Source organism: Macaca nemestrina, chromosome 4 (genome assembly GCF_043159975.1).
Source record: "Macaca nemestrina isolate mMacNem1 chromosome 4, mMacNem.hap1, whole genome shotgun sequence".
NCBI lineage: Eukaryota > Metazoa > Chordata > Mammalia > Primates > Cercopithecidae > Macaca > Macaca nemestrina.
This window is the reverse complement of record NC_092128.1, coordinates 66620164-66764342: the sequence shown is the minus strand read 5'-3', so window position 1 is coordinate 66764342 and position 144179 is coordinate 66620164. Positions and strand designations below refer to the sequence as shown.

General features: G+C 38.8%; 2 protein-coding genes across 12 annotated transcripts; one reads left to right on the top strand and one right to left on the bottom strand.

Annotated features, from left to right (window-relative positions):
- Positions 1 to 23230: 23230 nt before the first annotated feature.
- On the top strand, positions 23231 to 45853 carry LOC105475436 (transmembrane protein 243). 4 transcript variants are annotated; one of them, XM_024790861.2, is made up of 5 exons: positions 23231 to 23295; positions 24108 to 24400; positions 42959 to 43009; positions 43936 to 44040; positions 45250 to 45853. In XM_024790861.2, exons 2-5 carry the CDS (start codon positions 24323 to 24325, stop codon positions 45370 to 45372), a joined length of 357 nt encoding a protein of 118 aa, XP_024646629.2. In that variant the 5' UTR covers positions 23231 to 23295; positions 24108 to 24322; the 3' UTR covers positions 45373 to 45853. The 4 variants fall into 4 exon arrangements, with proteins under 4 accessions (XP_024646629.2, XP_070950867.1, XP_011728948.2 ...); XM_071094766.1 differs by having other exon boundaries at positions 23254 to 23349; XM_011730646.3 differs by having other exon boundaries at positions 23284 to 23485.
- Positions 45684 to 89638, bottom strand: LOC105475437 (cyclin D binding myb like transcription factor 1). Of its 8 annotated transcripts, none has more exons than XM_024790859.2 (19): positions 89521 to 89638; positions 87588 to 87726; positions 78610 to 78732; positions 77186 to 77302; positions 75669 to 75791; positions 71223 to 71317; positions 68701 to 68815; positions 67273 to 67349; positions 62299 to 62456; positions 60596 to 60628; positions 59594 to 59703; positions 57314 to 57542; positions 55918 to 56069; positions 53578 to 53787; positions 50916 to 51001; positions 48615 to 48770; positions 47869 to 48246; positions 47172 to 47316; positions 45684 to 46973 (listed from the first exon to the last, which is right to left on the bottom strand). In XM_024790859.2, exons 4-19 carry the CDS (start codon positions 77292 to 77294, stop codon positions 46864 to 46866), a joined length of 2286 nt encoding a protein of 761 aa, XP_024646627.2. In that variant the 5' UTR covers positions 77295 to 77302; positions 78610 to 78732; positions 87588 to 87726; positions 89521 to 89638; the 3' UTR covers positions 45684 to 46863. The 8 variants fall into 8 exon arrangements, with proteins under 8 accessions (XP_024646627.2, XP_070950865.1, XP_024646628.2 ...); XM_071094764.1 differs by lacking the exon at positions 89521 to 89638 and adding an exon at positions 89285 to 89416; XM_024790860.2 differs by lacking the exon at positions 89521 to 89638 and adding an exon at positions 89037 to 89180.
- Positions 89639 to 144179: the final 54541 nt, after the last annotated feature.

The window sequence follows — 144179 nt, the reverse complement described above, 5'->3', positions numbered from 1 at the left end:
GCTGGGGAAGCCTCAGAATCATGGCGGGAGGTGAAAGGCATTTCGTACGTGGTGGCAGCAAGAGAAAACGAGGAAGAAGCAAAAGTGGAAACCCCTAATAAACTCATCAGATCTGGTGAGACTTACTCACTATCATGAGAATAGCACAGGAAAGACCAGCCCCCATAATTCAATTACCTCCCCCTGGGTCCCTCCTATAACACGTGGGAATTCTGGGAGATAGAATTCAAGTTGAGATTTGGGTGGAGACACAGCCAAACTATATCAACAAATACGCTTGAAAAATGTGAAAAATTGTTTTACATCACTAGTAAACAAAGACAAGCAAAATTTAAATAATATCATTCCTTGATGAAATTGGCAAAGCTTTTTTTGTTTTAAATCTAAAGATCCAGGGTTGCCTAGAGTTTGGGCTTTCAAACACTGGTGATAAAGGGTCCTTTACCCATCCTTCCTTGTGGCTAATTTAGCAAAATTTTTTAAAAACCTTAAAAATGTACTTACCATTATCCCTAGCAATTCTATTTTCACAAGTAGACTTAATGAAGTCCGCTTTCCAAAGATTTTGCTACAGAGATATTCATTGCATCAATATTTTTACTTATAATAGTGAAAAACTGGATACAACCTAAATAGTGATAATACCTAACATTTAATTGAGTATTTACCATACAGTGATCTGAGCACTTTAGATAAGTTAATTCATTCAAACCTCATAGACAACCCTATGAGGGAGGTACTATTGAGGCTATTATCATCTCCATTGGACAGATGAAGTAACCTGGTCACACACCCAGTAAATGGAATAGTTTAAGCCAGCAGTGTACTTTAGAGCCTATGTTCTTAACCATTTCATTCTATTCCCTCTCCAAACTTTCTAATCTAAATAGCCAATGATAGGACAATTGTTAAAATTAGTAATGCTCAGTGTGTGTGTGTGTGTGTGTGTGTGTGTGTGTGTGTGTGAGAGAGAGAGAGAGAGAGAGAGAAAGAGAGAATGTGTGTGTCAGATGGGAGAGAGAAGTGTTATGTGAGTGTTTCCAAATTACCTAGAGCCTCTCTTACTGGTAGGAATGTGTTATACAAGGAGAGAGAACCACTGGGTTACCTGAATTATAGTAAATTATACAAATACTATGTAATTATTAAAAATTATGATATATAGCTATATTGAATAGAACGGTATCTTTCAAATTCTTTTGACATTACCTATATTAAAAAATAAACATTTTACATCTCAATCTTGCCCATCCATAAAAGGCTGAACAGCTGGTTCCCTCTAATATAACTGTGTTAGTTGTTTACAATGGGTGTCTATGCCTGTTATGTCAGTTGTTAAATATTTTGAATATCACATATTTAGGTTGGTCCAAAAGCAATTGTGGTTTTTGCCACTCTTTAAACTGCAATTGCTTTTGCACCCAAAACATTTATAGGCACACGTGCGCGCACGCACACACACAGATACACACACACATCTAAAACAAAAGTTTCATGAAACAATACTGAATCTTTTTTTTTTTTTTTTTTTTTTTTTTTTGAGACTGAGTCTCGCTCTGTTGCCCAGGCTGGAGTGCAGTGGCGCGATCTCAGCTCATTGCAAGCTCTGCCCCTCGAGTTCATGCCGTTCTCCTGCCTCAGCCTCCCCAGTATCTGGGACTACAGGCACCCGCCTCCACGCTCGGCATTTTTAATTTTTTTTTTTTTTTTTGTATTTTTAGTAAAGACGCGGTTTCACTGTGTTATCCAAGATGGTCTCGATCTGCTGACCTCGCGATCTGCCCACCTCGCGATCTGCCCGCCTCGGACTCCCAAAGTGCTGGGATTACAGGCATGAGCAAACCGCGCCCGGCCGAAACAATACTCAATAAATGAGATGCACTCTTATGTTTTTCCATTTCATTATTAAAATTCTGGACCAAATATATTGTTGTCAACTTCTCGTTGATTTCATCATCCTAAATTAATGTACCCATAGTTTGAAAACAATCCTAGAAGCAAATTATGACTCTTGTAATACTTAAAATGTCCACGAGAGGACACCACAATTCTAGCCAGACACATGCTCTACTAAGGGAGCTCCACTGGAAAGGGCAGGAATGTTGTCCTTTGCAGGGCACAGCCCAACCAGGTAGGCACTCTCTATCTTGACCAATCACCTATCAAAAGGCCTGATGCAAAAAAACCTTGACGATAAAGAGGCTGTCAGGGTCCATCAGAGTCTCTGTGTCATGAATCTGAAATCGAACATGCAGAAAGATTTTATGTGGTTGACAGAGTAGGCAAAAGGTAAAAGTCCTTGAGATAAGGAGAGGCTAGAATGGTAATAATGGGTCATTTATAAGCTAAAGGTTTCAGTAAGCTGAGGTTATGGGAAAATAGAAGCTATGAATAAGCAAGAGATATAAGCAGGGGAAAGACACAGGGCTGGAAAGCCTGTTGACAGGAAGAGAGCAGCAATATGCATTACTATGTAATCACATTAATGGCAGAACCCTAGAGTTAGGCCCCAGACTCCTGCTGCTAGCATTCCAAGAGCTTCCAGGCTCTGTAAGGCCCAGTCAGATGGGTTCTCTTTCTAGATTTCGTGTGGATCCCTGTATTTCTTAGTGCGTTGGTAACATTAGAGTAAACTCTTCCTACCTTTGCTGACCTAGCAGCAGTTGAGTCTCTTCTGTTTATTCCTACAAAGAAGTCTAATTGGAAAGAAAAAAACAGGAAAAAAAATGTTTCCAGTATATTAATTTTAAAAGGCATATTAATATCACCTCTTTAAAATCTAATTTTGTTTTAAAATGTGTAATATAGTATGAAACCTGGAAGGATAGACATTAAGATATTAACAGAAGTTATAGCTGAATAATGTAATGTGGGTGTGATATTATGATATAAATATGTTGCTTTTCATCCACAGTTCCTTGTTGCAGTCTTCTGTTATAGCCCTTGTTGCAGTCTTCTGTTATAGCCCTTGTTGCAATCTTCTGTTATATGTTGGGGCACTTTAGGCATCAGAAGCAGGCCTCAGGTATCGCTCTCATACCTTTCCCTGCCTTCTTTTCAACTGCCCAAGGCAGGACTCTAATCGAATGTGGGTCAAAGACCATCATTCCAGAGTAGTCCTGCCCCATACCCTGGAGGAAAGCAAGCTTCACAGAGAGGCCATGAAGAAGCTGAGCAGGCCTTGCTGGGTTTCCCCACTGTCCCTCAGTATTAGATCACACTCTTTTTGTTCAATCGTGTTTTGGTTGTCCATGCTTCAATCATGTCTGTCCAGTGATGTCTTCATATAAGGCTCAAGAGGACAGGGTTGGGGGAGCTTCCACGTAGCTGAACATGGGTAGGCTGACAGGAAGGGTAACAAGACTTCCTCCGTGCGCTGGGAGAGTGGTACGCCCCAGCACCACGGGAGCAGAAACTCCTGCACTTGGAACTCTTTCAGACCTCACCCTGTATATCTCTTCATCTGGTTGTTTATTTGTATTCTTTAAAATATCCTTTGTAATAAACTGGTAAACATAAGCAAGTGTTTCCCTGAGTTCTGTCAGCTGCTTTAGCAAATTAACCAAACCCAAAGAGGGACTGTGGGAACTGCAGTTTGAAGCTGTTTGGTTAGAAGTTCCCAAGGCCCAGACTTGTGACTGGTGGGAAGGAGGGGTGGTCTTCCGGGTCTGAGCCCTCCACCTGTGGTTTCTGAGGCTATCTACAGACAGGGAGCGTTAGAACTAAAAGGAATTGGAGGACGCTCCACTGCAGAACTGATTGCTTGCTTAGTGTGTGGAGACAAATATCGATATACGTGGTCACAGAAATCTTCTGTGTTCATTGTTGTGGTTGTGTGACAGCAGAGGAGAAAACAGTTTGAGTTTTTTCTACTCATGGTGGTCATGCTTTAACCTTTATTCACAAGTATTTTTTTTTAACAAAGTAAGCATACACTAATTGTTTTATGTTTTACAAGTTTTAAAGAGTTTCATTAAAAAGAAAGAAAATTCTAAAAACCAAAATCTCTTTAAAGATAACAGCACAGTTACTGAATGTTTCCCAAGGATCACATGATTTGTGGTGGGATCAAGAGGACTTGCGAGGCAGAGATGTCTGTGAGGGAACTTTCTCCAAAGGGGCCACCTTGGGCAAAGTCAGAGAGGCCAGTGCCTCTCTAGAGGGAGGCTGACTGAAGCTGAAGCAAACAGCACTCCATTAAAGGACACAAACTTCTGAATATATTTGGTGGAGACTGTTTTATTTGTTTGGCTTCTAAAAATTATGTAATAGTGATATTTTAAAAGAAATAATTTATATGTAAGTTATGAAATATAATACAAAAAAAAAATCCATTGCCCAAGCTTAAAACATAGAACACAACTAATACTTTTGAGACCCTCATACGCTCCTCCCTGAACCTATCATTCTCTCTTCCTTCCATAAGTAATTGTTACCACAATTCCGAATTTTGTGTTAACCTTTATCGTTTTATTCAAAATGTATGCGTCTTTGATAACAGCAACAGTTAATGTTATTCGAGTGCTTGCTTTTGGTTAGACACTATTCTAAATCCTTTACCTATTCACATGATTTGGGTATTTGTCTCTTCGAAATCTCATGTTGAAATGTGATTCCCAGTGTTGGAGGTGGGACCTGGTGGGTGGTGATTGGATCATGGGGGTGGATCCTTCCTGAATGGTTTAGCACCATCCCCTCAGTGATGAGTGAGTTTTCACTCAGTTCACAGGAGATCTGGTTGTTTAAAAGAGTCTGGGACCTCCCACTTTTTCTTGCTCCTACTCTCGCCATGTGATACTCCAGCTCCCCTGTTGCCTTCCACCATGATTGGAAGGTTCCTGAGGCCTCACCAGAAGCAGATGGTGGCACCATGCTTTGTGTACAGCCTGCAGAACCGTGTGCCAATTAAACTTCTTTTCTCTATAAAATTACCCAGTCTTGGCTGGGTGTGTTGGCTCATGCCTGTAATCCCAGCACTTTGGGAGGCCGAGGTGGGTGGATCACCTGAGATCAGGAGTTCAAGACCAGCCTGACCAACATGGAGAAACCCCATCTCTACTAAAAATACAAAAAGCCAGGTGTGGTGGTGCACGCCTGTAATCCCAGCTACTCGGGAGGCTGAGGCAGAAGAATTGCTTGAACCTGGGAGGCAGAGGTTGTGGTGAGCCAAGATTGTGCCACTGTATTCCAGCCTGGGCAACAAGAGTGAAACTTCGTCTCAAATGAATAAATAAATAAATAAATAAATAAATAAATAAATAAAATGACCCAGTCTCAGGTATTCCTTTATGGAATGCAAAAATGGACTAATACACTTGTATTAACTCTAATTCTCATAGCAACCATATGAGGTAAATACTGTTATTAGCATCCCCCATTCAGTACATAGGGAAACTGAGGCACAGAGAAGTTAACTGACTTTCTCAGAATCACATAGTTCATAAGTGGCAGACCCTGGTTTCAAACACAGGCAGTCCAACTAATGCCCTTAACCATTAGCCATTTACCTCCTCTAAACAATATATAGGCATACTTCACTGTGCTTTACAGATATTGTATTTTTTACAAATTGAAGGTTTGTAGCCACCCTGCATCGAGCAAATCTATTGGTACCATTTTTCCCACTGTGTGTGCTCACTGCATGTCTCTGTACCACATTTTGCTATTTCTCACAATATTTCAAACTTTTTCACTTTTATTATATCTATCATGGTGATCTGTGATCAATGATTTTGGTGTTACTATTATAATTGCTTTAGGGTGCCACAAACAGCACTCATATAAGACAGTGAACTTAATCTATAAATGTGTGTGTTCTGATTGTTCCATCGACCAGCACTTTGCCCATTTGTCTCCATCTCCTCAGATTCTCTGAGACACAATGATGTTGAAATTAGGCCAGTTACTTCCCCCTACAATGGCCTCTAAGTGTTCAAGTAGAAGGGAAGAGTCACATGTCTCTTTCTTTAGGGCAAAAGCTAGAAATGATTGAGCTTGGTGTGGTAGGCATGTCAGAAGTTGAGATTGGATGAAAGCTGGGCTTCTTGGATCAATTATCCAAGTTGTGAATGCAAAGGAAAAATTCTTGAAGGAGATTAAAAGTGCTACTCCAGTGAACACATGAATGATAAGAAAGAAAGCCAGCCTTATTGCAGATGTGGAGAAAGTTTTAGTGGTCTGGATAGAAGATCCAACCACCCACATTCCCTTAAGCCACAGCCTCATCCAGAGCCAGGCTCCAATTCTCTTCAGTTCTATGAAGGATGAGAGAGGTGAGGAAGCTGCTGAAGAAAAGTTTGAAGCCATCAGAGGTTGGTTTGTGAGGCTTACGTTCTCTGTACCATAAAAGTGCAAGGTAAAGGAGCAAGTGCTGATGTAGAAGCTGCAGCAACTTATCAAGAATATCTAGCTAAGATCATTGGTAGCTACGCTAAAAAGCAGATTTTTGGTGTAAATGAAATAATTTTCCATTTGAAGAAGGTGTCATCTAGAACTTCCATAGCCAAAGAGGAGAAACAAATGCCTGGCTGTAAAGCTTCAGTCTGTAAAGGACAGGCTGACTCCCTTGTTAATGCAGCTGGTGATTTTATGACAAGTTCACTTCGATGCTCATTTACCATTCTGAAAACCCTAGGGCCCTTAAGAATTATGCAAAATCTACTTTGCCTATGCTCTATAAATGGAACACCTAAGTCTGTGTGGCAGTACATCTGTTTACAGCATGGTTTCCTGAATATTTTAAGCCCACTGTTGAGATCTACTGCTTAAAAAAAAAAAAAAAGACTCCTGTCTAAATATTACTGTTCATTGACAATGAACCTGGTCAAACAAGACTTCTGATGAGATATACAAAGAGATGAATGTTATTTTCATTAAAATACACCTCAATCCATGGTCTGCTGCTAACACAACATCCATTCTGCAGGCCACAGATTAAGGGATATTTTTGACTTTCAAGTCTTATTATTTAAGAAATACATTTTGTAAGGCTACAGCTGACATAAATAATCCCTCTGGTGGATCTGTGCAAAGTCAATGAAAACCCTGCTCAAAAGGACTCATCATTTTATTCTATTTTATTATTTTTGCTCACACAGAAAGAAAGCATGGATTTATCATTTTAAATGCCATTCAGAATATTTGTGATTCATCGAGAGGAGGTCCAAAAATTGACATTAACAGGAGTTTGGAAGAAGTTGATTCCAACCTTCATGAATGATTTGGAGGCATTCAAGACTTTGATGGAGGAAGTAACTGCAGATATGGTGGAAATAGCAAGAGAACTAGAACTAGAAGGGGCATCTGAAGATGTGACTGAATTGCCACAATATCATGATCAATAAATGAGGAATTGCTTCTTATGGATGAGTAAAGTGTTTTCTTGAGATAGAATCTATTTCTGGTGAAGATGCTATAAACATTGTTGAAATGACAACACAGGATTTAAAATATTACATAAACTTAGTTGATAAAGCATTTGTAGAGTTTGAAAGGTTTGACTCCAGTTTTGAAAGACATTCTACTGATGGTAAAATGCTATCAGATAGCATCGCATGCTTCAGAGAAATCTTTTGTAAAAGGCAGAGTCAATTGGTGTGGCAAACTTCATTATTGTTTTAGTTTTAGAAAGTGCTGCAGCCACCCCAACCTTTAGTACCACCACCCTGATCAGTCAGGAGCCATCAACATCGAGGTATGACAAGCAAAAAGATTACTGAAGATCACTGCAGGTTCAAATGATTGTTAGCATATTTTAGCAATACGGTAATTTAAAAGCAAGGTATGTGCATTGTATTTGTAGATATAATGCTATTGCACATTTAATAGACTACTGTATAGCGTAACATAACTTTTATATGCATTAGGAAACCAAAATGTTTGTGTGTCTCATTTTATTGCAAAATTCATGAACTGAATCTTCAGTGTCTCTGAGGTATGTTTGCAATGCCATTCTACTTATTTTCTAATCACATACAAAGAGAATCAGTGTCTTAATTTTGTTTGCCAGAAGCATACCCTCAGATATGGACTATAATGCAAACGGTTGATTTGGGAAGTGGGCCACAAAAACGCAGTAGGGGAGCTGGGAACTGAGATGGGGGAGGAAACGAGGTCAGCTCAGGGTTGTTATCAAAGAAGTTACCACTGTGGGCAACTATATCTTAATCACATGCAGGAGCTCTGGGAGCCAGAGTAGAGTATATACCTTAGAGTTATCCCATCCATGGGGTAAAGGAGCTGGGGTATTTACACACATTACCTGTGATTCCCTGGCACTTCTGGCCTTCCATGCATGCAGGCAAAGTGATTTCAGCGAAGAGAAGTCCCTGGGCAAGGTGTTGCAGTTACTGGCAATTGGAAGTTGGATTGGCCTGTGCTGAAATGGTAGTGTCCAGTGGTATACAAGCAGGGTATTGCCAGTGTCTGCTACAAACTCCATGAGATTCTGCAACTTTATTTTTTGGTTGTTGTTCACCATTATGGTTGTGTGGTTTATCCTTGTTGGTATGTTGATATATATAACTGTGGTTCACTTATTTTTACTGCTGTATTCTATGGTATTAGTATGTTTCATCTATTTATTTGTTCTACCTGTTTATGGGCATTTGGGCTGTTTCTACCTTTTCGTTATTACAAACAATGCTCCCTTGCAGCTTCTTGCACAAGTCTCTTGGTATATTTGTGCAAAAGTTTCTCCTATACACCTAGGTTTAGAATTGTTGGAGGAGGAGATAATGCATTTTAAACTTTACTATATGATGAGTGGTTTTCCAGTTACACCCACACCACTAGCAAAGTGTGAGATTTTCTAATATTTTATATCTTTGCCAAAACATACTACTGTTAGACTTTTAATTTTTGCTAGTTTGGTAGGTGTAAAAGCAATCAACAAAGAAAGTTTTGGACTAGTGTAGTGGCTCATGCCTGTAATCCCAGCACTTTGGGAGGCCAAGATAAGTAGATCGTTTGAGCCCAGAAGTTTGAGACCAGCCTGGGCAACATGGTAAAACCCCGTTTCTACAAAAAAAAAAAAAAAGAAAAGAAAAGAAAGAAAGAAAAACTTAGCCAGGCATGGTGGCACGTGCCTGTAATCCCAGCTAATTGAGAGGCTGAAGTGGGAGTATCACCTGAGCCTGGAAGGTTCAGGCCTGCTGTGATCTCACCACCACACTGCAGCCTGGGCAACAGAGTGAGACCCTGTCTCAAAAAAAAAAAAAAAAAAGTTCTTCATCTTTTGGGAATATACATATATATTTTTTAAATTTAAAATGGGGTCCATTTCAATATTTGTTTCTGCCACTGCAACTTAAATTTTCTAAGAATAAAGATTGGATAATAATTCTTGGAGTTGTAACTATAAACGAATGAAATTGTTTTGCTCACGTAACTTGCCAACGGGTTCTAAGGTGAATACAAAAGAAGACTTTCAAGAGGGTGAGTGAGTGAATGTAGCAATTTGATTTAGGTGTATAGTCTAAGGATGACATTGAAGTATGACTAATGTTCTGGGGTCTATTAAAAATTCAGTGTTCTTATTTTTTAGGTAGGTTTCATACTATACAGATGATAGGTTCCCTACTCTGTATGCAATTATTCTCTTAAAACACTTTTCACTTTGAAACAAGTGGTTTTTCTAGGGTCTGTGCACAGGAGAAAACTTTGTTAACAAATTCTTGAAACATCTTTAGTGAAGGGAGAAGCAGTTCCCAGCAGAACAGTGGTAGTTTCCTGGGGCTGCTGAAACAAATTACCACAAACTAGCAGCTTCAAACAACAGACATTTATTTATTATCTCACAGTTCTGCAGGTTAGAAGTCTGAAATCAAAGTGTAGTCGTGGTTGGTTTCTTCAGGAAGTTCTGAGGGATAATCCTTTCCATGCTCCAATCTCAACCCCATCTTCACATGGTCTTCTCTGTGTGTCTCTATATGGTCACCTTCTCTTACAAGGGCACTAATCATTGGATTTAGGGACTACCCCAATCCAAGATGATCTCATCTTGAGATGCTTAACTACACCTGCAAAGAGCCTTCTCTCCAAATACGTTCACCATCTTACTCAGGTCAGGCTGGTATAACAAATAACATAAATCAGGTGGCTTAAACAATGAACATTTATTCCTCACAGTACTGGGAGCTGGAAGTCCAAGATCAGGGTACCAGCATGGTTGGGTTCTGGTGAGGGACTTATTCCTGGCTTGCAGATTGCTGCCTTCTGGCTGTAACCTCACGTGGGAGAGAGACAGAGATCATCTCCTTCATATCTTTTCTTATAAGGGCACTAATCCCACTCAAGAAGGTTCTACCCTCGTGATCTAATTACCTCCTAAAGACCCCACCTTTAAATACCATCACACTTGGGATAGGGCTTCAACTTATAAATTTGGGGAGGACATAAACATTCAATCCAGAGCAGTTGACAAAGATTCTCTGCTTGGCCAAACTTTAGTCAGGCTCCTGACCCTTCTCCTAGGCTCATCGGTGCACTTCCTTGTAAAATCCAGTTGTAGAAAAGAACCCTGCTAAGTCAGGATAGCTAAAAACCCCTATCTTCAATATCTGATTATGCTCTGTAGCTGATCAGGTTCCTCCTCCTCCATCATTCCCCAGGTGATGTCTGATCACCCTGGTGTGTCTTCAGCAAGGACCTGGTTTAACAAGAATGCCCATCTTACTCCTGACGTTTCCTTTTAGTAATTTTCCATGCACTGAGCCCCACCTTACTCCTTGGCTATATATTCCCACTTGCCTATTCTGCATTCAGAGTTGAGCCAAATCTCTCTCCCCTGCTGTAAGACCCCATTGTAGCAGTTCCTATACCTATCATGATGTTTCTGGATAAAGTTTTCCTTCCTGTGCTTTAGCAAGTGTCGTTGATTTTTTTTTTAAACACAGTTACAGCCACAGGTTTTAGGTGGACATGTCTTTTGGGAGGCCACAATTCAACTCATTACAGGAGGCAACAGAAGACATGTAGGCAGGAGAAGTTAATTACATTAGATATTCAGAGGTGCTGGTATCTCTTTCTTTAGGGTCTGAGATGGAAAAACACCATGTTGGGGGGTAGAGATGAAATCTCTTCCTTTGTATATTCTGAGACCTAATACCTTTTCCCTAATCTATTTATTTTCCTTCCTAATCTACCTCAGTAACAGATGTCTTCAGTGCAGGGATTGTCAAGGAACTCAGCCAAGGGATAGTGAGGCCAATGTTTTCACTGGGGAGAACGCAAAGGACTCTCTAAGAAGGAAAAATGTGTACTGTTGCAAGGGCAGATTGCAAGACAATTTCTTTGTCGTGGTTGCTATTTATTTACTTTTTCCTTGCAATCTTGATGTTTTTCTTTAGGAAAAAATAAAGCCTCTCAAAAGTTCTTCCTTGGAGAGAGAAACACATTAGACAAACTTATTCTGTGATGTTCTGTTTATTTAATCTAAAATGTCAGAAGTCATGATGACAAAATGTTTTCATTCTTGTTTTTGTTTGATTAATTTTTCTGCATTATTTATTTGTTTATTTTTAGAGAAAATGTCACAGGATCCTTGGGTTGTTGCTTTGCCAGCTGGAAACCTCTGTGGCCAGCAGCGCCTTCTGCCTGAGTATTGCTGGCACTGCTGGGCTGTTCTGCCCCCTCAGCCTGGCAGGCTGCTCTCGGCTGGCACTACTGGCCCAGATCCCACACCTGCCAAAGGCGAGCCAGGTGTCAAACAGTGAGGGATGTGTGGGTGAACAAACATGGGGTCTGGCCACCACACACAGCCAGGGACACTGGCTGCTGCAGTGGGTTGGCGGCTCCATGAGAGGTTGTGACTGGACCAGATGTACAATATATAGCTTCCACTGTGGGTACCTGTGTCTGGACAAGGGGAATGCTGTGGCACCCAGAAGCTTGGAGACATTAGGGACTGGAGAGCCCCAAAGAGGGTGTCACAGCCCTGGCTCAGGGAGCACCCTAGGTCTGGGTTCCCTGAAGGGCCACAGCTCCTCTCCTTCTCATCTTAGGCAACACGGTGAGTGAGGATGGGGGTGTGTTTCAGCCCTGTTTGTATTACAGCTCTTTCAGTCCCGCCATTCAGTCCCTCTCGAGTTCTTGTCTCATGTACAGGAAGAATGAGGTACACAGACAACTGGAGGGTGAGCAAGGCGGAGAGAAGCTTCTTGAGCAACAGAACAGCTCTTAGGAGACCCGAAGTGGGTAGCAGCTCCTTTCTGCAGGCAGGTTGTCTGGACATCTGTCCCGCGCTCAGTGGAGAGCAGACCCAGAGTGGCTAGCTCCTTTCTGCTGGCAGGTCATCCTGGCATCTGTGTAGCCCCCAGCAGAGAGGAGATCTAGACGGGGTACCTCCTATCCACAGTCAGATCATCCTGATGTCTGTTCAGCTCTCAGCGGAGAGGATATCCACAGTGGGTAGCTCCATTCCTCTGGCAGGTCACCCCAAGGAGTGTCCAGCTCTCACTCCAGTTGGCTGACTCCACTGGAACTGACAGCCCAGCCCTCATGCTTCACGCCATCCTTGACTTGAGGGTGGGGCTTCACTGGGGACCACCTCTTTCCACAGCCCTGGCTCAGGGAGCACCCTAGGTCTGGGTTCCCTGAAGGGCCACAGCTCCTCTCCTTCTCATCTTAGGCAACACGGCCTCCTGCCTCCATCAATCATGTTGTCCACAGTGCTCAGTCTGTTTGTAAGGAGGGGAGCTTCCAGGCCTGTTCTGAGCTCCCCTTGGTGGCCCCCATCAGCCTCCCTCCTGTGCTGGTAGGCACCCAAAGTCTAGAGGGGTCCAAGGTGGCAGGGGGCTAGCATGTTAGCACCACCCTGAGTACACGCACACCTGGCTAGGTCATGACAGTGCCTGGGCTGGGCCTCAACTTTGCTCCAAAATCAGAGAGGGTGCTAGGAACAGGGAAAGACCAGGCAGCAGGAGCAGGCACTTCCCTGCCTGTGGTGGAAGGGGGGCTTCCTTGGTCCCCAAGAGTTCAGATATGCTCAGGTCCACAGCTGCAGCTGGGCAGCTGCAGTTGCACCCAGGAGGGCAGGGCTCCTGCCCCAACAACTGAGAAAGGGGCTGGGCTCCCCACTAGTTACCTGCAGCCCGATAACCTCTGCCGCTGCAGCAGACGTCTTTGCAGTGGGTGCTCCAGACTGGCTGCTGCAGTGGGTTGGCGGCTCCATGAGAGTAAGACCTGCCATCAACAAGGTCTTACTCTGTTACCCAGGCTGGAATGAAGTGGTGTGATCACAGCTCATTTGAACTCCTGGGTTCGAGTGATCCTCCCAGCTTAGCCTCCCAAGCAGCCAAGGCTATAGGTGTGCATCATGCCTAGTTAGTGGGGTCTCCCTATGTTGCCCAGGTGGTCTCCAAGCACTTGGGCTCAAGATGGGGTCCCCCTCTGTTGTCTAGGCTGGTCTCAAACACTTGGGCTCAAGTGATCCTCCTGCCTTGGTCTTCCAAAGCACTGGGATTGTAGGCATGCACCACCACACCCTGCCCATATTTTTACACTTGAAAGGTTAAATTGATATATTGCCCATTATTAGAAAGAGATGTCATAGATATGTTAAGCAATATTATTAACTTCTTCAGATATTTATTTTTCACTGTGAAGCTGGATGTTTAAGCAATTAGATTGTATTTCTGTCTAGTCTTCCTTAAAAAATTAGAGTGGCATTATTCTAAGAAAAGAAGTGTTATTACCCCCACTGTTATGTCTATTTAGAGAACAACTTAAATAGTATGGGAAAGTCACCTACAGCAAGGCTGGCAGGTTTAAGCTCGAATGTGTACAGTGTTTGTGTCATGCTATGTTTAAAATTATCACAGAGAAAATACCTTTGTGAAAAAGATGTTAAACCACCACTCCATCCAAAACATAAAGGGCAGTAATACCATTATATGAAAAACGGCTATAACTGTCCTGCATCTGTGAACTACCTTTACATTTACTTTGTTTTTTCTTTTTCCCCTTTAACGTTAGGCCTCTCTCGTGGTGAAACAGTCACATGATGGCAGTCTCAGAGAGGTTTGAAAAACTACTCCACTGTGCCTATTTTACAATGAAGAAATGGAAACTCCTAAGGCTAACTAATAACCAAAAAAAAAAAAAAAAAAGCCAGGGTATGGTACACACGTTTCCTAAAGGTATGCCTGAATTTTAAATAATTGACTCAAAATTATTATCAGTAATATTCTACATTTTGAATGAAATAACAAAATAGCAATGGTATTATTACTTTTTCCTAAGTTTTCTTAAGAAATATAGTTTAAAACCTGAAAAATTATTTACCTGTCCTTAAATATTTTCAAATTCCTGACTCATGAAATTAATTAGTTAAAAATAATACACATGTGAAACATCGAAAAGTTATTGTAGGAACTTCAGGAAATTGTTTATCTGCTCAAGAATCTATTTGCTCATATTTGAGAGGATTGACTTAATGAATGTATTTCTCTAATTTCTCTGGGCAAATTTTGTACTTTCAAATTGAGAACAGTGTTTCAGCAATGTATGCCGCTAGACCAGATTTTATCTGCTTCAGTAGCACTGCCAAGTCAATTATTAAAACATCTAAAAATTACCTCTTATCCACTGTGGCTTATTCCAGTGAATAGCAATTTAGAGTAAAAATCTATTTCACGGCTGGGTGTGGTGGCTCACGCCTATAATCCCAGCTCTCAGGGAGGCAGAGGTAGGAGGAGAGCTTGAGCCCAGAAGTTTGAGACTGCCTGGGCAATACAAGACCCCATTCTCTCGATGAGACCCTATTCTCCACAAAAAGAAAAAAAAAAAAGAAAGAAAAATCTATTTCACCTATTACATCTCATTTAATTCCACAACACCTCTTGAGAGAAGAAATTTTATTTATTAGTGGACATAAGAGACAGACTCTGAGATTTGCTCAAGGACACAGGTCTCACTACATAGCAGCCTTATTTAAAAATAGAGAACTCTCAATAATGTCTATAGTTTAGATCAAGCTTGTCCAACCCGTGGCCAATGGACTGCATGCAGTCCAAGATGGCTTTGAATGTGGCCCAATGCAAATTCACAAACTTTCTTAAAACATTATTACCTTTTTTTTTGTGTGTGTGTTTTTTAGCTCATCAGCTATCATCAGTGTTACTGTATTTTATGTGTGGCCAAAGATAATTCTTCTTCTTCCAATGTGGCCTATGGAAGCCAAAATATTGGACACTCCTGGTTAGATAATAGTATTGTACCAATGCTACTTTTTTTTAGTTTTGTTAAATGTACCATGGTTTTATATCGATAAGATGTTAATGTTAGGGAAGCTGGGTGAAGGGTATACCCCGTACTCTCTCTCTGTCTTTAACTTTTATGTAAATTTAGAAATCAATTCTTTCTTTCTTTCTCTTTCTTTCTTTCTCTTTCTTTCTTTCTCTTTCTTTCTTTCTTTCTTCTTTCCATTTTTCTTTCTCTCTCTTCTCCCTCCCTCTTCTTCCTTTCTTTCCTCTCTTTCTTTCTTTCTCTTTCTTTCTTTCTTTCTTTCTTTCTTTCTTTCTTTCTTTCTTTCTTTCTTTCTTTCTTTCTTTTCTTTCTCTCTCTCTCTCTTCCCTCTTCATTTCCCCTTCCTTCCTTTCTTTCTTTTCTTCTCTCTCTTTTCCTTCCTTCCTTCCTTCCTTCCTTCCTTCCTTCCTTCCTTCTTTCCTTCCTTCCTTCCTTCCTTCTTTCCTCCCTCCCTCCCTCCCTCCCTTCTTTCTTTCCTTATTTTGACAAGTTGCTGCTCTGTCACCCAGGTTGGAGTGCAGGGTGTGATCATAGCACACTGCAACCTTGAATTCCTGGTCTCAAGCCATCCTCCCACCTCAGCCTCCCCAGTACAGTGACTACAAGCATGTGCCATCAAGCCTGCCCTCACTATGTTGCCAGGGCTGGTCTTGAACTCCTGGCCTCAAGCAATCCTCCTGCTCAGCCTCCCAAAGTGCCAGGATTACAGGCATGAGCCACCATGCCTGGTGCAAAAGTATAAAAATTTAAAAATAGATCCTCTAATTATTTCACAGTATATTAGCATTTTATTTTATTATGTTATTTTACAGGGGCACGGTCTTACTCTGTCACTCAAGTTGGAGTGTAGTCTTGCAATCACGGCTCACTGCAGCCCTGACATACCAGGCTCAAGTGATCCACTTTGGGCTCAAGTGATCCTCCCACCTCAGCCTACTGAATAGCTGGGACTACATGCATGTGCCACCATGCCCAACTAATGTATTAGCATTTTAGATCAGTCAGGGTAGAATATAATCTTTCTTTTTACAGATGAGGAAATTGGTACTGACACTGACTTTCCCCAGCTCAGACCAGGCTCAAGTCTCCCAGTTATGGAGGTGGTTGTTCCATAGCACCTGCCTGATATGCAAGGGGTATGTAGAAAGCTCATCCTTCTATTCAAAAAGTTTTATCAGTAGGCCCACAGCTCCTACCTACACTTAGGAGCACATACAGATTGATGTGTGCAATTTGTTGCAATGCCTCAGTTCCTTACATCTGTAAATCAATTTTCCCGTTACATGACTATTCAGACTATGTGCACCCCCAGCAGTTACTCCCATCTGGCTCCTGTGCTGCTGAAAGACATTTTCTCCCTTAATCTCCTTCTGTTACTTTTCTTTGGAACTGCAGCCTTCCTCTCATCTTGATTTGGTTTTTCCCCTTGCCTTTTTTCTTGAATTCCACTGAGTGAGGCTGTGAGGGCCACACTCAGAGCAGAAGTTTGAAGACGTCTGTTTCTCCCCATTTCCTGCCCTTTAAGAGACATCTCAGCTCAGCAAGACTCAGGCACAGCTTACCTGGTCTACTGTCCTCTCATTCATGAGCACTGCTCTTCCAACTTCTGCTTTGAGAGAAGCACACATCTTCCAAGTTCTGCTTACCTGGTATGCTGTCCTCTCATTTGTGAGTGAAAGCACACATCTTCCAACTTCTCCACTGAGTGTGACCCTCCCTACATCCAGCTATTTGACATAATTCTATATACCAGCAAGGATTGCATGTAGATAACTACATTGCTCCTATTAAAACCCTGACAGGAATTGGATTCTGATTTTTTCTTTTAATTCAGTTCTCACCTTCCTGGACTGACTTTGAACACTGCTTCCTCCCTTACCTTCTCCTGGCTTTACTTTCACCTTCTGAATACTCTTATACTTGGCTATTGAAAAAAATACTATGATGCCACTGTTGCTACTGAGCATATTTTAAGGGGGAAAAAGATAAAGGGGCACAAATGCATCATTGCTAGTTTTCTTGTCTTCTCACAAAGGTATAGAACTTCAAAAGAGAGAAAGACTAGTAAAAAAAAAATACCCATTTTTGTATTTTTCATGCTCCCTTTCAGTTTTGTTTCATATGTAAAAGAAAAAATACACTATTTTTTTCTACTCATTCTCATCTCAACTTTTGACACTAACTAAAGAGGAAAAACAATTTTTCTCTATTCAGTACTTTACTTCTGACACTACCTGGGGTTAGCACAGACCCCACAGGTTAAGGGCTCAGTCTTAAAAGACTGTCCCCACTTCAGGCACCAATTGCAAGTAGTACATTCTCACTGACTCACCCTTCTGCCTGCCTTAGCTACAAATCAGGGATTCCTACAGTCTCTTCCTCAAGTTTGATGATTTGCTATGATGATCCACAGAACTCAGGGAAACATTTACATTTACTAGTTTATCATTAAGGACATTATAAAAGATACAGGTGAACAGCCAGATGAAGAAGTACATAGGGCAAAGTCTGAAAGGGTCCTGAGTACAGGAGCTTCTGTCCCTGTGGGATTGGGGTGTGCTACCCACTGGTATGTGGGTGTTCACCAACCCGGAAACTCTCTGAACTCCATCTTTTAGGGATTTTTTTTTTTTTTACAGAGGTTCTATCACATAGGCATAATCAATTTTTAATTCAATCTCTAGCCCTTCTTTCTCCCTAGAAGATCTGGGAATGGGGCTGAAAGTTCCAAGCTTTGAATCATGGCTTTCTGGTGACCAGTCCCCATCCTGAAGCTATTTAGGGGCTCACCAAGAGTTGTCCCATTAAAACAAAAGGTGCTTCCATCACCCAGGACATTCTAAGGAATTTTGTAGCTCTGTGCTATGATCTGGGAGTGGAGATCAAATACATATTTCTTGTTATGTCACAATATGCATAGGTATCTTACACAATAATACTATATAAATTCTACTTTATATTTACTTTTTCCCTTTAACATTAAATTATATGCGTTTTTCCATTTTGCAGCAACTGTTGTAATGTTCACTTTAGTAGATGCATAATATGCATAATTTACAGTGTTAACGGTGTCAGGTGTTTAAAATACATTATTTGATTTAATTCTCACAAAAACCCATAGGACAAGTATTGTTTTATTTATTTCACAAAAGTAAAAACTGAGGCTGATAGGGGTTAAGTAACTTGCTCAAGTGTATGCATCTAGTGAGGGTTAAGCGAGAATTCAAACTAAGGTCTGTTGACTCCAAAGTCCATGTTAATACTTGTCAGATAATAGAGTGAGGATCCACAGAAGAACTTCAGGCTCATTCAAGGGTTCAATACCCCAGAGATTCTGGTAGCTGCAAACCAGAGCCATCTAGAAAATTAAAAAAAAAAAAATACTTATGCTGGAGTCTCATCTCCAGAAACTCTGATTTCATTGATCTGGGTATAGTCTGAGACTATTAAAGAACTCCCCAAGTATTTTAATGTCTAACCAGAATTCAGAACCACTTCTTTCCACTGTGACAGCTTTACTATAGAGACAATAAAAGCAGAGAAATACAGTTAATTTGCATCTGAAATGAATAGAGTTATTTAAGTTAATTGTAAAAGTGGCTTTATAAATTACATGCCTCCTGCCAAATTGTGGAAGTCTATTCATATACATTTGGGAATACATAGAGGTGTATTAATGGTCGCCATGGTTGTAAATAACTAACTCTTGCAAAGCATGCCATGAGAAGACAAAAAGGCCAAGAACAAGGCCCTGGGAGATAATATTTAAGAGATGTGGAGAGGAAGAGCAGAAGAGCTACAGTGAAGGCTATTTCCAGGAATTTTCAATGCTAAATGCTGCAGAAAGGCCATATGGGAGAAGGCCTGAAAAGTATCCATTAGATTCAGCTATAAGTCCTCACTGGAACTTTCATGGGAGAATACTCATGGACTAGTACATGTAAACCAGACTTTCAGTGAGTTGAGGCAAATGTGGGAGGTAAGGAAGTGGATACAATCTGTATGGACTTCTCTACAGAAATTTTGACTTTAAAAATGTTATCAATATGTTTTCAGCTATAAGCAAAAGAATATCCAAATTAAAAGTGACTTATACAATAGAGATCTCCACTCAAAATACACACACATACACACACACACACACACACACACACTCCACATAAGAAGAAGCCAGAGGTAGGTGGTTCACAGGTTTAGACTCTGGTTGGCTTCTTTGAGATACTTTTGGTCACCCTTAATGGTCATAAGATGTTGGAAACATCTGCAAATACCATGTCCTCAACACGAAAATGTCTAGGAAGGTAACTCTCCTCATAGGCCTCTCTCTTACCAGGGAGGAAACCTTCTGAAAGCCTCCAGTGAACTTGCCCTAATGACTTATTGGCCTAAACACTCATATCCCTTCCCACAGCTGCAAGGGAGTCTCAGAAAGTGACTATGTGGTGTATTTTTCCTTTACATTGGGAGGTAGGCTCTGCTTTCAGGGAAGAGGGAGGAGAAGGATGGCTGTATAGCCAACCAAGAGTTCCAAAAAGGGTATGATCAGAGTGTAGTAGCCAGAGAGAGACATGGGCTCAATGCAAGGTGGTTTTTTGTTTTGTTTTGTTTTGTTTTTGTTTTTGCTTGTTTTAACATGGTTAGAACTGATCATGTTTAAATGCCTTTGACAGAAAAAAATATAATCAGAATAGTGAGACCTCTGTGATCATGGGATGCAATGGGACATAAAATAGGAGAGATGGGCAAGAATCTCTTCTATTCTAATTGGAAAGGAGGAGTAATGGAACAGGTTGGATATAGGTGAATGTGCAGTTTTGTTGGGGAATTGAGGAAATTCCCATCTGATGGCTTATCTTTCTTCCCTGTGAAGTAGGCAGCTGAGTTATCTGTTGAGAGTAAGGGAGGAACAGAGAAAGGCCAGGAGACTGAATAAAATAGGCAACATAAGGATAGTTGCCCAGGCAACGCAGGATTTCCAGATGATTTTAAGGGCACGGTTGAGGTTAGCTGCTCTCAATTTAAGATTATTGCATTCAGGGGCATTTATGATTTTTTTTCCCTCCAGCTGCACTAGACACCTAGCTAGTTACAGATGTTAAGAACACAGAAGGGGCCGGGCGCGGTGGATCACGCCTGTAATCCCAGCACTTTGGGAGCCCGAGGCAGGCGGATCACGAGGTCAGGAGATCTAGATCATCCTGGCTAACAAGGTGAAACCTGGTCTCTACTAAAAACACAAAAATTAGCCAGGCGTAGTGGCGAGCGCCTGTAGTCTCAGCTACTCGGGAGGCTGAGGCAGGAGAATGGCGTGAACCTGGGAGGCAGAGTTTGCAGTGAGCCGAGATCGAGCCACTGCACTCCAGCCTGGGCGACAGAGCAAGACTCTGCCTCAAAAAAAAAAAAAAAAAAAAAGAACACAGAAGGATTAATATCTCAGGGAACTTTCTGCACGGGGTGATAAAATAAATGAGGCAAAAGAATTGAAGATATTATCAAAAGAGCAATCAGAGTGAAAAAACACAGATTCTAAATTGGAAGAAAGTGAAAACAGGGGAGTAGATCTACCAGAAAAAAGTCAAGGGACCAAAGGATCAGAGACACTAAGGTGGCCAAATAAATGATATATTGACTGTGAGTGAGAGAACTGGAAGATAAAGCTCACCAAATGGTCTGGATTTATGTCAGACTTGGTACAGTTCTGAATGTTGACAAAGTCCAGAATGTGAAACGGGAATGAGTGGCTGAAGCAGAATGAAGAGCAAGAATTGATAAGTCATGGTATTGGGAGAGTAAACTCTACAGCCTTGGTCCAATTTGTAAATATAAAGGTGTATGAAATAAGGACTTTTCAAGTTTCAATGTGCATAGGAATCCCCTGGGTATTTATTAAAATGTAGATTGCAGTTCAGTAGCTTTTGGGTGAGGCTTGAAATTCTGCATTCCTAACAAGGTGATGACCACGTTGCTGGTCTGGAGATCCACACTTCGAGCACAAGGCACTGGAGAATCTTACCATTGACTTCCACATATACTGTCTTCTTTTAAATAATCTTCTATCCCACTTGGCTAAAGGAGGCAGACCTTAGAAGCTAGGTGTCACTTGGTCCTTCCTATTGGCTGAGGGTGAAGAGCTTGATGCAACTATAAATCCATTCATAATCCAGGCTGTCCCAATCAAAACTCCTTGTGAGAACCTGAACTGAGAAACAGAGACCGGGCCTGCCAAGCAGTGGTGGACACTGGAGCTGTAAGGTCCATTTTCCTTGAGTTTAGCACCAAAACAAACTAAAGCCATATGCAAGTTGAAGTTTTGGAAAAGTAGTGATCATGAGGAAGCAGAGGAAGCTGGTTTTTAGGAAAACAAATGAAACAGAGACATAGAAAATTGATGAGATGGGAATAAGCAGCTCTCAAGTGCTAAGGTCACGTTACCTTACTCAACTATCCACCTCCAACATAGCCTCCACGATATCTGGCCTCTCTGGACTGGCTTTTTGCTTCTCCTCCTCATCTTGGCTAACTCACATTCTCCTTTTGGGTCCTGATTTGGGCTTCCTCAAGAAAACTTTCCCTGCCACCTGAAGCTATTGGGTTTCCTCCCATGTATCCTCATAGCATTCCATTGTGTCCAGTTCACAGCACTTGTCACCATTTATGACAGCCACTGTTTGAATATTTGTTGGTATCATATATTCTTTATTACTTTTTTCAAAAAAATGTTGAACATAGATACTATAGTTCCACTTATTATTATGATCTTCACTTTTTACATATGAAGGGGCTCAAGAGAGGTTAGATAACTTGTCTAAGGTCACATAGCTTGTTGATGGTGGCATCAGGGTTTGAAGGCAGAAACGATCAACCTCAAAGCTTGTGCTTTTAGCCACCGTATCTCTTTTCTCTAGATTCTAATTATGCATCTCTGTTTTCCACTCTAGCTTCAAGGCTATGACTATGCCTGTGTCTTCATCACTATATCACCACGTCTGGCAGTTGTCCGGTACATAGCAGATTCTCAAAAGTATTTTGTTGAACGTGGCTAAATGTGAGTGAATAAAGTTATTTGTACCGCCATTCAATCTTCTAAGATAACTGGGTGCAGGATTGTGTAGCATTGCTGTTTTATCAGGAAGTCCTGAGCAAACAAACATGATTTGTAAAATATATAACTTGTAGGTCAGATATGCACCGTACTAATTCTACTCAGTGTTGCAAATTCCAGATCTATGTATCTACATCGTTTGTAGTCCATCCCGTGCCCTAAACTGTTGAGTGGACGCCTAGAATCATGACTTGGATTCTAAATGTTGTGTGGGTACAACGTTCCAACCCAGACCCTCCCTGCACACAAACGTTTTCAGAGCTCTCTTCAATCTAGGCGCTATATAGTGCCCTGAGAATCCAGCGTGGTTGTATGTTTCCAAATATTTATACATGATTCAAAATGCAGAGTGTCGTTGTTACTTTTAATGACCTGTCCACCTCCAGTTGTCTATATCCTAAAACCTGGAAGACGAGATTGGTACGCGAAGCGCTGGCTCCACAGCTGCAAACGTGCTGAGTCAGCACCATCACTGGCGGCAGGACGGACAAGTCAAAGACGTATCTAGCACTACTGCCTCCTAACTTTCTGTAAACACATAAGATCTCTGTCACAGAACAAATCAAGGCAAACACGCAAACAACCCTAAACCAAAATTACCAGTGACTGCCATTCTGTCCTTGTTAAGCGAAGACTGAGGTGGTTAAAGCAGGTTGATTGTTTTTAAGATGCTTTCAGCCAGGTGCAAGGTTATCTGCAAAAATGTGCTTTGCCACGTGGATCGCATGGACACTAATTACTAAGGGGTAAGGAGCTGAGAAACGTCCAGCTGCAGAGATTGGCCGCCCTAAGGGGACTAAGCTGGCACCTCTAGAAATAAAGCTCCGCAGCCAATGCGGCGCCTCGGCCCGCGGGATTGGCTGCCTCGGTTGTGACGCGACCTGGGCGGGCCGACTTGCGACGGAGGCCGCGGGTCCGGGTCGGGGGACCCGAGAAGGACCCGAGAGGTGATCCGCAGCGCTGCTCCCGGACCGCGCTCCCGCCCTCCGCCAGCGCGGAAGGTCTATTCCTCCCCCACGCATCTGGCCCGCGTCCCCGGGCCGCGGCACCGGATCCCGGCGGGGGTGTGCACCCAGGGCCCGCTCTCTCCGGCGCGGCCAGAGCCCCCCAGTGTGCGAGCGCCTAGGGGATGCCGAGGTTTGGCGGGTGCGGGGCCAATCTGGGCAGGGCCGAGCCGAGATTCTCCCTGTCTCTGTGCCCTGACCGTACTCCTGCTGCGGTTCCGGCAGAGAGCGCGGGGAGAGCAGCGGCGGGAGGTGCGGGGAGCACGCCGGCCGTGGGGTAGAAGCAACACCTGAGAGGGGATCCAAGTTGCTTGGCTCGGCCCGAGCAGCGACCTGAACCCGCCGCCCTGCGGGAGGGGTGTGCGGAGCGCTGGGCTGTGCTCCTACAACTTCACTCCTCCCGCCGCTGGGGAACGTAGCGGGCGAGGCGCAGAGGGCTAGAAAAGGGATTCTCAATGCATTCTTCCAAGAAAACTTTTTCTCCCTCGAACATGAAGGAATACGTGTTCACTGTAGAAAATTGGGAAAACATGGGAAATTAATTGTGTAAAAACTGGGGGGCGAGGCGTGGGAGTCACTCCCGGGGCGAGGGGACTGCGATTTGCTTTGCTAACCGCAGCCGGGGGCGAGCGACGGGCGGCGCTGCCGCGGGGGCGCCGAAGGCCGAGATTTGAGGAAGTGGGAGCTGCCCGGGCGGGGGCGTCCCGCCGAGAGTCCGCCACGCAGTGTTTGTTTCCTTTCACTTCCTGCGGCAGCTGCTCAAGATGAGGAGGTGCGTGGGGCCGGGGCGGAGCGGCAGCGTTCTCCGCGTGTGAGCCCCCACCCATCGCCGGCGCCAGCACTTCCCTGACCACTCGGGTTCGGCTATGCGGGAGCCGTGAGGAGGAGGCTTGCTGTCGTGGACTTGAAATCTCGGGAAGTCATGCTGGCTTGCTTTTAAGTGGCTTGGGGAAAGTGAAGAAACCCCAAAATGGAGGACTTTGCTACTAGGACCTATGGCACCAGTGGCCTGGACAACAGACCTCTGTTTGGGGAGACGTCCGCCAAGGTGAGTGCGGATTGTGTTTCCAGACTGGGATGGGGGGTGTGTCTGCGGCCTGCCCTCCCGCCGAGTCCTGGCTGGGTCCTGCTGCTGCTCCTAAAAGCACTGTTAGGGAGGAAGCTGGTTCTGCAATACCGCTTCCCTCTCAAGATGTTTGCCCGGCCAGTCAGTCGTTGCCTGCTTTGGGACACGTGGTTGGCCAAGAGCGTTGAAGGCTGGAGTGGAGAAAAGTTCAGAAAGTTCGGGGTTGTTGGAAGCCCTTCTGGGGAGTGCGGAAGCCCCTCCGGAGGGGGGAGGTTGATTTAGTGGTTGTACAGCTGCACCTGCAGCAGGAGGACTGATCCTCCAGAGGCTTCAGGTGTGTGCCCAAAGCTTCCTAAGAGAGCCGAGAAGGGGTGCTTCATGATTCCTGTTTACATAGAACTGTTAAGGGTTCATTGCTGAGCAGTGAAGCAGCCAAGCAAGGAAAGGGGAGAGGCTTGAGATGAGGGGTTCTTGAATGATGGCCTGCATTCCAGGAAGTGATCAAAGGGTCCCTGAACCCAAACGGGCTACATTATTCTAGGCTTTAAAATGTATAACGCCTTTTAAAAAGGATTAATTATGTGATGTCCTGGGCCAACAATTGAGGAGAGATCTTTTTCTATCGTCAGCATTAACTTTCTGAGTAGTTTGGGCAAGATCTGCCTGGTTTATTTTTTCGCCTAAAAGTGGCATTGGTTGGCTGGTCCCAGTGCAGTGGTGTTGACAACTAATTGATCATAGCCAGTTACAGATTTCTTTGTTCCTTCTGCAATCTCCCTGCTTCACTTGACTGGCTTAAAAGAAGGAAAAAAAAAAAAAAAAACAGTGGCATTGGTGATCTTTGACCTCTGGTAAAGTGCTTTCAGCTCTCGAAAGGTAATGCACATGTAGAGTCCAGAGCTTCCGGTTTTTTTAGTTTTGGCAGGAGCCCTCCAGCAGACAGGATAGGGAACTGGTAAACCTGGCAGTCTGGGGAATAGCCCTGAATTTGGAAGCTATGAGGCTGCCACAGGACTACTTTATTTTTTAAACTCCACTTGGATTTTACGTTCTGCTCTCAAAATGTTGTAATATGAAAGCGATTTAAACTCGATCTCCAGGAAGATGCACCTTGTTCATCTTGTGGCTTGGTGTAATCCCAGCCCACAGTGCTCCTGGTTTGAGACACATACCTTCTCCAGTAGATGTTCCATCTTAGGCAAACGTTATTGAGCATTATGTACTTGGCCCTGGGGAGCCAAGGAACCCTGTCAGGTGGGGAAAAAAATGTAGGCAAATGAGATGTGGTTGGATCTGTGCTACGACAGGGGCATGTTGGGGGTACAGACGAGAACTGGTTGCTTTTGTATGGGAAATTTTCCCCCCTCTCCCAAGAGGTAAGAGAGTGCCTCCCCAACATGCTTCAGCAATAGATTGGGGTTCTGGGAGATCCAGACCTCTGACCTCTTTTAACCCATCTCTCTTGTAATTATAGAGGTAGATGACTTGGTAGTGGACTTGGCCATTTATGCAGACAGTTAGAAATATTGATGTTTTCTGAACAGCTTGGGTGAAAACATCCAGTGATTTAAGTTTCCTATTGCCCATGATCCATTTGAAACCCATTCAAGAACTTTACTTTTCCAAATGTATCTTTTATTGCATACTTACTACAAGAATATATCGCAATGGGATTATTTAGGAAAATTTAGGGCATTGTAATAATAGCTGCAGCTATTCAGAGAAAAAAGTTAATATATATTAATTCTTGATCTCTCAAAATTTCTCCCTTTAGCTCCCTCTGTGAAGTTGATAGGGTGATTGGACATAGAGAAATTCTACAGAATGGAGAAGGGAGAGAGATCCCCGGTCTGAGGGTGGAAGAAAACATGTATCTTATAAATGGAGATGCCACATCTGAGAGAGGAGAGGCCTCCATATGTGTTCACAGCAAATGAAGGTTTGAGGGCCTGAGGAGGGTAAGGCCCAGGAATGGAGCCTCAATAGTGAAAGGATAGGACTCATTACAGTGGAGCCATTTCCACAGAGGACAGCAACTGCTAGAGCAGGGTCCTGGGGACACTGAGAAACCCATCACTTGCTCTTGTGTGTGTGTGTCTCCAGCTTGCTGTTTTACATGCCAGGAAACGACAAAATAGCCACTACACAGTGGAAACTTGCTGTTAGTGAACTACCATTTCTGAGAACATCGAGAAAGAATAAAAGCCCAGTTCCTGTCCTACTCTGACAGGTGGTTTCCTGTGCATTTTGTAATCTTACTTGCTTTATGAGGACTGACACATACATATAGCCTCTCAACTTTAGGTGCAAACTCTAAGGCAAAGAGAACTGAAGCTCAAAGAGCACAGAAAAGTCTGGAATATGTTTTTGTTTCCTCAGTGCCAGGCAACATGGTGGGCATTCAGCTTTCCCTTGTTTAATCATCAAGTTCCTTTGTGAGATGGGTGTTCTTTTTTCTGTTATACAACTAAGGAAGTGGAACCCTCAGAGGGGGTTGTGTTCAGTCATACAAATAGTTTCCTCTGGTAATGCTTCGCCAACTCCCTTTCATGAGTTGAATAGTGAGGTCAGTAGTAACTTAATTAGGCAGTTTTTGCTTCTCAAAGCACTCCAGACATCTGCATACCTGTTGCCCTTTCACAGAAAATAGGGGTTGAAGTAGTTTGCCCCAAGTCCTGAGGTGAGTGAGAGATAATGAGATCTATTACAGAACAATGACTATTAATATATAACTAATTTGGCCTTGAGCAGCACCCTCTGGGGGAATCTCTGACGGAACTTTTGCCTTTATGTATGTCGGGTGCACATAGTGATTTTGGTTACTGAAATCCCAGATTTAATCTTTAGCATGAAAATTATTCATTCTAAGTTATTCCTATTTAGGAATAGCTTTATGGGTGTAATCATGGAGAGAAGGGCAAAGTGAAACAGTTCTCTATTGTTCCATAAATATCTGAGGGATTTTTTTTTGGCTTTGAGGCAGGGTCTCACTTTGTCACTCAGATTGGAGTGCAGTGGCATGACCATGGCTCACTGCAGTCCTGACCTCCTGGGCTCAAGTGATTTTCCCACTTGAGCTTCTGAGTAGCTGGGACTATAGGTGCCTTCTACCAAGGCTGGCTAATATATATATATATATATATATATATTTTTTTTTTTTTTTTTTTGTGAGACGGAGTGTCTCTCTGTCGCCCAGGCTGGAGTGCAGTGATGTAATCTTGGCTCACTGCAAGCTCTGCCTCCCGGGTTCACACCATTCTTCTGCCTCAGCCTCCCAAGTAGCTGGGACTACAGGCATCTGCCACCACGCCCGGCTAATTTTTTTGTATTTTTAGTAGAGACGGGGTTTCATTATGTTAGCCAAGATGATCTCCATCTCCTGACCTCATGATCCGCCCGCCTCGGCTTCCCAAAGTGCTGGGATTACAGGTGTGAGCCACTGTGCCCGGCCCTAACTTTAATTTGTTGCAGAGATGGGGCTTCCTGTATTGCTCAGGCTGGTCTCAAACTTGTGGCCTCAGGCGATCCTCCCAACTTGGCCTCTCAAAGTGGTGGGTTTATAGGCGTGAGCCATCGTGCCCATCCTAGGGATTATTGACAAAAAAGGAAAGGTGTTCATCTTTTGTAAGAAACATAGACCTCATTCCTTGATACCTATGGAATTTTCATGTTAGGTTGGCTATCTTACGAATCCTAGTTTGAATGCCCAGATGCTTTTTACATCTTTTTTAAACCATTCCCAAGTTTTGTGCCATAGTACTTCTCTTTCAGGTGAAAAATATGGCACAGACACCAAGATGATAAGAAATATCTGAAGTTTCCAAGCCTGTGTTATGGCTTAGCATTTTCTAAAAGAGTGCTATCCAGTAGAAATATTATGTGAGCAGCCATATATGTAATTTACATTTCTTAGTAACCATATGAAAAAGTATCAAACAAGTGAAATATTAATAATTTTATGTAACCCCTTATTTCCAAAATATTAATACTATCATTTCAACATATAATCAATATTAACATTTAACTAGACACGGTGGCTCAGACCTGTATATCCCATCACTTTGGGAGGCTGAGGTGGGAGAATCACTTGAGCCCAGGCTTTTGAAACCAGCCTGGCCAACAAAATGAGATCCTGTCACACACACACAAAAAATTAGCTGGGTGTGGTGGCACCCACCTGTGGTCCTAGCTGCAGGCTCGCACCACTGAACTCCAGCCTGGGTGACAGAACGAGACTATCTCAAACAAAAAACAGATACTTTTGCAATTTTTTTGTATGAAGTCTTTGAAATCCAGTATGTATTTTATATTAACAGCCCATCTGAATTCACACTAGCTGTGTTTCAGATGCTCAGTAACCACGTATGGCTAGTACAGGCTGATGTCCCAAATCCAAAATCCGAAATGCTCCAAAATCCAAAACTTTTTGAGCACTGACTTGATGCTACAAGTGGGAATTTCCATACAAAAGTACTTAACACAAACTTTATTTCATGCCCAAAATTTTTAAAGATATTGTATAAAACTTGTCTTCCAGGCTATGTGTATAAGATGTATATGAAACAAATTTTGTGCTTAGACTTGTGTCCCACCCAAGATCTCATTATGTATATGTAAATATTCCAAAGCCCGAAAAAAATTCTGAAATCAGAGAAGCTTCTGGTCCCAAACATTTTGGATAAGGGATACCCAACCATTTCAGACAGCTTAGTTTTAAAGCAGCTGAAATGTTAGTTATGGTGGTTCCATAGCCAAGTTTGTGAAACATTTTTCTTTATTGTGGGACTTTAGAAGCTTTAATATGCCAGTTTTCATTGTGACTCTAGTTGGTGAGGGTACGTGAGTAGTACCTCCTAAACAGTGTAGGTGGCGTGGCCTCTTTAACCCTAGTACAATGCCTTACCCAGTTCTTGCCTCCGGCTCCCTAGGAGCATTCACTAGATAAGTTTCTACAGAATACACTTTGGGAAACATGGTTCAGTGAATCGCCTTCCTCTGCTTTTCCCTCCCATCCTGTCCCCTAGGGTAAACTGAAACCTGGAGATTTTCTTCCCTCTTCTGCCCACGACTACCTTTAAAAGTTTGCTTTAGTACAACACACAGTTTGGACAGTCTTTCCCACTGTCTAGTGTTAGAAGGGCACTAAATTATTCTGAGGGCTTGTGAGTCTTGATCTCGACTTGTTAGCTGGCTGTGGAATCATCTGAAATCAGTTTCAGTCAGTCTAGACTGGTGAACCTAGGAGGAGAGGGAGAGAATGTTCTCTCTGGAGAAAGCAAAGCAGCATCCTATAGCTAGGGCAAATGGGAAAAGGATGAACACCGTCCACTTGGTGCCATGTAGTGCAAACCAGTTTCTAGATCAGCCCACTCTATGGGTGGTCACTGATTACAAAATAAGTGATTCATCCTCTAAGAAGGGTGGTGACAGTTCCTGCTCCTTTATTCCTTCTTGGATGTGATATATAAAATCAATGATTTGGGGAGAAGGTACATACACTGAATTCCTCAGCAGATACCATAGTGAGAAGGGAGGCCCTCTGTGGAGGGGGCAAGTTAGTGGGCTCTGAGGCTCAGATCTTTGGTTCCAAAGACAAAAGTATCTTCCTTTATCCCCCTCCCCCCAATAAAAAAAAAGCAAGCAAAAATGGTGAAAAGCAAGGGCTTTTTATGATTAGTGTTAGTCAAGCAATTCAAACTTGGAGCATTTGGCCTCTGCAAATAATCATATAAGATTAGAGTTGCCACTTCATGCCATTTTTGTTGTTGCTTATTTAAGAACAAGGCTCAGTAGGGATGGTAATAGAATAATTTTAAAAAATGGAAAGAAGAGAAAAATAATAAAGCTATGATTAAGATAGCTGGGTCTGTGCCAGCAGCCCCTTCCTCTGTCTTAGAGCTACCAATGCTGTTCTCTGAGGAGTGCAGGCTTTAGTGTATTTCCTCTGGACAGAGCTTCTAGTTGATCATCCAAGCAGCTATTTCTCTCAAAGGAGGGTTAGTCACCCAAAGGTGAAACAGTTATCTCCTCTCTTCTCATTCAGCCTGTCAAAACAACTTTGCCTTTTTTTGTGTGTGCTAGAAAAGTAATTAGGAAAAATAAATGCCATCACTTTTTCTTTAGTACTCTATGTGGTTTTCTCTCTTCCACCCCTAGACCAGTGGACTGGAATCTCTGGGTGTGGGGCACAGGCACTGGTATTTCTGGAAGGTCCTCGGGATGCTGGTGCATAGAAAGGGTTGAGATGCACTGGCCTTACCTTTGCTCTGTGTAAGCCCAGTCCAGGCTAATGCCTCTCCATGGATCCCTTTCCTTTAGCTGCCTCCTTGCTCTTCACAAATGCCGTTCTCCTTTCTGCTGTGTCCTCTCTTCTCTAAATATCTGAATTCTGCTCAGCCTGATTCCCCACTTTAGAACCTTCCTTGTAATCCAGTCTCTTCTCACTTTCCTTCTGTGAGCCTGGCTGTCAAAGATGCCCCCTGGCACTTACTCCTTGTGCTGTGAGGCACTCATGTAGGTCTTGCCTCCTAACTAGAGAATAAGCTCTTCTTAAATGGTAGGTGCCAGTTTCCTCATTTTTGTAGCCTTTTTAGCCCTAGGGACAATGGCTTACCAAGTTCTTGATTTCATGTATATTAAGTTTTAAGCAAAGTGAGAATTTAGCATTATCAAAAAGTAACCTACATTCTTGGGACATTCTGAGCTCACAGTAGAAGGCAGGGAGTGGTTAGGAACCTGGATATGCTAGATATCAAAACAGGAAGTGGTGCTTCAAGCTCTCATACAATTAAAGTCATTTTTCTCTTTTTCTTTCTGCTAAGCTGTATATAGCAGAGGCCAGTAGTAAATACAATATTGTTATAAAAAAACTTAAACTGAGGTGTGGCCTCTCGGAAGCTGATGGTCTACTGAGTTTTCTCTGGATGTGATTTTTGCTGGTCTTTGGTAATATCCTGTGCTTACTGAATTGAGTCACTTTTTTCTTATGGTTGGCTCATAGGCTGTGTATGGGTATAGTGACCATAGTTTCTGAGTTGCTGAAGAGACATGTGGGTGGATAAACCTCAGTGTCCCTGTGAGAATGGTGGAATGCATTTGAAACTGGGGCTGCCATAGAAATTGGGGCCAGGGTGTTAGGCCAGCTCAGCTCTCTCTCAGCTCTGAGGAGTCTGATCTCTTATTGGTAAGATTCCCCCTTAGACATAGTATAAATAGTGCAAATACTGTATTAGCTGCCATTTACTGACCCTCTACTGAATGCCAGATACTCTCTTGTAGGGGCTATGTATTCTCCTCCAATCCTCATTACAACCCTACATGGTAGACGTTGTACAAATATGAAAACTAAGGCTTAAAAGTTGTAACTTAAATACAGGTCCACATGTAGCAGTGGAAGTCATGCGTTTGGGAGAGAATCGAGTGTAAAAGTTGTAAAGGTGGGTGTGCCTGAATTCTCATAAATGCTTTCTCTTGCACCTCCCGTGCTCTTGGCACTGTTCAAAGTCTGGTGTTGCTTTGGGAAGTCTCAGAACATACGGGTCGTAATTCACTGGGTCCTAGGTTTAGCCAGTGAGACAAAATGTCTCCTTGCTTTCCGCCTGTGCGGCTGCTGTACCTCTGGTTGTCTCCAGTGACAGTACGAGAGGAAGCTCCTGTACAGGCAGAGCCATGCTGCTCTGAGGGACCCAAATTAAATCCCTGGACACAGGACCTTAGGTTTCTTTATTCAGCTGGTCTCAAAATAAACCTTCTCCCACATTTTGCATCCTCTCAGTATGTTTTTTCCTGGCCCCTAAGGCTTCTGACTAGGCCACTTCCACAGCTTTCATGGCGAGTAGTTGTCTGCTGTGATTTGGAAGAAGAGAAGCAAGGTCATTTCTGAGAATCAAACTTTTATTTATGGTGTTGGGACCCTTAAGTTTGCTTGAGAAACGCAGAACTTTGGAGGCAAAATTGTAGGATGTGGCTCAAGGGCCTGAATCACTCAGTCCAGGTAAACAATGGTAGGAAGTAGCACCCTTTGGGCATTTAATACATGCTGAATGTGTTGCCTTGCTCTTTCCCATCCCAGGAGAAGATAATCACTGTCTTCAATGACCTGAGGAAAGCATGGGTAGGGGAGGGTAAGCAATGAGTATAAAATGGGATTGAGTGCCAGGAGGTGTTGTTCCTAGACCAAACTGAGGGTCGGGCTGCTATTTCTCTGGCCCTCTAAGGAGATGCAGTTGAGGAGCTGAATGTTAATAGCTAAGACAATGGGGAAAAGTCTCCAGGGAATTTCAGAGATCTTCACAGCAACCCCCATGCTACAGGCCCAGAGGCCTGTGAGGGAAAAATGGTTTTGTGGGTCAGGTCCTGGGCCCCAGTGCCCTGAGTCACAGTTGTTCCAGCTCCAGCTGTGGCTAAAAGGGGCCAAGATATACCTTGAGCTGTTGTTTAAGAGGGTGCAAGCCCCAAACCTTAGTGGCTTCCATGTGGTGTTGGGTCTGTGGGTGCACAGAGGCAAGAGTTTGGGAGCCTCTGCCTAGATTTCAGAGGATGTATGGAAATACTTGGATGTCCAGAAGTCTGCTGCAAGGGGGAGCCCTCATGCATTGCACTGTAAGCCTGGAAAAGCCACAGACACTCAACTCCAGCCTGTGAAAGCAGCTTTGGGGGCTGTACTCTGTAGAACCACAGGGGTGGACCTGCTCAAGGCCTTAGGAGCCCAATCCTTGCATTAGTGCAGCCTAGATGTGAGACACAGAGCCAAAGGAGGTTATTTTGGAGCTTTAAGATTTAATGACTGCCCTACTGGGTTTTAGACTTGTATGGGACCAGTAGCCCCTTCGTTTTGGCTGATTTCTCCCTTTCGGAATGGGTCTGTTTACCCAATGCCTGTACCCCCATTGTATCTTGGAAGTAACTAACTTGTTTTTGATTTTACAGGCTCATAGGTGGAAGGGACTTGCCTTGTCTCAGATGAGACTTTGGACTTAGACTTTTAGGTTAATGCTGGAGTGAGTTAAGACTTTGGGGGGACTGTTGGGAAGGCATGATTGGTTTTGAAATGTGAGGAGGACATGAGGTTTCAGAGGGCCCACGGGCTGAATGATAAGGTTTGGCTGTGTCCTTACCCAAATCTCATGTCAAATTGTAATCTCCACATGTTGAGGGGCTGGGAGGGAGGTGATCGGGTCATGGGGGCAATTTCTAATGGTTTAGCACCATCCCGCAATGCTGTCTCCTGAGCGAGTTCTCGTGAGATCAAATGGTTTAAACGTGTGTGGCAGTTCCCTGCTCATGCGCGCTGGCTTTCGGGCGCTCCCGCACTTGCTCTCCCACGTGCCCGCGGTGCCTGTGCCCGTGCTCCCCCTCACGCTCCCCCTCTCACGCTCCCCCTCTCACGCTCCCCATCTCGCGCTCCCCCTCTTCTCCCCTCACGCTCACGCTCCCCCTCTCCCTCTTCTCCCCACGCGCTCCCCCTCTCCCTCTTCTCCCCACTCTCTCTCCCTCTTCTCCCCACTCTCTCCCTCTTCTCCCCACTCTATCTCCCTCTTCTCCCCAGTCTCTCTCCCTCTTCTCCCCACTCTCTCCCTCTTCTCCCGCTCCTTTCCCTGCTTTCCCCCCTCTCTCTCATTCTCACTCTCATTCTCTCTCTCATTCTCACTCCCTCATTCTCTCTCACTCACTCTCACTCTCGCTGTCTCTCTTTCACTCTCACTCTGTCACTCTTTGTCTCACTATCACTCTCTCACTCTCACTCTCGCCCTCTACACGCTCCTTCCCCCTCTGCGCCCTCCTTCCCCCTCTGTGCACTCCCTCCCCGTCCTCCGCGTGCTCCCTAACCCCCGCCCCCCCACCCGCGCGCTCCCTCCCGCCCCCCCACCCGCGCGCTCCCTCCCGCCCCCCCACCCGCGCGCTCCCTCCCGCCCCCCCACCCGCGCGCTCCCTCCCGCCCCCCCACCCGCGCGCTCCCTCCCGCTCCCCTCCACCCGCGCGCTCCCTCCCGCACCCCCACCCGCGCGCTCCCTCCCCCACTGCGCCAGCTTCCAGGGGTAGGATGTCTGACAGAGGAGGACACTTGGAGGTGTGAGGTCTAACCTGGAAATAGGATTGAGCACCTGGTAAGGGATGTGGGTCTATAGGACTCCCTGCGATGCTGTCTGAGGAGAAAGACTTTTGTGGAATCACATAGAAAGTTTGGAAGTAACACCAAAAATGGAATTCTGAGTCGTCTTCCACCCTCTACCCTGCCTTCTCCCTCAAGAATGTAGAAGGGAATGTCTTCATGGCATTGTCCATCTAGGCTTTTGCTTTTCTGCAAGGACTTTTCTCTGTTTTGCCTTGCGCCTCTCTGGGAGTGTTGGGGAGCATTGTGGAAGGATTAATTTGTCAACTGGAGTTCAGAGCTGTGATGCCTTATAAATCAGTCCTTGGTCCTGCCCTAGCAGAAAGTAACTGGGCTTGTACTCAGGAAAACCTGGACCTCAGAGATCCCCGTAGTTTACCATTGATGTTTCTTTGGGAACAACAGAACCTATCCTGGGAGGTATCTGTTAGCGTGTTGCACCTTTGTGGCTGACAAACCGTGACCTCTTGGTCTGCAGTACCAGGCCACAGCTTCTGTGGTGCTGTTGCATGCCTGCCCTGCAGCAGTGAGGCACATTATGTTCCTATCGATAGGCCAGGCCCCAGATAAGTGGAAGGATTAGATAAATAGTCTCTACTGGTGAGAGGCACTCTAAAGAAGATACTGTTGGCCACTTCTGCTTTGAGTCTTTCGTTTAACCAACATTCATTGAGTGCCTACAGTGTGCCACACTGTCAAGAAGGAAAACAAGTGTAGTAGTTCCTACTAATCCACAGCTTCACTTTTCTAGGCTTCAGTTACCTGTGGTCAGCTGTGGTCCAAAAATATTAAATGGAAAACTTTAGAAATAATTTGTAAGTTTTAAATTGTGCACTGTTTTATGTAATGTGATTAACTCTTACTCTGTCCTGCTCCTGCTGGGGACATGAATCATCCCTTTGTCCAGTGTATCCACACAGTAGATGCTACCTGCCTGTTAGTCACTTAGTAATCATCTCTGTTATCTGATTGAAAAAACAGTATGTATAGGGTTTGGTACTATTTGCAGTTTCAGGCATCCACTGGTGGTCCTGGAGTGTATCCCCCGCAGGTAAGGGGGATACTATTTGTAGACTGTTTTCCCACTGTTAACTGCCAGTCTTAGTGTGGGACACAAGTAATACATTTTATTTTGATGTAGTTAAGTGTGAAGACTGAGCAAAGTGATGTGGGTGTTCTGAGGGGAGGTGCCCAGGGTGGTGTCCGGAAAGGATTTACAGTGAAGTTGATAGTGTTGAGTTCTGAAGGATGATGATATGGTTTGGCTGTGTCCTCACCCAAATCTCATCTTGAATTTTAGCTACCATAATTCCCATGTGCTGTGGGAGGGACCTAGTGGGAGATAATTGAATCATGGCGGCAGTTTCCCCCATACTGTTCTCATGGTAGTGAATAAGTCTCATGAGATCTGATGATTTTATAAGGGGAAACCCCTTTCGCTTGGCTCTAATTTTCTTTCTTGCCTGCCACCGTGTAAGATGTACCTTTTGCCTTCTGCCACTTGAAACTGTGAGTCCATTAAACCTCTTTTTCTTTATAAATTACCCAGTCTCAGGTATGTCTTTATCAGCAGTGTGAAAACGGATTAATACATAAATTGGTACCAGGAGTGGGGTGCTGCTGTAAAGGTACCCGAAAATGTGGAAGTGACTTTGGAACTGGGTAACAGGTTGGAACAGTTTGGAGGGCTTAGAAGAAGATAGGAAAAGTTTGGAACTTCCTAGAGACTTGGAAGGCTCACAAGACAGGAAGATGTGGGAAAGTTTCCTTCCTAGAGACTTGTTGAATGGTTTTGACCAAAATGCTGATAGTGATGTGGACAATAAGGTTCACACTGAGGTGGTCTCAGATGGAGATGAAGAACTTGTTGGGAACTGGAGTAAAGGTGACTCTTGTTATGTTTTTAGCAAAGAGACTGATGGTACTTTGCCCCAGTCCTAGAGATTTATGGAACTTTGAACTTGAGGGAGATGAGTTTAGGGTATCTGGCAGAAGAAATTTCTAAGCAGCAGAGCATTCAAGAGGTAACTTGAGTGCTGTTAAAAGCATTCAGTTTTAAAAGGGAAACAAGAGCATAAAAGTTTGGAAAATGTGCAGCCTGACAATGCAATAGAAAAAAAAAAATTCTGAGAAAACTAAGTCAGCTGTGGAAATTTGCGTAAGTAATGAGGAGCCAAATGTTAATCCCCAAGACAATGGGGAAAATGTCTTCAGGGCATGTCAGAGACCTTTGAGGCAGCCCCTCATATCACAGGCCTAGAGGTTCTAGGAGGAAAAAATGGTTTTGTGGGTTGGGCCCAGGCCCCCCTGCTATATGCAGCTTAGGGACTTGGTGCTCTGTGTCCCAGCAGCTCTAGCCATGGCTAAAAGGGGCCGACGTACAGCTCAGGCCATGACTTGATAGCTGCACGTGGCAACTTCTATGTGGGGTTGGGTCTGTGGATGCGCAGAAGTCAAGAATTGAGGTCTGGGAACCTTTGCCTAGATTTCAGAGGACATATGGAAACACCTGGATGTCCAGGCAGAGGTTGCTGAAGGGGCAGGGCCCTCATGGAGAACTTCTGCTAGGGCAGCACAGAAGGGAAATTTGGGGTTGAAGCCCCTACAGAGTCCCCATGGGGCATTGCCTAGTGGAGCTGTGAGAAGGCCACCATCCTCCAGACACCAGAATGGTAGATTCACTGAAACTTGCTCCATGTGCCTGGAAAAGCTGCAGACACTCAAGGCCAGCCTGTGAAAGCAGCTGGGAGGGAGGCTGTACCCTGCAAAACTGCCCAAAACTGTGGGAACCTACCTCTTGCATCAGCATGACCTGGATGTGAGACATTGGAGCTTTAAAAATTGACTGCCCTGCTGGTTTTTGGATTTGCATGGGGCCTGTAGCCCCTTTGTTTTGGCCAGTTTTTCTGATTTGGAATGTGTGTGTTTACCCAATGCCCATATCCCCATTGTATCTAGGAAGTAACTAACTTGCTTTTGATGTTACAGGCTCATAGGTGGACTTGTCTCAGATGAGACTTTGGACTGTGAACTTTTGAGTTAATGCTGAAATGAGTTAAGACTTTGAGGGACTGTTGGAAAGGCATAATTGGTTTTGAAATGTGAGGACATTAGATTTGGGAGGGGCCAGGGATGAAATTATATGGTTTGGCTGTGTCTCCACCCAAATCTCATCCTGAATTGTAGCTCCCATAATTCCCATGTGTTGTGGGAGGGACCAGGTGGGAGATGATTGAATCATAGGGGCGGTTTCCCCTGTACTGTTCTCGTGGTAGTGAATAAGTCTCACAAGATCTGATGATTTTATAAGGAGTTTCTTCTTTTGCTTGGCTCTCATTTTCTCTCTTGCCTGCCACCGTGTAAGACGTGTCTATCACCATAAGCCATGATTGTGAGGCTACCTCAGCTATGTGGAACTGTGAGTCCATTAAACCTCTTTTTCTTAACAAACTACCCGGTTTTGGGTATGTCTTTATCAGCAGCGTGGAAACTAATACAGATGAGTAGTCAAAATTGGGAGTAGCACTTTTTGGGGAACTGGGTTGACTTTATGCCTCTGGGATTTTTTTATGGACCAATATAAGAAATGATTGTGTATGAATTATCTGCATTTTCTGTGTCCCTAGATTTGTCCTGACTCATGGGACAAATTCTTTTTAGAGCCAGGAGAATTTTGACTCTAATTATCCAGTATGCTTACTTTTATTAGTTAGAACTTAAAATTCTGTTGTACTTCCCACTTGGCTGTCAGGAATCTTCATACACACATTTGAGTTTAAATGATAAATGTTTTTTTAGACAATTTTTTTTTTTTTTTTAAATAAGATTCTCATTCTGTCCAGGCTGGAGTGCAGATCACCTCCTGGGCTCAAGTGACCTTCCCACCTCAGCCTCCCAAGTAGCTGGGACTACAGCCACGTGTCATCAAATCCAGATAATTTTTATATTTTTTGTAGATACAAGGTCTCAGTATTTTTCCCAGGTTGGTCTTGAATCCCTGAGCTCAAGTGATCCTCCCACCTTGGCCTCCCAAACTGCTGGGATTACAAGTGTGAGCCACTATACCTGGCCTTTGTAAGTTCTTTAGCCTTTTTCCCCCCCCATTCCCCAAAGCCTTTTAGAAATTTTGTCTTGGTCTTTTTATTGTCTGTTAGGTTAGTTAGGTTAGGGTTTTATTATAGTAGCACATGTCCTTGAAATTCATTTTGGAAGTAGGCAAAACATTGCCATGGAAATGGAAGGCTGAATACAATGTCGCTTGTAAGCATTCCAAACTGTTTAGAACCAGGATATTTCCAGGGAGCTGAAGAGCTGAGGGCAGGCAGAGCTAGCTTTTGGTTATTTGGGATATTATTGCCAGCTTCCTCCCAGGGCCATTGTTACCACCTGATCATTTGAGTTTTAGTTTCTCTAGTATCAAGATACTGGCTAATGACTGACCAGGCAAGTATAGGGGTTCTCTGGCTTTTAATCACTAAGGCATTAGTCCTTCTTCTCTGGCCCAAGTGCAGTCTGGGGATTCAGAACTATAAAGTGTAAGAACTGGAAGGGACTAGGTATCATTTAGCCCAGTCTTCTCCTTTGATAGAGTCAAATGGGTTAAGGAATCCTTTTGAGGTTACGAAGCTAGCTAGTGGCAGAATGAGATGAGAACCTTGGTTTCCGGACTGTGTTAAGGTCCATATTTATTAGTTTAAGGACTCTTAGACCTTTTGAACATCTCATTATGCTTGCATTTTGCAAACAGCATTGGATAGATTTTCTGCCATTACCTAGCTGTGTGACCTTTGGCAAGTCAGTCTTCTCGAACCTAGTTACCCGTTGGTAAATGGAGATAACATATTCCCTACTTGCTTTACAGAGTTTCTTTCCACCATTCCAGATACAAACCAGTTGCATATACCTCCATCTTTTTCTCCTTCCTCATTTCAAAGGAAGACAAAGATATGAATCTGTCAGGCCCAGACTCTTCACTGTGCATTGCATTCCAGTTCCTTTCCTCTCAGCTCTCATGAAACTTGGGTCAACAATCTCCATTTGTCCCATTGCGTTTTTGTAACGGCAGTGCTTTTGTTCTCCCATGGGTCTTTGTGGAGTTCCTTTCATGAACCATCTTTCCTTTCCTTTTCATCTGCTAGTCTTCCTTAGGGTTTTGACTTCTCTGTTAGTCTCTCCCTGACTGCCCAAGATAGCTCACTTTGTCTTTTTAGTGCCCTCCTGAACTCCGGATAGTGTAAACTTCTGGAAGGTAGAGATGTTTTTATTCACTTTTGTATCTGCATCTGAATTATATGAGGTGATATAGGTGAAATCTCAACTGTATATATACACATGTATGTGCACACACAATGTCTGTTTTTATGTTCATGTATATATGAATTCAGACTATCTCTAAACCTGTTGCAGAATATTTTGTCTCTGGGAAGGAAATTTTAAATCTATATCCTGTCCTCTCAGCAGGCAAGGATCCAGGCTAATTGCCATCCTTTGTCCGATCAGCTTCCTTGTAGAGTGAAAATAAGCCACAGTATAAGGTTTAAATTTCTGGTAGCGGAGACAAGTTATGATAGGTAGAACTAGAGTGAAAATAAAACTAGGGAGGGGACATAAGAGCTAAGTTCTGTGAGAAATAATTGAGTTAATAGAGACTAACTATAGAAGTAGAAATAATGAGTTTCCATTTATTCCATAAACAGTAAAGTTTAAATGTAATATTCACTTTTCTCCATGTACTATAGCTCCAATTTGGAGCATATTATTCCCCAAACTGTCCTTTGAAGTGTTAATTAACTAGCTATTTAATTATTCTCTATTATCCTCTTTGGAGATTGGGAGCTAGAAGAGCTGCTAAAACCCTGAAAAGTAATCTCTAGGCCCAGGGAAGGAGCTCCACCCTGTGATTTGACTTAATATTTAAAAATGACTTATTTTAGACTAAACTTTAGAGCACAGCCTCTCCATTTTAAATGTGCACACAAATTACCAGATCCTGTTAAAATGCAGATTCTGATTCAGTTGGTCTCAGTGAGGCCTAAGATTCTGCATTTCTTGCAGTTCCCTCAGGTGAGGCCAATGTGCTGGTTCATAGACTACACTTTGAGTAGCACGTTTAAAACAAGAGAGCATTAGAAGTAGGAGGGCTTCTGAAGTTAACTCTGCATACCTGAATTCATGGTTATGTTGATAGCAGAAGGCCTTGGCTTGGAGAAAGAAAATATTCTAGAAACACTTCTGCCATGTCCTAAATAGTTCATCCCATCTTGGGAATCCCAGAGGGGATCACTACATTATAACAGTAACTGATTTTCATGAAAATCAGTTGGAATTCTGTTCAGTGACTATCTAAAAGGCAGGCAGGAATGTATTCATTAAAGTTTAGTTATATTTTCATCAGGATGATTAAAATCAGTTATATGGAGAAATTCAACAATGTGGAACAAAGTCACCTATGAGGAAATTTTCATTCTTGAAAGATAAGCACTTAGTTTAGTACTTTGCTAATAGGCTTTTTGAGGTGTTGTCTGCCACTTGCCATCTTTGTCTAGACCAGCACTAGCATTCTAGGTTGTTCTTTGGGTGAGAAGTATAAATGGAGAAAGGAGGTCTGGCATTGAATCTTGTCTTTATCACTTAATTGTATTGAGATCTTGGGAAAGTTTTCAGTTTCCCTGAGCCTGTTTTGCTACCTGTGAAACAGTCATATTACCATTTCATCCCAGAATTTTTAAGGAGAGGATTGGTGAATGATCTTGGCATAGTTAATATCCTTTTACCATTAGTTTTCTCCTACTTTGATCCTGGTAGGCAACTTGCTGTGTGTCATTTGGCAATTAGTGATTTATTGGCTTGGCTTCTATTGGTGGGATAGCTGTTGTGAGGTATGCAGTCCTTCGTTTTGGAAATCCTGGGAGATCAGAGAGAAGTAGATATTCTTGCTTCTCAAAAACAGTGGGGCTCCCATGGATTTTTGTCTCTCTACATATTTTATGTTAAACACACTTATTCGTCCCATGCGGGAAAAAGTTAAAAGTGATCAGTGACTTGTCCCTGGGTCCCTTTCCTAACAGGTGGTCCTAACTTCAGGCTTCTGTGTGCTGTGTAAGCTTCTCTAGCTGAGGTCGTGATAAGATCTCTTCCAAGTCCTCTGGAGTTAGGATGTGGCTGGAGTCCAGTTTCTTTTGTTCTTTAACCTTTCAGTTGCAGTGGCCTTGGTCTGGAGAGTTGTGATTTGTCCTTGGTTAGATTACGCACATCCAATACTTGGCTTTCTTATACTCTTTCCCTCCCAGTTTTGCCTGACTCTTAACTTCTGTGGGTTCTTACCTTTAAAAGCTGACTACTTGGAAATGAGAATTCGGTTGCTGCTCTGTGATTGTTCCTGTGTCCTTCCCATCTCTGAGGTTTTGTTTATTGGCAGCCTATGTTCCATATCCTGCTGTTCTCTGCTCAGACCTTATCAAAACAATATTTAAGATGACTGATTCGTTAAAGACTCAGCTTTGACTTCTCAGAAATAAGACTGCATGTCATTCTCATTGGCCTTAGTGTTTCCTAATCAGGGCTTAAACCCTAACTTTAATCTGTAGTTCTGCAACCTATCTTACATTTTTAGTAGTACCTGAAACTACTTCTAACCAGTGACCTGGATTCAGGAATCTCTGGTTTCAAAGTTGCTTCTAACTTGCTATATGACTCTTAGCAAATAATTTAACCACACTGGGCCTAAATTTACTTTTAACCTGTAAAATTAGGATTGGATCAGTTTTTCAAATGTTCTTTGTTGTTGGTTGGGGTGGGATGGGAATGACAAGAAAGCTCAGTAGGTAGGCTCTTCATTCAATGAAGATTTTGTTTATATACTGAAGGCTTTCACAATTAAATAACTTGGAAAAACTGCTGGACTGGATGGTCTTTTAAGACTGCAGGTACCAAGCCTTTGGCACTCTAGGATCCATCCCTTTTAACAGTAGCATCTATTTTTAGATGAGACAAGGATACCTAAGCTGTATTACAAATGTAGTTCCAGACACATCATGCACATCTAGTCTGGTTCCTGATACTTTTAACCAATGCTCTGGCTTGGCCATTCCCGTAGTGCCTGTCCTTTTCCTTTGGCTCATACTATCCTCCTCAGCACAAGCATTATTTGTAAGCCTCCCTTCCCCATTTGATACTACCCAATCAAGACTCTAGTATAAATGTTCTGTCCCTTCAAGAAACCTTCCCCAGTTGGCCATTTTCCCAAAGTACATTTTCCATTCTCATGACTCAGTACACTTTGCTTTGTTTGGTGGTTTTATGTGTAAAGCTCAGAGAAGGACTGGATCTTGGGTTTCTTTATTGTAAACCATCCCAACACCTTGCATTGCACTATACTGAAGGTAACATGGATCCAAGTCATATGGCTTAAAAATTCTTTTCTCTTTCAGGATCGAATCATCAATTTAGTTGTTGGCAGTTTAACATCCTTATTGATTCTAGTAAGTATCCTCATTTTGTGCCTCACCCAGGCTCTTAGCCAAAGTTTTGAAAACTTTATCAATTATAATTAACTTTCCAAAAAGTTAAGTGCTTTTATTACCACAAAATTGCAATTGCTAATTGGAGTAGCTAATTTAATTCCACCGCACCCCCAGGTTGAATATGTGAAATGGTACAAGTCAGACAACTTGGTTTTCAGATAATTGAGTTTACCATGTTTTGCCTAGTAAATTTGTAAAAACGTCAGTGTAGCCACTTCCTTCTGTCATCATCTACCTTAATTCCCCATTTCTACTAATTTTGTTCCTAAAGAACATATCCATTACCCTATGGTCAAGTTTTAAAAGATGTGGTCACAGTGTATAGCAGTTTTACTGTATACATACTGTAAAATACATGTGGGAGCTATCACAATAAAATTTTTAAAAGCTGTATTTTCCATAGTTTGACATTTTTCTGACACATTTTCATTAAATTTGATAATTTGTTTTTTCCATGGCTTCTTAATGAAAAGATTGCATATAATGCTGCATCTGTTAGAAACAGAACTACACGATATTAGGTCTTTCAGTGTGTTTCATAATGTTATAGCAAAACCAGCTTTGATTATATTCATTTTGCTAGGAATGTTTAAAATAACAAAATGGCTAGAACTTTTTCTAGTAGAATCATTAATTCTAGGAGTGAGGTTTAGTTAAAGAAGTTATTTTGGGATCAGCTAGTTTTACTAATGTTTTCTCTCCTTTCATAAGTAAGGGAAAGGTTAGAAAAGGAGGAAGTACTAAAAACTCAAACATATTAATAATTACTCTAACATTCTAGAAAGCAAACTTGGTGGCAGATGTAATTGTTGCCTAGACTCCAGTTGGTAATTACCAAGTCTTGGAATTACTATTAAGGCCTTACATAATTTCTCTTCATACAGGTAACGCTGATCAGTGCTTTTGTTTTCCCTCAACTACCTCCAAAACCGTTGAATATATTCTTTGCTGTCTGCATCTCTTTGAGTAGTATTACTGCCTGCATACTTGTAAGTACTGTTGAGAATTTAACCAGTGTTCTTGAGGGTTTAAGTTGCAATGCATAGGACAAAGATTTTCAGCCTTGGGTCTATACAAAAGGGTATCTCTTAATTATATCCTCATCCTCTCCCTAAAAGTATGTTAGAATTCTCAATAAAATCTGAGTTTTCTCCTAAATCCCAAAGTTGTAACCCCAAAGAGAAACTCTTACTCCCTTGATAGCTAAAAAAAAAAAAAGAGAAAAAAAAATTAGTGGGAAGACTTAGGTGGCCAGATATTTTAATTTACTTAATTCATCTTCACTCAAGGACTATATGAGGACCAGCAGTCTTCGGGAAATGCCAGTTACTGCTAAGGGATGAGATAGCACACTCTGGATTGAATTCTAATGATTACAAAATTAGTCTATTTTAATCTACATGTTTGTCTCCCACAGTGGAGGTATTAACACCAAAACCTCCTGGGAAATCTGAAGCTACAGTTGTAAAAATGTTTGATTTACTGCAAATGTTTGTTTTATGGTAAAGAAACAAAGATGGTGGTGGCTCCTCAGTGTTCAATCATTCATTAGTTGGCTACATTGTTTCATGTTCCTTGAGAGGCAGAATCAAAAGAAAAAACAATTGCTTTGATCTCCGTAGGGCTTAAATCATAATAGTAATTTGCTTATCTGAGTTAAAATTAAAGAGGAGACATCTCCAAGTGTTCTAATTCACTGATCCTGCTATGTACTCCCATGACCCGAAAAAGGACTGGCCCATCGCACTTTGGGAGCTTTCCTGTTCCCCTAGCTTGAAGCCTAAAGTGACTAACAATGAACTAACTTAATCCAGATATACTATGGAAGCCCTATTTTGCAGTCTGAACCAATTGTATGAATCATACGAGTCTAAATGTTGTCTTCCTTTCCTGTTAAGTAGTATGTCCAGGTATATGTTCTTGGATAGCTTGCCAGATGACTGGTAGAGTATACAGGTTTGAACATAAAGGAAAGTAAACTGAGAAAGTAGGAATAAGTATGATCTTGGATGTGGAAACTCAGAGTAAGAACTAAATTCTGACTGCACTGGTCTCAGGAATGTAGAGATGTCAGAATATGGAGAATGTCTGTCTCATTTAGGGGAATAAACAAATACTAATGAAATTTGAAATTGGTAGAAAAAAATGTTATGTTTTAAATTTTAACTGTTTATAAACTTTAATTCTTCTTTTTTTAGATCTACTGGTATCGACAAGGAGACTTAGAACCAAAATTTAGAAAGCTAATATACTATATCATATTTTCTATCATCATGTTGTGTATATGTGCAAACCTGTACTTCCATGATGTGGGAAGGTGAGGCTGCCAAGGAGAATTACTTACCAGGACTCTTCAAAATGATACATTAGGACAGTGAGTAATTTTTGGATAAGGTATGCTGAAGAATCTCCTGCAGAAGTCTGATACATGATTTTCATGTTAATTGTAAATGTAATTCCCTCTTGCAAGGGAGACATAGCCTAGATCACTTTGCTTTTTCTTTAAGGAGCTGACGTTGTACCTAAACATTCCAACCCTTAAAGCTCAAACAGCACAACATTTCACTTTTGAAATGAACATTTTTATAATGTAATTGCACGGCAAAAGGCTATGTAACAAACAAATCTTGCATTTTAAGACAAATATTCTTTTATTTCTGTTAAACTGAATATACAGTTGTTCCCTAGGCAACCGACTTTTGCTTATAACTACAATTTAATTTCACGTTAACAAAACAGACAGTGAAAAGACAACTTTGTGAAGATCTAATTACAATAATAAATAAAATAATTTATACAAGGTTTTTTTTTCCTTGACTTTTCTATAGGGGTCATATTCATTAAAAAGCCCAAAAGGCTACCTTTGCCTTAACCCTTCTGTAGTATAGGAATGACTCTTAGATTTGTTTCCTTTTGTTATAGAAGCAAATACTGTTTTTTTAAAAATTGCCTGAGATGAGAGGTTATATTGTACCCCACCACCTAACACACTAAGTGGATGACAAACTATTTTCTGGGTAATTTATGTTGCAAAACATGTAATAAATGGTCACGGTATCAAGGATAGGTAACATTACTTCCTTCCTCATTTAGTTTTACTTCAAAGTGCTAACTTTGTAAACTAATGACAGTGGTTTCTGAGGGGGGTGAAAACTGCTTAGATTTTGGTGGGTTTTGTTACTATGCTTATCCATATTCCCTTTAAAAGTAACAAAAAACCTGTAGTGAATTTTAACTCTTTTAATGCTTTCCTGTTTACTCTGCCTAAATCAGCTCCCACTGCCAGCAATGGGTTAATCAAACGTAACCACCACAAGACCACCTCCTAGGTCTCTGTACTTGTATGCTGGTCAAGTCTCAAACTTAGTCTTCTTGAAGATCAGAAGATCACTGGTAAGCTCTCATGTTGAAATGACTTATCTGAACTACAACCAGGCTTACTTGAAAGGAGACAGTGCCATGTCTGATCTTTAGAGAAACTGTATTTTAAACCACAGCAGTTAAGCTTTTGTGATTCTAAACTTTTCTTCGTGGCTGAAGTGAATGAAATTCCTTATTGCCATGTAACATTAAACATAGGGATTTATGCTTAAAACTCCCAGCCTCCACTCAACTACACACTGTCATAAAACTCAACTTCAGATGATGTATTTAAAGGAGGTAAGAAGTCAGCAGCAACAATGTGTGGCTTAAGCACTGTGGCTATTTAAATTGGTAAATTAAGCCTCTTGGGGGTTGCTCCTATTTCTTTGAAGATGTTGTAATTAACAGTGTGGCTTCTTTGCTTGAACTGCCTATTTCTAAGAATTATCCTAATGACAGTTTACCAAATCTTCGACATCCTTTGAATCTTCTGAAACAGGACTGCTCAAGGATGATCCAATGATATTTGATTCTTCCTGATGATGTTGGAGTATGGGATCTGTAATGAGTATCCAGTTAGTTTTAAATGTATATATTTATTCTCTAGTCCACGTCAAGAATTTAAGGTATTCTACCACGGTGTAGAACTTAAGACTAGTAGCTTATTGGATCAAGAAAGACTGAAACAACTGAATTAAATGTCTGATTTTCCCACCTAAAATTTATCAGGCACATAGTAAGTATTATATTACAGTACCTGTTAGTGTTGTCAAAGGCAAGACAGATTCAGTATCTATAACATCAGATGTCTGGATAAAGCCATGTGGTGAAGGAACGATAAGTATTGTTTCATCATCAATTGTTTGATCAACTTGTTCTTCTATAGTGGGAGACTCTAAACCCTAAATAACATTAAAAGAAAAGAGAGATTGACTCATATTCCTTACTAGTCTTCCTTAAAATCCCACGTGTAGGTTAAACAGACTTAAACATGACCCATTTAAAAATCAGAATATAAAATAAAAAGTTAAGGTCTCACAGGGACAAAAGACCTCACGATCTAACATACCTTTAACAAAAGGAACTTACAAGGACTGGGTCAGTTATAGGTCAGCTGAATATAATAGAAGAAACAATGCTGTTACAGTGTAGGATGATATTACTAACCACTCACAAGAAAATGCTTCTATGGGTTCTAACAAACATTTCTCAATGTGTTGTAGGTAAAGAGGGAAAAGTTTTAGTGAGGAACTATAGTAAGATAGAACATGGCTTTCTTATTCTTCCTGACTGCCACAGATCTCTGCCTGCCTATTTCTGCCAGCAACAACACTGTGAGGTCTGAGGTAGGGGTTTGAGCTTAATTTCATGAGTCTAAAGAAAAAAGTTTCCCAAACTGCAGGTTTGAGGCTCAAGGCAAGAACCCACTGAGTTGTTCTTTAAGTACAACTTACCTCGGTAACATAAGCACTGGCTAAATCAGAGGGTGATTCCTCTTGTTTAAGGTCGGTGTCAGAAATTTCTTCTTCTGTTCTGACCATAACACTATTCATCAGTTCTGTGCTATTTTGGTCACTGAATTTGGATACATGAGCATCATTAAATGATGGCTCCACAGTCATCTTAGGGTGATGAATTTCATCTGGGAAAGTGTCTGCTTCTAGGGCATCTGGAGGCTCAGGAAAATCAGATGACTGAATATCACTATCTACTGTCAGTTCTGCTTGGGATATGGAAGAAGTGATGTCCTCTGTGGCAACAGTCTGAATGATGACTCTTGGTGTGTGACACTGCACTGTAACATTATCACTTGTGTTCAACAAATGTTCTGGCTATAAAACATTAAAGAACCTGTTAAAGTTGTAAATCAAATGACATTTATGGGGGTACCTCACTGTCTCCCCCATCTCTTACCTCTGGAACTGTAAATACTTTTATCACTATTTTTCTACAGCCCTTGTCCTTTACTTGCTAGGGCCTTTGCTCTCCTAATGTCCCTATTCTAATGTATAGCCATCTTACATAAAGAGAAGGGATGAAACATACACTCCAGTGAAGGCAGAGTGATGGTGTATAACACTGTGCCTGGAATAGCAGCAGTGGGAAGAACTGTTTAGATAACTACCTTATATTTTGGTCCTTATCAACTAATCCTGGTCTATAGCAGGTGCTCAAAAATCAAGTAATTTATGTAACATACGGATAAAGCATGAACAATGATCTGTTCAGGAGAAGCAGGAGCAGCAGCTGTCAGGGTTACTGTGGGACTAGCAGTCAGAGTTAGGGGAAGGCCTTGGCTTGAGCTTGTTTGAAGTAGGTAGGTGCCTGGAGTGCCAGTGGGCTGTAGATGGAAAGACTAAAGGAAAAAGAAAAATAAGATAATTTAACAATGATTAAGTCTACTTTTATATACAAAAACAGGGACTGAGTTTAGTTTACTAGACACAAATGTACTTACCCATTGTGAAGCTGCGAACAAGTAATACAATGTAGGGCATAATTGTCTCAAGTCATTACCTAGCCTGAAGGTTTAAGAGGCTGCTCTTTGCTCCTGTGTACTTCTATGGTCTGGTCTCAGCTATTTGTTTCAGGGCACCAAGACAGTTGTATGAGCCACTGTTTCCAGTGCAGTAACCCACGACACCCAATCACCCCTCTTTTTCCTTTCTTTGTAGCACGTAAAAACTGGCAGTCCCCCAGTTTAAAAAAAAAAAAAAGGCACAACAGCAGTGTTTACTTGAACACTTTTTCACCGTATACTTTTGGGAAATTTTTCTGTACCCTGTCCCTTTCTGTAAAATAGTAATTAGCAATGTTTTGCTGAAGGAAAAAGATGTTTATCTGAAAAAGCTAGTTAACTATTAAATAATACATTTTCTTTTGAAATTTTTAAAGGAAGTATAATGAAATTATTGACCAATAAACTTTTCACGACCATAAGCTTCTATATAAAAAATGTGATTTAGGTTTATCTTAATATTCTAAAAAAGTATTTGCACTTAAAATAGGTCTGGGGGTTAAAATCATGTAGCCTGTTTTTCAGTCTTGTGGACTGAGCTAAAACAACTCTCCTGGGTACTAAATCCCCAAATACAGTTTTCCTTATTGCTAAAGTGGAGATGGTAGCTACTTCTCATGGCAAGTGTTTGGGATTAGAAATGATTATGAAAGTGCCTGGAACTCTGTGAGGACTCAATTTCTTTTCTATATTAATCACATATGGTGAGGCATTATTTTAAATACTTTATATGTACATGCATATATATGTTTTATTTAATATATTTAACTACATTTAATTTTGACAATTTTTTGAAGCTGGAGTACTATTATCCTGTTAATAAGGGAAAGCCTAAATATGGTGACCCCATAAGTTAAAAACCTGAACACATACCTCAGATATGTAGGTGTGTATATATATTGTTTACCAGGGGAATGGGCTTAAAAAGGTGAAAGTTTTCTACCTGTGTCAAATGGTTGTCTTACACATCCCCATTTCAGAGACCACTGGATTAGGAGACTGACTTAGGTTAAGTAAGCTGCCAGTAAAAGTTCCAAAGGTGGCCATCCTCTTGGGATTTGGCTGGGGAGAGGATGAATAAACTCTTGCACTAATAACCCTGTGTTCTTCACAGTAAATCTTGATTTAATAAAATTTTTCTTAAGGAAATATGAATTATAGGTTTGTTTTAGAAAGGGCATTCAGTCATGCTCCACTTTCAACCTACACTTTCAGCTGCAGGAAACCACTGATCTACTTTTTGATCTACAAATTTGCCTATTTTGGACATTTCAAATAAAGGGGAGCCAAGTACTATGTGGTATCTTGTGTTGTCTGGTTTCTTTCACTTAGCTTATTTTTCAAGGTTCATCTGTGTTGTACTGTGTTTCAGTATTTCGTTGCTGAGTAATATTTGCATGGCAATTGTACATTTTATCCATTTTTCTGTTGCTAGACATTTTGGTTAATGCCATGAATATTCATGTACAAGTTTTTACTGGACAGATATTTTCATTTCTCTTAGGTGGATCCTTTGATAACTCTGCTTAACCTCTTCAGAAGCTAAAAACCAGCTACCTTTCCAAAGCAGCTAAAGCTACCTTTCTAAAGCAGCTAAACCACTTAGCACTGGGACTTTGAAATTTTGTATCCCCAGTGGCTAGTACAGTGTTTACTGAATGAATGTTGTTAAATTTCTCATGATTAGTTTGTCCACAAACTTTCTCAAATAACCAATATGAACTTTTTGGTTATAAATTATAACTCAGTACAAGTCCACAGTATGTATATACTTATTAGCACTGTCATTTTCATATATATAACATTTTGGTTTATATACAGATGAGAGAAAAGCTGATTAAAATTATAAAAGTGGAAGTCCGATTTAGTCTACCATTCATTTGGGCTCTGACTTTTGTATTTCATTTGCTTATATGATTTATAAAAGTGATACCAATTGATCTTATGCATAAAAATGGCCAATATATATGAAGCGTTACTCACTGGAAGAATCTCAAATGTCTGTAGTGTTCCACTGTTTAGTGTTATTGTTTCTGAGTCAACAGTAGCAGCAGGAGAGTCTGTTGAAGCTGTGGTAATAAGGACAACAATAAATGTTTTGTAAATTTAAGTTTCTCTAGTGTACTCAATTATCATAAAGGCAATTTAATATTGAATAATTTGCCTGTAGACCTGAAATCACTTACATTTCTTATGAGAGATAATGAATTCAATTTGTCTGGGATGGCATATAGTACAGGGGTGGGCTAACTATGGTCCACAAACAAATCCAGCTGATTGCCAGTTTTTGTAAATACAGTTTACTGGAACACAGCCACACCTATTGGTTTATATATTTTCTCTGGTTACTTTAGTACTACAACAGAGTTGAGTACCTGTGACAGACACCAGAAGGTCAATAAAGCCTAAAATATTTACTATATCTCTTCCTTTATAGAAAAGGTTTGCTAACCCTTGGTATACATGATTAAATGTTTCTAATGGTAGGAAGTAAGAGGAACACACTAAGACCAACCTGCAAAAACACAGGAACTTGGTAAAAACTAATTTTCTTGTACATCTGGGTGAGCAGTATGGATGTCTGGACTGGTAGTCCAAAAATACTAGGCTTTAATCACTTCCTAGCAATATTAACCTGAGTAAATAACTTACTTTATAAACTAATGTTCAGATATTTTTACCTGTCCTGCCTACCTCATACGGTTGTGAGGATCAAAAGTGCTTTTAAACACAAATAAATGTTAAGACAGCATTATTTCAGAAGACCACATTTGGGAGACTGAATAAAGATCAGACAGTATAATCTCTTTACATGTGTGTCAACTGAGGATCAGACTTGATCAACATCTGCTCAAGGTTAAATAGAACATACTAGCAATGTCATCTTTTTTGGTGCTTGCAGTCATACCTATAGGCAAATTATGTGAAATATGGCTTAGAATTGACTTTTAATGTGTAATGTTTATTAAATTCTGACTGTAACACTTCTCAGCTATTTAAAAGGAATCTATTGCCCTTACCAACAGAAATGCACTTGATTCATATTATTCATCTTACTATTTGATGGATCCTTGAGATCACAGCTATAATAATTTGAAGGGGTTCCAGATAAGCTAAATCAATGTTAGCAAACTACTATCAGGGACAAATGTAGCCTAAGGCTAACATGGTTTTTACATTTTCAAAGGGTTGTTTAAAAGCAAAACAAAGACTATCCCTCAGAAACCTATGTAGCCTGCAAAGCCTAAAATATTTACTGTCTCTGGCTCATTACATAAAGAAATTTGCTGATCCCTGTTCCCTAACCTAAAAAACGAAAACGAGATTTTAGTTAGAATGCTACAAGTAATAGGTGGATTGTAGAACACTTGAGAAAATTCTAAATACTATTTTAAAATGCTGCTATCAATATTAAGGTATCATTTATAAAATGTTTGTCTTCCCAATGGGTACCGTCAACTCAACAGCCAAGAAAAACTAACACGCCCAATCAATTTATAACCAATAGCAACTCTCATATTTACTTGGACTAGTAATTTCAGTTGCTTTGCAATCCTCAGACAAACAAAAACAAAAAGAAATCCTTCATTCTTGATTACACTGATAACAAAATTCAGATTAGGACTTTAAGAATAAGGTATGATTAGTTTAAATGTCTCTAAGGTAACTTTGACAGTCAATGCACATAGATACATGGTGTTAAACACCAATATGTGATTCTGTGATTCTCAACAAGGGAATCATAATGGTATATTTAGAAATATGCAGGGTGTTTCTGTTTCTCATGATGACTGGCATATACTACTAACATTCTGTGGGCAAGATCAAAGGACACTGAATATCCTGCAATGTGAAGGAGTCTGCAAAAACCTGTTGCTCAAAATGCCAATAAATCACCTGGTTGAGAATAACATAATGATTGGAATACTCTTGGGTATCTTTTCAAATGCAGATAGCATCATGTAGACCAAAAACAAAAAAGACGAGTGAAGAATATGGTTCTGAGAATTTCATCCTCATTCCTTTTTTTTTGTCACTATAATTTGAGACTGACGGGAAGGGATAAAGATCAATTTGACTTAGATCTAAAGAAAAAAATTCTCACTCTAACAACGGCTAGGTTTCCATAATCTCATTAAGCACAAAACTGTCAAAAAACAGTTGCCCATAGGAAACTGGCCCTTTACTCCCTGAAGAAAATCATTCTCAACCTTGCCAAAACTCACTTCTTTACCAAACGACCTCAAATCAATCCCCAATTGATATGTCTTCTGGTGAAATTACTACACATGACACACCAGTTGGTAAATTCTATTTCTTTGCTTGACTGACTGCTTTTTAGCTATTTTCTATCATTCATTCTAATTTCTATTTTTAATAATTTCTATTAAGTCATTAATTACAAAATCTAGAAATTAAGATGGTTTCAAACGGTTTATAATGGTTGGGCAACTGCTTATACATCCTTCCTGTCACACATTCAGTGTGCAAATACTAACTGAACTAAACAAAACATTTTTGGATGTCCTTCAGTTCACCTACTTGGGTAAATTTCTATTAACATTCTAGAAGACCAAAAGACATCAGAGCCATTAACTAAATCATATAGATCAAATAGCGGGAATCTTGAAGATCAAACACTTACAAACATGGGTGATCTGGACTGGAATCTGCAGTGCTGCCATGGGGCTAGAAGAGATGGCTGTATTATCTTCCAAGCGGGCAACTCTTATCTGAACATGCTGTACACTGGAATTGGTATTACTGTTTGGAACTCCAGATCCTGATTTATTCTCCAAAAGCGTTGGGTTGTTTTTTTGGTTCTCATGTAACTGTTTAAGACCTTTTATTAAGACTGAAGGGAGATGGGTAGACAAAAAGAACATTGATTCTCCGACAGACCACCATCTAAGCAGCAAGGGAGGTGGGGGGAGGTAAGGAGGGAAAGTATTTGGAATAAATAATTGCACACTGGATGTGAGAGCTTATAAAAATAAGACATTTTAAAAAACAACATATCCTGAGATTTTTATAAACATTATCCATCGTAACAAATTTTAATTCTTAATATTGTTATTCTTGCCATCTAAGATGTATAATGTTAAAAAAATTAAAAAGACATTACAAAGAACATGAAAACGAACATTTTCTATTCCTAGGGTGTCTTGATAGAATTATTATTTAGGAAGAATACTAGCAATGCTAAACAGCTTATTTTCATTTTTTAAACGAATAGTGTATATTTTTCCCCCCAGAGCTGAAGGGCCCTTGACTGTTGGTCTAGAGGTAGCAACTGATCTTTTCCAAACAGTAATATGGTATTCCTGCACAGGGAAGCCCATTCTAGACTTTGTTTTGCTCTATTCATAAAATACTCTTATTCTCTGTAACTGAATTTTTTTTTTTTTTTTTAAGACAAGGTCTTGCTCTGTTGCTCAGGCTGGAGTGGCATGATCACAGCTCATTGCAGCCTCGAACCCCTGGGCTCAAGCCATCCTCCTGCCTCAGGCTCTTGCTCCCCAATAGCTGGACTACAAGCACATGCCCACCATGCCTGGCTAATTGGTTTTTATTTTTCTGTAGTAATGGGGTCTTGCTATGTTGCCCAGGTTGGTCTCAAACTTCCAGCCTCAAGCGATCCTCCTGCCTCAGCCTCCCACAGTACTGGGATTATAGGCATGAGCCACCATACCTGACCTATACCTGGGTATTTAATTTTAAAAAACCACATTTTCATCAAGCCAAAGTTCCTCAGCATTAAATTTTCCTTTGGAACAATGGAAGTTGAGTGTTACAATAAGGGGAATAAATTTAATAACCTAAATTAAACAGACTGCACAACTCAATTTAGTACCTAAATGCAAAACAGGCAACGAAAAGTATGCTATGCTTCACTTTAAGCAAACCCAATTTAAGATACCTAGATTTATATAATAAAATTAGAAAATTACAGAGCCGTTGTTCTACAAAATTATAACAGAATTTCTCTAACACGCCTAGTTATTTGAAATTACACAACTCACAAAAGTTGACTTAAACTTAGGTTTTCAGAAGTATATCTTTGTATAAAATAAAAATATAGTCATCAATCACTTAAGGATGGGTATACCTTCTGAGAAATGAGCCATTAGGTGATTCTGTCATGGAATCATCAGTGTACTTACACAAACCTAGATGGTACAGCCTAGTACACACCTAGGCTAAAGGACCTATATAGTCTATTGCTTCTAGGCTACAAACCCTTACAGCATGTTACTGTACCAAATACTGTAGGCAATTGTAACACAATGGTAAATCTTTGTGTATCTAAACAGAAAAAAAGTAAAAATACAGTATTTTAATATTGTGAGACCAATACTATGTATGATATCTGTTGTTGACTGAAAGGTTATAAGTGGCCAGCTATGCTGGCTCATGCAGGTAATCCCAGCACATTGGGAAGCCAAGCTGGGAAGATCACTTGAGCCCAGGAGTTGGAGACCAACCTGGGTAACATGGGAAGACCGCATCTCTACAAAAAAAAAAATTAGCTGGGCATGGTGGCATGTGCCTATAATCATAGCTATTCAGGAGGCTGAGGTTGGAGGATCACTTGAGTCCACAGGTTTGAGGTTACAGTGAGCTATGATCACACCACTGCACATCAGCCTGGGTAAGAGCTAGACCCTGTCTCTAAAAACATAAAAATTAAATCGTATGTGGCATGACTGTATATGCAGATTTTATTTCCTCCTGATAGTTTACATAGAAGAACAAGAATGAGTATAAGTGTGTACACTTTCATTTTAGGGGCTTTAGGAATTACAAACAGTAGTAATTCTTCTCTGGGGAAGAAAACAATTATTGAGAGAAACAGGGCAGAAGTGTAAGTAGAAATCTGCTATGATCTCTCTTTAGCTGGGGCAGAGAACTTCTAACCTCTCACTCCTAAGGAGTAAATATGGCAAGAAAAGGGGAGGAGCTTAAAAAGCAAGTAATACATTACCAGGGAACGAAACATCCTTATGGTTTGCAATTTGCCTTTTGATGGTCCACCATTTACTTCGTAGCCATTGTGGTGAACGGACACTACTCCATCCCTCAGCTAACAGATCCCAGTTAATGTCATTTTCATCAGCTACATCAAGTTCTGCTATCCTAGTTACAAAATAAGCATCTGTTAGACATTACATTAATTTCTCTATAAGAACCCCTCCTCTGACTACAGGTGATTACGCTGGCAAATAAAGGGAATGGCAGGTTACGCCAATGAGATGCTATTGTTAAGTTGCACGGGAAAGGACTCCAGGAGTGCAGATCTGCTTTCAGAGCTAACAGCTAAGAAATACCAACAGCAACAGCCTTTAGTTAAAGGTACAACCAATGGGCTAAACCATAAATGGTTAGAACCAGGTGAGGCACTGTGAAGGAAAAGGGGTATGGTAAAGGAACAGATTTAGTTGTATAGTGTTCTGCAATGTTTCATAGTGTGGCATTTACTAAGTCATTTACTTCCTGGATCTGAGTGTTTCCACTGTTAAGCAAAAATATTTAGAAATGAGCTATTTATAAAGATGACTAGTTGAAGAAAAAAAAAACAATCCAGTCTAAAAAATAAACAAAAACCCCCACAAAATCCAAAACAAAATAACACAAAAACAGTAGCTGCAATCAAAAACCAACACACTAGTACAACAAAATTTGAGGTTTAAAAAAATCTGTTCATTTTCTAGCTTTGTTGTGATTTGATTTTCAGTAGGGAGTAGCCATGGTGACAGTCTCTATTACTTCAGAGTCTTAAACTATTTCTTGCTATTTCTTGCTAGTATTTTTGCCCATTTTATTTTAGTTAATGAGTCTTAATGGTTAAACCAACTACTTTTAAAAAAAAGCTGGGATTATGATGTCTTAAAGATTTTTCGAATTTGTATGAAACGGATGTGTTTGATTTGGTCTACTTTGAAGGTGTGGAGGTAACTACAGACTGGGCCCCCTTCTTGGAAATCTTAGCATAGTAGCCAAGAATTGAAGGGCATGGAGACTGAACAGCCATCTTATCCTAAACGTGTTCCCCTTATAGGACTGAGGCACATTGGTGGGACAGTGGAAAAGCTGCACTGCCTCTGCCTGTGCCATACCTGTTCTGTGGATATAGAGAGGACTTCAGTCTCCACGCCTTCAATCTGGTACTTTGCACGAGCACTAAATCCACTAAAAGAAAAGGAACACAAAACAAAACAAAAAGAGCTCAATATGGAATACGTAAGATGTTAAACAGTAGTGCTCTATGGAAAGGATACTTTTCAGACACTAGGCATCTAGGGAAACCAAAAGAGGAAAGTCTATCAAGACATCCACAGCAATTAAGTGGTTTTTGTCATTACAAGATTCAGGACACAAACCTGAGGATGAGATTGATTTCATCTTCCTTGGTCCATTCAGTACCTCCACTCTGTTTCCAATTCAGGTAGTTGAGCCATTTAGAACGACATTGCTTTTCTGAGCGGGTACCCACTCGTTCAGCCACAGCTGCCCAAGATACACCCTGTGTGACTATGTCACCTGGCTCAGTGCTTGTCAACTCATGAACCACTTCTGCGAGTCTCTTTTCTTCTTCTTCTGTCCACTTCCCTGAAAGAAGGAAATCATCCAGACTACCACTGCTAACTTCTTTTACAAATCTGATTCAGCCCTGTATTTACAAGGACCGATGGGAAGTATGCAGTAGTACTAAGAGTTTGTTTCTGAATGACCCTCTGGTGGAAAACCATATATACCCACTAAGACAGTTTCATTTTACTAGCTCAGAGAGGGTCTCAGTAGAAAAGAAACTGAAGAATCCTATGGAAAGCACTCACCAATTATGAAAAGAAAAACCACCCAAAACATAACTACAAAGAAGAATGTATTCTCAAGTTACACTAAGTCCTTTATAAACCGTGAAGTGGGAAGACCTTCATCAATGGCTGACAGACAAGAAATGGCATGCTTTTTTTCTTACTCTCACCTAAGATTCCCTGCTCTGCAAAAGTAGAATAAGTTCAAGAGGCCATTACTTATAGGAATGGATGATGAGACACTAGGGAAATAACACCAATGGGCTCAACCTATTTTAGTAAAAACTAGGTTTCTACCATCTTGTTTCCCCACTATCCCAACTCCAAGCTACTGTGATGAAATATTAGTAAAGTCTGATACAAGTATTTATATTTATTTTTATTCCTGTGTTTTCTCAACCCATAAACCCACTAATAGATAATCCCAAATGTTCCTCTCAGTCTTTTTCTTATGGTGCTAGAGCAGAAACACAGGGAACAAAGAGAACCATTTTTTTTCATCTTCTTTACCTCTGTTTCTGTTTTGTTATTACTAGCTAAAAACCTCTAGAAAATTTCAAAAAGACTGTGCTTGCTTTGGCATTCCATTCATCCAGCAAATGTTTACTGAATTTTCATTATATGCTAAGCACAGTTATGAATACTCTGGATGGATTCAAGATGAAGTCCTACTCTTCTATTCTAGCATGGTGTTAAAGGATGGGACCACTTTGAGACTGCGCTGTTTCATGGCGTGGCCTCAACAGCAGCTGTATGTCACAACATGAGAAGGAAACAGGCAGATCTATCAATCCCTCAGGCTGGCAATCAGGAAATGCCACTGTGTCCTTCCAAATTATGTTACCAAAAGTGGTTCTGTACTCACAGCATCTTACATGAACCTCTGAGATCCTATTCTAAATCTAAAGCTTACAGCCCTGCTTCTTTCATTAAACTAGCCATGTCACAGAATGACAAAGCTGGTAGGACGTATGTTCTCACTGCTCTGCAGGTAACAGTTCTGATTTCATTTTAGTAGAGCAAGGGGTTAAGGACAAAATGTATATGCCCTAGAAGCTAAAGCTAAACTTCAGAACTTTTTTTTTTTTTTTTTAATTGAAACAGTGGGCATGGATTACGGATGCTTCAGAGAACATTATGGCTGAAAGGGCACTATGAGACCATCTACTCTAATCTCTTTATTTTACAGAGGGAAGTGAGGCTCAGAAAGGTTAAATGACAGTTAATGGCGGAGCCTAAATACGTTGTTGGTCGCAAAGATTAGGTTTAACAATATGACTAGGACATTTGTATGCATTAAGAGGCATTTGTGGTCTTGCCAGGGGACTGAAACACCAATCATAAATTTTTTCTATGGAAAAATATAATTTGAGTTTAAAATAAGCAAAATACGTACAAATCTTTGGAACACAGCTTCTTCCTAATTTGGGACTTACCTGTGACTAAAGTTTTTCATAAACACTCACTGATTAGCTGTTGCTAATGTAAATTCAACAGTTAGATGGGCCTAAATTAAAATTACTTGCTGCATATATGTCTTCAAAATACTTTCTCAACTGGGGAAGTATTGAAATTGCTACAAAACTGAAACATGTCAGATCTGAATCATCTTGACACTAAGGTGATGTTGTGTCCCTGAAGACAATGTTACCTTTTACAAAAACAAAGTAAAAGATTAGTTTGATGTATCTAATAAGCTCAAGTAAAAGAAGACTAGAAAATAAAGTCTGAACTAAGGTGAATGATCTAAATCGCTCCCCCAGAACAAAGAAAAGACAGTATCCTAAGGGGCAGGAGGAGGCTTAAGTGGTGATAAGAAAACGCTACCAGGAGCAGTCACAGTACCTGTGTTGCAAGTATCCTTCATCAGTCGGCACCGATCTTTGACAGAAGATGCACTTCTTCCTAGCGCCGCCCCTATTGTTGCCCAGTCATTGCCATGCTTTATCCGGAGCCTAAAACAAGAGTCTGCCAATCAGCATTTGGTTCAATTGTTTTCTCCCTTTTAATTTCATCATTTATTCTTCATTCTTCTTCTTCCCATTTGACTGGTTTGGAAGTTGTGGGCAGCAATACTTTGAGAGCCAAAGTTTGAAAGTGTGGCCTTTTTTTGGGGTCCACAGTTGTCTGTGGGTGAAAAAAAAACAGGCAGCAATTGCCTTTTTCCTGGGTCAGAGAAGAAATAAGTAACTTGGATATGTGTTCAAAAAAGACCAATTTCCCCTCAGGTTACTGACACAATCTCCCAGGCAAGCCCCAGACTTTCCCTTTTGAGCATATACCCAACAAACTCTTCTTTAGACATCTAAAAAAGTTTCACAGGCTTTTAACAGATTATAAACAGAATCTACCTTCAAATTTTTTCATGATCCATACAATTCATTAAACCATACGTTAAGGCCTAACTCAATAAAGCAAAATTCTATTTCCTGAGATTCAATAGTCTTTGCAAAGTTGAGTCAGCCCAGATATTCACTGAAACATTTGCCAAGTCACCATTCTAAACTGAGCCATGTAGCACAACCCTGGTTTTGATCCTGATATATAAATTCCCCAAATTTAGTCTTCAGGCCACCAAAAATGGCCCCTTAATCTTTTCTGGAACCCCTATTAGTGGTCTGAGGAAGCATCTGGTGAATGGCAACAGGAGACCAGATTTATACATTATGAGAATGGTTATTTTGTGCAAGTATGGATTTGATGTGATCTTTTTAAGGCCAATCATGCTTAACAGGAGAATTCAATTATACCAGTCTGCCAAAAACCTCTTGAAATTTTCAAAGTAAAACTTTTAAGGACGTAAGACATTTAAAAAAAAAATAGAATGAAAAAAACTTTAAAACTTACTCCTTGAGCTTCTCAATTTCTTCAGGTGTATATCTAGAAATTCAGAGAAATTTTTAAAAAATCAATTAAAACAATGAAAGCTAAAAACCTTAATAAAAACCAGAATTTCATTTAGGGAGCTGAATGTTAAGTCACTTAGCATATGATAATACTTTCAAAGTAACCCATTTTAAAGTGGATTAATAAAAGTTGAGAATAGGCAGGGTGTGGTGGCTCAGGCCTACAATCCCATCACTTTGGGAGGCCAAAGCAGGCGGATCACCTGAGGCAAGGAGTTCGGGACCAGCCTGGCCAACATGGCAAAACCCCATCTCTACCAAAAATAGAAAAGTTAGCTGGGCGTGGTGGCGGGCGCCTGTAATCCCAGCTACTAGGGTGGCTGAGACAGGAGAATAGCTTGAACTCACGAGGCAGATGTTGCAGTGAGCCAAGATCATCATGCCACTGTACTCTAGCCTGGGCGACAGAGACTGTCTCCAAAAAAAAAAAAAAAAAAAAAAGTTGAAAATAAATACTTCTATTTTTATTTTTTTAAAACAGTAAATATTTTTAGTTATAATAAAGGTAAGGACTGTATAATTTTTTCCAGAAAAAAAAATCAACATTTAAAACAAACATTCGCTCCTATGTTGTCTAACACTTCCTTTATTTCAAACTTAGATTTTGGCACTCTCAAATCATAACTATTCCAAAAAAACTTATGGGTGACACTGTAAACTAGAGCTAAAAAGAAAATCTAGAAACGAAAAAAGTTTACAGAAAATTCTCTCAAAGCACTGAAAAAATTAAAATTATCTTTATTTCCTTTACCCAGGTATGGACATCTGACATACTCTTGCTCTTTATTTCAGTAGGCAAGTACTCAATACAGCCAATGTAATGTTCTTTTAAAAAATGTCCATTTAATAACTATGAAAGTCTGCTCACTTTGTAACCATTTGTAATGCATGGAAAGTTTATGAATAGTTAACAAGTCATTTATGCTTCATTTACAATTTTTTCTTTTTCCACTGTCACAAAAACATAATTTAATCCTCTTCAGCTTTCAAATGTATTTTCATTAGCAGGCTGCTGAAGAGCTAGAGAAAGAGCTCCACCATTAGCTCAGCAGTACCTAATAAGCCATACTACTGCCACCTAAAATTTCCAAAGAGAAATTAAAAATATGTCAGTAACAATATACAATCACTGCATTTGAAGAATCTTAATGATGCCTTCCCATAAATGCTACCTAAAACAGAAATCCATGCATTGTTTTCAGAAATGTAGTTCTTTTCCATTCTGCTTTTATTAAAAAAAAAAAAAAAAAAAAAAAAAGGCCACTGACCTAGGAATGCTATATTCTAAAAACAAATAGGAAAAATGTTACCAATAAATTTCAAGTTATTTTCACACTTCTTAAATCTTTAATCAGTACTGTACTTTTTATGTTACTTTACTACAAAGCAGACTTTGACATATTAAGTAAGCCAAGTCTTAAATCTAACCTATATAAAGTGAATTAGATCCTAATTTCTAAAAGAGGGTTTAATAAGGTTTCACCATATTCACAACATGGACCTGGAAGATAAAAATATTAACAATAATTCATAGCTGTCTTCGATTAATACCTTGACCATAATTCTATTTTTTAAAAAAAAGGACAGTTCCTCAAATTTTACCCCTAATTACATGAAAACATGCAGCATTACAAGTTTTCATACTTTCCCACATGGTTTCTGTCATCATACATGCGAAGCACTCTTCTATAAACTGCAAACAAAGGCCGGTTCAGACCCCATGCTATAGTCCTGTAGAAATCTTTTCTTTCGTCTTTTGACATCTCAAAGATGATTTCTGTAGCATCTTTTATTCCGCGTGCCTAAATGGGTTACATTTCTTTGATTTAGGGATTTCTGATAAAATGCATATGGATATACTATGCTTTTAAAATATCACTAATTCATTAATAAATCAAATATAAACTTTTAAGGTGTTGCAAGAGATAAAAAAGTGACACTTAAATGTTCCAAGAATAAACTATCAAATTCAATAAATTCAATTTCCGTCAACTCTTTTACAATTACAAAAGGTTAAAAATAGATCTAAAGAAAGTAGAAGGAAGTAAATCACAAGGGCAAAATCAATGGAATCCAGAATAAAAAGGATAAACTAATCTAGAAATTGGTTCTTTGAAAACATCCATTAAGATTAATAAAATTTGAAATGATTAAAGTTCTGCCAAAAAAAAAAAAAAAAAAAGACACAAACAATATTAGCAATGGGAAAATGGGGCCTAAGTAGAGATGCTGCAGAGATTAGACCATTAACAAAGTAACATTATGAACAATTTTATGGTCATAAATTTAAATTTTGGTAAAATGAATAAATTCCTAGAAGACATCAAACATCAACTTACCAAAACTGACTCTGGAAGAGACAGAAAATCAAATAGGCACAGACCATCAAGAAAATCTAATCAGTTATTAAATAATCTTCCCACAATAAAAACAGTAGGCCCACATGACATAGATGACATTATAGGTAAATCCTACCAAATAGACACATAATCCTGTCCTTAAACTATTCAAAAGTTAAAAAAAAAAAAGTGGGTACATTTCTTTGCTTATTTTGTCAGGCTAGCATAATCTTAATAGTGAAACCAGAGGAGGACAGTTTCAGAAAAGAATTTTCAGGTCAAACTCATTCACTAACATAGATCTCCTAATAATATTTTAGCACACTGAACCCAGCAATGTATAAAAACATTAGTATGTCCAGGTAGAAAAGTGAATTTATCCCAGGAATACAAGTTTGTGTTAATTTCAGGAAAATTATTAATGTAATTAATCACATCAGCAGATTTATGGAAAAAATGTAAAATCTCAACAGATGTGGGAAAAGCATTCATAAAATTCAGTATTCATATATGTATGTCTTACCAAATTAGGATTCACTGATAATCAGATTTTTTAAAAAACCAAAATTATAAAGATTAGAAAAGAGGAATCACTTGTAATATATAGGTAGAAACACAAAAAAATCTATGAAAAAAATTATGTGATTTAAAAAAGAACTAATTTTAGCAAGGTTGCTAGATACAAAATCAAAATGCAGTTATTTGCGTTTCTACTCAAAGTTTACATAACATTTTTAAAAGTTCCCACACGGCATCAAAATTAAGAGTATCAGAACTTAGGCAAGTTATCAATGTCCTTTATGGAGGAAAATATAAAACCTGACATTGAGGAGGAACTAAGAGTTATACCATGTTCTTCAACAGGAAGATGACATACTATGAAGATATTACTTCCCCCCAAATCAAAGTACAAATTCAATGCCATCCAATCAAAACTCCATTTGAATGTTTCACTCTCTGTAAGCTGATTTTAAATTTATAACAAAAGAGCAAAGGGCCAAGAATAGCTAAGACATTTATGAAGAGACTTGCCCCATTGGATATTGGGACTTCTGAAGATGGCACTGTACTGGTGCAGGTATCAACAAATAGAACCTGAAAACAAATTAGAAAACCTAGAAACAAATTTGTGGCAGCTTGATTTAGAACAGAATGGACACTGTAAGTTAGGAATTAGACATCTATACAGAAAGAGATACAACTGAAATTATATCTCACACCTACAGCCATGAAATGCAGAATTATAAAACTTTTACAAGATAATGTGAGAATGTCTTCATGCCCTTGAGGCAGGGAAGGATTTCTTAAGCAAGCATGCATGCAAAACAAACAAAAAAGATGATACACTTGATACTGCAGTTAAAAATTTTTTATCAAATGACACCTAAAGAGAAGGAAAAGACAGGCCACTAAATTGGGACAATTTTGTATCTGTAAGACAAATGACCAATAAACCATTAGTACCCAGCATACATTAAGAAAGTCTAAGTTAAACAAAACAGTTAACGCCACAGAAAAACTGGTGAAAGACACAGGAATTTCAAAGAAGAAACACAAATAGCCAATAAGCATATCAAAATGTTATCAGAGAAACAAATTAAAATCATAATTAACACCCACTAGGTTTGTACAAATGAATAGCAAAAAACTAAAAGAACCCAAATGACCATTAACTGTGAAATGGGTAACTTGCACATTTGCACAATGAAATACACCTAAATAAAAGGGTAAGGATATTAAAATAATAATGAGTTACAGAATATCCACAGAATTAATCTATTTATATATATTTCAAAAACAGGTGAAATCACAGTGTATGCATTTTATATACTTTTGAATGTATGAAACTTCACAGCAAAAAATTTCTACATTTCAGAATGTTTTCTAAAATTCTTTCACTTATGCAGTTCCAATTTTGCCAGTGATTCAACCTAAATATTTACTGATCTACTACATGCAAGCACACTGTGTTGCAGGATGACCATACAGTGAGATAAAAGATTCTTCTGCCTCCACACTCTTTGCCCTTTTTCTTGCTTGTGGAAGTTACTTTCATTTATCCTTTTAACCCAAATATGAAACATATGATATCCAACTAATTGGAACTCTCTGAAGTTTAAAATTGGCTCTACAGAAGTCTTAGAAGAGCACCACATAATAAAAGCTATGGTCAAAAACCCAAATTGAACAAATTATCTTTTTTCAAGATAATCTTTTGAACATTTCCTATTTCTGCCAATCTGATCATCATTCTCCCAATCACCTAAAATAAAAACTCTTAAGTTGCTCTAACTCCTTTTCCTTCTTTCCCAACATTCAGTTCAGGCATCCTTGCAGATACTTGGTTATCTGCCCTTTCTCTATCAATTCTATTTCTACCACTGTAGTTTAAGTCCTTTGCCACTATCAGTTGGTCTACTGAAACAGTCCTCTAAAAGGTCTCAAATCCTACTCACACTCCTGCCCATTAATCACTAACTTGGAAGGGTCCTCGGAGATGATCTACTTTAATCCCCTAGACAAGGAACTAGCTTAATTCTCAAAGTTCAGTGTTCCTTAGCACTGATTACTGCTTTATCTAAACTAGTAGCATTTTCCAGGATTAACTGAAGCATATGTGACTAGTGGACAACTTAAATACACTTCTGGATTCATTTTCAATGGCCAATGTATTTGTTTCTCTTAAAACAACAAACATGGTGGAAGGATCCCATTTATTAGTGAAGAATTAGAAGTTTTAAAATTCTGTATTTCAAAAAGCTTAGCTTGGGAAAGTTGCAGTTAAAATTAAAATTTAAAATGTGGATCTTCTATCTAGGCAGCACTGTATTTCTACATTAGTGTTGAGTGGAAAATTTAAAGTAAGCAGTCAATATATCAAACGAAACGAGAATGGTTAAACACTGTATACCATCCTTCCCCAAATGATGCTGATGGTCTACATTTCAGACATAACACTATTTGAATCTAACTCCATTACAGAAATGGTCAGCAAGTCTCTGGAAAGATTTCCTTGAGAATACAGATCTACCCCACGAATTCCTTACTCAACTAAACTACTAGCTTTTCTTAAACCCTTTAATGCTTCTCATCTGCTATAGGATAAAGTTCAAATTCTTTGGCATGGACTTCAGAGCCCAGTTTTCCAGAGGCTATTTATCTCAGTTCAAGGTAAAGGGGTTAATTTAATGTGCGTTGGTTTTGATCTTTGATTTCTTGCTGCTTCAGCTTGTATTCATGTAGTTCCCTCCAATTCTACTCTAGCCCAAGTACCATTCTTTAAGACAGCTCAAATCCTTTTTCTTCCAAAATTTTCCATAACTGCTCTAAAAACTCTTCTTTCTGTAAACTTGTACAGAACTCACATGTATCATGATACAAGGCTTTGTATCACTCTTCGCCTGTTTCCAGCCTGCCCAAATGGATCACTGACTTCAAAAGCAAACACTGTTAAAGCAATCCATGCCTTAACACAATCCAAAGCCTTAAAAATATTGTGTTCAAAAGACATTTAATGAAGAGTACTAAGCTAACAAGAAATAAACCTGAATAAGAAAATAAACTAAATTTTTGATTTTTTTTAAAAGGGAAAGACTACTATGACATCAAAAATTCATTCAAAGATGCATACCTTAGCTGGGCGTGGTGGCTCATGCCTGTAATCCCAACACTTTGGGAGGCTGAGATGGGCAGATCACCTGAGGTCAGCAGTTTGCGACCAGCCTGGCCAACATGGTGAAACCCTGTCTCTACTAAAAATACAAAAATTAGCCGTGCGTGGTGGTGCATGCCTGTAATCCCAGCTACTCAAGAGGCTGAGGCAGGAGAATAGCTGGAGCCCAAGAGACGGAGGTTGCAGTGAGCTGAGATTGTGCCACTGTACTCCAGCCTGGGCAACAGAGCAAGACTCTGTCTCGAAAAAACAAAAACAAAAACAAAACAAAGAAAGATGCATACCTTAAGCTTTTACACAATATAAATTAAACTATATAGCCTTCTTGAAAAGATAAGACTTTAAAATGTTGAGAGGCTACTAACATTTTATCTAAACTTTAGGGTGGCAACTAAAGTAGTAAAGCGATTTTAAACTGAGAATTCAAAATATTATTATACTATAATAATGTATTTTAGAATTACTCAGCTACAACATGTTAGCCATTACAAAAATCCATTACAAAAATAAGTAAAAAGTTAATAAGTACATACAACATACTGTGTCGGTATTTCTGCAACTGGCAATAAACAAATTAGTGAAACATAAAAATATGCCATAAGATACCTTTAGATAGCGTTCAATATTGTTCATCAAAATATCAATTTCTTCCTTGGACCACATCCCCTGCTTCCATTTATGCCCTTTAAAAGAAAACAAGAAATGTTAAAAAAAAAAAAAAAAAAAAGTTACTCTTTGAAAGAAATAAAACACCAAAGATTCCTTTGTGATTATATTTGGGGATAAAATTTAGCTAATTTCATTTCTCATTCCTCTGAAATCTGAAAGGTCTCTAGGTTAAACTTGCTTTTGTAACTTCTGGATTTTAAGCTATGGTACATTTATTTGACCCTACTAAAAAAAGACAATGATAATTAAAAGATTTTTTAAAAATTACCTCTCTTAGCCTTTCAACAATATAGAACTGCTAAAAAGAAACATAAAGGTAAAAAAAGCCAAATCATGCTCAAAACTTTTTGAAAAATTTCTCCAGTGAAAATTGTATGGGCAAAAAGAACATATACAAATGTTGGGAGCAAGCACCCCAAAATCTGGCCATAAACTGGCCCCAACACTGGCCATAAACAAAATCTCTGCAGCACTATAACATGTTCATAATGGCCCTAACACAAAAGCTAGAAGGTTGTGGGTTTACACACACAACTGCTGCAGTTAACTAGCCCAATCTATTTCTTTAATTTGGCCCATCCCTTCATTTCCCATAAGGGATACTTTTAGTTAATTTAATATCTATAGAAACAACGTTGATGAGTGGTTTGCTGTTAATAAATATGTGGGTAAATCTCTGTTCAGGGCTCTCAGCTCTGAAGGCTGTCAGACCCCTGATTTCCCACTTTACACCTCTTATATTTCTGTATGTGTGTCTTTAATTCCTCTAGGGCTGCTGGGTTAGGGTCTCCCGGACTCTAAGGCAAGGTAAATATTGAATAACAAGTGAATAATGTATTCTTAAAGAGTATTTACTATACAGTGGTTGAAAATGATTTACATTTTTCTGCTTCCTTTCTGTACTTCACAGTGGCACACACACAATGCTCACTTTTTTTGTAGCACCTTCCCCAGCTATGCTTGAGCATAGCCAACACTATAAACACTACGTTTAAGGCTTAAGGTAGCCTCTAGGTCGCTTATCAGACCATAGTAGGCCCTTGAAAAGGCTTGAGTTCCTACTCTCATAAGCAATAACTATCTTGTCTTAAATGCCACCACTATGCATTTGTTCAAAAATTAACAAGACAAAATTTACTTCAAATCAGAAGGAGAAAAATAATTATTAATTACTGAACCACAAATGGTGGTTTCACAACCTTAATTCAAAGTCATCTGGGGCCAAATTTAATTCAGTTAGAAAAGCTCAATTACTCTAACTGCTCAATCCTAATGATGAAGGTCCAACTCAGAATCTTGATGACTATAAGCCCTTTCTATCTCCATTTTTTTCCACTGGGCACTAAAATTCACAGTATATCTTACCTTTATTAGTCAGAGAATCCTTATCTTCTTTAGTTGTAAACCATGCTTGGCTAACTGCTGAAACTTCCTCATTACCCAAGGGAGATATTTCATCTAGTTGCTCATTCTGCAAAATCTTGTAAAAGTAAAAAAAAAAAAAAAAGTGGCAGCTTGATTTAATGCCCAACCTGATTCATCTTTGTAATCCTAAGCATTATAAAACTTAAATATAGTCATACGGAATTCACTTGTTTTAGATATAGTAAAAATATATTCAATTTACAAAAAAATATTTCTTGCTATTTTTATTATGGCAGTATGAAAACAAAATTATATGCATTAACATAATATGACCTTCATTTAAGCAAGTAAGTGTACTACTGGCTTCAGTTTTATATAAAATGGGCCAAGAGTCTATTAAGTATTTAAATCAACATAGAATACTCAGGGAAATTTAAATATTTACACATGTAAATAAGCTCAATAATATACAATATACAGTTATCTGTTCTAGATAGGAAAATGGAAGTGCTAGGGTTGGGTGTTATGATTTGTTAATGCCCTCAGAGATAAGCTTGCTGCCTAAATCACCAATAATGTAATCTCTTAACTTAAAAGATTAACAGGCTAAATCATAAGTCATTATTGCAAAATCATGGTCTGCTTATTGTTTTCTGACAACTTTGTTTTAGACAACCTCTAGAGCCTTATTAATGTACCTTTCTCTCAAAGAACTGTATGGTACTACTTATCCTTAATGCAGTTAAGTCTTCTGTGCAACCACCACCATCTATATTTTTAGTTACAAGCATATCTAACTTAACAAATTCTGCAGGGGAAAAAGCTGCCTTTGGCAGAGTTGACCCTGGCCTAAAGAGAACCATAATGTAAATGAGGAAGACCTGGCAACAGTGCTACCGTATCAGGTATTAGCCTATCATAGACAGAATAAGGGAAGAGTCACATGTTTAGTGACCACTCAACCCAATTCAGTCTCTGGGCTAAAAAAAAAACTAAGCAATGTTACTGGCTGAAGGTAAATCCTAAGAAGGACTGAACTACTACTTCTTGAATAAACAGAAACTGAACTTCTAATATGAAGAGAAACTGAAACCCATCTCTCCTGGAAAGAGATAAGCTGTCTTCATCTCTTTTGGAAAAAGATAAGCTGTCAGTGGACAACCAAGGTACAATTAGGAGAAAAGTCACATTTCTATTGTTGCCTACTACTTTATTTTTGTATCTGGTGGTAATATATATAGTGTGTTTATGGAAGTGCTTTTGAATCCATGGGCAAAAAGCTGGAAATCACTGGAACAAGTGTGAATAAGTTTTATAGCCCTCTATTTATGTGTCATACTTTTTGATTTTTTAAATCAAGAAGGACCTGTATAAAGCTAAGAATTGAGACAGACTATATGTGTCTAAGGTTCTTACATTCTGAAGATCACAATTTTATAAGATTTGATCCTGGAGTTATATATCAGTAAAGAGTAAGAGAGCTATCAAAAGACCTTGATACATGCAATACTCAGTTTTAAGAACTATAATGTAGAAAATACTCTTAAATTATCTTCTCTTAATCAGTTGGATATGAGAATCAAATCACCATTTCTCAAAGTATGTCTATATAGCAAAGCCCATTCCATGAACCTTAGGAATAAGTCTGTTATGCTGATTAACCACTATTTGGGGGCAAACATTTAATGCCTTATGGCTCAAATCTTCCCTCAAATGAACAAATAATTATTAAGCAGTAGCAGTAGTATTCAACACCATCAATAATAAATGAGTTTAGTGTGTACAGCAGGAGACTTAGGTACCTTGAAGGGTACCTATCTATACTTGATATATAAATAAGTCTTACAGTATTTTACCCCCATTTTTCACTACTTTATGCATCTATTAAGTTTCCTCAGCTTTATTTAGTATGCTGCTGCTTTTAAAATGAAGCTTTTATGAGTTGGTTGCAGGATTTCATGCCTATAATATATATAAGGCTTAGAAACCTAGAATATTCAGCTCATTGAAGCCTCTTGCAACCACAAAGTACTACATACATAGGGACTTACAATAGTTTCTAATTATTTTTCAAGGTAGTCTCATCACTGAAATGAGACACAGTACATTAACTACCAAACTATGTCAAAATAGCTGCACCTGGTTTACAGCAAAGATACAGTAAGAAACAGACTATTTCTGAACTTTTTAACTATGCTGACTTTCAACTCACATCTTGTTCATTCTGTGTCTAAAGTTAATCTTATTAAACAAATATTAGCAATTATTAGAAAAGTTTTTTGTTCACTAAAATGGTGATAGCAACCCAAGAAGTTAAATATTAAATTATAACTCATTAACTATTTGGCAGTAATCAAAACAAAAGAGCTTTGTAATTTGTTTCATAATAAGGGCTAAACTGGGCACAGTGGCGTGTGCCTGTAGTCCTCGCTACTTAGGAGGCTGAGGTTTCTCATCATTTTATCTGCTAACCAATGTGTCAAGGAACATTCTCCTGAGGACAGTTAAAAGATTTACTATACCTGGATCTGTGTCACAGTCCCCTCAGTAACCTCATCATCTGCTACCTCTGTGGTCGCAGTCATGGTCACCTCAAAGCTCTGATCATTTTCTGAAACTTCAAGAAAAGGAACAGTTCATCTCCAGAATAATAATGGCAAGTTTTAATTGTTCTAAAAATATCCATGGGAAAAAAATACGATCATCTAATTTCCTAACAAACTACTTGTTAATACATCTTCACATGTATATATTCATTTGCTTAATAATAGTTAATGAGAACCTAATTCATAGTAGATACTGCTCTGGGTGCTGGGGATACAACAGTGAGCAAGGGAAACAAAAATCATTTCTTCATGGAGCCTATATTCTAGTGGGGAAAGACACAAAATGGCCAGATACTACATTGGATGGTGATTAGTAGTGAGAAAAAATAAAACAGGAAAGGGAATCTGTTGGGGTGGAGGACAGTATTTGAAATTTTCTATAGGAGGCTGGGAAAAGTGACCAAGACTTGGAACAAGTGAGTATGGAAGCTAGTTTTGCAGGAATCTCAAGGAAGAGCATTTCAAGGAGAGCCAAGTGCAAAGGCTCTGAGACGGGGCATGCTTGGAGTGTTCATGAGAATGGCAAGGAGGTCAGTGTAGCTAAAGCAGACTAAACAAGAACAGTAGGAGATTGTGTGGGGCCTTGTAAGCCAAAAGGTTTTGGTTTTAACTCTTAGGTGGGAAACAACTGGAAGATTTTGAGTAGAGGAATAATATAATCTTTTATTTTAACAGACTCACTCTGTGCTATCAGAAAAACCATTTGAAGCGCAAATGCAATAAAGATAGGTCAGTGGCTTGGACTAGGGTGAAGGCAAGTGAGAATGGCTAGTAGTTCAAATTGTGAATGTACTCTGGATGGCAAAGCCACTATGATTTGTAGACAAAGAGGAGATGGAAGAGACTGAAGAGCCAAGGATAATATTACTTTTTTTTTTTTTAAAAATCAAAACTACTGGAAGAATATACCTGCTACTAATTAGTTGAGAAGACTGTAAAATAAGCAAATTTAAGGATTTAGAAAGTTATAGAACCTCTGCTTTAAACACACTAGTTTGAGACAACTACTAAATATTTAGAGAATGAGAAGTCTGGTCTGGAATAAATCTGGGGTGGTTAACACCAGATAGTATTTGAAACCTTAAGTTGAGATCACCTAAAAAGTGAGTAAACAAAGAAGCAGTCTAAGGACTTAGTTCTGGGGTGCTCCACATTTAGAGGTTCTGGTGACATGGAAAAGTCAGCAGTAGAGACTGAGAAGAAATGGACAGAAAAATAGAAAGAAAACCAGACAAATATTTTCTATAGGCCAAGTGAAAACGTTTCAGGGAGAAGGGAGTAATAAATATTGTCAAACGTTGCTGACAGATCAAGTAAGGCAAACACTAAAAAAGTGAACACTGAATTTGGCAACAAGAAGGTCTTTAGAGAGCTGGGAAAAACAGTTTAGTTAAGGGGTGAAAGCTTGGAGTAAGTTTAAGGAAAAATGGGGAAAGGAAATGAAGGCAAATACAGGCAATTTTCAAGGTATTCTGCTCTAAAGGCAAGGAGGAAAATTGAGTAAGAACCAAAAGTGAGCTAAAAGAACTTTTTATTTATTTTTCTGAGACAGGCTCTTGTTCTCTTGCCCAGGCTGGAGTGCTGTGGCACACTCACAGCTTATTGCGGTCTCAACCTCCCAGGTTCAAGCAATTCTCCCACCTCAGACTCCCTAGTAGCTGAGATTACAGGCATGCACCACCACACCCAGCTCTTTTTTGTATTTTTTGTAGAGACAGAGTTTTGCCATGTTGCCCAGGCTGGTCTCAAATCCCTGGGTTCAAGCAAACTGCCCGCCTCAGCCCCCCAAAGTGCTGGGTTTATAGGCATGAGCCACCACGCCTGACCAGGAACTTTTTATTTAAAGAAAAATAACAGTATGTTTGTGATACTGTGGTAATGACTCAGTAGAAGAAAAACTGGTGACACGGAAGAGACAAAATAATTATTGGAACAATGTCCTTGAGTAGGTAAAAGGGATAAAATCTAGTAAATGGAAGGATAGGCCTAAGATAGGACAACGAATATATGAATGGACATAGATGCAGGTAGGTATGTATTTGTGGTAGTAGGAATTTGTAGAAATTATTTTCTGGTCACTTCAAATTCTTTGTGAGTAGGGTTATTAGCTCAGAGTAAAAAGGTGGAAAAGGTATTTGGAAGTTTCGGGACATATGAAATAGTCATCTCAGAGTGGGTAAAAGAACACTAGAGAACTGTTGTTACTGGTAGGCAGCATTATGAGCCCGTGAGAATAGTCAGCCTGCTTGTGCCATTTTTCTCTAATACTTTTCAATTAGCTGCACTGGTACAGACATAAACAGGCAAAAATAGATTTAGACAGTTATGATTTCACCAAATAAGTGAGAGGAAAAAAAAGGACTTGGTGAATGCAAGACAGTGATTATAAGATTAACCATAAAAGTAAAACAGGGTAAAAAGGAAAGAAAGGATACAAGTAGAGAAGAAACAATGATAATATAATAGGATCAATAGGTCCCAGTGAGGCAAAAGACTGCAGGAGTTACAAAGTACTACAGGAAGTGAGCTGGAAAAACAGAAGTAGTGGTAGGAAAACAGCAAGTCTGAAATAGATCACAAATGAACTCTAGTAACAGGTAAGAGTGGTAAAGGCAGTAATAAATGGAGAACAAAAGGAATAAGAGGCTAAGGTACTGAAAGAATCATCTAGACGAATACTGTAATCACTATATAGTTATAACTACAAATAGGGAATGGGATAAATGTAGTGGCAGATGACTACAAAGAGAAGAGGTAAGTGAGTTAGAGTGATTAATGAGAGGCTGATGCCTGTGAGGATTTTTACGATCCAGACAGATAAACTTTATCAGTCTTATTGCTAAGTATTAGGCTCCAGTGTGTCTTCCATATGTGATGATGCTATGACCCAACATTAAGCAGCTCATGTGCTTTCAAGTCAACCTTCCTCTATTATCTGAAGCTAAGTGAACAGCACCATTAAGGATTTGGTTTACCACCATAAAAAAACATAATAAAGTGTAGTTTGAACCTACAATCATGAACAGGGCATTCCACTTTAACAAAATGAATTGGTTAAAGTCAATTCATTTCAAATTAGCTACTCAAAAATTCTAGTTTAGAAAATATTTAGGATTACATCTGTATAGATAGGCCAATTAAGTTTTAGAATTGAATCGCAACATAATAGTCAAATTAGGAAAGATTTTAAAAAACACAGGAATCATCATTAGGAGGAAAGAATATTTAATTAGAAATATGTTATGCTTGTTTATACCACAACTGGAAGCAATATTAACACTTGTTTTTTAATAAAGTCTTATAGTAAACTAAAAGTTTCTTTTCTGTTCAATTTAGCAAGCAATTAACTCTAAATTCAGAGTACATATCTACTTGTTAAGATATGATTTTCCAGGCTGAAAACCTGGTCTTGCTTTTTCAAAAGATGAAGATGTGATTTTGTCTGATGCTGAGTGTAAAATCAAAGTTCTCAGCTATGGCAAAACTCTCCTTTGTGCTAAGAGTGCCACCAACAGTCATGTGTCCCATCCCCATTGCCATGGACTAAGGCATCTACTCCAGAATCTTCCTGAACACTCCATACTCTTTGCTAAGCAAATCAGAAATACAACCTAATGTTGCAGTTGGTATGCGGTCTTGGGCCAACAGTATTGCACTTGAAATATTATACCTCCTATAGAAGCCAGTCTACTCTAAATGATCTTGGAAGAGAAACGCATTAAGAACTTTCTTGGTAAGAATAAACTAATTAGGCTTCTATCTAACTTTCATGTTGTCATATAGCATACTGAAGAGTCAATATGGCATTGGGGTCAAGAGTATGTACTACAGGAACCAGAATGCCTAGATATGCTCTTAGCCAAGTTATTATAATTTTCTGTGTCTCAGTTTCCTGACTTGTAAAATAGGAATAACAATATTAGTACCTATTGTAAAGCATGCTTTCTCAATGAGGGCAAATATGGTTCTTGGGGTGGGGGGAAATGCATGTGACAAGAAGTTTTATTATCTTTATGAACAAAGCAAGGACATACAGACAGTACGTTAAGAAATACAAGCTATTTTTGAGGATATATTGTACTTTTCATGAAAAGTACAATCAGGAAAAAAAAGTCTAAAAAGGCTCCTTGTGGGGCAATTGAAAAAAAAAAGTTGGGAAGATTAAAGTAGGCAATATACGTAAAAGCATTTAATGATATGTCTGGCACATAGTATTTATTGTTAGCTAAAAAGAGGTGTTTTGACTAAATGAAGAAAAAAGCATTAAGTCCAAGTCTATCTAGAAATGCCAATTGAATGTCTTGGAAGCTAAACTTTGATTTTAAAAGGGAACTCTATGGCTCTTAATACGTAGTGACTTACGTGGAAGTGCAACAACTGATATGCAAGGAGTAGAATCATCAATACTCTGATCATCCTCAGAGGACAAACAAAGCCTCTTATGTGGAGGTTCAATACTATCTTCTGAGTCTATTTCATCCGCTTCTAATGGAAGAAAACAAACAAATAAAAATCTCAAAAATTTCAAACCAATGAGGGAAAACAAAATTTCTAATAATGGTTCTACAATTTTTTTATCTATTAAAAACATTTTCTTACCAATTTGCTCATTTAACTAAACCTAGTTGTGCAAACAGGATTCAAAAGGACACTGCCTTTCTATGCCTACCGCAGTATTCAACTCCTGAAGGCGGTCTCTCAAACGTGAAAGAGAAGGGAAGCCCGGGGAAAACTGCTATCTCTCTTGGCAGTAGAAGCAGTATGTGCAGTGACATGGAGGTATGAGAAGCTTAAGGTATAGGTATGTTAGGAAAATAAAGATAGTGTGATCTGCTGGAACACAGGTATATGAAATGTGGCAGGAGGTAACACTATGAGGAAAGCAGAAACGACTGGAGACCTATGGGCCAAATTAAAGAACCTGTACTATATTCTAAAAACCTTGGGAAGCTTTATGCTATTAATTGTATCATGAACAATTTCATCAGCTGCTTGAAAGATGGATTATAGGTAGGACACTGGTTAAAAAGCTATTAGAGATACCTAGATGAGAAATGAGAAACTGAACTAACAAAGGAGGGCTTGAAACAGACAGGATGCAATGGATTTAAAAAACATAATACTATCAAGAAGTCTTCAAATGAAATGATGCAGGTGATGAGAGAAATAATTTATTCCCAACCACATTCATGATCTGGACACTAATGAAATTCACAGAGAAAGGAAAAAAGAGAACTAGGTAATTTAGGAAGTACATGTAAGGATTGTTTGGGATGTATGAAACTTAAGGTGCCTATGAGAAGCACAGAGAATTCTGTATAAAGACAGAGTCTGAGTCATCTTTATAGGTAGGTGCTACTTAAAATTCTAAGTTTGAATTAAATAACCTAGGAATTATGTACAGAGTGAGAAGAGAAGACAGAACCTAGGTTGAGTAAAGATGAACTTAAGAGCACAATAAATAAATGACATAAATAATGAGCAAGCAGAGGAATAACAACAAAATTATCAGCTGGAAGGCTGCTGATTCTTAATTCATTGTAGATCATCATATTAAGTCATATTCAAATGATTGTGTACAATTCTTTAACACAGGTTCTAACAAAAAAGTCTATTTGTATTGAGGAATAATTCTACATTTCCTAATGAATTAAATATACTGCTGGTACCACTTAGTATAAAAAAATAAGTATATATTATAGTTATTCCATCATTACCTTTGGGGGCTCAACATCCTATTTATAACATAGTAACAAGATTGACAAAAGCTAACATTTATATTAAACTCATAGGCACCTAGACCTCTATTTGGGCAATAGGGGTCAAAAGTGATAAATAAATTCAGAGAGTCAGAATTATATATCAGCAAGTTCTCCTACCATTCTGAGGGCAGTGAAGAATGAGATTCCCTTCTGTGTCCTGAGTCAAAGTCACAGAATTCACAGTTTCTACTGTTACTGTGTCAGAATCCTCTTCCACTGTGCTCATACTCAAATCTGTACAAGAACAGATTCCAGATCAGGATTTCAAAATTTATTCCCAGATATGAAGTATTCCCTTATAATCCCCTGAAATACCACACATATTTATTTGGGTATCTGCCTACAGTGTTCTTCATGTAAAATTGCAATGAGAGTTCAGATTTCAAAAACTGCCTTTCATAAGTTTACACCCATTATTTAGAATTAGATATCTGCAAGAATCTGTTTGCTCTGATAAATTTTAAAAACCTACAACATTTATAATACTTAATGTTTTTGCCACATCCAACCAAAGAGAATCTGTCTTATCAGCAAAAGTCTCACCACTTTTTGATTGTGTTTTTATGGACAGCTTTGTAGGTGCTTAACTTCTTTTTCTTTAGCAGAAGATTCATCAAAATTTTTATCTTAAGAATTATTTTTCCAAAACATTTTTTACAGGTATTTAAGCTCTATTATCTGAAACACAGGAACACTAAATAATTCTTGCTATGTTCTTTTCAAAATATTGAAAAAGTACATACATCCATCACTGACCAAATTGCAATTTTAAGAGATGAGTTAGTCCTTCTTTTGAAACAGGTAACTTTGAACATTGTTCAAAGTATCCTTACCTGCTATTTTACACAAATATTATTTTCCTCTTGTTCAGACAGATGGAATAATTAGTCTTGGAATATAATATCTCATGGCTAGCGGGGGGAAAGGCATGACACTATAGTCAATAGCCTGGCTGAAGTCTTCAGAAATACCTTATAAGGTTTAAAGAGGTTCTTGCCTCAATACTCACTTTTGGCACGTATGTTTTACCAACTAAATAACACAGAGGCCATAAACCGTGATATAATTACTCAATGTTTATTAAGTTTTTTTTTTTTTTTTTTTTTTTTTAGAGAAGGGGTCTTGCATTGTTGCCCAGGCTGGAGTGCAAAGGCTATTCACAGGCACAATCTTAAGTGTACTAGAGCCTTGAACTCCTGAGCTCAAGTGATACTCCTGTCTTAGCCACCCGTGTAGCCGGGTACAGGTATGTGCCAACATGCCTGGCTCTCTCTGGCTCCTATACACAAGATATTAGTCCATTCATACATTTACCATTGAAGTGAATGTATTTTCCTTTGACACAAAAACTTTTAACATTTACATGGTGAAGATCCAATAATTCATTAAAATTTTACTATACAAATTACTATTTGAAAAGGACATCATTCATTTTACAATAGTAATTATGCCATTCCCAAAATAAAGGTAAATGGAAATCATGATCTAGTTTTGACAAATTTGCAAATCATGTGACGTCCTTGCAACAAAAGCAGACTTACCTAGACAATGGATGGATCAGCTACAGCCCTTCCCACAGAATCAAGTTGCCTTCCCTTAGCCACCAGCATCACTTTCATGTTATCCAGATTGTTTCTCTCCCATGTTCCTATCTCTGCAACACTCTGAAAAAGTAACAGCATTACACACAATAAGGTTTAATAAGAACAAATGAATAGTATAGCAGTATGCTGATGACAGTCTAGGCTCAAGCCTCTGTGATATCTCATCTCGAAGAGTAAGACAAAACCAGACTTCTTTTTTAAGTAGAACTTTTGGATATTAGCCTCTAAAAATATTCCCCAATGAAGAAAGGACAGAAATGATGACTATTCACAGTTAGTTTCTTAACCCAAGTGGCTCTCATCAGGCAGACAAACGTTCTCTGAGAGGAAAAAAAAACAAAAAACCAGGCTCAGCTATGCTAGTGGTTCTATGAGCTGTAGACTATGGTACCATTATGTAACATGTGTAGTATCAATCAATACAGTACCATAAATATTACCAGTAACTATAGTTTTTCTTTATAATTATTAATACCTCTCTTTATGTTTTATCTTAAAGCATAAAGATTATATAATACCCTATTCATTCAGAAAACCCTTTTAAGATGACAGGTGAGCAACCCTATCTAAGAATCTGTGTGTGAGGTGGGACCTTAAACAATTACACCAGAGAAGACAAATTACAAGCTCTTGAAAGCAATGTGAAACCTTATGAAATATGAAATGGTTTTTAAAGGTTTCTTTCAATAAGCTTCTCATCTTTATCCTCGAAAGCCAACCAGAGCTTTAAAAAAAAAAAATACAAGATTTGAGGTTCGAGGGGATGTTTCAGCAAAAATTAGGGATTAAAATTCTAATTTTTTCAGCATTCTAATTAGATCCTCTTTGCATTTTCAGTGAAAAAGGTACAGACCCTGCTGGAGAAACATTAAGCTATTGGATTTCATGTTTCATGTTGCTATTTCTGAATCAATTTTTTAAAGGCTGGCTTGTTAGTAATACCTACTGCAAAAGATGGGGGAAAGAAATGTAAAAAAGTTAAAAAAAAAAAAAAAAAAAGGTTAAAATCATCCATAAACTTTCCAAACAGTTTTTCATACTCTTTGGTGTAGTTCCTTCCAATCTCATCTCCTGGTGTATTGTGTGTCTGTGATTATAGTGTATTCTGCAATTTTCTATCCTGCTTTTTTAGAATTTGCTCAGACTGAAGTGTGTGAAGGAAACCAAGGTAGGCATCTAACGAAAGTTATTACTTAAAACTTACACTGTACCAGGCGTGGTGGCTCACCTTTGTAATTCCAGCATTTTGGGAGTAGGATCACTTAAGCTCAGGAGCTTGAGACCAGCCTGAGATAATGAGATCTAGTCTCCAGAAAAAAAAAATTAGCTAGGTGTGGTGGTGTATGCCTATAATCTCAGCTACTCTGGAGGCTGAGGTGGGAGGATGGCTGCAGCCCAGGAGATCAAGGCTGCAGTCTGGGTGACAGAGCAAGAACCTGTCTCAAAAATAAAAAAGCAAAAAATAGAGCTTGTGCTGCAATAAAAAGTGTGACATTATTTAACAGTTATCCTATTACTGGACGTTTATGTTGTTCCCAATTTTTAATTTCCTTAAACCATACTGAAAAACATATTTTTACATTCCATTTCCTTGAATATTAGTAAATAAAAATTGTTAAAGGATATGACAAAATTTAGAACTCTTCAATCATACTGCAATATATTTTCCCAAAAGTTGCACAAATTTATATCCCAACCATTGAAATGTAAACTCTACTCTTGGTAATCTTGCCAATAGTTATTTCAGGACCCAAGTTAATCCACAACATTGGGAAAAGAACAGGAATCCTGGCTTCTTTTTTAAAGTTCTACAACTCAGGTTAGAGATTAGTGAATGATTTTATGCTACTTCGTAAATTAACAAGCTTATCTGTTCAATCAACAAATATATCCAAATATATTACCTCTACTATACGCAGGTACTGGGGATATAGTCGCTTTGTTTTTATGCTGTCATCTTTTTTTGTGGTTTTTGAGATGAAGTCTTGCTCTGTTGCCCAGGCTGTGTAGTGCTGGATCTTGGCTCACTGCAACCTCCGCCTCCCGGGTTCAAGCAATTCTCCTGCCTCAGCCTCCCGAGTAGCTGGGACTACAGGCGCGTGCCACCATGCCTGGCTAATTTTTTGGTATTTTTTAGTAGAGATGGGGTTTCACCATGTTGGCCAGGCTGATCTCGAACTCCTGACCTCAGGTGACCCACTTGCCTCGGCCTCCCAAAGTGTTGGGATTACAGGCGTGAGCCACTGCACCCAGTCCCGATATCTTTAATATGTTCTTGACTCACTTTTTTCCCCCTATAGCCTGAGCTATGTGGTCAGTACATTAATATTTAAGAAACTGACCTAGTTTCACTTTTAATGGGTAACACACACAGTTCAAAATTCAAAAGGTAGGTTATTTTTATTAATATTAGCATTAATACTAAGATTATATAAGGTATCTAAATGAAGATGTTAAACTGAAAGTTAAATATATAAAACTAGAGTTCAACATGCCAGGATTAGAACTATAAATCTTAGGGGCATACACATTGTTTTTAAAGATTTCTTAAAAGAGGTTAGAGAAGACAGCCTAGATTACAGTTCTAGAGCACTCTACTAAATCTGGGAAGTCAAACAAAGGAGAATAAGAAGGACTAGCTAGAGATGAGGAAGAAAACCTAAGACGTGTTAACTAAGAAGCACAAGAGGGTTTTTTCAATGAGCATTAAGTAGTCAACTATGTTGAAAACTGCTGAGAGTGTAAGATAACTGAGAAGTGACTATGTAATCTGGTAATATGGAGAACAACTGGTGCCTTTAACAAAAGTAGTTTTGGTGGGAGTAGTAGGGGCAGAAGTCTTACTGAAATAAGTACAGAATTAGAAGTAGGGAAGAAAAGACAAACTATAGGCCGGGCGTGGTGTCTCACGCCTGTAATCCCAGCACTCTGGGAGGCCAAGGCAGGCAGATCACCTGAGGTCAGGAGTTTGAGACCAGCCTGGCCAACATGGTGAAACCCTATCTCTATTAAAAATACAAAAATTAGCCGGGTGTGGTGGAAAGCGCCTGTAATCCTACCTACTTGGGAGGCTGAGGCAAGAGAATCGCTTGAACCCAGGAGGTGGAGGTTGCAGTGAGTCAAGATTACACCATTGTACTCCAGCCTGGAGCAAGGCTTCGTCAAATTAAAAAAAAAAAGAGAAAAGAAATGACAACCTACAGATACTTTTTTCACGAAGTTTAGCTTTCAAATTAGAACAAAAGGACCAAGTGCAGTCAAGATAGTTGTTACACAGAATACAACTGTATTCTGATGTTGGACTGAGAAATATTGGTGAATAAATCAAATTGTGATAGTGGGGTACAAAGTTTAGTAATTTAGTGCCTGTCTTCTAATTGATTATACATAAACCTATGGTTAATAACTTCTGGAATCCCTCCCCATTTGGTTTGTCAAGAAAATAGGAAAATCGCCAACTCTGCTATCACCTTTTTGGTCCTTTTTGGAGCAAAATAAAGACAGTCATGTACCACAGAACATTTTGGTCAACAGAGTGCATATACGGTAAGTCTGTAAGATGACACCACCATATTTTTACCGTACCTTTTCCATATTTAGATATGTTTAGATACACAAATACTTGCCATTGTTAAAATTGTAGTATATTCAGTACAGTAACATACAGGTTTGTGTATTTTCTATGATGCTCACACGAAATCACCCAAACTGCATTTCTCAGAACTCTGTCATTAAGCAACACATGACTGCACATCATCAGCTCTTTTCAATTTTCCTTCTTTGTAATGGGTTATACCATATGTACTATTTTTACACTAAAACGAGAAGATATGGAATAAAAATAAACACAATTTTAACAGCTATTTTAACTGAAGTGGCATTTTCGCATGTTTTCATCGTTTGCTGAGTATCTTTAAATAGCACGATACCTTAGTAAATTAAAGGAAAAAATACCTGAGGGTAGCAGCAAATCTAAATGCAGTTAGGAAAACCATGGAAGATCTGCTTGAGATTTCAAGAATTTTGAATACATATGAAAATTTTGTCTATTGGTATACAGCTTTATGACCAAGGAATTCAGCTTTGTCATCAGTTATTAGAAAGCTGTGCAAGGAATTGGTTTTATCCATAGCTTTATCAGTGGAGAGCCGCTTACAGAAAGAACCATCAGACGTGTTTATATAAATTTTTTTTAACAGCCCTAATGCTTTGGCATTGCTGTTTATTTATGCACTCCTTATTTATAGCTTTGATAGCTTTAATTTTCTAGTTTATCATGTCCCTATCTGAAAAATGTAGTTGTATGCCTTGACATTTCCATTAAAAACTTGAATTTTGAATTATTTAACTATGGAATTTGTTACACTAGGCTGAAAGTTGACAGGATTTCAGCTACCATCTGTAAATTTTCATTTAGATTATGTATCTCATAGTCTTGTTTTTTAAAAGAACAGGGGAAACATTTCTTGTAATCTGCTGTTTAACAAGTTTTTTAAAGTTTGTCAGGCAGTTAACAGTGAGCCAGATCATTTTTGTATTGATTGAAAAACTTAGGCTTCAGTATTAATGACAGAGCTTAGCTTAGCATTACTTGTAGTTTGAATCATTTAACTCTAAGGAAAATATTGGTTAAGAATGTTTTCTAAGTTTTATCCCCTATAAATGAAGACCTAAAAAAATGTATAAAATGAAATACAGTGAATGTGCAAAATGCCAGTTGACTTTTATTACATAAAATTTAAATGTGTACTTAATAAATCTTGAGTGGTTACTTGATAAATCACTAGATAGGTGGTATGTTTCAACAGTTATTTAATGCTTTCTGAAGAAATAAGAATTTCTGGTCATTAAAAACTAGTATGTTCTGCATCAAGAATTATGGCTTTCTAAAATTATTTTAACTCAAGTTTCAACTCATTGATAACTCAAGAATTTTAGAAAACTTAGGATAGCATTCTGTTCCTGTAATGATCTCAATGAAGTTTTTTTGCAAGACTAAAATGTATTTGATTTGTTCCTTAAATTATAGATTTTGTTAGATGCCATTTAACTAATGGTACAGAATTCTCTCCTTAGCAGCATTTTGTTTTTCAGACAAGCTGAAGTGGTTTTAATAAGACTGAGTAATATTTAAATTACCTTTTAGACCTCTTTTAATCATTGAGTTTTTAAGCATGTGGCATCTTTAACAAGTACATTGGAAGGTTTATTATTGACAGAACAGGTTGGGATACAACAAGGACTTGGGATAAGTCATTTCATTAATAATCACTACAAATGCTGTGTGTTTTAATTTATAAAACCAGAGAGAACAGCTTCTGCCAAACTTCAAAATTTGTCTATACTTCTGGGTCATGAAAGTTGATAGTTTTATTTATGACTACTTAGATTGTTATTTATGCATTAAAGCAGGAAAATATATTGAGAATTATGTTTACAGTGAACTTCTTTAATGCATATTTCTTAAAACATAAACATACTTTTAATGCATACTTAGTATTTTAAAAACCAAACAAAACAATTACACAATTGCAGGTTTGTACATACTGTCAATGACAAAAATAAAACCATTGTGGTGCCTTAAAAAAAAAACCACACAACCTTAACTGTGGTACAAAACTCTTATCATGAAGTCATTGTGTCTTCATTATAATACAATCTTATAGCTTCCAAATGAAAAAGATGACCCTATTTAACACACTATAACCTGGAAGGACAAAAAAGGATAAGCATAAAGATATAACTCTTGGATCTGTTATTTAACACAGAATTCAATTAAAGAAATGAGTCATTCATGCTATTCTTCCTTTCAGTATTGATGTAAAGTTCCTATCCAATGGGTTATCTTAGACTGGTATTTCCATCAATTGAGTCTACCTATCACCCTGATTTTCCTGGGTATTTAAGTGTTGAATATCTTCTAAAAACCAGAATCAAGGAATAAAGTCACCTTTCTTCCCAGTTTGGGTGGCTAATTCTGTAAACAGATGTATACTCATTTCCAAGTACAGTACTGACACAAGTATGGAAGAATTTAGATGCTATTAGTGTCAATCTTGAGAAGCATAGGAACCAACATTTGCTGACCATAGATGCTTGGAGCTGTGCTTCTAAAATGGAACATGGGATGAGACATGATATAAAATATTCCCTATTTTAATATACTCACTTTATACTGTGAAATCTTGCAAGCTACAGAACATACAGCACCACAATTTTATTAGGTGAGTTAAAGACTGAGAAACATTGGCTGAGAAACAGTCTCTGGCATAATTCATTTATAAGGCAATAAGGACAGTTTTCAGATGTTTTTTTCTCCTGACCCAATACAGTACAAGAAAAATCATCCATATTCTTTCTGTGTGATTTGCAAGTCTTCTACCCATGTATCAGCATGCCTATCTTTTATTGTTTTCACAATATTAAGATCGTACTGTCACATCTTTTTTGTACTTACTGTATCAGGAGCATTTTCCTGTATCATTACTACTCTACATTTTGAATGGGCACATAGATCTAAATTTATCTAATTCGTACCTATTACTGAACATTTGTTTTTGTGGCTATGTTATTATAAAACTCCAAATGGACTATCACCCTATCATTGAATAACTAATGTTTTAAAAAAATACTTAAAAGAGAATTTGCTTAGTAACGTCTAAGGAATTTGGAAGATATTTGCAGATAATTTTATTTTGAAATAATGAAAGTCTGCTAAGTAGAAAATCTTAGTGGAAGATAATAGGTAACAAATTCATACATCATGAACATGGGTACACAGAGGGCTGTCAAACAACAGGTAAGGTCATAGAATAAGCATAACATCTTCATTAAGTACAAACTTTATTCAAGACACGAACAGGAACACTACACACTTGAAGAAGAATGTTTTGGACTATGGTGTCAGGCCCCGTGGGATTTGTTCCTCTATACACTTTGTGGAAAACTTTGAGCAGCAGAGCCATAAATGAACATAAGGCATATTCAATTATGGTACCTAATTAACTTTTACTATGGCTTGGTTTTAAGACGGTAAAATATGACTATATATCATAAAAATGTCAATACAGCTGTTAGTGGAGTCTATTCTAGCACGCTTTAATGGCTTAAAATGTTTATTTCAATTATCAACTATTGAAAACAATGTCATTATTACTTGCGTAAGGAGGATTACTTGATAGCATGGATCATTTTAAGGTGCAGCATTTCATAACTGGTTTGACAATAAAACTATATTGCTTATTAAAATGTTATTTTTCACTTCATGTATGGTTCAGGAGCTTATAATGTGTTATTTGGTACACTTCAAAGATTTCATCTATTCAAAACTGAGTACTTTTATACAAGGCACCATCAGAAGCTCTTTAAATGGAAATATACAGTATCACCAGACACCTGTGATTTACAGTGAATTTTTTTTTTCAAGTTAATTTTTAAAGCACATTTACTCATCAGATACTAAAATATACACAGGCAGTAAAATAAACCTAATGAGCATTTCTGATACATAACACCTGATGGGAAGTGAATGAATCAGCTTTGACCACTGGTGATTGGAAAAATGACCTAACAGTGTACATAATCAAAATGACATTTAAATAAATGAAACGGTAGAAAATTAAATTGTTCATAATGAGTTCCCCAGTGTGCTTTTCCCTGACAACTCATTTCTAGTATTCAGTCATGGAATGGATTATCTTTCTACAAAATTGGGGCGGGGGAAGACATGATAACCACGTTCCTCCTTTTATTTAAACTTATCTACCTTTATAGAATCAGAGCAAACACAAAATCTATTTGTGATTTCTATTACAGGAATTTTCTTCACAAAATGAAAGCACCATCAAGATAAAGGGAGAAATGACACGAAAGCAAACAAATGCCACATACATTTGGTAACTATCTGTATTTTATCTTTACTATTTTGAAATTAATAAAAATCATTTAGTTTACCACTTTCTTGGGTCATCTTATCATTTGGAGACATAAAGGACCTGAAATTGCAAAGCATTTAAAAGTATATCAATTCCCAGGAAATCCTTTCATATATGAAAAATATGGTGGTAAGAAAAAAAATGGACTATTAAAATGAAAACTCCATTCTGGAAAAGCAAAATAACACCTCAGTGTTAAATATGCAGTCTCTACATATGATATTAAAAAAAGTAGAATGAACCCTCCCTAAACTTAGTTCCTTTCTAAGCTTTTGATGTCTTTGCAACAGACAGATGTGTGTTTAATACAAGTGATGCAAGACGTCAATACTTTCAAAAACACTTCTAAGCTCTCTCAATATTTTAACATCTATGTGCCAGGCAGTAAATCCTTAGGGAACACTTGTTTCACATTATCGCATTCATCCTCACAGGTGTTAATTTAAGCCAATGCACTTAATGAAGCATGGCAAAAGCAACTGTTTAAAATAATGAGATGTTGTTTTCAGGACATGTAAGTTTATTACACCATTAATAAAAACTAGAGTCTGTAGATGTTGGAGAGATAAATGAGGCTAATAGAAAGGTAAGATTTTTGCGGAGAAAGTAAAGGCAAGATTTTGTGATTTAAATACTAACCAATGATATCAAACTAACCTTATAAAATACATACACTATCTCCCCACCTTTAAAGCACCCCTGGGGTGTAATGAGATAACTAAAGCACTGAAAAACGAGATCTCTAAAAAAAGGACTAGAGGACAGCTACCTATTTTTGATATGATTCTCTACCAGTAAACATTTCCCAGCCATGCTGTTTTCGAAGCTCAAGTCATAACCCCCAAACTTTGATTTCTTCCCCTTAAAATACTTCTAAAACCTGAACACTCAAGAGAAAAATGTTTACATAAAATAATGTATTCATATAACTGCAAAGTATGAACTTAAAGTTCTAAGAAAGATGCAATGCCCAGTACTTACTGATTAAATGTTGATGAAGACAGGGCAATAGCATTTTGGCTCCACCATTAGCTCAACTGCAACCAATTAAAGAGATTCACGCAGAATATGCAGGTGCTAAATCAGTCCCAAAAAGCATATTTTGGGGTGAGCCTATCAACTAAAATAGTAAGAAAAAAAATTAGCTTGTTTGGTGGCATACAGAAGTATTGGGAGTTAAAATGAGATAAAAATCACCATAAATCATTAAATGTATTTTTCACACCTATAACATAATGGTTTTTTTCCAGAAACAATCAGGCTGGTTTTCGTGCTTTGTGTACGGAAGAGAAAAACTATTCTCACACCAAACTGGATTGTCTCAGCATGACAATTTTTGTAACGTTAAGGAAGGTAGTTTTAACCTTTTTTCTCTAAATCTTAACAATTTCTAAATCCTAACCAAATAAATCTTGTCTCTAGTACACCATAAGAGCAAAAAGATAAGATTTTGGTGTATCGCCATAGTCATTCTCTAAATGTTAAAGTGATGGTAAATTATTCAAATTATTAAAAGACAGTAATCCTCAGAAAGCTATTTGAAATATAAATTCAAAACTAGCTTAAAGAAATTTGAAGTAATGAAAAAATATGAAACCCTTAACTGAAAAAAACAGATTTTGTAATACTTTCAACATAGTAGAATAATATTTTCGTAATTGGACTGGAGCTTAAAAGCTACAAATAGTTTTCTCCCACGAATTAAAAATACAGGTATAACTTAAAATTTTCCAAATGGCATCACTTTAAGACACGTCATACTAAAAAATAATTCTACAGAATATGCATTTTTGTAGGACGTCCCAACAAGCAGCCTCGCCTGTCAGAAAGGAGGCACACGTACAAAAATCAAATCCATGTACATTAAAAAGAGGTACACAAAGATGAATCGAGTTGCGAAAATGGCAACTACACAAATTCAATGAGAAAGGGAGGAGTCCTGACTCATAGACCGAATATTTTATATAAAGACATATGCTCTATCATTCAACTGCACAGAATGGCACTTGGCCACTTCTCTCAAATCTGCTCTGGAGATTGTGGTAAAACATTCTATATACCTCCCTGAAGAAATTCTCAAAGCGAAGTCCATTTTAGAGAACAAAGTGGACTTAATTTTAGGAACTTTCTCGGAACTCGGCACAACAGAGTAATTACTACTTAAAAGACGCATTTTCCGTGCTCCACCAGGGCTCTGCACCCGCGCCCCAGCCCACATCCCTTCTTTAAAGAGACTCAAACTGACAGAGACGGTTCGGCCAGCTACCCGATTCTCTAAGTCTGGGCCGTGAATCGCCGAGCAAGGCTGAACCCCCGCAAAATTACAGAAGAATTTAAAGCGCAAACGAGGTAAAAGAACAACAAAAAAAGCAAAGGGGGGGAAGTTGGGTCGAGACCCGCCCCCACTCTCTCAACCCCACCCAAGCCTACCTCTCCTACGCTGAACCATAAAACAAAACCGAAAACGTAACAAAAATACAAATTTAAAAAAGAACATCACGAGAAAACAAGTAGGGCTTCTTTACTGTCTCCACTCCCTCTGGCCCAGTTCTCTACCCAACCTCCCTGCCCACCCCACCCCCCAGGGGTCCCGGCGCCATTTAGCTCCTCCGAAGCCGCCGCCATTTTCCGCCCCCGCCGGATCGCTGCTGTGCCTCGGCGGCCGCTCGCTTCCCTACTCTGCAGCCTGAGCCACGGGCGCCGCCCGGCCCTAAGAGGGAGGCCCTGGCCGGAACGTGCGGGGACGGCAGCTGCAACGTCAGGAAGGCCAGGCTCCGACCCCGCCCGCAGTGCCCCGGCGCCGACAGCTTGCGCCAGCCGGCGGGTGCTAGCGGGCAGCAAGGGGGCCGGACAGGCTCCACTGGGCGGAGCGGCCCTGACGGCGGTTGGGACCTGAAGGTTCCATCGCACTTACTTCCTGTTTTGGGTCCGGGCACTTTGGAAGAACCAGGATGGAGGCTCCAAAAAATACCAGGATGGAGGAAGCAGCCACGGGCGAGAGTGGCTGCAGCTGGAGTGAGCGAGCGCGACAAGCCACCGGAAACGGAGCTGCAGCCGCGCCCCGCCCCCAGCTCCCCGCACGCTGCCCCTCCCGCTCGTCTGTCCCGCGGGCGGCCCCGCGCGCTGTCTGCACGCGTCACTTCCGGCTGTGTCGGCGCGCGAAAAAAGTTCTTGGGTTGGAACGTTGATACTAGTCTGTGGCGGTGTTTGTCGACTGTTCTTCTCTGCTACGAAATCTCGGCACTGACTGTCCCATTGCTGATGCTATAAAAGAGGTCCTTCTGCTATGACGCAACTGTGGTTCCTCTGGTTCTGGGGACTTATGCCCCGCGTGCCGATTTTCATAGTTCCGTGTGGCTCCGAGCCGAGGGAGCCGCGGTGTGGAAAGGAGGGAACCGATGATCTCAGTGCTGAAGAAAACGGAGTGTGTGTCTTCATGCTTGATTTCCCTTGCCGCAGGGGCTTAAAATGAGATGTCTGGGCGTGAGAAGTCGTTCTTGATGAAATGTGTCCTCTGCGAGTGTGGTCTCGCTGTTAGACTAGGAAGATACTATTTTGCTGTGCCCAGTTCCTCTTGAAAGTACAGATGCTCCTTGGGTTGCGATTTCGTTTTAATACCCTTATAAACGAAAAGGATAAGCCTTTGGGTTCTGTAATGTGAGCCAGCATTCTTTGAGTACTTACATGTCAGGTAAATGTTTTACGTGTGTTAAACTCATTTAATGTTCATAAGTGCTAAGTGCATCGCTGCATTATTACAAATGAATCCCATTTTACACAGGAACCGAAGAGAAGTGAAGGAATGTGTCCAAGGGCTCCCAAGTTGGCGGTGGAATTAGAATTGAAGCCTCAGCTCCGGAGCCTGTGTACTGAACGACCCGGTTGCAGCTCACAAAATACACTTTGGCAGTACTTTCATAACGAAAACAAATGATTACAACTAATTTACAAATGCTTTACTTTACTGGAGGATCGACATGTTTGACTGATTTTCAAAAATAAATGTCAGAAGCAGCATTTTCTTGTGTTGATAACTTTATTACTAATTTGTGGCACTCTGCATTCTGTTGGAGTTAACCTGTATATCATTCCATTTTTTAATAAGTACATAATAATGTTTATGTAAGCAAAACTATGAGGCAGAATAGTATTGTGGTTTGGACTCGGCAGTCAGACCTGAGTGTGAATCTTGGCTCAATTTCTTAGTAGTGGATATGGCACTTCACCTCTTTTAGCTTCTTTTACTTTAGAAAAATGAGAGTAATAAGACCTACCCTCCAGACAACATATTTTGCATAGAACCTGACATGTATTAAGCATTAAAAATGGAAACTAATAAACCTTAAAGCCAGCAAAGCAATACAACTACTCAAAGAGCAGTTCTAATAAAGTAATAATTACATATGCAAAATTGTTGACATTAACACTGATTAGAAGGTGATTCCTAATGAGCCACATTTTTCATAAGACATAACCATATAGGATTCTTTTTGCTAAGGCATAAAATAGTGATATATAAATTATAGTCGAGCTGTCCATTCTCTTCTACTAAATTTTAGGTCAGCCTGCACCCTGCTAATTCCCCCCAAAAAGTCAAGTTCATCCTCATAACTAAATTCTCCCTTTCTGGTTGAGTTTGTTTTATAACAACCTTTTCCCAAGTCAGTTGGTATTTATTTAGGGATGACAAGTGTATTTTAATATTAATACATAATTTTTAAAAAAAGTAACATCTCTATCCCTTTAACTTGAATAATCAATGTAAAGACTATCCATAACACAACTTGGTTCCTAGAGCAATTTTCTGCAGTTCTACTTCTATGTTATCCGTACCTCATTACCTAGTCAATGTGTACCTAGGGAATGGATGAGGTTTTAGATATTATCCAAGGATTTACCTATTTAGGAATTAAATGTTTTGTAGAAAAATCATTAGAAATATTTCTATCCTAAATAATTATGAAAGTATTTATAGCATAGCTATGGTATTTACTGCATTTGCTAGTTAAAATTGACTTTGTTGAACTCCAGATGTTTATAACACTTTCATGAACCTCATGAGTTATTGAATGATGATGAAATTGCCTTTTATGACAGGTTGATATATTAATATAAAGTATTTCAAATACTGAGAAGCAGGTTCTGTTGGTTCATGATCCTCTCATGCTAATTCAGAAAAAAAGATGTTTATAAGCTTTTGTTCAAAGTAAAAGAAAACTACAATTACTGAGTAATTTTCTTTCTACACAGTCTCTGAGTCCTGTTAATACAGCTGATGGGGATTGCTGTGCTAATGGAGGAATGAATAAACTGTCCAAGTTAAGCCCACGCAACAGGCTTTACCAGGTGGTCTCCTGTCTCAGATTCTTCTTGTAGGCTTCCCTCTGGACCTTAGGACACTCCATCTTACAATCCTTTTCCCGCCTTGCATTTTGCTTGTGTGTCTCATCTCTACGATTCTTTTAATACCTCAGCTAGGTGACCACCTCTCTATGTCCACTTCACTTTTTTCTTCTTTTGTGGTAAATCTTTGTTGAGAACTATTGATAGAATATTAGCCAAAAAAGTGTTTCCTTATCAAGGGAATGGAGAGCTAAGGCTTCCAATACTCCTAGCCAATAAGGATAAAAATTTTTGTTCTTTGTAATTTTGATGTGCAAAACAAAATAAACAGTTCAGATACTTCATTAAAACAGGATAATATCCAGACCCAGACTCAAAGACCTGTTCCTTTATAATCTAGCATGGAAGAGAGAGGGACAGTATATTAGTTAACTAAGCAATAATTGCCATGTTTTGTAAGTTCTGAGAAAGATACAACTTGGGTGCTCTGAAGTGAAATTTTATAGAGTTCAGAGCAGGCCTTTCTGAGAAGATACTTAAGCAGAAAGGTAAGAATAAACAAGCGTAGTAGGGGGTGCAAGGTGGGAAAGCATTTGTCCAGCTAGTGTATGAAAGCATATTTGCAGAAAGCAACTGGCTTGTAAAATGTTTATAAAATGGTGAAAGCACAGTACTGCCAGGTGATAGGCTGTCCCTTGCAAATGTTAGCTGAATTTCTCAAAAAACTTTATTGTGGTAAGAAGACAACATGACGTCTGCCCGCTTAATAAAATTTTAAGTGTACAAAACATTATTGACTATGGGTACAGTGTTGTACAGCAGATCTCTAGAGCTTATTCATCTTACTTGAAACTTTATGCCCACTGATTACTAACTCCCCATCCCCTCTCCCCAGCCCCTGGTAAACCACCATTCCACTCTGATTCTACAAATTCGACTATTTTAGATACTTAACGTAAGTGAAATTATTTAATATTTGTATTTCGTGACTGTTTTATTTCACTTAGCATAATGTCCTCAAGGTTCATCCATGTTGTTGCATATTGCAGAATTTTCTTTTTAAAAAATTTTTTAAATTTATGTTCTAGGGTACCTGTGCATGAGTTAATGGGTGCAGCACACCAACATTTTCTTCTTTGTTAAGACAATAGTATTCCTATTCCCCTAAGATTAGAGCTCAGTGCATGCCCAGACATAGCCATCTTCCCCCTTTGCCATGAGCTTTTATTTGCTAATATATGCCACAGTACCTTAACTTAGCAGACATTTAAATGTTTGTTGATATTAAAGATAATTGTCTTAAGCCAGAAGACCTGGAAGCTAGCCACTTCTATTCTTTGGCAAGAACAGCTGACTACCGGAGATCACACAGTATTTTTCCAGATAGTGTTGCTACTTGGACAATTCTCGACAAAAGCAAACACGTTAGCTATTTTTCAAGTGGAAAAAAGTTATTTTAACACATCACGTATTTGGTGTTACTCTAAACCTTATTGCTCTAGTCTTGTGCATCTAGGTGCAGTATTTTAAGAACAGAAGCATGTCACTTTAGCCAGCAGATGTCCCTATTGTTCAGCAGTTTTTTGTTTTTGTTTTTTGTTTTCTTTCCCAAGTAGTAACTTGAACAGTAAATAGAAATTTTGGGGCCTTCATTGTTAATGATATGCTGTGGTAGACCAAGGACAAGCCTCAACAGTAATAAAGCTAAAAGGATAAGGATTATGCTTTGAAATCAAAATATGAGAAAGCTCTCTAGAATTAAAAGACTTGTAGATTAATCCCCTTCCCTTCTATTCACTGTACATTTAATTCCTTTGCACAGAATATGCAGTGAAAGAGGAAGAAACAAGGAACCTCCGTAATGTTTATAACTTTCAGGAGTTTGCACATTTGTGATACACTCGCTCATTTCATTCAGCAGCTCTTCCTGAGCACCTGCTTTGGGCTGAGCACTATTTTAGGCACAGGAAATATGATGGAGAACAAGAGAGACAAGATCCCTGCTCTCAAGGAACATATATTCTAATGGAGGAGCTTACATTATAGTAGTATAGTGCATCTTTGTGCCAAACTTGTTTGGGTAAAGTACTCACTAAATTACTGGCAACTGCCTATAAAACTTGCTTATAATCAACAACTTAATGAAGGATGAAAACAAAATATGAATCAAATTGATAGCAGCAGAAGGCAGACAAATTCCTCCATGGATGGGACAGGTCCCAGTGAAACCTGACCTTCAAGCCAAAGACAGCCTGAAGCCTGAAAACCTGGCAGCCAGTTCCAAGTGTAATCCAGTACCCAGAGTGAGAACTTTCTCAATGCCTTACAATGAATCAAATAGTGCTTTTTCCAGGCCCACCCATGGTCCAATCAGCACACACTTCCTCCCACCCATGGGCCAGTTAACACACACTTCCTCCATTCTGAGCCCATCAAAACCCTAGACGCATCCACGAGTCAACACTACCTGCCTGCAGGTAGGAGCTACCCGCTTAGGTCTCTTCTCTGGTGAGAGCTGTCTGTTACTCAATGAAACTCTTCTCTGGCTTGCTCACCCTCCGATTATCCATGTAACCTCATTCTTCCTGGATATGGGACAAGAACTCATGACCTGCAGAAAAGAGGACATGAAAAGGGCTATAACACTTTCCTGGCTGGCTCACTGACCAGTGGGCGATGACACGCTCCCATTTGCTGGACTAGGGGAGTGAAGAGCAGCAACTCTTTTGGAGGCCCAGACCTTGGGATTCCCTGAGCCACAGCTGTAACACTATAGCCCTCCTGCCTTCTGCCAGTGTTGGGCAGCTGCCCCACGTGACAGGAAGTAGTGGTGGGGCTGAGCCATCCCAGGAGTGGTGGGCTGGAGTGAGGCAGCTGAACTGAATGAGCTGAAACATGTCCCCACCTTGGTTCGCTGAGCTGCAGGCACTGGGAAAGAGAGCTGTAGCATGACCCCCACCACCCGCCCTTGGAGACTCTGCAGTTGCTGGTGACTCCCAAGTTTTCAGATGCCACCTTGTTCCCTTCGTCCAGACGCTGGTGCCCACAGTGGAAGCCGCTTAAAGTATGCCTGGTCCAGCTGCAGCCACGAATGGAGCAGGTGCCTGTGCTGGTGCCTGGAGCTGCCTGCCCCACTGCAGCATCCAATGTGCCTATCTGTGTATATTGGCCAGACGCTGCGCTCCCTCACTCACACACCCCTCACTGCTTCACGCCTGGCCCGCCATCCTCAGGCATTGGAATCAAGGCTGGTAGTGCGAGCCGAGGACAGTCTGCCAGGCCAAGTGGGCAGAATGAGCCCAGCGGGTGCGAGCGAAACTTAAGCAAGCAGAGATGCTGCCGACCACAGAGGTTTCCGACTGGCGACATGACTTCCAAAGGATCCTGTGACAAAATCACTTGGTATCATCAGATTAAGCTAAATTACTAGTATTAGAAAGGATGGGTCAATGTGTTTCTTCTTTGAAATTTCTGTTTTCATGTTTCTAGGCAAAGTATTTTATGCACAAGAGAAACACATATGTCCTCTTGAATCCCGGTTGGCTGGTGTTCTCTGAATCCCTTTAATAGACGTACAACGTATGTATATAAACACGGGCAATGTAGAGGTCTTTCTGAACCTGAAATTGTTAAGAGTTAAGATCTGAACCAACAGAAAACACTGCCAAACATGCTATTTCTCCTCTAAAATTATCTGAAATACCAACCCAGTCTTTTAATACCTAATTTAAGAATTAAATTGTAGTAAGTTGTAGTAAATATAACTATATCAAATTGAATTCCATAGCATAGTACTTTTGTTTTAAGACTGCATCTTAAGTGGGCAGACCTGGCGAAGTCATATAATATGTAATTTGTAATTTAATAAAATTAGGGCTAATAGGATTAGGAAAGGAGAGTTTCTATGGGCTGTTTAGACTTGAGAATAACCTTATTATATATAATCATATTTTGTAATTTCAGCAGTATTATATCTATTTTAGCAAACCTAGGATAAGGAAGATATGTGAATTCAGAAGTCACAGTATCTCTAATGTCTTTTTTTCTGTTTATTTACATTTCTTAACCAGAAATACACATTTGTGTAGAATTTTGGCCTATGTTAATTCAACCTGGTGTAACAAGACAAGGCTGTCGCAGTCATCTTCTGAAATAAGGTGAAACTCCTTTCTCTATCTCTGTTGGATAAGCTCTGTTTTTGTTGAACAGAAGTCTATTTTCATATGATACTGGAATCTTTTTTTTTTTCTATTCTTTTGCCAAACAGCTGTCTGCCATGGAATCATTCTCTGAGAACACTCTTGATCTTGAGCCTGTAATAAATTTTCACAAAAATCTCCTCTGTGAAGGAATCCATGGTGCTTTACCATTGTAGACCAATTGCTAGAGAAATATGTGATACAACAATGTCTCATACATAATGTTATAAATAACTGTTATTTGAAAAGGTCACAGTAAATATAGTACTGTATAAGAAATCCGTCTCCTGCAATGGGTAAAACTGAAAATAAATCTGAAGCCTTTTACTTTTAGGGCTTTCCTATCTGTCTTTACTGCAACAATATTTGTGATAAAGTAATAAATTGAATGAAGGATTTTAGATTTCTCTTGGGTAAATGGCTTACAAGTGATGGTAGCATGCAACAAGTGACCAGGGTTTTCCTACCATTCTCATATTCACTTGGTGTTACAATGTAATATTCTTAAATCCTTTATTTATTTGAAATTTTAAATAGAAAAATGGTTGATTGTTTTTCTTTTTATTGTTGTTTAAACAAGTAAAAGATGAAATTCAATTCCAATGAAATCTTAGAAGTCATGGATCATACCCTATAGATTTGCAAGGAATGCAACTGTTTTTCACTCTGTAACAAGCTTTCAGAGTGCTTCTCACACCCTGATGGATATTCCTTTTAATTCTCTATAAATAAATGACCTTTACAGAGACTTTTAAGCATAAACTCCCTCAATAGCCTGCCTCCATCCCCATGTAGTCATCTGTGCTCATTCTAAATTCCTTCCCTCTGATCCTAGAGATGTTCCTTCTCTTATTCAAGGTTAATTCCTCCTTTTGTGCTTTTGATCTTATCTCCCCACAGAACTATGCTTACTTCCTTTTATGTTTTCAACCGCTATAGTCTGATTTCTGCTTATAACATGCCATGAAGATCATTAGTGACCTCCACACTGCTAAATCCAATGAACAATTTTCTATGATCCTTTTACTTAATATGTCAGCAACATTTGCTCAGGGAATAACCACCTCTTCCTTCTTTGAAAATGCATTTTCTGGACTTTCTGATACAATACATTGGAATTCCTCCTACTTCTTTAAACACTTTTTTGCTGGCCTGATTTTTAAATTTTAGAGTTCCTCACGGTGACCCCTAAGCCTACGTCTCTTTCTTATTCTATCCTCTTTCCCTAAGTAATGCCCTCCACTCCAATGGTTTCAATTGCTCTCTATACACTGATGACTCCTAAATTTATAACTCTGCTAATCTACTGCTCAAATGCCCTGTTCCTTATGGAACATCCCTATAAGGCTTGCAATGTAGCAGGTCATATTTTTTCAAAGACAGCTACAGCAGTATCTCCCATCCAACAACCTTTTTATATAATGTGACTTTGACACTCGTCCCACTAAGAGGTGGTGGTATATGACTCCTTCCTCTTGAAACTGGACAGCTTTTATGGCAATTTTAACCAAGTGAATATGCAGGAAGTTGCACTATGTGACTTTTGAAAATGAACATAAAAGACCTATCAGCCATCATGTAAATAGTCCAGCTGCTATACTAGGAGGAAGGCCAAACTAGCCCATGCAGAAAAGTCACACAGAGAGGCCTGAGACTATATGAAAAGAGACAAATGACTGGAGAGCCCTTAGCTGCTCCAGCCTCTCCTCCGTGTTAGTTACCTGTCACCCCATAGTAATATCAAATTGCCCCAAAATGTAGTGGCTTACCACAGAGTTTATTAACCTCAATTTTTGTGAATCAGGAATTCAAGAGTGGTGTGACTGATTTACTTACGGACTTCTGTGAGGTTACAATCAAGATGTCAGCTGAGGCTGCAGTCATCTGAAAGCTTGACCAAGACGAGAAGATCCAGTTCCCAGATGGCTCATTCACATGGCTGTTGATGAGAGGCATCATCCCTGACAACTGGCTGAAGGCCTTAATTCCTCATCACATGGGCCTTTCTATAGGGCTACTTGAGTGTCCTCACAACATGGCAGCCGGCTTTCCTGAGAGAGCAAGTGATCTAAGAGTGACAGAAAGGAGGAAGCTGCAATGCCTTTTGTGGTTTTAGAAGTTCATTTTGTCACTTCGGCTTTATTCTATTCATTAGAAGTGAGTCACTGGCCGGGTGCAGTGGCTCGTGCCTGTAGTCCCAGCAGTTTGGGAGGCCGAGGCCGTGTGATCACTTGAGGTCAGGAGTTCGAGACCAGCCTGGTCAACGTGGTGAAACCCAATCTCTACTAAAAATACAAAAATTAGCTGGGTGTGGTGGCAGGCACCTATAATCCCAGCTACTCGGGAGACTGAGGCAGGAGAATTGCTTGGACCTGAGAGGCGGAGGTTGCAGTGAGCCAAGATTGTTCCACTGCACTCCAGCCTGGGAGACAGAGTGAGACTCTGTCTCAAAGAAAAAAAAAAAAAGAAGTGAGTCACTAAGGCCAGCTGACACCCAAGGGAACAGAGATGAGACTCCACCTTTCAAAGGGATTTGTGGACACCCTCCATCCACTGTTACAGATCCAGCCATCATCTCACAACAAAAGCATGAGACACCCAGAAGTTTATCCCAGCCTTTCCCAAAATCCTGGTCCACAGAAACTGTGAACAATAATAAAATGATTATTGTTGTCTTAAGCCATTATTTTTCAAGGTAGTTTTTTTCCTAGCACTAGCTAACCAGAACATAGAATCTTCTGGACTGAACTCTGAAAAATCAGAAAGTAATTCTTTGTTCTCTGAGATTTCCCCCAAATATGGGGTTTCTATTATTTTCTCTCCCGCTACCCTAGGATTTTGACTCCAAGAAGGGAGTATCATATGGGGGGCTTTTCTTAGATACCTCTTGGTACTTGTAAGTTCGTCAAAAGTTTCACTTTGTTTTGGTTGGAAAAACTGCCCTTATGTCATCAGCAGTCTCCGTGTGCTCTGGTTCATGATATAAATTCTGATCTAGGTAATCAATGCCCTTCTTTTAGTTTTCAAATGAAAGGTTTTAGAGTCTCAAAGTCCATTTTTTTTCTCCATAATTCTTGGCTCTTAAAGATCAAAAGCTCTGGATTTCAATAGTATTGGCTCATATAAATTTATAAAAATCCATTAAACATTTATTTGTTCTAGTTCATATATATGTTCTCTCTCAATATAGAAAGTATCAAAGCTGCCTTTATGGGGGGAAGCATAATAGGCACAAGAACATGCAGGAAGGAGTAGCAACCAATTAAAAGCTCAAAGATACTATTATGCTAAAGAAATATTTGACACATAGCATTTATATTAAGTGGTATTTGGTTTTACATAGTTATACATTTGCACAAAACATGTATATATGTCATAATTCATTATCTTATTTTTCTTTACAAAAGATTTTGAGATTTGGGAGAAACGGAATGGATAACCAGGACTAGAGTTCCAGTTTACAACACTGCAACATAGGAAATGCAGATTGGCAGAAATACTTGGAAATTTCCAGTATTCTTCGAGACAAGCAGCACAGCTGAGAGTATTCTAAAGACTATAGAGATGCCCCTGAGTCCCAAAGAGCTGGAAATGGAGCATCTACCTGAGTTCTTTCCAAGTGATAGAGACAAGATCAGAAATGGTTATACGGCACAATTCAGAGATGTTGAGCCTGTTCACAAGAGATTAAATGATTAAAAAGATGAGGATTTTGCAAATGTTACATGTTAGAAGCTGAATTTGTTGCTCATTACTTTCAACATATTTTAATATATAATGGGCACAAGCACTTGCAAGCCACGGTGTGTGCAGAAAAGGAATGTGTTTGTCAGTGTAATGGATATTCCCATATTTATTATATTGCAGTAAAGTAAAATAGTTATTAAAATTACCTGAATTCTATATGTCAGTAATTAGTAACATAGATGTTACCTGAGTATCTGGGCAGAAATCTGAAGTTCCCACAAGTAGTTCAAATAGGACACAATGATGTTCTGTATGGAACATTAGTTGACCAGATATTTTCAACTTCTATTCTTCCACAGCTTATATAGGAAGGAGTGGACTAATCGATCAACAAGCAATTTCTTCTAACCTGTGTTATATGTGGTTAACATCTGAAAGTTCACTTTCAATGAATAATGAAACGTCAAAGCTTACCTAAGTTTTCTGGATGACTGTTAACATTTATTTCTTTCTAACTAAACTTTCTCCATGAGAGCTTCTACTGGTAATGAGGCCTCTTCAGCAATGAATTATTTTGTAATCAGGCATGCCTCAATCTGTCAGAAGTGCACAGTTGTCCATCTGTTGTATAGTTTGCACTGACGTTATAAACTATAGTCCATTTGGCCTCTTTTGGGAAGACTGGGAATTCATCCTGTTTCCTTTACTGATGTCTTAGTGTCAGTACACAAAATGTGGTTGAGAAGAAATTTAGGTGGCATTCTTAAATCTGTGATAGTTACATTTAGCCTACATTTCAGTTAGGAAAGTGATTCATACTTCATGTCTATTTCCAGTAGCTAAAACTAACACTATGTTAAGTCTAACTAAAGCTCTCTCAAATTGCCAACTTTATGGTTGCTATATGTAGCATGATTAGGAACTCTACACTGATTATTTTTGAAGAAACCATGTTTTTTTTTCATTTATGCTTAATTCTGCTTTTAGCACCCTTGTTTGTTTAAATGTTAAAGATTTTAAAAGAAACTGATGGTACTCAGACATCAGCGAGGCCTTCTATCTCCTATTTCGTGAAATCAGTGTAAGGTTTTCTTAATGTCCAATTCAAAGTCCAGTTACACTCAAAGCTTTCCATAGCATTCTGTATGTTATCAGGGTTTCATACTATCATGGCTCTCTCTTCCTCTAATTTTTGCATTCAGGAATATAGTACTTTATTTTACCTTAAAAAATTGAGTTTCTTTACCAGTTTCCATCAGGGTTCTCATTCCAAGATTTTAGAAAAGAAATTCATAATAGAGTTGAAAGTTTCTGAGAGGAATCGTAGCCTTCCATCATTCCTGTGGCTTCTTTTTTGTCTTTCCTACTCTCCTGCCTCTCAGGAACAAAGCCAATTTGTCTTCTTATCCTTTATATAGTATTTTAGGAGGCTGATACACTTGAACTTACTTGTGCTAGTGACTATATTGAACCTTATTTTCATTCCTGCTTCCCTCTATAGTAATAGTAGAATATTTGAGTGCCAAGATAACAATATATTTCCCAGTCTTCTCTGCAACCAGGTAGAATTATGTGACCATGGCCAATGTGATGCAAGCAGAACTGAAGTACAATGTCTCTCTTTTTCCCTAAAGGAATGAGTACGCCCTCCTTTTCAAGTTGACCCTTTCCTTCTGCCTGGCATGTGGTGGTAATGAGTCATCTGGAACTGTGTAGATAAGTACAACAGGAATAGTGGAGCAACAAGATGGATTGACCCTGTCAAATCCTCATGCCTATCTTTGGTCGACTATGCCCTGTTACACAAGAGAGAAGTAAACTTCTATTCTGCTTAATCAATGTATAGTTTGAGTGTCTGTTTCTGCAGCTGAGTCTACATCCTAATCAATACCATTTTCTTCATCCTCTCACCCTTGCCACCAAGGCATTTCTTAAGAATACAATGCTCTTTCTAAGAGGAAATCTGGTGAACCAAGTTTTCTCCTCTTCCTTATATTTATATGTCAGACTTTCTGTCGAAGGGGAAGATGAGTGACATTTCTTTTAGTAGAGATTTGAGAATAAAGGCACTTCAGGCAGAGGGAAGTTTCATAACTAAATATTCAGGAAAGTACAAAGCATTTCTAGGGAATAAAAACATCATGCAGTTTGGGTGGGACATAGGAGAATTCTGGAAAACAACATTGGAAATGTGGCTTGGGTGGGATAAAGTAATGGAGACGTATATTAGTTCACCTTTGCTGCTTTACTGTGTAACAAAACCCCTCAACTTTTAGTGTATTAAAACAATTATTAGTTCATTACTAAATGGTGTGCAATTGGGGCTGTCAGCAGTTGTAGGATGCACGTCGACTGGAATTTGTCTGATGTTTTCCTTATGATTAGACTTAGATTATGGGTTTTTGGGAGGAAGACCACAGAGCTAAATTGCCTTTTTCATTGCATCATATTAAAGGTACACACTATCCACATGACTTCCCACAGTTAACGTGAATCTTGATCACCTGCTGAGGTAATTTAGTTCTCTACTGTAAAGTTACACATTTACACTCATTTTGTGTCCTTTTTGGAAGGAAGTCTCTATTCTTAGCCCACACTTAAGGATTAGGGAGTTATTTTACACCCTCCATCTTTAGGGTAGAGCTTCTACATAAATTATTAGGAATTATTCTACATGGGAGATTTAGTTATTCTTTCCCATTTATTAATGTATTCAATCATTTATATCAGTGTAAGTTCATAGATGTTTATCATATACATTGTGTTATAATCTAATACAACTTTATTTTGTTCTTTTGCTCAATTTTTTCCAGCTTTGTAATATATTAGCATGGTTGCAAAAAAAAAAAAAAAATCCTACACTATTCTACTTTCAACATTGTTTTGTCTTTTTCTTCCCAGGATCTCACTGACATGTATCCTTTCTCTTGAATTTACTGACTTACCTCATTTTATTTCCACCAACTAATCCTTTTCTCTACTCTGAATTCCCTTTCTGATTAATACTGATCGTGCAATAGTTTACACATAAGATATTCAGGTACTGTGGCTCTAGATTTGTTTAATAACATAAATAAATCTCATGGAGGAACGGCAAAGAGGGAACAGTTTTGCAGAAATAATTTTGTTATTGTCCTTCCTTTACCTCCACCTCTCCCAGTTCGACTCATTATGAAAGATATCTGCAAGCCTGACAATAATGTTCAATATTTAATAATTCAGGAGTGACCATTCACTCATCAAACATTTATGAGTTTCTATATGTGCTAATCATTTTTCAAAGAATGAAGGGTAGATATAACGATGAATAATAAAATGTATGGTTTCTGTCCTTGAAGATCTCAGTTTAATAAAAACATTAGACAAGGGAAAAATAATTTGGTTTCAAACTTGGGAACTTTTTATCTGTAATTAAATGTTCTACTTGAACATAAAGTCCCTTGGGGAGCAGAGCATGAGGATGGAATAGAGTTGAAGAGAAGGGGCAGTGAGATGAAACTCAGAATTTGAGATTTTAGCAATGGAGAAAGTATAATCTAGAAGGAAGGTTTTATGACATGACTGTGTTGGTTGATAGAAGCTGAGTATAGTTTTGGTGGTTAAGATACGAGTCCATAATATTAAATGAATTAGGAAAGATGTTGAAGTCAAAAGATAATAGTGTCCAAAGTGAGAGAGAAGAATCTAAACCTGAGGGTAAAATAATCATTGAAGGTAGGACAGTGTTGGAATTTAGTAGGTCACAAATGTAATGAAGTGTTCCCTGACCACATCTCTTGAGTCCTATGATTTTTCTCCTGGAACCTTCAAATAGGCATTCTGATTAGTGTGAGATGGTATCTCATTTGAGTTGCATTTATTTGATGATTAATGATGTTGAGCATTGTTTCATATTCGTTGGCTGCTTATATGCTTTCTTTTGAAAAGTGCCTGTTCATGTCTTTTGCCCAGTTCTTAATGGGATTATTTGGTTTTTGTTTGTTGAATTGCTTAAGGGCCTTATATATTCTGGATAATTGATATTTGCTGGATGCATAGTTTGCAGATTTTTTTCCTATTCTGTAGCTTATCTTTTTACTTTGTTGATAACTTCTTTTGCTGTTTAAAGCTCTTTAGTTAGGTTTAACTAGTTAATTTTTGTTTTTGTTGCAGTTGTTTTTGAGGACTTAGTCATAAATTCTTTCCCAAGACCAATGTCCAGAATGATGTTTCCTAGGTTTTCTTTTAGTATTCTTATAGTTTGAGGTCTTACATTTAAATCTTTAATCCATCTTGAGTTAATTTTAGTGTATGATGAAAGGTAGAGTTCTAGTTTTATTCTTCTGCATGTGGCTTGCCAGCTATCCCAGAATGGCTGTTATTAAAACGTTAAAAAAAAAAATGCTGGCAAGGCTGAGGAAAAAACAGAACACTTATACACTGTTGGTGGTAATGTAAATTAGTTCAGCCACTGTGGAAAGCAGTTTGGTTTGGTGATTTCTCCAAGAATTTAAAACAGAACTAACATTTAACCCAGCAATCCAATTACTGGATATATATCCAAAAGAAAATAAATTATTCTACGAAAAAGACACATCCACACATATGTATATTGCAGCATTATTCATAATAGTAAAGACATGGAATCAATGTCGGCACCCATTATTGGTGGGTCAGATAAAGAGAATATGGAAAATATAAACCATGAAATAGTATGCAGCTATAAAAAGAAGAATGAAATCATGCGCTTTGCAGCAACATGGATGCAGCTGGAGGCCATTATCCTTATTGAATTACGTAGCAACAGAAAATCAAATGCTGCCCGTTCTCACTTATAAGTGAGAGCTAAATATTGGGTACTCATGGACATAAAGATGGCAACAATAGACACTGGGGACTACTTGGGGTGGGGACAAGGTTGAAAAAATAAAATAAAATGAATTAGCAAAAAAAGGAACTTCATAGGTAGAAATGAAAAATAGTGTAACTTCAGGCAGCTTCAAGGGCAGTCTATATCACCTGGAGAGAACTAGAGAAGGACAAATGGAAGCATATGGAAGACAGTGCAATAACTGTACAGGCAGGGTAAATGGTAGGCATGTATGAAATAACTGTGGAAATACTTTACAAAGGGAAAATGAAATCCAGCAATCAAGGTATCAGTGGTATACCACACTAATATAATTTGGGCATATTCAGAGTTATCATGACATTGTATCATAATCATAGACCTTTATTTAGCCTAGATCATATAGATCTAGTTAGTATATAGACCATGCGGCCGAGAGAGCCAGGCCATACATGTATAAGGAGCAAGTGGCCTAAGGCATGGATGACAAAAAGAGGAAATGGCATGAGGCCAACTAAAGGGCATTGGGAAGCAGGGAAAAGTTTATTCCTCTTTTTATGTGAATTGGAGAAAATAATAATTATAGCAAGTTTCAAGGCTAAAGATATAATCAGGGGGAAGATAGATTTTGATAATGTTATTTTAACTGAAAGAACACTTTTAGAAAAGTGTTTCGGAGTGAAAGGAGTTTCACAATTGGTTAGAGAGGCAATAGAATGCAGCAGGAGCTAGTGAGTGTTAGGCCAAGGTAGAGGACTATGGAAGAGGGAGGGAGAGAGATGGTATTGAGCTCCATGGAGCAAAATGTACTTATAAGAAGTTACACTATCTCAGTGTAAGCCACAGACTAGGGATTTGATAGTTAAGTAAAGGAATAAAAATAACTTGTAACAAATGGTACATTTGTAACTAATAATTGCTCAAATAATTGAGAACAGAATGAATGAAGAGCATATGCTGCTTATTTGAGCTGTCAGCACTTAGATGAACTGTTGACAAAAATGGAATGATATTAAATTAGATTGAAGATCTTGCAGAATGCATTCAGAGAATACAGTGGAAACACTGGCACTTTAATCAAGTGGAAAAGTCATAATGTGAATTACTTTTTACAATGTGTGAAAAAAGTATAGAATGATATATGGGCCATATTGTGATACTTTCTTAGGTTGGGATGAAGGAAATGTAATGGTTCTCTCTTTCTCCCATAATATTGTTTACTTTCTGCAAATATTTTGGTACCCATCTCTGATGTGGGGTTTTCATTTGGGGAGAATGATAGAAAATGGAAAGGGGGAAGAATGCTGGCAAGTGCACAGAGTTAAATTGGAGAAAAAGAGTATCTTCCCTAACTTCCCATTTCTCATTCCCCTAGCATCTTCCCCCACCCCCACCACCAGAGAACTGAATTTGGATGTCCTAAACCCAAAGAGATCAAAGATCTCTGTGTGTGCCTGCTTTGAACAACACAATGAAAATAGAATCAGAAACTAGATTTAAACTCAATTTTGAAGACAGAAACATTTGAAATCTTTGAAATGAAAAACTGGACAATTTAAAATGACCCAAAATAATGTGATAGAATTGTCCCCTGCAGGGAAAAATCTTTATAAATCTGATCCAGAAGTTTGCATCTGTTATTTAATGTTACTTTTTTGTCATTTACTAGTTACGTGCCCTTGGACTAGTTAATTCACACTTGAAAGTCAGTTTACTTATACACAGAGTTCTGAAGACTTGAATTTGGTCCCCCCACCACCCAGTTTTGATTTATTTTTTATTCAAATAGTGGCAATATCAAATTTATAGAAAAGTTGCAAAGACAGTATAATGAACATTTTTCTAAGCCCATTTGAGAATAAGTTGCTGATATGATGCACCATCATCCATGAATAAAGTGTTATTTCCTACAGTGACATTTTCATACATACCTGTAATCAACACATTACTACCATCTGATCTTCAGATATCATTCAAATTTCACCAGATGTCCCAATGTATCTTTTACAGAAAGAGAATCCAGTTCAGAATCATGTGTTATAGTTAGTTGTCATGTTTCCCTAGTTTCCTTCAATATGGACGAGCCTCTCCTTTACTTTTGTGAACCTGACACTTATGAAAATTACAGACCAGTTATTTTGTAAAATATCCCCCCATTTGAATTTGTCTAATGTTTCTTCATGACAAAATTTTGTCCTCTGGCTTTGTCAGACATAACATAGAAAAAAATGCCTTATTTAATGCATTGTATCCTATCAGGTGGCACAAGATTTTGATTTATGCTGTCTTTTAAAAAATTTATTATTGCTACTGTAATAAATTAACACGAATTTAGTGGACTAAATAACACAAACTTATTATTTTCCACTTCTGGATATCAGAAACCTGAAACGAGTTCACAGGGTTAAAGTGAAGGTGTCAGTATAGGCGTATCCTTTCTAGAGGCTCCAGGGCAGAATCTGTTTCCTTCCTTTTTTTTTTTTTTTTTTGCTTCTAAAAGCTTCCTGCATTTCTCTACTCATGGCCTCCTTCCATTCTCAAAACCAACAATCACATCACTTCAAACTTTATGTCCATTACATCTCCTTGCCTGACTCCTTCTGCATTCCTTATCTACTTTTAAGGATCCTTATGATTACATTGACCCAACCCTGGTAATCCAGGATAGTCTCTTCATCTCAAAATCCTTAATTTATCACATCTGCAAAGTTCCTTTTGTCATCTAAAGTAACATCTTTACAAGTTCTGGGAATTAGGATGTGACATCTTCAGAGACGGGCATTATTCTGCCTACCACACCGATTTTTAGTGATCTTCACAATACTGCCGCAACAAACATGGAAGTGCAGATATCTCTGCCAGTTTCCTTCACTTTGTTTTCTCACTACAATTAATAACTTTTGTCGGTGAAATTTTTGGTACTAGGCAAATATCCCATTCTCTATAGAATTATTTATTTAGTTAGTTATTTTGTTATGGGGTTTGGTGGATTATGAAATAAAGTTCTATAAATTGTTATTTATAAAATAAAGAAGTAAACAAACAAACCTCCTGTTCCAGGCTTGTTTTGTGCTTTCTCTACCCCACACCTTAAGTCAGTCATTATTGTAAGAAGGCCTGGTTTTCTTTTAGTGGAGAATGGTGTTTACCAATAAAGAAGTGGACACTAGGTGTGGCCATTACTGTTGGAATGTGGCTATTCTGAGGTCCTCTCAGTGGACAGAACTTTAGGTATATCTTCATAAAGAGACTTGGTTACAAATAGTTATGTAGCTTTATCCATAGAAGCTCAAAGCTGAAAGCACAAATGTCTTCAACAGGAGAATGCGTAAAAATTGTGGTATATTCATACAATGAAATACTGCTTAGAAAATTAAAATTTTTTAATTTTTAATTTTGGTAGGCACATAGTAGGTGTATATATGTATGAGGTACATGAGATAGTTTTGTACAGACATGCAATGTGTAATAATCGCATCATGGAAAATTGGGTATCTATCCCCTCAAGCATTTATCCTTTGTGTTACAAACAATCCAATTACATACTCTTTTAGTCACTTTAAAATGTACAATTAAGTTATTAGTGACTGTAGTCCCCCTGTTGTGCTATCAAATAGGTCTTATTCATTATTTCTAACTATATTTTTCTACTCATTAATCACCCCCATTTCCCTCTTCCTTCTCACTACCTTTCCTAGCCTCTGGTAACCATCATTCTACTCTCTTATGTCCATGAGTTCAATTGTTTTGATTTTTAGGTCCCACAAATAAGTGAGAACATGTGGTGTTTGTCTTTCTGTGCCCGGCTTATTTTAGTTAACATAATGACCTCCAGTTCCATCTGTGTTGTTGCAAATGACAGAATCTCATTCTTTTTTATGGCGGAATAGTACTCCATTCTGTGTAAGTACCACATTTTCTTTATCTAGTCATCTGTTGATGGACATGTATGTTACTTCCAAATCTTGGCTACTGTGAATACTGCTGCAACAAACATGAAAGTGCAGATATCTCTTGCATATACTGATTTCCTTTCTTTTGGGTATATACCTAGCAGTGGGATTGCTGGATCATATGGCAACTCTATTTTTAGTTATTTGAGGAACCTCCAAACTGTTCTCTATAGTGGTTATACTAATTTACATTCCCATCAACAGTGTACCAGAGTTTCCTTTTCTCCGTATTCTCACCAGCATTTATTTTTGACTATCTTTTGGATATAAGTCACTTTAACAGAGATAATATGATATCTCATTGTAGTTTTTATTTGCATTTGCATTGATGATGTGGCACACCTTTTCATATGCCTGTTTGCCATTTGTATGTCTTCTTTTGAGAAATGTCTATTCAAATCTTTTGTCCATTTTTTGATCAGATTATTAGATATTTTCCTATAGAGCTGTTTGAGCTCCTTATATATTCTGATTATTAATCCCTTGTGAGATGGATAGTTTGCAAATATTTTCTTTCATTCTGTGGGCTGTCTCTTCACTCCTGGATTGTTTCCTTTGCAATATGCAGAAGGTTTTTAACTTGATGTGATCCCATTTGTCCATTTCTGCTTTGGTTGCCAGGAAGTTTTTATTTTAAAGATGAAAGAAAGAACAAATGACATAAGCTATCACATGGATAAGTTTCAACATCATTATGTTAAATGAAAGAATCCAGATGCAGACAAGAACACCCTGTATGAATCCATTTATGTGAAGCTCAAGAACGGGCAAAACTAAACTATAGTAATAGATAGAACAGTAGCTGTCAATAATGACTGGAATTGAGTGGAAAGAGACAGTAATTTGCTGCCATTGTGAAAATATTTAATCTCTTAATTGGAGTGCCAGTTACATAGTATACCCATTGAATTGTACAAATAAAATTTGTACAGTTCAGTATATGTGAATTTTAACTCAACTTTAAAAAAATGATAAGTGATTGTCTGACAGTTTGGAGGATAAGTTTTTGTGCCTTGTATTGCTTTTCTTCCTGGCAATTGTTATGTAACTTTGAGGATATGTATTAGGGCTCTCCAGAGAAAGAGAATCAATAGGAGATAATTATTTATTTGTTTATTATTTATAATGAGGAATTGACTCATGCTATTATGGAAGCTGAGAAGTCCCACAATCCGCTGTTCGCAAGCTAGAGATCCAGGAAAGCCAGTGGTATAACATAGTCTGAGACCAAAGGCCTGAGAACCAGGAGAGCAGATGGCATAAATCCCAGTTCTATTCAGACCCACAATAGACTAGATGATGCCTGCTCACACTGGGGAGGACAATCTGCTTTACTAAGTCCACTGGTTCAAATGCTAATCTCATCCCAAAACAACCTCACGGAGGCACCCAGAAATAATGTTCAATCTGGGCACCCCATGGCCTAGTTGACACATCATAAAATTAACCATCACAGGATGGCAGCCATAAGATAAGAGTGGTGAAAGAAAGACAAAGTTTAAGTTCCTCATAGCATTGTAGTATCACATAGCATCCCTGAACTGCATACCTCCAGAATGCATGTGCTCACAATATGGCCACAATCTGGAGGGAGATGACTAGGGAAGAGTGCCTAGCTATTTATTTAGCTCCCCTCATGATGGCATTAAACTTAGTGAGTTCCTTAGTGTGTACCTGTGTGTGTGTGCATGAGAGAGAGACACAAAGAGAAAGAGATTGAGCTCCTGATGGGATCAAACCATTGTAGCCGAAACTCAGTTACTAGTCCAAAGCATTTCCTTACTGATACATTTCTCCTGATCTCCTTTTCTTTCATCTTGTCTGGTTATGAACACAGTGTATTTGTAAACCTATACGTACTATCAACTCTATGAGGAAGAATTAAGTAGTTATCTCACATGATAGTAAGTTCCTATTCCTAAACTGTATTCCATGGAATATTAATGTTACCAAAAAGATATCCCATATTCACATAAACCACATTCGCCTTTTACGTATGAACAATAGTAAATGATTGGGAATTGTAAATTCCCTCTAGGGGAATACATTGTATTCATTGCCCAAACATCTCTTGGCCACAGAAGCTGTTTTCAATGGTATATCAGGCTGGATCGGAATATATGTTTGGAAACATCACTCTAGATTAAGACTGAACCTTGGAATGAAATCCTAATTGTAAACACCTCTTCCTTTTGGGATTTGCTATCTTCCTCACCCAACCTCTCCTCACTATAGCAGGGTATGTATCCTGCTTCATTTTGCTGTCATAGACCAATCATACTCAGGGAATTTCTTTCCCACCTTGGCAGAACTATAGTAAAGCTCCCTAAGACAAAGTGAATGTTTAAAGTCCTCTTAGTGCAATGACTTCACATCTTCTGACCTGCCTGTTTTGCCCTTCTTCTTCATTTCATATTCCTGACTATCTAGGCCTCTGACCTAATATTTTGGTCCAGGGCCTCTGTAAATACTATGCATGTGCAGGCAAAACTCCAGCAGGCATTATTCATACACATGGTGATCTGAAAAGTGTCCCCTGGAACTGTCCAGTGGGGCAGCGGTAATCCTTCTCCAACTCTTTTCCTTCCTGCCTGCACCAGTTTTCTGATTGACTCTCTGTTCTGGGTTTCACTATTTGTGGATCATGACTTCTGTTTTCTAGTTTCTGACTCTTCTTGGTTTCCTTGTCTTTACTTTCACCTTGTATATGCTTTTGAGCTTCTGACCTATTGGTCTCGGGACTGACTATGACTAAAGTAAACTGGTATCCCACATCTAAGTACTAACGAACACTTCCCAATTATTTCTCTTTCCTTTTTAAATGTAGTTTTGCTTAAAACAGAATTCTACCCAAACGACACTTTGAAGACATGTAAGGGAGGCTAAAGAAAGAGGATTTTTAAAAATTCAAGATTATGATATGTTATGAATATTTGGGGGTAAAGATGAGCTCCTTCCTTCCTCAGAAAGACTTTAGATTGCCTGTTGAGAATTAATGTTTTAAAAGCATCACAGCATTCATTGAATAGGAAAATCTTCTCTAAATAGGAAGAATGGCTTCCCAGCAGGTAACATTGAACTGTAACCTGATTGAATGTATTTAGTAGCTAAAGAAAGAACGTGTCAGCCAGATGGTGTGGGAGCTTGGTTAGTCCTGAAATTTCAGAAAAAGAAAGATCACAGGGGCAAAAGTTGAATGTATCTTGAGACAAGACCTTGGTGCAGAGACAGCAGAAAAATGACAGTACTCACACCAAGGTTACAGTTACCAAGAAACCTTTTAATTATAATTTAGCTTTTCATGTAGTGCTCCTATAGGTAAAGAAGGTGTAGGTCGTGGGATTGAGTAGCAGTAAATGCTTTCCTTTGCAAATTAGCATATATGAGTTTGCGTTTATATGTCAGTCTTTGTGAGCTGGTCTAATGAGATACTGCCTGATGACCTGACAGACCAGGTTTATGAGCTTTCCAGGCTGAGAGCTGAGCCTGTGAGGAATTCACTAAGGTTAATGCCATCCTGAGGGGAGCTAAATGGGTAGCTAGGCAATCTTCCCTAGTCATCTCCCTCCAGATTGTGGTCATGTTGTGAGCACATTTTCTTCAGATTTCTCATCCATGTAACTCTCTATTAAGTGTATCAGTATTAGTGGCACACTGGTATTCATACACATTCACAATCTCCTCCCTGCCTTCATTTTGGGTTGAAAGTATCAGCAGGAAACATAGGGATATTATGAACACACATGAGAAATTAGATAAAAGAAAGGATTTCCTGACAGGTATCCTTTAAAAGTTTTGTTTCTTTTTTATTTTTATCTTAATGTAATTAAATTGACTGATTAATCAATTAATTGAGTTTGTTTTAGCAAAAGAATTCAGCACCTGTTTGCCAGAAATAGCTCCTTTGTTTTCTTTTTCTGGAAAAAGAGAGCTAGGTCTGATGGCAGCCTCTGTCCCTTCTATTCTGCAGATCCTAAAGTTTATTTGTTCCTTTTGATATTAAAAGTACTGTTCTGAGCAAGGATCTCTGTCAGTTACTATTTAAGTTTGGGGCTTGGGTTTTCTCTCACAAAGTTAGATGAGAAAGTAGGAAATTAATGTGTTTATTTACTTAATTTAAGCAACCTCCCTGAGTTTTGCTAAATTCCAGATTCCGTATTGATAAGGTAAACCTAGGTGGTTTCTTTTTATTCAGCCTTTCTCTCTAGAAACATCTGAATCAAAATACAGCTGTTCTAGTCACTGTGACTGTTTTGTTTTATGTAGACCCCCACCCAGTATCTTCAATGTCATAATCGATACTGTTTTTAGATTGTCAAAATATTGAGCTTGGTTTTGCTGACATGCTATTCAGTGACATTTTATGACCATAATTAAATTGTTTAGGCTTCAGTTTCTAATTGCCTAAGCACCAAAGAGTATTTGATGGTAGTATTTGATACTCTATTTGAATAGAATATTTGATAACTTGCTGATGATTGTAGTATTATTTGCATTTTTGAAATAATCACATTCCAAGTCACATGGGAGAACACACTTAGGTTTGCTGTCAGAAATGACATGGATGAAACTCTTAAAAATGAACACGAAATAAGTCAATGTGAGATGACTGCAAGAACAGATCTAATTTTGTTCATGTTGAAAAAGTTAAACTTTCCATGCTCAGTAGCAATCATTCTGTGGTAACAAATTGTCAGAAATAATTTTTGTTTGACCAGGATCAGAAAAACTCACCAGGGCAAAAGCTAGACTAGGATTTGTCCACTGCATGTTTCTTTTTTTTGGCCTTCCAATGTATGCCCCCAGAGCCACGTAATTTTCACTGAAGAGCTGTTTTAGCTCAGACTCCAAGCTGACCCTGTTCTGATTCAGAGAAAATTTAAGGAGACTGGGCCAGTCATTCAAGTTCTAATGTTGCATAGTGTTTTCTCAAACCCTAGTAATTTATAAATAAATCTCTTTCGAAGAAACCAGTTTTCATGAATTCCCAGTGATGACAACTGTTACTGTATAAATATAACCATAAAACTAGGTTGAAGTTCCTTATGTACGTAGATGATGCACATTCACAAACCCAAAGTAAATTTACAAATTAAATACAAGAAAACTAACAAAACCAAATAAGTTCACATCAACAAAACTTAGTGAGAAAGATGCTGCTCTTTTACTGAAAGTAAATTGTTATTTGCAACATAAATATGGTACTGACCCATCTAGTATAGGTTTTTTGAATTTAGTATGCCTGTCACTTGATGACTCAATTCTTTCCTACTTTTCTCTATTAGAATAATTTTGCAACCTCAGATAACGTTTCTGCTGCTCTTCATGAGCTACCTGGTGGTTGCCCTCTCATTCCTGAGGGGTCAGAGCTCCTGGTAATCATATTCCTCCCAGACTAGGGTTACCGCACTTCTCCCTTCATACTCATTGGAGAAGAGAGAAACCAAGAGGCACCCATGTGGATCCCCTGAGTTTCACATTTATTTCTCCCTCCTGTGAATGCGTCACAGAACTCTACATCTCCTGCAGATTATGGTCATTTACTTGTGACGCCAAAGTAACTCTTCTTCAAGCCTGCTGCTCCCTAGACACAAAGAGTTGCAAGAGCCTAAGTGGTGTTTATGGCTTTCAGTTCAAGAGGATCCTTGCTGTGTCCCCTGGCAAGAGTGTGCTACCTACAGGGTGGAGGGGATGGAAAGCCTCAAAGTCCCCCAGTAGGTCATGGGGAATAATGGAAATTGAGGCCATTTATTTTTCCACACTTGGTTTCTGAACCCTTGTATTCTTTTTCTATTTGGGACACAGAACTATGTAAAGATCTCTGACTCAAAGCATATATTGTGTCCTAGAAAAATGGTGCCTAATTCTAACACAACATTGCCTACATGCTGGTGCTTCAGCTGTGCCTTGAGAAGGCCATTTCATTATGTTATCTGGTGGACAGCTTCTGGGGGGCAAGTGATGTGATATGGCCAGTATATCCTATGCTTATTGTCCCATCCCTGTAGTTCCTTTGCTATAAAGTGGGTTTCCTGGGCAGCTGTGTTGTGTGAGATTATATGCTTATAGATCAGGCATAGTGGTTCTGGTTGAGTCTTTGAGGACAGAAAAAGCAAATTCACAGGTGTCTATTTATTCTAATGAAAAAGAATTGCTTGCCTTTCTGGATGGAAGGTGTCCAATACACTCAACTTGCTGCCAAGTAGTCGGTTGGTCTCCTCAAAGACTAGTACTATATTAGGGACTCAGCTTTGTTCTCTGTTGCTGGCAGGTAAGACATTCAGAGGTAGCCATGGGAATCTGTGGTGTAGGACCCATGCATAGCCTCCATCTCGACTACCCTGACTACTTATCGCTAGAGCTATTAGCTAGCACTGGAGTGGCTGCTGAGAGTCTGGCTACCACCAACCAGTCAATTCATTTTGCTTAAGTTGTGTAGTCCCTTTTCCACAGTGGGTGCTTTCCAGTGGTTGTTAATGTGCTACCAAGATATCTACTCTTTGTACCCATTCCCATGTCTATCCATACAGGTTTTCATGGATGACTCCTAGTACAAAATATTGGCTTTTCCAGAAAGCAGATGCTGAGATGGAGTTAGAAATTTAAAGGTTTATTGGGGAATAACATTTCTGAAAGAAAAGTGGAAGAAGCAGGATTGGGCAGGGGAGCCATTAGTTGATGACGCAGAGCTGACAAGTCTCTGTCCAGTGGGTAGTGTGGAGCAAAGACTGTCTGTTAGAGGAGACCTGGATTATGCGGACATGGTTAGGCCTTTGAACCTTGCTCCACCATCACTGCCTTCCTGAGGAGTTTGATTTTGTCTTGAAACCTGAGATGGACCCTGATGAAGCCAATAGTCAAGCTCTGTCAGCTTGCCACACTATTTGCAGCTGAATGATGGGTCATTTGTTGAAAAGTGTGAGGTCTAAGCAGTACTTCTCAGTGTCTGCCACAATTAGACATTGGATAACTGGGTCTGGGGTTTAGATGACTTGTCCAGGCCAAAGATATAAATTTGCAATCCATCTGTGTATAAGGATGGGTGTAATAGACTGTGTCAAACCACTGCGCGGATGTGAAATTTCCTAGAAACAAAGTGAAGAGTGACATGAAGAGATAGCCTAGGACTGATATTGAGGGGACTCCAACATTTAATAGCCAGGTAGAAGAGAATAAGCCTGAAAAGAAGACACAGACAGAGTGGTTAGAAAGGTTGAGGATCACAGGAAAATGTGGAGTCAAAAAATCCAAGGAAAGGAGTGTAATTGGTAGAAATGTTGAAGGCTTTGAGAAATCTGAGGACTGAAAGATATTATTTGAGTTTAGTGATATACAGCTCATTGGTGACGTTAGTGATGGGGCAGAAGCCAGATTCTAGGAGTTTGAAAAAATGTGTATGGGAGGTATAGAGGTGGAAATAGGAAGCATAGATAAATCTTTTGAGAAGCATAGATTTTAAAGACAAATTTTAATGATATATTTTAAAAAGTTGAAATATATTTATAACTCTAGGTAACCAGGAAAAAATGTGAACAGGAATATAAATTATACTGTTACCTTTAAAGGAGCTGCCTTTTTTCATATTCAATTCTATATTATCTTAGTTACTTTGAAAATTATCCCAGAAGTTAAAATTTAACTCAAGTATTTAATTTATTTAAATACATTGGAAAAAAACAAATACATAAAATAGATGATAAAAACAACAAAGGAAAAGCATTTGGTTTCAGCAATTTGTGCATGGTAGTAAATGTTACTATCTATATGTACCCTTACCTTTCAGGGTAAAAATCAGTTAAATGAAATCTTTTCGGAAATACAGACAAACCAATACGTGGCTATTTAATAATTCAATATTAATTTAATACTTTAGTTTTTGGAAAAAGTGGTAAGGAAAAAAATCTCAGACCCCTTAGGGTATAATATGAAGAAAGATTTAAAAGTTCAATGATTTACTGATGTCCAGCTGCTTAAATGGCAGTCTTTAATAAAAATAGCATACTTCTAAACAAAATATTTATTTGAGAAGAAATTTTTTATCACCTATTATGAAAGAGATATCATTCCAGTTCTTAGACATATAATAAAAAACAGCATGACTCCCTAAGTCATCATTGTTTTCAATATAAGCTTGGATTTAATTTAATAATCCATACTTCGTTGCTGCATCTCACTTTGGGCCTAAGATACTTGCTGGGACAGAAAGGAGTATACTGGACAACCTTACTTGTTTTTGAACAATGGTGGAAACATACTTACCTGACACAACTAGGACTGATGCTGCTTGGCTAATCAGCAATGTGACTAAAAACCTAGAATCTTTTCTTAATATTTTTTCTTTTTATTTACAGAATATCCTTAAATTTAATATATTGTATATGTAATTCAAACTTAAAAAGGTATACCTAAGGCAAAGGCAGGAGGGTTGCCTGGGGCCAGGAGTTCAAGAGCAGCCTGGGCAACATAGCAAAACCCCATATCTAAAAAAAAATTTAAAAACCTGTGTCCCAACTACTCAGGAGGCTGAGGTAGGAGGATCAAACTTATTGATCCCAAGAGTTTGAGACTTCAGCAAGCCATGATCATGCCACTGTAGTGCAGTCTGAGTGACCAGTGAGACCCCCAACTCAAAAGAAAAGAAAAGGTATATTTACATGCCAAATTTACAAAATAGTCATGGCATTTTTTTTTTTTTTTTTGCACGTGGTTCTCATGATTGGAGTTTTATAATCTTTTACGTGCATATATATATATTTTACTTGTATATATGTATATAATGTATATACGCAATACTTATCACCTATGTTTCTTTAAAATGGAATGGAAAGTTTAAAATACTTGTGTAGGCACAAGACAGGGATGCCCTCTCTCACCACTCCTATTCAACATAGTGTTCGAAGTTCTGGCTAGGGCAATCAGGCAAGAGAAAGAAATCAAGGGTATTCAGTTAGGAAAAGAAGAAGTCAAATTGTCCCTCTTTGCAGATGACATGATTGTATATTTAGAAAATCCCATTGTCTCAGCCCAAAATCTCCTTAAGCTGATAAGCAACTTCAGCAAAGTCTCAGGATACAAAATTAATGTGCAAAAATCACAAGCATTCTTATACACCAGTAACAGACAGACAGAGAGCCAAATCATGAATGAACTTCCATTCACAATTGCTCCAAAGAGAATAAAATACCTAGGAATCCAACTTACAAGGGATGTAAAGGACCTCTTCAAGGAAAACTACAAACCACTGCTCAGTGAAATAAAAGAGGACACAAACAAATGGAAGAACATACCATGCTCATGGATAGGAAGAATCAATATCGTGAAAATGGCCATACTGCCCAAGGTTATTTATAGATTCAATGCCATCCCCATCAAGCTACCAATGAGTTTCTTCACAGAATTGGAAAAAACTGCTTTAAAGTTCATATGGAACCAAAAAAGAGCCCGCATCTCCAAGACAATCCTAAGTCAAAAGAACAAAGCTGGAGGTATCACGCTACCTAACTTCAAACTATACTACAAGGCTACAGTAACCAAAACAGCATGGTACTGGTACCAAAACAGAGATATAGACCAATGGAACAGAACAGAGTCCTCAGAAATAATACCACACATCTACAGCCATCTGATCTTTGACAAACCTGAGAGAAACAAGAAATGGGGAAAGGATTCCCTATTTAATAAATGGTGCTGGGAAAATTGGCTAGCCATAAGTAGAAAGCTGAAACTGGATCCTTTCCTTACTCCTTATACGAAAATTAATTCAAGATGGATTAGAGACTTAAATGTTAGACCTAATACCATAAAAATCCTAGAGGAAAACCTAGGTAGTACCATTCAGGACATAGGCATGGGCAAAGACTTCATGTCTAAAACACCAAAAGCAACGGCAACAAAAGCCAAAATTGACAAATGAGATCTCATTAAACTAAAGAGCTTCTGCACAGCAAAAGAAACTACCATCAGAGTGAACAGGCAACCTACAGAATGGGAGAAAATCTTTACAATCTACTCATCTGACAAAGGGCTAATATCCAGAACCTACAAAGAACTCAAACAAATTTACAAGAAAAAAACAAACAACCCCATCAAAAAGTGGGCAAAGGATATGAACAGACATTTCTCAAAAGAAGACATTTATACAGCCAACAGACACATGAAAAAATGCTCATCATCACTGGCCATCAGAGAAATGCAAATCAAAACCACAATGACATACCATCTCACACCAGTTAGAATGGCAATCATTAAAAAGTCAGGAAACAACAGGTGCTGGAGAGGATGTGGAGAAATAGGAACACTTTTACACTGTTGGTGGGACTGTAAACTAGTTCAACCATTATGGAAAACAGTATGGCGATTCCTCAAGGATCTAGAACTAGATGTACCATATGACCCAGCCATCCCATTACTGGGTATATACCCAAAGGATTATAAATCATGCTGCTATAAAGACACATGCACACGTATGTTTATTGCAGCACTATTCACAATAGCAAAGACTTGGAATCAACCCAAATGTCCATCAGTGACAGACTGGATTAAGAAAATGTGGCACATATACACCATGGAATACTATGCAGCCATAAAAAAGGATGAGTTTGTGTCCTTTGTAGGGACATGGATACAGCTGGAAACCATCATTCTTAGCAAACTATCACAAGAACAGAAAACCAAACACCGCATGTTCTCACTCATAGGTGGGAACTGAACAATGAGATCACTTGGACTCGGGAAGGGGAACATCACACACTGGGGCCTATCGTGGGGAGGGGGGAGGGGGGAGGGATTGCATTGGGAGTTATACCTGGTGTAAATGAAGAGTTGATGGGTGCTGACGAGTTGATGGCTGCAGCACACCAACATGGCACAAGTATACATATGTAACAAACCTGCACGTTATGCACATGTACCCTAGAACTCAAAGTATAATAATAAAAAACAAAAATAAAATAAAATAAAATAAAATACTTGTGTAGTAAACTGAGAGAAAGCTCCTATGTTATGGTAATTTTTTTTTCACCTGTCTTTAGGAGTGCCTGGCTAACACTTAATTCAATGACAACAATCACTAAAATGATTAATAGATAGTATGAATCTATTACTTACCCTCTCTAAAACATTTAACTTAGTTTTTATTAAAACAACTTTAAAAATTGTATTTTATTGATTTTTGAGATATTTATTTGAATTACATATTTATAATAATATGCTCAAATAGAGTAGACAGGTTTGAGCAAACCCAACTGACTTGGTGACAGCGTACTTTAACTGATGCGTGGGTGTAAAGCAGAGAAGTATTAGACATGAGTGTTCTGTGTACAAGGGCCTTAGTAAGTATGTTTTACAGAAGATATAGACAGTATCACTTTTCCAGCAGGGCAGTTAAGTGGATGATGGTTAAGAGATATTACTGGAAGTGGTGACTGAGTAGATTCATCATATATAGCCCTGGTATTGTAGTTTTGAAATTTTATGTAATATTTTAAATTGAAAGGTTGGGAGGGGGATTTCAGGAATGGTTTTATCAGGGCTCTTCATTCATGAGTGATTATCTTGGTTCTTCCTTCCTCCATATCTTGGCTTCATATTCAGGCTGACTTCCCTTATCGTAGTAAAGCAACTGCAATTCTAGGCCTCACATTCAAATATCCCACTGATCAGAAGGATCAAGATTATCTCTTCAGTGAGGCTTCAGTAGCAGAACAGTGAAACTTTCTTCCCAAAAGCCTCCAGCAAACATCTCTTGTTTTATTGACCTGAACTGGATTGTGTGCCCTCTCTGTATTAATTCCTGTGACCAGGTGATGGGGTGTGTTATTTGGCTTAAATCCATCAGTATATACCAATACTCATGGACTGGATGGGAGGAGGAAGACATTGAAGTGAGAATTGTGGTGCACTAAGAGGAGGAAGAAAGAGGAAATGTCCACTATAGGATAAAAAACCAAGTCTGTAAGTTATTTAATAAGTTGATTGATTTAATCAAATATCATCTTTGAAATTACATGCATTATTTTTAGAGCAGTGGAAATTCATCTAGGGCAGTTTTTCTTTTATTTTTATTACTGATGTGATGTAGCATCTGTAGTGTAGTGGAGATAAGCTTGTACTTTGGATTGAATGGTGGGAAAGTGTTATGTCACTTAGTATCTCAGAGAAGAGCATGACTTTATGGCAAAGAACACGGGCTCCAGAGACTCTTTCTGGATTCATATCCAAGCTGTATCATGTAACAGCTCCATGACCTTAGACAAATCTGATACCCTCTCTTAAGCTCCAATTTCTTCAGTCTATAAAACATCAAACATCATAGAGTTGTGAGGATTAAATAAAATAATCCATGTAAAGCACTTACTACAGTTTCTGGCTGCACTTAATAAATGTTCACTATTATCATCTGCTTTGAATAGAGTGACCTGCACTCATTGCCGTCTTACTACCTAGCAGCCTGTGGAGCTCTAGAATCAGGCTTAGTGCTACATCGTTGGAAGAAGTTTTTATTACTTGAAGGCCCTCCTGTGTATTCCTCTATGTGAACTCATATATTCATCAGTTATTTTTCTTTCTCACACAAGAATAAAAGAAACCATAACTGTATAAAATAATATAATGTTGAGCTACAGAAACTGGGCAGACAGTAACAGATACTATGTGTAATTCTATTTATATAAAGTCGGTCTAGGCAAAACCAGTCTACAGTATTAGAAGACAGGATATTGATTAGTCTTGGTGAATAAGTTTGAGTAACTTGGAGGGTATATGGTGGGGAGACTACCCGGCCAGTGGTCATGTTCTATATCTTTATTTCAGTGCTATTGTAGAATATGTGGTGCATGCTGGTTTGAGCCAATCTGTTTATCACATCCTTCAGATCACAGTGATTGTTGCAGACACAGGTGCATAACTGGATAAGAACAATGATTTTTTTTTTTTTTTTTTTTTTTTTTTTTTTTTTTTGATACGGAGTCTCGCTCTGCCGCCCAGGCTGGAGTGCAGTGGCCGGATCTCAGCTCATTGCAAGCTCCGCCTCCCGGGTTCACGCCATTCTCCTGCCTCAGCCTCCCGAGTAGCTGGGACTACAGGCGCCCGCCACCTCGCCCGGCTAGTTTTTTGTATTTTTTAGTAGAGACGGGGTTTCACCGTGTTAGCCAGGATGGTCTCGATCTCCTGACCTCGTGATCCGCCCGTCTCGGCCTCCCAAAGTGCTGGGATTACAGGCTTGAGCCACCGCGCCCGGCCAAGAACAATGATATTTAAGGTGACATTATTGAGCTATCTTGTGAAAAAAAAATAAAAGGTAAAAAAAATTCTATTCTATGGAAAATGCCAGGGGAGGTATCTCTTTTCTCCAAGATGTTGAGGTATAGCTTGAAAGTTGGTTTTATTGTGGTCACCATCAGGAAAACCCTAAAGCTTCCCAGGAAGACCACTATATAGACTCTGAGGATAAAGCCTACATTATGCAAGGCAAAATGGAGAGATGGAGAGAAACTGAGTCTTTGATGACACAGATACCTTTATCATTAAAGCCAATTTGAGCCAGTTTTTCTTTCACATGTAATGATTGTTAACAGATTCAACAATTAAATTATTTTAAAGGGTATATATAATATAGTTTTACAGGATTTCACCTGTATATGAATTTGGGAATGAGAAGGAGCTACTTAAATGAACGGTTTCAATGCCTTAACTCTCATAAATAGTTCCGTTCTCATCGCTCTCTAACTTCCACCTCTTCCTCCTATATAATTTTGAAGGACTGCCTAAGATTATTATGTTCTTATGTCTAATTTTTCTTATGTGAAATCTACTATACTTCCTTCACATAAGGACCAAGGCAAAAATTTGGTCAATAAAATGTTTGTTGGGTAATTAATAATGACTTTTTTTTTTTTGAGACAGAGTCTCGCTCTATCACCCCGGCTGGAGTGCAGTGGCATGATCTTGGCTCATTGCAACCTCCACCTTCTGGGATCAAGCGATTCTCATGCCTCAGCCTCGCGATTAGCTGGGATTACAGGCATGTGCCACCATGCCTGGCTAATTTTTTGTATTTTTAATAGAGACGGGGTTTCACTGTGTTAGCCAGGATGATCTCGATCTCCTGACCTCATGATCAGCCCACCCCGGCCTCCAAAAGTGCTGGGATTACAGGCGTGAGTCACCATGCCCGGCCCAATAATGATCTATTTTAAAGTAGATCATAGATTTTTTTCCTTTTTAATGACAGGAAGAGATGACTTCCTACAATCACTTCTTAAGTAACCATATTTTGGAAATCTGTCATCTCTAGATTCAAACTCTATCAACGGAGACCATGGAAGATGATTTCTGCTGAACAGCATGGAAATCATTAACAGTCTGGCTTGTCTCCATTTTTAGGTCAACACTCTCATATCCTCCCCCATTCTATTTCCAGTATGTTCATGTTTTCCCAGAATAGCTATAAAAATCACATAATTAGCCTCCAAATCAGCCATGCTGACACAGCCATTGGCATAAAGTACAGAAAAAATTGATCAACTTATTTCTAAGAAAACATTCCAAAAGAGTCAGGTCTGCTTCCAAACATCAGGGAGAGTTTGATCTGTTCATTAATACTGTGTTTCTGTTATTAATACATGATGAGATGACTGAGAGCTGTTCCCACACTGAGAATGCCTACTCCTGGGTGCAGTAAACACCCTGCTGGCTCAGGTTTCTGTACATGTACCACAGTATGCCCATTGCTAGACCAAAATAGCCACACCCTTGGAAAAAGTTATAAAATAACGTATTTAAAGTAAAAAGTAGTCAATAATCAGGTAGGTGGTATGTGAGCGAAATAGCAGTTTGCCACCTGTAATGAAATGAGATTTTTTTCTCAGAGATTTAAACTATAAAATTAATATCTACTGGATGAGCCAGACATAAAAGATCACCCAAGAAGACAGAAAGACTCATAAATAAAAGTAACACATAAAGATAACCTAAATGGTGATTTGTGCATATGTTTGTATTTGTGCTTCTGTCTCTAAAGTGAAACAATCCAATATTATCATTTGAAAAATGTAAATAATAATCGTACTTATTTTACGGAAGTACTGGGAGGATTAAATGGAATAATGAATGTAGATCATTTAGTATAGCACTTGCTGCATTATAAGAGGTCGGTAAATGTTCACTGTGATTAGAGGAAGTGAAAAAGGAAGGAGTAGGTCCAAGAGTAAATAAACAATGCTATCGATTTGCCTTTTTTTCCTGCAGAGTTCAAGGCCTCCCAAGCAACTGCTCTAAGGGTTTTATATGTTTTAACTCCCTTAATCCTTACAACAGTCCTATAAATTAGGCACTATTGTTATCTCCATTTGTAAATTAAGAAACAGGTATTAGGCCAAGAGTGGTGGCTTATGCCTGTAATCCCAGCAGTTTGGGCGGTCAAGGCAGGCAGTAAGTTGAAGTCAGGAGTTTGAGACCAACCTGATCACCATGGTGAAACCCCGTCTCCACTAAAAATAAAAAAAAATAAAAAATAAAAAAAGAAACAGGCACCAAAAAGTTACTTGAGTATCTCCAAGATTACAAAGTTGGCAAATGGACAGATATCGGAGCCAGGATGGACCCCAGTCAGCCAGGCATCAGAGTCTGTATTCCTGATCATTGTCCTGTGCTGTCAGTGTCCATGGAATGTGAGTGTATTCAGAGCAGATTTCAAGGTTTTGATGGTTTCTAAGGGTTCCTACTTTTTGCCCAGAGGCTTTCTTATCTAAAATCGTCATCTCATGGTTCTTGGTCTGTCAAAGTGTTTCTATAATCAAATAAATTTGCATAATTATTGGTTAACAAGGGACCTTGTATTCTTTAATCTTTTCATCTGTTTTAAGACAAACTGTTACTATTCTAGATGGATGAAAATCTTTCATAAAATTTTGTAAAATACTTTTTCTTCATCTACTGAAAAGATCATGTATATTTTCTTCTTTATTCTGTTAATATGGTGAATTACATTGATTGATTTTCAAATTTTATAGCAGCCTTGCATTTCTCAAACCACATTTGGCTAGGTGTACTGTCCTTTTCATATCGTACTGAATCCTCTTTCTGTGTAAGACACAAGAATTAGTCCATTTCATGTATGTTGTTGAATTAATGGACATATAATTTTTTTGTAGTATTCTTTTGTTATTTTTTAAATGTCTTTAGGATCTATGGTGATATTCTTTCTTTCATTTTTGATGTTTGTTAAACTCTCACGTCAGGAATTGTGAAGAATCTGAGATTTTACTCTACTTGTAAACTAACAAGTTTGTCTGTCACAGTTTCATAGATACTGGCAGAAAAACATGAAGCCTCCAGGTCAAAGATAAAAGACAATTTATTGCAACAATCACCTTAGCAAGAGGAGATGACTATACGTGAAGATGATAATAATAACTGAATTAAAATGTTTGTCCGATCATTCCAACCTCTGGCATCTTGGGATTGGCATTTCATGATTGCTTTTTTCTTATAAGCCATTTAGATCGTCTTGGTTCTTTGTATGCCAAGTAATTTTGGATTTTATCCTGAAAATTTTGAGTGTTATATTATGACCCTTTGGGTCATGTAAAAATCTCCTGGAAATTGTTGGTTTTGTTGTTCTGGTTGTTTCAGCAGATAATTAACCTGGAGAGGTTTAGACTGTATGTTCTGACTACCTTCTGTAGGCAGTGGTTCAGCCTTTAAAGCCTTCACAGCTGTTTGTATCTATCCCGTGTGGGTGCCGCTGGGTGCCAGTCTGGGACCTCTTGGTGTCTTCACTTTAGGTCAGTTCTGAAGCCTTCATGCTGCTCCTTTTGGCCTATCTTGAGCATGTTCATCTTGCGGGTGAGCCTAAGACTTCTGTCAGTTCATATAGAGGTATACAGATTTAGAGAATCTCCTTCAGTTCTTCACCTCTTCTGTGATTCCTTCAGGTCTTCACCTCTTCTGTGATTTCCCCAGCTTCCAGGAATCTCTTATCCCAGTACTCTAGCTAGAAAGCTGCAGTTTCTCTCTGAGTTTTAACCTTCTCCCACTGTTGTGCCTTTCCTATAACTGAGTCTTCATTTGCCACACAGTGGCAAGAGGAAAGAGGAATAACCTGGCTTTTTGCCATGCCCTTCAGGGGTGGTGAGTGGGCTCTTTCCTGGGTCTTCTGGCTATAGTTAAGGGCTTTCTCTGAGGTTTTCCACAATCTGTATAGCCACCATTGTCACTGCCCTCACATGGGGGCTTACTTTGGGGTAGGGCCAGAATAGAGAAAACAAAAAAATAAATAAACCAAAACTCAGAGATTTCTTCCACACTCTCAGACATGCTTCTACCCAGTCATCTGATCTCATAAAAATAATAACTTCTTTTGGAGATTTTTCTGCCCACACTTGTTGCACAGTTCTAGGATTTGGGCTGCCCTGATGTCTAAGCTGGTAAACTCAGTGCTGTACAATAGGAGAGTTAGGGTGTAGTGGGCTTAACACCATCTTTTTTTTTTTTTTAATACTTTATGTTCTTGGGTACATGTGCACAACGTGCAGGTTTGTTACATATGTATACATGTGCCATGTTGGTGTGCTGCACACATTAACTCATCAATTACATTAGGTATATCTCCTAATGCTATCCCTCCACCCTCCTCCCACCCCACAACAGGCCCCAGTGTGTGATGCTCCCCTTCCTGTGTCCACCTGTTCTCATTGTTCAATTCCAAGCTATGAGTGAGAACATGCGGTGTTTGGTTTTCTGTTCTTGCGATAGTTTGCTGAGAATGATAGTTTCCAGCTGCATCCATGTCCCTACAAAAGACATGAACTCATCCTTTTTTATGGCTGCATAGTATTCCATGGTGTATATGTGCCACATTTTCTTAATCTAGTCTGTCATTGACGGACATTTGGGTTGGTTCCAAGTCTTTGCTATTGTGAATAGTGTCACAATAAACATACATGTGCATGTGTCTTTATAGCAGCATGATTTAGAATCCTTTGGGTATATACCCAGTAATGGGATGGCTGAGTCAAATGGTATTTCTAGTTTTAGATCCTTGAGGAATCGCCACACTGTCCTCCACAATGGTTGAGCTATTTTACAGTCCCACCAACAGTGTAAAAGTGTTCCTATTTCTCCACATCCTCTCCAGCACCTGTTGTTTCCTGACTTTTTAATGATTGCCATTCTAACTGGTGTGAGATGGTATGTCATTGTGGTTTTGATTTGCATTCCTCTGATGGCTAGTGCTGATGAGCATTTTTTCATGTGTCTGTTGGCTCTATAAATGTCTTCTTTTGAGAAATGTCTCTTCATATCCTTTGCCCACTTTTTGATGGGGTTGTTTGTTTTTTTCTTGTAAATTTGTTTGTGTTCTTTGTAGGTTCTGGATATTAGCCCTTTGTCAGATGAGTAGATTGCAAAAATTTTCTCCCATTCTGGAGGTTGCCTGTTCACTCTGATGGTAGTTTCTTTTGCTATGCAGAAGCTCTTTAGTTTAATTAGATCCCATTTGTCAATTTTGGCTTTTGTTGCCATTGCTTTTGGATAACACCATCTTAAATGGAACCAAGAACTTCTTCAGTTATCTCTTAAATCGAGATATCTCATTCTGTGTGATCTGATATTTTCAATATGACACCATAATAAGGAACCCTAACCATTAGAGTTATTTACTGATATATTTATTCACTAAATACGTAAATGCCTATTTTGTTCTACCCTGAAAAATGTGTTAGAATACATATCTAAATAAGGCCCAATTTCTATCCAAGTTTTTCTTTGTCTGGTGCATATGACAGATAAACTAATAATTGTACTACAAAGTAAGTGCTATAGTGAGTCTTGGATTTTTTTTTAAAGCCCAAGTAGGAAATTTTCTCTCTCAAAGGCTAAACTTGTAGGGTCAAATGTCTCTCTAATCTTTTTTTCTTCCTCTTATAGTTCCTGTATTAGTCTGTTTTCACACTGCTGATAAAGACATACCCAATACTGGGAAGAAAAAGAGGTTTAATGGACTTACAGTTCCACATGGCTGGGGAGGCCTCAAAATCATGGTGGAAGACAAGGAGGAACAAGTTATGTCTTACATGGATGGCAGCTGGCAGAGAGAGAGAGAGAGCTTGTGCAGAAAACCTCCCCCTTTTAAAACTATCAGATCTTGTGAGACTTACTCACTATCATGAGAACAGCACAGGAGAGACCTGTCCCAATGATTAAATTACTTACCACTGGGTCTCTCTCACAACATATGGGAATTGTGGGAGTTGCAGTTCAGGATGAGATTTAAGTGGGGACATAGCCAAACCACATCATTCCATCCCCGGCCCCTCCCAAATTTCATGTCCTCACCTTTCAAAACCAATCATGTCTTCCCAACAGTCCTCCAAAGTCTTAACTCATTTCAGCATTAACTCAAAAGTCCACAGTCCAAAGTCTCATCTGACACAAGGCAAGTCTCTTAACCTATAAACCTGTAAAATCAAAAGGAAGTTAGTTACTTACTAGATACAATGGGGTACAGGCACTGGGTAAATGCAGCTATTCCAAATGGGAGAAATTGGCCAAAACAAAGTGGTTACAGGCCCCATGCAAGTCCAAAATCCAGCAGGGCAGTCAAATCTTAAAGCTTCAAAATGATCTCCTTTGAATCCATGTATTACATCTGGGTCACACGGATGCAAGAGGTGGGTTCCCATGGTTTTGGGCAACTCCATCCCTGTGGCTTTTTAGGGTATGGCCTCACTCCTGGCGGTTTTCACGGGCTGGAGTTGAGTGTCTGTGACTTTTCCAGGTGAACAATGCAGGCTGTCAGTGGATCTACCATTCTGGGGTCTGGAGGATGGTGGCCCTCTTCTCATAGCTCCGCTAGGTGGTGCCCCAGTAGGGACTCTGTGTGGGGGCTCTGACCCCAAATTTCCTTTCTGCACTGCCCTGGCAGAGGTTCTCCATGAAGGCCCCACCCCTGCATCAAACTTCTGCCTGGGCATGCAGGCATTTCCATACATCCTCTGAAATCTAGGTGGAGGTTCCCAAATCCCCATTCTTGATTTCTGTGCACTCGCAGGCTCAATACCATGTTTAAGCTGCCAATGCTTGGGGCCTGCACCCTCTGAAGCCATGACCCAAGCGCTACATTGGCCTCTTTCAGCCACAGCTGGAGTGGCTGGGACACAGGGGACAAAGTCCCTAGGCTACACACAGCATGGGGACCCTGGGACCTGCCCATGAAACCACTTTTTCTTCCTATGCTTCCAGGCCTGTGATGGGAGGGGCTGCTGTGAAGACCTCTGATATGTCCTAGAGACATTTTCCTCATTGTCTTGGGGATTAACATTTGGCTCTTCATTACTTATGCAAATTTCTGCAGCCGGCTTGTATTTCTCCTCAGAAAACAGGATTTTCTTTTCTATCTCATTGTCAGGCTACCAGTTTTCTGAACTTGTATGCTTTCCCTCCCTTATAAAACTGAATGGCTTTAAAATAACCTCTTGAATGCTTTGCTGCTTAGAAATTTCTTCCACCAGATACCCTAAACCATCTCTCTCAAGTTCAAAGTTCCACAAATCTCTAGGGCAGGGACAAAATGCTTCCAGTCTCTTTGCTAAAACATAACAAGAGTCACCTTTGTTCCAATTCCCAGTAAGTTCCTCATCTCCATCTGAGACCACCTTAGTCTTACTGTTTATATCACTATCAGCACTTTTGTCAAAGCTACTCAAGAAGTCTTTAGGAAGTTTCAAACTTTTCCACATTTTTCTGCCTTCTTCTGAGCCTTCCAAACTATTCCAACCTCTGCCTGTTATGCCGTTCCAAAGCCGCTTCCACATTTTCAGGTATCTTTTCAGCAGTGCTCCACTCTACTGGTGCCAATTTACTGTATTAGTCTATTTTCATGCTGCTGATAAACACATACCCAAGACTGTGAAGAAAAAGAAGTTTAGTGGACTTACAGTTCCACATGGCTAGGGAGGCCTCACAATCATGGTGGAAGGCAAGGAGGAGCTAGTCACATCTTACATGGATGGTGGCAGGCAAAGAGAGAGAGAGCCTGTGCAGGGAAACTCCCTTTTTTAAAATCATCGGATCTCATGAGACTTATTCACTACCATGAGAACAGCAGGGGAAAGACCTGCTCCCATGATTCAATTACCTCCTACCAGGTCCCTCCTATGACATGTAAGAATTGTGGGAGTTACAATTCAAAATGAGATTTGAGTGGGGACACAACCTAACCATATCAGTTCCCCACTTTCCTCTCTACATTTTCTTTAATATAATCCAGAACAGTTAGTTCTAGTGTACAACCAAATGTTTATATTTCACAAAGAAACTTTGCGGCATATACTTTAAGGAAAATTAAAAGTAAATTCTCATTTTACTGGAGAAGGATATAGAACCTGGATTCATCTTTCCAATCTCTTCTGCTGTCATTACTACCCGGGTCTCAAGATCTTTTCTCTTATTTAGGGATTGACCTTTGCATTACACACATCAAAAATACATTCCCCTTTTCAAGTTTGAGTCAATGCTGAGCTATAGTTGTGAGTTCTATTTTAGCTTCTCTTCAGGACTCCAAATCATCCTTTGTTTTAGTTTTCTACCACTGCTTAACAAATTACCCCTAAAACTTAATGATTTAAATAAGAAATATTCATTATCTCACATTTTCTATGAGTCCTGACTATGGGTCTTTTGTGAGGCTGTAGGTAAGCTGTTGGATGGGGCTGCAATCTCATCTGACGTTTGACTGGGGAAAGATGCATTACCAAGCTCCCTTCTGTGGTTGTTGGCAGGATTCACTTCCTCTTGGAATGTTGGCCTTACGTGTCTGTTCTTTACTAGCTGTTGGCCTCCCTCAGTTCCTTGCTATGTGGGCCCTGAACATAGCAGACTGACTTCTCTCAGAGCAAGTATGCAAGAGAGAGAGACAGCATTTAAGATGAAAGCCACAACTTATGAAAACAAATCTCAGAAGTGACATGCCATCACTTTTGCCATATTCTATTTGTAAGAAGCAAGTCACCAAGTCCAGCCCACACTGAAGGGAGAGAGATTATAAACGTTAACTGCCTGGATCAGGTTTTTATTTGCTTTAAATAGGACTTCTCTGTCCTAAGCCATAGGTTATAATATAGCTTTTACATATTGGCTCAAAGCATTTTGAATTCCACAGACATTGATCTCTGCCCTTTAAATTTTATTTATCTTAGCTGTGAACTACTTCTTTTCCAGCAGTCTAGATTCAGTCGAATTAGATCCGTATTTTAAAATGTCCTGGAGGAAGGTATGATACACATATATATATCAACAAAAATAGCCATCTTCCTAAAGAAATCTTTCTGTATATGTAAGAAAGTGAAAGTATGTAAGAATATTTAAGACTCCATATATATATTTGATTAAGACATGCCTTATCTGCCTCTTGTTTGCTTGTTGCTTCTCATTTCCCAATTGCTTTTGGGAGAGGAGCAAATTTTTTCACAGTGAAAAGTCTTTTATCATTCAGGCCAGTTTGGGTATAATTTTTTAGGACATAAGATTCTTTTAGGGAACACTGTATGAATTCAAAATTATATAAGTATTTTTGTGCTAATGCATATCTAAAGAATGCTTGTCAAAATTATGGCAAGGGCATTGCTACTATGAAAAATAAATATATTTTATTTTTATTATGTGATCTGTACCAATGGAACTATCTCTAATACAAAGGAATTCACAATCCTAACATTTTAGCATTGTATGAATTAGAAGGGGAATGCCACTTATAATCTTCTATTTATTAGATATGGGGCCCACTTCAGATTTTAATGAATTAAATATATCTCATATTCTATAAAATGTATCATTTTTCTTTTTCATAGGATTTAATTTTTTTCTCCCATTCTTGAAAATTCTCAATTTAACAGGAGTAAATCTGAAGTGTCTTCTTTCATCTGTTCAGACAATAATCTACTTGTTGTTAAAGCTCATTGACCATAATTGTCTGTGTTATCTTCACAGTGTTGCAGAAGCACATGGCATGCATGTTGAGAGCCATATGAGATAAGGGCCTGAACAATTTGTGCTAAGGGGTTTAAGAGTTCAGAGACAGACATTAAAGATAAGAAAATTGAAATATAATTGGCGATACATAGATTATCCAGAAGTATAAAAATCAGTCTCAGTTAAGGCCTGAAACAATATTTTATTTGGTATATTTAGGTATCCTTTATCAAAAATTTTATTCATTGAACAAAATGCCTTGAGTATCTATATGTATCAGTACTGAACTGAGCATTGTATTATACTTCCTTCGAAGTTCATAGTACAGTAAAGAAGACAGGAGTAAATGCTAGAAACAGAGCCACTGTTTATACCCACTTATATTCTCTCTGTTCTCTAAGGCTTGGCTTACAGCATCCCTTCTTCAGGAAGTCTTTCAGATAATTTCTGCTCACAGAATTATTTACTTCCTTTTGTATTATTATGTAAAGGCAGTGTGGTATAGAGCAGTGGTTCTCAAACTTGAGCAGGTATCAGAATCCTAGTAAGGAGGATTTGTTAAAACATATTCCTGGGCCCCACCCTCAAAGTTTTTGATTCAGTATGTTTGAGTGGGACTGCATTTGCATTTTTAACAAGTTCCTAGGTAAAGCTGATGCTGCTGGTGTGGGGACCACCCTTTGAGAACCACTGCTGTATAGAAGTGTAGGAGTCTGGCCCTGGAGCCAGACAGATCTGGATTTGTAGCCCAGTTCCTCTACTTAAAACCTATATGACACTGAAGCAGTTATTTTTGCCTCCGTAGACCTCAGTTTCCTTATCTGAAAAAAGGAGACAACGATAAGTACCTTATAGATTAGTTTGTTAGGATTAAACAAAATAAGACATGTAAATATAAAATACTGGAACCCTTCAGTATTATTTTTATTATTATATGGTAAATATTAAAAAAATAGTTACTATTGTTGAAGAATAAAAGGCTAAACAATAGTCAAGTAATATGTGGAGAAAGTAGAGATTTGTTGACATTCATAGGTCAGACCCAAAGAGAATATTCAGCACTTCCAAGATAGGCATGTGAGCAAGTTACATGGAGAAATGGAGCAATTGCTTATCGTGCAATTGCTGTGGTGACTCACTTCTGTGTGCATATGACTTCATCCTTAACAAGAAGAATGGATTGTGTTGATGTTAGCATCAGAGTAAAACAGAGCATCCCTCTTGGGCAGTTTTACTCCAAGTTTCTTGAAGGATTAGTTCTTCCTAATGTTCAACTTACATTGTCTGCCTTTATAGTATACAACAACATCTATTCCAATCTGCTGTGGTCAAAATGGCAGGGTTGGTTATAGTTGATGTATATGGCATAAGTCACAGCAACTTTGTGCAGAGAAAACAGGGAGCTGCTTTCCTCATAAAAGCACAATGGGAGTGGCAAATAATACCTTTGCATGGATCATGATATGAGGTATTTTCACCCATAATTCTTGGCTGGGCTTGGGTTGATAACTGTGTTTTAGGACCTGTATCCAGGTTGAAGGGGCAGCAACTATGGGAGAAGCTATTTTCATGGCTATGGCAAAGATAAAATAGAATAAAAAGAAACATATAAGGCATATTAAAGCCTAGGAGTAGAAATAGCATATTGTCACTTCTGCATTCTTTTGACCAAAGCAAGTTACATGAGATGGAAAAATGTAGTCTCCCTCTGTGATGTCATTAATGCAATCAATTTATCAAAAATTTTAACAAAATAAATAAAGGATCAACATGAACAAAACTATAATATTTTCAATATAAAAATCAAGGTCTGAACAAATTGAAAAGCATACCAAATTCTTGGATAAGATTTAATTATGAAAAAGCTAATTATAGGCAAGAGATGGTGGCTCATGCTAGTAATCCCAGCACTTTGGGAGGCCGAGACAGGCAGATTGCTTAAGCCCAGGAGTTCAAGACCAACCTGGCCAACATGGTGAAACTCTGTCTCTACAAAAAATACAAAAATTATCTGGGCATGTTGGCACGCACCTGTAATCCCAGCCACTCAGGAGGCTGAGGCATGAGAATTGTTTGAGCCCAGGAGGCTGAGGTTGCAGTGAGCCTAGGTGACAGAGTGAGACCCTGTCTCAAAACAAACAAACAAACAAACAAACAAAAAAACGAATTATCTCAACTTAATATATTTCTTGCAATTCCAATTAGAATACTAACTTGGATTTGTTTATCAGAACTATATACAATGGCTTTAAAGTTCAGCTGGAAGAAAAATGTACTTACAAATAGCCAGGAAAAATACAGGTGTCTAGAAGTAGAATAATGAGGAGGATTTCCCAGCCTATCAGAACATAAAACCACTATAATCCAAGTCATGTGGAACTGGCACAGGAGTAGACAAATAGTCTATCCACACCAGGAAAGATGAAAATTTATCATGTTGACATGATTATTTCAATTTAGGGAAAAATGTTTATTTAATAATTGGTGTTGACACAACTGACTGTCCCTTTATAAGAAAAAGAAAATTGGATTCCTACATCTCACATGTTCAAAAGTAAATTTCAGCTAAAAGACTTAAACATAAATATTAAAATAAGAATTTTAGAAAAAAAATCTAGGAGACAATTTAGGGGAAAGAAAAACCTTAAATTAAAGAAGCATGGAAGGTATTTTTAAAAATTAATATATCTGAGAATTTAATACTAAAAATTTTGTATGGCAAAAGAAACTGTAAGCAATGCTTACTGACAATTATTAGATTTGGAACAAATATTTGCAAAGCAGATGATGGACCTAGTAAGGGTTTATAACTATAATGAATATACACAGAGCTCTTACAAGTTGACCAAAAAACCCAAACAACTTGGTGGGAAAATAAACACATGATATGAATATGCAGTTCACAAAAGAGCAAATCTAAATAGCCAATACATATATTAAAAAGAAGCTCTAATGCACTAGTAGTCATAAAAATGAAAACTAAATTAACATTGTCGTATTGCTTTGTACCTCCCCGAGTGGCAAATATTAAAAAAAAAATTAAGGTATAGCAGATATTGCAAGCAGAGAAAAAGGAACTAGAGTACGGTTGTATCATGCTGGTAAAGAATTTTCATAGTCCACGTCTTTGCCACCCAATGTCACATTTTTGTTCCTATTTATCTAATTCTCTTACTCTCTTCTCAAAGTTCAGGATCTTTGTTCATTCCTTTCCATTAGGTCTCCTTGTGTTTCCCTAGGGCCAGATGACAAGTAAACTGAAATACAAGTTACTGGTTCCCAACACAATCATATCAATGATTAAAAAGCAGGAAAAACTGCAGAATAAGCTTCCATTTGGAAAGCGACAGAGTGAAAAATATCCAGCTGTCACTGGTCCACAGCAAATATCAAGCCCTGATGGACAGGAGTGGCAAGGACTCTCTGTTGTATCAAGGAGGTTGCTGCCAGCCTAGCAGAGTCTGTTTCTGTTTTCTGGGAAATCTGTCTTGTGAGCTGTGTTCCACAGCCTTTCGTACCTTTTGGAGTGCATGGATGTAGGGTAGGTTCCTTGTCTGCTATATTTCATAACTAGTTTTAATAGTGCACTTTGGCTTGGCATGAATTTGGGGACCTGGAAAATGGCTTTAGGGACTGATTCATAGAACCATCAATCCAGTGTGAAGGTGTGGTTGGGGCTGAGGATGTGGGCAGGAGAGTAGGGGATGGAACCAGAAGGGCAAGGAATTGATCTGTTGGTTCTTTTCTGTGTCTCATCTCTCACAAGATGTAATCTTCTCCAGACCTGTGAGTTGTATTTGCCTGGTTGCTGCAGTGGGGCCCCAGATCCCATGCAACTCTTCTTCTGAGCTGGAGGTAAGAGCCAGAGCCTTAGTATGGTCCTGTCAGTCTGGCTGGGACACAGGAACTGAGATGGCTTTGACATGGTAGGCACAATGGCTGCCATGCCAGAGCCTAGCCCTTACTTCTGGGCTGCTGAGTCAGTCAGTGGTGTTGGGAGATGCTGCCAACAGCATGGGCAGGTTTGGACACCAATACATCACTGTCCCATGGTGGGGACGGGGAGGCTAAAGCAGATACAGTACCATACACTGGCACCTATTGAGAGGGCTGAGTCTTATTCTATTTCTCTGAGCCTCTCTGTCCTGTATGGACTTTCTGTGTGGTTTCAATATACACCTGTTTGAGAACAAGTGCATTAACTCATTACCTCTGTGGCAGATATTATTCTTCTTTAAAGAAATCTAAGCTAGGGTGCAGGGAGTTTAAGTAATTGGTTCAAATTGGGCTGGAAGAGAGGGAGGAACTTTAAAAAGTAACCTCTGCCTGAATTGGTGGGGAGTTTAAAAGCTTGCAGATGTTAGTTGATGTTAATATGACATTATTCTTGTCCAGAGTCTGGTGAGGATAACATTACAGGTATGCTTAGAGAAAAAAGTATTGCACATTAAACAACAAAGAAACACACAGGAATTCTTAGGATTAGTTTGCCACCTTCTCTTCTTAGCTCACTTTTCATTAAACATTCAAAAATTGTATGCACGTAATTTTTTAAAAATAGAGAAAAAGTTTTTCCCTCAAGATTTCGCTGTTTCTAATGCATCCTAGGGGACCAACATGCGTACGTTTATGCATTGTTAAAAATATGTAAGTCATTCTGGGTCACCTTCCCCTGAACCCCAGCTTCACAAGACTCTTCTTGACCTGGCTCTGCCTACTCTTTCCTTGTCTGTCATCTCCCTTGACCATATTTCACCTCAACGGCTTTGTGCTGTCTGAGAGTTTTAATCAGATAATTTCTCTGCCTGAAAGACTCTTCCCCAACTGAATCTGGCTTTCAGGTCTTAGCTCACCCTATCTATGTGATTTGTCAATTAGTCTGTTCTATTTTCTTTAGAGCATTGATAACTACTTGAAACTATCTTATTTATCTGTTTACTTGTTTACTGTCTTTCTCCTCCACTCACAAGTAAACTCCATGAGAAAAGGGACTTTGTCTTTTTCCCCTCTGTTTCCATACTATCTAGAAGAGAACAGTGTCTGGCACATAATAGATCATAGTGCTTGTCTGTTGAATGAATGAATATATCTTTATGGGGACACACACACAAACACACACACACACTTAAAGAAATTTACTCCAATGGAGGTCATGCCATTCTTTTTTTTGGGGTTTCCAACACCATTTGTTAAAGAGGCTGCTATTGTATACAACATGGTGACTATAGTTAATAACAATGTATTGTGTACTTGAAAATTGGTAAGAGTAGATTTTAAGTATTCTCACCACAAATTAATAAGTACGTGAGGTAATACATATGTGAATTAACTTAATTTAGCCATTTCACAATGTATACATATTTTAAAACCTCATGCTATATATCATAAATATATACATTTTAATTTGTAAATTTAAATAAATAATATGAAGAAACACTTAAAACAAACTAATATGGGGGGTTAAGTGATTGAAGTCATCTGCAATGCAGAAATGTTTCTAAAACTCTCCCAGAATTACTGTCTGGTTTGTTTAGAACCCGAAGTGTGTGTTTTCATGTGATCAGCTGCTCTTGAGGCTTGAGAATCAAGCCTGTAATCAAGACCCCTGAGCTGACTGGTGGCTTCACAGAAGACAACTGACAGACAACTCAGGATGAATAGAAGATGAACTCTTCTTGCCTTTCCACACTGAAAATATACTTCATACAATTATTCCTCATATTGTGAAAACTTTTTATAATTAATTGTAAGGGGAAAGTTTTTTGTGAAGCTGAGCACCAAAACAATACAGAGTTAAGCCAAAACTACATAAATTCCATTTAAATGAACACAGTACTGACATGAATTACTATTAACATTTCAAGCACTAACCTGAATTACTGTGTAACATGGCTGCTGGCTGGGCTTGTTGAATTCTTTCCTGGTTATTGCTGTGTTAAAGACTATGCTCACAAAAATGCATATAGATGATAGGACATTTAATACTAAAAACAGAACATGTTAAGATTGAAAGAATGTAAACGAAGTAACTCAGAGGATTCTGAAAGAAAAACCTAAGGTCAGCAGATGCCAATGTGACAGTTATGAGGATGACCCCTGAGGAATCTACTTCGTAGTGTCAGTGGGGATGGGAGTATACAAAATCTAAATGAGACCTTATATCAGTAAAGAAATGCCTCACAAGTTGGGTAGGGATAGAAATTAAACTCAAGTTGACTTCTCTACACAAGGACAGGAATATCTCAAGATTAACTATATCATCTAGTTTTAAGTGTTGTGTTCTGGTGTAGGGGTTATAGGAGTTTCAAGGTGAGTCAGGTCTCCACTAATAACCATCTCAATAACTTTGAACCAGTTCCTTCTTAATGCCTGGATTCCCCTCTTGAAAACTGGAGAAGAGAAGAGATTTCCTGGGCCTGTCCACATTCAACATTCTACTATTCTACAAGTACACACTGGAGCAGTGGAAATCTGTCCTAGAAACCTCAGGAGATAATTGGGAGACCAGATGGTAAAGAGGAGCCAAACTCGTTATGCAGGCTTTGCAGGAAGCATGATGCTGGCATCTGCTTGGCTGCTGGGGAGGCCTCAGGAAAACTTTAATCATGGCAGAAGGTGATGGGGGAGCAGGCACGTCTCACATGGTGGGAACAAGAGCAAGAGAGCCATCTTTTTTGTTTAAATAAAAAACGTTAAGTATATATCATGAAGATATTCCCCCCAAAAATGCCACAGATTCACAAAGGGTTTTTTAAAACTAGTTTTCTTTGTCAAACTGGATATTTTGGTTGATTCCAGGTGTTTGCCATTTTAAAAATGTGGCAGTGAGTATCTTGATACTTGTATCTTAGAATACTTTTGTTTCCATGACTTCTTCCTTGGTTACTGCTGGTGAAAGGGAAATCTCTATCTCTATCTCTATCTCTATCTCTATCTCTATCTCTATCGCTATCTATATCTATATCTATATCTATATCTATATCTATATCTTTATATTTTTTTGTAGAGACAGAGTTTTCCCATGTTTCCCAGGCTGGATTTGAACTCCTGGGCTCAAGCAGTCTGCCTGCCTGAGACTCCCAAATTGCTGGAATTACAGTCATGAGCCACCATGCCCGGCTAGGAGATATTACTAATACTATTAATTAAGATTAATACCTGAGGATTTTCAAAGATTAGTAGGATGAAATTTAGGGAGAAAACCTTGCTCCCCTCTCTCTAGCTTCAGACTTACTATGATATTATTGTATGTGAGGTGCCAATTTTTAAATGAATTTCCTGGAAAAGAAAGAAGCAGTTTCCTTATTCCTCTGAATTTTGAAATAAAATCAAGAATTGGTTAACTTATCAAGTGTAAAATTTAGCAGGACCCATGGCTGCTGACCCATGAAGCATTTCAAAAGGATGGCTAATGCATTACTGATTGAACTTTTCCTAATTAGTTCTAGGAAGTGGGCAGCCTTTGGGGTGGGGTGGAGGGTGCAGGACCTGGGGCAATTTATATCGTGTGCCCCCTTCTCTGCTCCACCAGTCCTGTTAATCTAGTGATATTAGGTTATGAAGAACACAGGCAGCCTCGATGGAGAGGAGTTTCTGAAACTGCTATAACCTGAGAATGGTGCAGGGAAATGAAGGAGAAGCAGTTCCTTCAGCTGAGCTTTTTGGATGAGGATAAGAATGCACTTTTATGGACTGAATGCTCATACATAAGACTCAAGTCTGATTTGCCAGCAGAATCAATTTTTGCCTCATCCCATGTCTGTCTCCTTGAATTACAGTTTATCTTTCAAGAGGAGAGGAGAAAGGGAGGGGCAGTTAGCCCAGGGCGATTTATCTGATCCACATATCCTAGATCAGTGTTTCTCAAAGGGTTACCTTCCTCCAGACACATTCCCATTTATCAGTGTTTATTTTAAAAGCATTCATGTAAACCTAAGCAGGGCTCCCTACTCCAGTATCTATTTTGGCATGTTAAGCACCCTCTGGGCAGCCACAAGTTACAGTTGTAAGAACAATTACCAGCTTCCTAAGGCCTGGAAGATGCTGCTTTCCTTGGTGGCAATTCCAGGTTGATTTACAGGCTCAGCCCCGAGAAAGAAGGCCAAGAGCGAATCTGTGTGCAGATATTGCACTTTAAGTGCATAGTGAATTCTTGCACTTTTAAGTGTGGCCAAAGGAGTATTTTGAACCTTATCAATCTGGTTAGCATTTCCTCTTACCTTGGGAAGAAGAGGAAAGGGTTGGCATAAAGTGGGTAGAACAGCAGATGTGTTTTCTCTTTTGTGTAACTGGATTAAGTTTTAAAATAGATTTTTTAATGTAGAAATGCTAGAACTCAGTTTAAGCAACAGAAGTCTGAAGATAAAGGATATTTTGAATCCACTTTGGTCTGTATTCCTCTCCCTTTTGTCTTTCTGTATTCTTTTATGTAATTTTGATATTTGTTTACGTATTTTAATTTTTACTTTTTAACTAGATCTTGGGAAGACAACATATAGATCTAAATAACACACCTGTTGATATGATGTCAGTAGTGTTTTGATCTGGGGACCTTTGCCAGTGCTAATGGCTAAGAGTCCATGAGAGGCCAGAACACCTCAGAAAGAAGATGAAATCATTGGCTAGCACTCCCCAACAAGGACAATATCTCAGAACGGCAGATGAACACCACACTGTTTGATTTTTTTTTTCCTCCCATCTTTTTATATCCCAGTGGTTACTATGGAGTTTAATGGTAATGAGTGTAGTGTTAAACTTTAAGCTAATAATGAAATGTGGGAAGATTTTCAACCTATAAACGAATCTTTTCTAGAATGTTTTCCTTTGGACTAGATTTGAGGCATCTCGTTACTTATTTCCATGATGCCAGTAGACTGGGTTGTATAACAATTTCAAATATTCTACCTGGCAGATTCTTGTCTATTTTTATCTTATATTCCAGAAGACTCTGGAAGGACCGGAATACTAAGAGATAGATAGCTGGTTCTGATAGTGGTTATGACTATAGGCATATGTTAATTATCTGCTTGGGGAAATTCCCATTATTTCACCAAGATATTTGCTGTGTTTCTTTTAAATGGTGCTTAGTCATTACATGGTAAGGTAGCATTTCTCTTTCAAAATAGGAAGAAAGAGTATCGAATTTTGTTCCATGAAAAACCTATTATCAGTGTTAATTATTTATAAGTCACTAAATATTTTGCTTGCTACTGATGGGGCAGGGTATGAAGATTTCAGAACCTTGCTCCCATAATTATAGATACATTCCTTCCATTAATAACTGAACATTTGTTTGTAAATGTAATTTCGTAAGCTGAATCATAATTAAAACTCTATGGTAAATTCTTTTATTTTGCGTAAGATTCCATTGTATTGTATCAAGTGTGTTTTTGAAAATTTTTTTTAGAGCCACACACACTTGTGCTCATATTGAGTAGTTTCCACTATGGAAATGAAAAATCCTATCTCTTTTATCTTAGAAGGAAGGTAGTAAAGAGGTGAAAATTATAGGAAACAGGAGTAGATTGAGTTACATGACCCTTTTTGTATGAAACAAAGAGAACCTAGAGAATATAGTCTAAGGATGGATCTACTGTTCCAAGAAAGAGGATATTTCTTGAGTCTGGTTGCAGATATCCCATCAGAAATAATACAGTGTAATGAGCAGAGATGAACACAGTACACAGGGAACAGGAATACAATTCTACATCAAAGACATATTTTCATGCTTAATTTTTGGTTCTTTGTTGGAGCTCTAAGCTCCAAAATGACTCAAATTATATTCGGCTAAAAGTTTTGAAAGACAAATTGTGCATCTCTGGAAGGTTAGAGTCAGAGTCTGACAGGAACTGGAAAATCACTGCAGACAGTGATAAAATGATCCAAATGTATGACATAGCATTCTCTAGCTTTGATCAAAATTAGATTGGGAGATGATAGCATAAGGGAAGGGGCAAGCAACTATTGCAAACCTCTGAAGGAGGTGACAGTGACTGGAAAGAAGAGTACTTTAGGGTGGGGACAATTCATTTTCCTATCCTGAAAATACCAGGAAAATGCTTTCTAGAAAATTTGGAAATAATGATTTGAAGGATGACAACATTGAGACTTCAATGATGGCAAAACTAACACAATCCAGAGTGGTACGAGTAATTGAATAAGCATGGGATAGCCCTCAGTACATAGACCAAGTTTTTCTGAGGGCTGCTATGTCTAATTTCATGTGGTCATGAAAAGATGGCAACAAATAAATAACAAGGAGATGGACTAATTTTTTATTTCTTCTAAATTTTGTTGCTGTTTCTTCCTGCATGTCCCCTCAAAAAATGACTGATGCCATAACATGGTTTGAGATCTCTCAGGCTTTACATTTCTCTCATTCCTTTTTCCCTTTTGCTCAGCCTTAGGACAATATTATTCAATTCTCCAGTTGTTTACTCCTTGAATTAATTATCATGAGTTATAGAGATACAAGTCCTGCTACCTGTTGCACATTGTTAAGTGGCTTCATTAATGCATTAAATTATATCAGCATGAAAATAATTTGTGACTTTTGCACATTTGTATATTATCCTTGCAGACTCTTTTGGAATAATCATCTGCACAAAGATCTTGACGAGAACAGAGAAGAAAAGCCATAGTCTCTGGAAAAAATAATAAGCAATGAATTCCGTAGTAGTTGTTGGCTCACAGTGAATCCTCTAGTGCTCAAATATAGTTTGGGTAAGAATATGGCCAGAGCTTTCTGGCGTTGACCTTTAAGAAAACTGTGTTCACACTGACCAGGGGACATATACTGGTTTCCTATTAAGAGCATCTATGTTATAGCATCTCTTTTAGAAAGTTACTGAACTCTGCAGGAGTGCTCTACAAAGGGCTCCAAATTTATATTGTAGGTAATTGTAGAAGGAAGGGAGGTTAGCACATGGGCAATCTTTGTAAGAGGCAGAAAAGGGTGGACACAAGGTTTGTTTGAGGGTCCTCTTCTGTGTAGTGATCAGCCTACCCTGGTGTGACAAAGCCCTAGAAATGGGCCCAAGATTTATTCCATTGTGCAGTGTGGAGCTTCAAGCGTCTCTTCTTTGCTTCCTTCCCTACCAGAGCCTAAGTTATGAGTCAGACAAGATAGGAGTTTAAGTCCTGGGTCTGCTACCTACTGTCTGTGTGAACTCTAAGCCTTGGATTCCACATCTATATTGCTTTCTAGAGTTCTTGCGAAGATTAAATGAAGTCATGTTTGTAAAGGTGAGATTAAGGCTGGCTATTGTTATTTCAGTGATGTAAATTGAAAGTGAAAATCCAAGTCGCAGATGCTTCCGTTCTTTCCTAAAGACTGGATATGAGTAATAGGGAGTGGAAAATGCGTGTGTAGCTAGGAGATAGCCTGGGGACACTGCCTAGGATTTCCCATACTCCCAAGGTACATTTTTTTTTTTAAATTTATTTATTATTATTATACTTTAAGTTGTAGGGTACATGTGCATAACGTGCAGGTTTGGCTTCTCCTTGACTCTTCTTTGCTTCCTTCGCTTCCAGAACCTGAGTTATGAGTCAGAAATAATGGACTGGTGAGTAGGTGGTACTCAGGTGAATACCTATCCCAGTCTATAAAATATTCATTTCTGGATATAGAATTAAATGAAGTCAAAAGGAAGCCAGAGACTATAGGTCAACCCCGTTCATCACTGAGTGCAGGATAGAGATTCTGGGATTAACTGTGTTCAAACTTCTACTAAACATGATGTTATGGGTTGAGTTGTGTCTGCCTTCTCCAAATTCATATGTTGAAATCTCAATGCCTAGAGCCCTCAAATGTGACTTAATTCGAAAATAGAGTGATTGCAGATGTAATGATTTAAACTAAGATGAGATCATACCGGAGTAGGGTGGGCCCCTAATCCAGTATGGCCTGTGTCCTTATAAAAAGGGGAAATTTGGAGACAGATACACGCAGAGGAAGAATGTCATGTGAATAAGAAAGCAGAGATTGGGGGCATCTGTAAGTCATGGAATACCAGAGATTTCTAGCAAACCATCAGAGTTAGGAGAGAGGCATCAAACAGATTTTTGAGCACAGCTCTCAGAAGGAAACAACCCAGCTGACACATACTTGGATCTTAAACTTCTAGCTACCAGATCATAAAACAATGAATTTCGGTTATTCAATTTGTGGTACTTTGTTACAGCAGCCCTGGGTTAGTTAGCAAACTAGCACACCTGGGTGATGTTATCTCCATTTGTCTTAAACAGCTCTGGCTCTAGAGGCATTTGCTAAAAATCCATGCACAATAAAATATCAAAATATCAAAATTTCAAATAAAGTTAGGATTAATAGTGGCTTCATGCTAAGTATATTAAAGGATGAGTGAAAAGTAATAAAAAATTAGTAATACGGATCCGGTTCTTAGTTAAGTTTTTGATATTTTATCATGGATTTTTTGTCTTAATTTTTATTTTCTAAAATATTGCACAAAAGTATCATTTATGTTGATGACTGTGATTTTTGGCCCCCTTGAATTTTATACCTGAGGTGAACACCTAACTTGCCTCACGCTACTCCTTACTCTGCCTCAAAACCAGCTGAGGCTAGGACCCA

What these genes read in the sequence shown, in the direction of transcription:
- LOC105475436 (XM_024790861.2), top strand. Translation starts at nt 24,323, where the DNA reads ATGGAGGACTTTGCTACTAGGACCTATGGCACCAGTGGCCTGGACAAC. An exon ending in TTGGGGAGACGTCCGCCAAG is followed by an intron (nt 24,401 to 42,958) that starts GTGAGTGCGGAT and finishes TTTCTCTTTCAG; the next exon opens with GATCGAATCATCAATTTAGT. An exon ending in GTATTACTGCCTGCATACTT is followed by an intron (nt 44,041 to 45,249) that starts GTAAGTACTGTT and finishes TTCTTTTTTTAG; the next exon opens with ATCTACTGGTATCGACAAGG.
- LOC105475437 (XM_024790859.2), bottom strand. Translation starts at nt 77,294, where the DNA reads ATGAGCACAGTGGAAGAGGATTCTGACACAGTAACAGTAGAAACTGTG. An exon ending in TCTTCACTGCCCTCAGAATG is followed by an intron (nt 75,792 to 77,185) that starts GTAGGAGAACTT and finishes TTCTTCCATTAG; the next exon opens with AAGCGGATGAAATAGACTCA. An exon ending in GACAGAAACCATGTGGGAAA is followed by an intron (nt 60,629 to 62,298) that starts GTATGAAAACTT and finishes CTGAATTTCTAG; the next exon opens with ATATACACCTGAAGAAATTG.